The 144,179-nt window shown below is 37.9% G+C and overlaps 2 long non-coding RNA genes and 1 other non-coding gene across 4 annotated transcripts; 2 read left to right on the forward strand and 1 right to left on the reverse strand.

Moving 5' to 3' along the window:
* Nucleotides 1–7,323: 7,323 nt before the first annotated feature.
* Nucleotides 7,324–11,369, forward strand: LOC145551108 (uncharacterized). The gene is made up of 2 exons (XR_014086918.1): nt 7,324–10,357; nt 10,436–11,369. It is a non-coding gene; the product is annotated as an uncharacterized LOC145551108 (long non-coding RNA).
* A 2,589-nt stretch (nt 11,370–13,958) lies between these two features.
* LOC103462872 (uncharacterized) lies at nt 13,959–87,444 on the forward strand. 2 transcript variants are annotated; one of them, XR_014086920.1, is made up of 4 exons: nt 13,959–14,597; nt 21,187–21,290; nt 44,619–44,717; nt 84,539–87,444. It is a non-coding gene; the product is annotated as an uncharacterized LOC103462872 (long non-coding RNA). The 2 variants fall into 2 exon arrangements; XR_014086919.1 differs by lacking the exon at nt 84,539–87,444 and having other exon boundaries at nt 13,962–14,597; nt 44,619–53,493.
* trnar-ucg (transfer RNA arginine (anticodon UCG)) lies at nt 15,448–15,520 on the reverse strand. Its single transcript has one exon. It is a non-coding gene; the product is annotated as a tRNA-Arg (tRNA).
* Nucleotides 87,445–144,179: the final 56,735 nt, after the last annotated feature.

The following is a 144,179-nucleotide window of genomic DNA, read 5'->3' on the forward strand; positions in this document are numbered from 1 at the left end:
TCTTAGATGTCTCCTTGGTCCAACACACCTGGATCCAATAGCTGAATCACCTCCTCAGTGCAGTCAGGTTCTCCAGAGTCCTGCTAACGACCTCATTATTTGACTCAGGTGTGTTGAAGTAGAGACGCATCTAAAAGTTGCAGGAGACCAGCCCTCGAGGCCTGGAGTTGCCCACCCTTGTTCTAGTCTATTATCTAAATTTTTTCTTGTGTCAGGACAGGATTTTAATAGGTGGTATTCCATTACAGTACCATGCTGGAATACATGCTGCTGAAAGAGACAGTTTCTTTCATAAATGTCGCCCTGCATCTTTATAGTGCTTGATTTTATACACCCGTGGGGATGGAAGTGATTTAAAATCCTAAAATCAATGATCTGGATCAGTTTACTAAGACTTTTTTCTGTACTGTGGCAGCGATATTGCGTTTAAGTGAGCAAAAAAAGTGAGAAATGTATATAGCACAATAGCATGAAGTTGCTGCCACAATGTTTCCTATCTTGCAATACATGCTGGCATATTGATGAAAGTAAGTCCCTCAACATGCTATGTAATAATGGTAATTTAAATACTGGTTTAGATATAGTTACATACAATAGACAAATGATGGTTGTACAATAATAATTTTGGTTTAAGTTTGAATTCAAGTTTGTTGTTTTAAAGTCTTTCACAAAGTTTAAACAGCATATTATCCATAATTTATACAGGAGGATAACAACAATCCCAGGGTGCTTTTACTATTTTAGCTAAATTAATTCTGTTTAGACTTCCTTGATCTTTCTATAATAATTACCCTAGTTCATTACATTCTACTATAGTTAAGTTCAAATATCTGGTAACTCATGAACAGTTCAAAATCTTCCGACACAACCAATAAAATAATTACTACCTTCAACTAAATCGCTAAAGAAATGCAAAAGGTATCAGAAATTTCTCCAAGGTTTATAACAGAGGATTGACTGAATGGTGGTAAAGGGCTTAGAGAGGAACTATAGAGTCCTTACTACTAAACAGAGTCATTTCTGTTTTGTTGTTATAAATTTAGAACATTTTGGAGAAAATAAATTGGAAAGAGTTTAATTTCAAATCCTCATAAATATCCTCATGTCTGAGCATATTTCTCCACTAATTATTTCTGTATGTATAAAGTCTGCTAGTAACATATGTTGTAAGATTACCAGTTTAAGTGACCAACTGCAAGTGTGGAGTTAAACATTTGGCACCTTTTGGTGGTGTAAAAAAGGCCTCAGAGCCGGGGAGAGGGTCTTAGCGCTGTCATTCAATGCTGCTGGATAAGCTAATAGCGGAGAAACTTACCGTTAATTCTGGATTTTATTACAACATGAAGCAATTTGAAATGAAACATCTGAAGCTCTTTTTAAAGATCCTAACTGTTGACAGCGGTTGTGGACTTTCACAGCAGAAAATTCTGGTAAGCTAGTAAATCAAAAACCTCAGCTCAGCCATTTTATCTAGAACTATCATGCATTGTTGTCATCTGAACATTGTGTTGCAAAGCCTAGACATAATGTACCATGCAATATCTCATTAAACTGATGCTAAATGCATGCTGCTGTTAATCTTCCTGGAAACAGTTTAGATAAATCTTGAGCAACTTGAGCAACAACTACTAATATATGGCTGCATATTTTTTATACATCTCTTGAACTTCAAGGAGTTTTGAGTTTTATTGTTCAGTCTAGTTTAAGAGGAGCCTTTCAGTTTTCTAAGCAGCACATCTACTGTGTAATCTGACTCATACTTTATCATCTTTCCCCAAAAGGCTGGCACATTGTCATCCCTTTCACTATCGCTCAGTTTTATTATCAGCAGTTGTATTCAGTAGTAAAACGTTCATTCAGCAGCTTCAGTACGTGCATTTACATAAAGCGCCAATGACACTGTACAGTACAAAGTAGCGTGATAGTGATGTTGAAGTTCTGATGTGTAAACATTCTGACTCAAAATGCTTACAAATGTTTTTGGATGTGAAAATTTACTTTTCAATCGGGTCAGCTAAGAGCAACCATGGAAAGAGTGGAAGAAAAAGTAAAAATAAAATTGTGTTGGTTAAATTGAACTTAGTACTAAGTACATTGAGCCTCAAGGGAGAACCCTTATAGTGACAAATAGTTAGGAGTAATGAGGATGACTTTTAGTGAGCCTAACAGTGGCCTAACAGCATACGGTGGAAAGACAGAGAGGAGATATTCTGTCAGAGTTTCAAAAGAATTGAGATTATGGAGAAGCATTGTTGTGATGCTGGAGTTATGTTTCATATGTACAGCATTTTTAAAACAACTGACAGTAACAGTTACTTAACTGTGCTACAAAACGGCACTATGTGTCTGAACAACATATAATACTGTGCCTCTTTAAAATCGTGACACACACAAATAGTGCAGCAACATTTGTTTATGTTACATTGAGAATAGTTTCAAGGTAAAAATAATTCTAGCATGTAAGGGCGTAGGAACAAGTTTATCATTGGGGGGGACACATATCGGAAACTTGAAAGATCCGTAAATAGCTTGAGCAAAAATGTCAAACGATGGTGTAATCAACGTGTTACTCTAATCTGACCCCTTGTAACGCGTAATCGAACGTGTTACTATTTACAATACAATAATCAGATTAAAATTACGTATGCAAGTTATGTATTTGTGATTATTTTTAGAAAACACATATTGTTACTTTCTTCTTTTTCCTTGGGGAGATAGGTTTCATATGTAACACCAGCGACACAAATGTAAACGATGGAGGGAAAAGAGATGCACATTTTCTAATTGATGGATGAGTTTTTCATTGAGTGATCAAATTAGTCTTTCAAAGTAACTATGCCATCAATGGCAATACACTAACTACACTATATATCATATGTTGTAGACCTGTCACAATAACAAATTTTGATTCTTGATAAACAATATTATTGTTGTTTTTAGACAATTTTTAAGTAATAAATGTTAACGGCAAAATTAAAGATCAGTAAAGATCAGTAAACTTTAAATTATAATGAACATTTAACACTGCAACTGGAAGGCATTTCAAATATCCAAAATAAATAAACAAAACGATATATAAAATGAATTTTGAAGTCTTTGTAAATAAAATTTTCCTTCTAAAAAAGGTTTAGCTGAGACCAAAGCACCAACCTGAAAGATTTTATCATACCGTTTTTTGTAGAAAGAAAGAGAAATAAAAAGAGAAGTGATAAATCATGCCAATAGAAATGATTGAATTTGTTTTAATTTATCATGAGCACGGAGCTCGGTTCATTGTGCGCGTTGAAGCGGACACGCAGCGGCACGAGCTGAAGCCGCAGCATGCGCAGCGTGTCGCAGCGCCTCGTGCGTCTCTGGATCTTTGCAACTCGGTGCGGATCACGCGCGCCGCTCTCCGAGGCGGCTCCAATGTAAACCTTAGCCATACCGCTGTTTTGGCTCAAAAACGCGAACTGTTACAACTGCGACTATAACTCAGCCTTCAGGAGAGTCAAAAGGAGATGAAAGCTCGGAAGGTGGGCTGGTACAGTTTATAATCAGTTAACTCACACATTGTGATTAACATTAGAGTTGCTACCGGTAACTATCCTGGCAGTTTTGGCGGGTCTGAATCGCTGCCAACAAAAAACTCCGCTTTATCTCCAAGACAACAAACAAAATATGTGTCCAGTTTTTGGCTTTTCCTTGCTCTCTTTTTTCCATCCTTCTCACTTTGCCGCTCCACTCCATTTCAAAAGAGCAGAACAAATTTGATGTTTTTTGAACAAAAACAATATTTGTTACTAATCTGCTAAGAGATGAGTGCGTTTACTTTTGCAAAAGTAAAAATCAAAAAGTAGAGCACAAACATTTCTAATGTAACTATTGCCCACATTAAAAGTAGGCTTTTTCCTAAAATAAGCTTTTTGGCTATTTTGTTTATTTATTAACCATGTTTAGCACACTGAATGGAGGAAGTCAATGTAAGACAACATGCTAGTTATAGCCCACATGCCACTGGCTGCATTTAGGCTAATATTACCATTATTCGATCTTGATATTGCCTAATATTTTGTGATACCAAGTATAGGCTACAGAACAAAGAGAAATATTTACAGAAAGAGATGTTTAAGGAGAATCATTGCAAAGGGAGAAATTAGAAAAAAAACACACCATTTATCTTAACCTCCTAGAACTGGCTTTAATTCTTGAGTTAAAGGAATTCTATTAAAAAACAGAAACACCTGCTTTAAAAGCAGACTTCAAATGTTTCTTTCTGTGAGCACCCTATGTGTCATCTGATATTGTTCGGACAGGTTCAGATCTGATATCACTTGCTTTGTTAAATTTCCTGTTCCCAAGTTCTCTGACGAGGCCCAGAAATTTGATAACGAGTCAGATTTCTAAGTTTTAAAATGTTATCAGAAAGGTAGAAAGTTCGCAAATTATTTTCCTTACACTTACAGTTATGCAGCACTTTGTGTGATCTGAAGTAATCATCTTGTTGTAAATATCTTGGAATTGTGGCTGCAGCATTACAAATGCTAGAAATAGTTATGGATGTGAGCACTTCTGCACATCATGGTGCTTGTTAGAGAGCCCTATTATTGTATGTTTATGTTATTTCCCTTAGTTACTCAACATATACTGTTACAGAAACTCACAGTTTCAGTGTTGGGGTCACATTGTATTTGGGAAATGTTTGATAGTTGTGCACATAAGAAAAAAATAATGTAGTTTACTGCTAGGTGAAACGCTAGTTAAAATCAAACCTACTTGGAGCTACTCAGACAATGTGTATATATATATTTATTCATATTTATATAAATTCCCTTCTCACCCTTCCGCAGGTGGACTCTTTCATCCTCTGAGCTCGGGTCGTCTACCAGAGGCCTGGGAGCTTGAGGGTTCTGCGCAGTATCTTGGCTGTGACTAGAACCTGACATGTCCGGACTGAGATGTCTGATGCTGTTCCTGGGATCTGTTTTAGCCACTGCTCCAGTTTGGGGGTGACTGCCCCGAGGGCCCCAATGACCACAGGCACTTCCACAGGTCCCTGCGCTCCTCGGCCCTGTAGACGCAGGGTGAATCCTAGCAACCTGCGGCCTCTTTGGCGGGAGCACCAGATGCCACCTGATGGTGTAGATTTCTGCCAGGATCGGTTTGGTAAATGCCAGGTTGCTGACAAATAAAACTTTCATCATTAGGGATTTCTTTTCCTCTTATTGATTGGATGTTTTATTAACAGAATTATGGACAAGTGGTTTGGTGACAGCAGCATTTTTAATGAACTTGTACCGCGGAACTGCGGCTATTTTAATGCTCCAAGGATGTCAGGGTCCGGTGGAGGTATAGTGACTGTTTTTAAAAGCAGTTTTACTTGTAAACAGTTGCCTCTGGCCTCGTTTAGTAGCTTTGAGATCAGCCTATTTGAACTCGGCAGCTCTCACACTGTGCTGTGTGCGGCGGTCTATCGGCCACCGAAGTACAACATACATTTTATAAATGACTTTTCTGATTTCCCGACTGATATTATGCCAAGGTATGACCAAGTTCTCATTGTTGGTGATTTTAATATTCATGTCTGTCATCCTACTTCACCTATGGCTCAGTCATTTCTTAATGTTACCAATTCTTTTAATTTTGTGCAGTCTGACTGGTGCTATCCATGAGCATGGTCACAGTCTTGATCTGGTTTTATCTTATGGTCTACCAGTTTGTAATTTAGTGATTGGTGACTCATTATTTTCAGACCATATGCCTGTTTTATTTGAGACAACGCTGCCCTGTGCTAAAGCTAAAGCCTGCGCTGCAGCTCGGTTCTATCGTGTTCTTAACCCTTCTACTGCTGGTCAGTTTTCTTCTGTTTTTAATCGGTTTATTGGTGTATAAAGTACTTCATAAATAAAGTTGGTATGGGATGGTATAGTACTGTGGTCTTCACCTTCCAGGCCTTTTCCAGTTCCTCTCTGAGGCCATGGTATTTCTCAATTTTCCCGTGCTCCTTTTTCCTGATGTTGTAGTCACTTGGTACTGCTACATCCACCACACGGCTTTCCTCTGTTGTTTATCCACCACCACAATGTCCGGTTGGTTCGTCTTACCATTTTGTCTTCTGGATCTGGAGTCCCACAGGTCTTAGCTCAGTTATTCCACCACCTTTGGGGTGTTCCCACTTTGATCTTCCAGTCCATATTCTGTGTTTCTGTACACTATGTCTGCTACTTGGTTATGTTGTTCCATGTACGCTTTCCCTGCCAGCATCTTGCATCCTGCTGTTATGTGCTGGACTGTCTCAGGGGCCTCCTTGCACAACCTACACCTTGGGTCTTGTCTGGTGTGTAGATTGAGCTCTATTGCTCTGGTGTTTAGGGCCTGTTCCTGTGAGCCAGGATGAGTGCTCTGTGCTGTCTTGAGCTTTTTCCAGCCATTGGTAGGATTCCTGATATCAGCCACTTCAGTTATTTGTCGGTGGTACATCCCATGTAGGGCTCGTCCTCCATGATGGTACTCCAGCTCCTCATCCTCTGTTCCCCATTGTCTGAGACATTATTGAGCACATCGTCTGTGAGACCTTGTCCTTGGTGTATTATGGATCTTGGATGTTTCATCCTGGACAGTGGCTCATACTCACTAGTCCTGCCTCTTTCCTTGCGGCTAGTCTCAGGTGCTGGATTGGGATGGACCCTCCATGCATGGTTAGTAGCTTCTGATCTTAACATCCGTGGTGTTCATCTCCTCCTTGGCAGCTAGTTATTTATTATGTATTTTTTTATTTGACAGAAAAGACAATCAAAAAAAAAAATAAATAGAATGAACAGACTACAGAAATAAGAGGTAAACAAATTATTCTGCCAAGTTCATGCAATTTATATTCTGTTTGAAAAGGAGCAGGTAGAAGATGTAATATCTTATAATGTCCTGCCCTTTCATACTTATCAATTTATAATCAATAACTGTCAAAACATCAAAACGAGACAACTTGTTCCATTTACATGACATTTAAAGATGTCCCATTATTTAAACAGTATTTCAATAGTATTACAGAATTTAAAACAGTCATCTATAGAACATATTATGCAATAAGCTCCTTTTAATCAGTTTCTAAGCGGTTATATTTCTACTTTTTTGAACTCATCATTCAATTCATTCTATACATCTACTCCACGCACCGATAAACAAAAACTCTGCATGGTTGTTCTAATTCATTGTTTTTTAAAATGTGCTTCACCTCTTACATTATAACCGCCCTCTCTATCACAAAACATTTTCTGTATATTGGGTGGAAGTTGCTGATTTCTGACCTTAAACATGAATGTACAGTTTAATATTTCAGTATCTGGGACCTTGTTGCTCAGCTTGGGTTCCCCAAGGTTCAGTTTTGGGCCCACTCCTCTTTTTACTGTACATACGCCCAATAGGTTTTATTTTAAATCGCCACAGTAAAGGATTCCAAAAAGGTTTGGTTCCCTCAATTTAGAAAACTCAAGAAATCACCTGCCTTATTTACCTTCCTTGTGGCTCGTGTTTAGTCAGAATGCTGGATTTGGGGTGGAGCCCTCCATGCATGGTTAGTAGTTTCAGAGTCTTAACATCCATGGTGTTTATCTCCTCCTTTGGCCAACTAGTTATTCCTGCAGGAATAACTAGGGTCTCTGATTACTGGTAAGGCATAGCTCAGCGTTTCTCAACCTTTTTCGGGCCAACGCCCCCCTAGCCTTTATCCAGGTCCCTTACCGCCCCCCACCAAAGAATTTACAGGCTACTTTGCACTGACCATTATTTTAATATTAATATTACTATCAATATTGTAGATGTTTTGATTTTTATGCTTGTTTCTGTATTTCAAAAATAATTTCCCAGAGAATAAAAAGTCATGGGAATAGAAATTATTTTCACAGGTGTCTACAAAAAATGCAATGGACATTCAAGTTAAAATTGGTAGGCCTAACAGCAGCCAATCAGAGTGGAAAAAATATTCTTATTCTTTGCCATTTTCTAGTTGTTAAGGGCATCAGAGTATCATCCATAAAATTTCACCCACATGACATTTTTTGTGTAAACCAGAGCTTTCAGTGGAAAAACAAAACTTCCAGATCCTTTTAATGCCATACAAATATGAGACAGAAACATGGATTATATCTTTATATAGACCTGTCTATTGATTTATAGATGAATAGTTTTACTGGTCAGAAATTACAAAGAACGAATCTGGTTCTTAATCAAATCCTAATGAGTCTAATTCAAAGTGTCATGGAGTCATGAGCCTCATGACATTAACACTGACATGAAAAATAATATTGAAGAAATAAATATATCAAATCTAATTAAAAACATAAATAAGTGATCAGTTCTTTACTGTTATGGTCTGTAAGATATATTTATTCTCAGTACTAGTACTGTACAGTACTGTGGTCTCAACAAACCCATGGCACTTCAACAATATTATTTTACCTTTTATCTGGAAATAGTGTCTGTTTATTCTTGCTATACAGTCCTCTGTATTAAGTATTGCTCGAAATGTCTTGCCATATCAGTTTATTCCTCTGTATTTACTTTAGTTTCTTAGTTTATTCTTGCATTTTGTTCATTCACTTCCATTTAGTTTCCTTTGATTAGTATTATCCTCTCTTGGTTTATTGCTATGTCCACTTTACTTTCTTTCTTGTTGCTAGATTTATTTTATAGTTTATTGACACTCACCACCAGTAATATTCACTCATCACCTGCTGCGCCGCCTAATCGTCATGGAGGGATGGAGGGAAGGTCATCCACACAGAAGGGGTCTCACTCCCAGAAAGGAACAATAGCAGACATTGAGGACAGTTACAAGTACCTGGGAATACCACAAGCAAATGGCAACCTGAATGAGGTCACAAGGAAAGGAGCCACAGCCAAATACCTCCAATGAATAAGGCAAGTCCTGAGAAGCCAGCTTAATGGCAAGAACAAGATCCGTGCGATAAACAGCTATGCCTTACCAGTAATCAGAGACCCTGCAGGAATAATCAGCTGGCCAAAGGAGGAGATGAAGACCACCGATGTTAAGACACTCGGAAACTACTGACCATGCATGGAGGGTTCCACCCCAAATCCAGCATTCTGACTAAACACAAGTCATAGGGAAGGTAAATAAGGCAGGTGATTCCTGGAGTTTTCTAAATTGAGGGAACCAAACCTTTTTGGAATCCTAAAGACCTTTATTGGAAATAAATGCCCTTCTTAGAGGATTAAGAGGCAGAGCGACCACAAAGTTGATTTGTTGGATTCTGTGAAGACGTTTGCAGTCTAAAGAGGATATGCCACCCAATTCAAGAAGAATGGGTCTAAGTGGTACCAGCACGCAATCTCCTCAGGGTGAATTGTTTGGAATTAAATGCTGAACATAAATCTTTTGTTGATAAATTACAGGCCTTAATATGTTTAATTTTTCTTTCGTGTGTTTGAATAAATAAATTTAATTTTTTTTTCTTATAAGGATCAATCAATCAATTAATTAATTTAATTTATTAGGGACTCTTTCATACTAAAAACAGCTCTAAGTATCATGAAGTTGAGGTGAGGTGGTGAGAGAAAACACAGACGAAACCCAGGGTGTAGATAGATGAATGATGATGAATATTTAATGATGAGAAGCTCACAACAGTCCAGGAACTGGCAGCACGGTAGAAACGGAGGCTAAGCTCATACCGGTAGCAACAGAGCAGCTGGAACTAGAGCTAATGTCAACTCAGGACAAACAGTTCAACTGACGACGACTAATTGTACAGACTCTCAGGACTTAACAGTCCAACTGAGTAGACCGAGTAGACTGACTAAAGGTCAACAACGAACGACATACGACAAGTGTCTGACAAAGAACAGGGACAACAAGTGGGCTTAAATACACAGAGGGTAATTAGGGAGACTAGACATATCTGGGAACAATCAAGATGGCACAGAGGCTCACAGGGGAAAACGGATCCAGACACAGAAAAACCTCAAAACTAAATACACAGAAAAACAGATCCTCACACTAGGGCTGTACGAACAATTAGCCCTCAGGTTTCTCTGACAAACAAAAAGGAGCCATAATACTGGATGGATAATAAATGACTAAAACTATATGATCACGTAAAAGGTTAAAATAAGATTCATAAATATATATGTATAGAAAACAACAAGGAAAATGACAAAACACACCCTAATTGATTTCTATTTGCTTTTTCTCTTTCTCTCTGTCTGAGCCTCGCGCGGTGCATCTGACCTCAACTCCTCCCGTCTGTCCTCCCATGGACCAGATGATGTCCCTCCTACAAAACCAGCCGATGAAAATGATCGAGAAGATCTGGAGGATCAAGAAGACAGAAAAGACCTCCATCACCTCCAGGGGACAACGGTCAGTCTCCTGTTGGGCATTTGGACTGAAAACTGTGTGAGACTGAGCTTTAACAACCTCTGCTGGTCTGCTGTCCAGTATCAGTGTAGAGGAAGAAAAGCTAAACATGCTTCAGAGCTGTGAGAGAAGACGACTCTGAACTGTTGACGCTTGTTTCATCTGTGGACAACATGGACATTTCCTGAGGGACGATCTGGACAACCCAAAGATCCAACACCAGAACCAGTTGGACTGACAGAAAGCCGGAGGAAAGAGGAAAGAGAGATTTGGCTGCAGCAACGCTGAGACCGAGTAGGGGAGAGGGGCGAGAAGGAAGGAACATCATGAATCCACATCAACCACTGTGAAGGACGACCTGTCTGCAATGTCCATATAGATCACGACTTTAAATCTGAAACAGAGCAACAGAGTGAGCAGCAAAACTTCACTCTACCAAGTATCAAGTACTTCAACTTTTGACACTAAAGAGGACAATGTCCAGAGCAACAGCTAGTTTGGATGTTTCTGAAAGGCTCTCAAACTCAAAGAACTATTGCTGGTCCACTGTCGAGTGACCGAAGCAGAGAGTGAAGATTTATACTTTTATGACAGGAGGTAACAAATCCTCCTGAGCAGGCAGGCAATCAGTGTTCCTCCTTCTACGCTTTACCTACTTTCCAGATGGAAAATCTGCGTTTTCTTGTTGGGTTTTGAACGGACACTTATCTATACCTTCGCTGCACTAATGTAATTTTTTTTGTTGGGTTTCCTAGAAAACACATGAAATTGGGTAGCTTAATTATGATCATTCTTAGTTGTTTGACTCCTAAGGATGTTTAAGAGTTTTGAAATTCATTCTTCTAGACATAAGAGAAGTCAATTTAAAATAAACTTTAATGTGTGTAAAAGACTCATGTGTTGTCTCTGCCTGGCAGAGCTTTCCATCCAGAATTGCTTCATGATTGATTGTCCTACAAGCTCTCTGTATTGTGCATAATTCATAAATAAACCTGATTAAGTGATTTTACCTGAACAGTGCTGGGTAAGTTTTTTTTTCCACAATGTATTGAAGATTGAAACTGGTTTTATTGTGGATAAGCAATCACTCCAGGTGTCGGGTTAGGACAGCTATTATATATGTTGAGGTGAGTTGTTGGAAGGAGAGAACGTCCGATTCCAGATTTAGGTTTAACTTGACTTTAATATACTTCCAGCTTCATCCATATACATAACAGGCAGGATTCAATGGGGGGCGCTTGTAAATGAGATTGTGTGTGTATTGAGTGTATGCATATGTATGTAGCTCTGAGTATGTGTGTGTGTGGGTGTGTGTGTGTGTGGTTTCCTATAAAGACAAACAAATACAAACCATGAGTATATGTCGTAAATGCTCTACACGCAACAACAACCAATACGACCGGCAATAGCGTAACACTACAAACATACAAGAGAAACACGGCATTTCGGTCGGAAATTGTAACACCAGCGACAGCTGTGTCCAATTAACTGAGCTTACTAGCTTAACCTAAACAGTTAGCTCTAGCTCTACATAATAAGAACAAACTACACTAAGCGACCATAACATTCGACAAGATAATATACAAATACAGCTCTTAGACATCAACAGTACCACTTACATTCAATGGACGCACACGATGTAAAGAGGTAATAACAAATCTGCCTTGAGAGCCGCCCCACCGAATGCTCAGGTCCATAAGTGAAGTATGAAGAAGAAGCCACCCAGTGGAGGAAAAAGGCACTACATATGAAACACCTAAATAAAGAAAATCAAACTAAAGGGCTGGAACAAATAATTAACAATCTTTTGTACACACAACAATGGACAAAAACATTAAAGGCTCTCAAGTAAAAAGCGTGGCAGTTTTAGCTAATGTTGGACCCATGAGCCAATGCTAACATTAGCATATTAGCCTGCAAAGACTTTTATGCGTCATCTTTTCAAAGAAAAACTAACCTGTAAACATATATGCGAGTAGTAAAGGCATACATGGCACATGAAAATATACTGAAGACGAATAACTAACCTTTAAAGAAGCTCTGTTTCTTCCAATGGAAGCTTCCCGCACTTTACTGCGCATGCGCACCGCTGAGCTGAAGCCTTCACTCCAGTGACAAAAATAGTCAAATCCAGTTTACTCAAAATAACGTAGTCTTGTACTTTTCTCAGGCCAAACATGTACATTGCTCACATTACTTGAGTTGAATAAACAATTTAGTGAGACTTGAGTAAAGCATACAAACCTAATTTAAGTAAGAATAGGTATTGCCTTTTAGAGTGTTCTAGGCAAGGGCGTAGGAACGAGTCTGTCATTGGGGGCGACGCATATCGGAAACCTGACAGATCAGTAAATATTTTGAGCAGAAATGCCAAACAATTATGCCATCATCACATCAGTAATGCGTTACTCTAATCTGACCCTTTTTTCAGTAACAAGTATTCTAACCGGTTACTATTTACAATCCAATAATCAGGATTCCAAGATGAACACTCACTTTAGCATTTGCCTCACAACTAGCAAGCTACATACTCTGGTAGCACAGACAGGCTAACAGATTCTGATATATCTTATTGGTCAAAAGACATTTGATTATTGGTCAAAATGCACTGATATAAATTGACTTGCAGTTGAACTCGTTCTACTTCTTTCTAAAACCAAATTAAAAAACAAATAATAAAATAGGACTCGGCAGTATTAAACTCAATACAGCAGTTTGACCAACAAAAATAAAATCTAAAAAACAAGTTTTGTTCTTCTTGAACAACTCTCTACATCAGTGCAACAATTTGATCTACAAAATAAATAAAAATGATACTGTTCACGTCTAACAGGCACCTTAGATCCTCACTGCTAACTCAGTATCACTTTCCAGCCCTGCATTCAGTAACTTACCAAACATGAGCCATAAAAAACACTGAAGCAAAAAGCCTAAATGTTTTTATTCTCCTGTCATTTTTAGCCACAAACATTTAACTAAAAATATCTACGGACTTGTGTTTCTGTCTCTGCCTCCCTCTGACTCTCTGCAGCCTGATGTTCCTGCATGGATTCATGGATTTACAACAGACACTACAGTAATTTACAGGATAAGAATGTGAACTAAATATAAAAAGTATGTTTTTAATCATACATAATGAGAATTTAAACGACTTCTTTTTCAGATGTACACATTATTATACATCTCAACTCTATTTACTTTGTAGCAAAAATTGTCACTAATTTATTTTTAAACCTCTCCTCAAGCACTTTTCTTATTGTCTCATGTAATTAATATAATATTTTATATAATTAATATAATTCATTAATATAATTTTTATATCTTCACACTCTGAAACTCCACCTGGCTCTCCTATGCATGATCTTCTCACAATAAAATAATTTAGCTTATTTAAAAATTAAAAACAGTTAATATTTCAATAAACTAAATGAAGACTTCACCAGAGCTTCTTCACCTTTCTTCAACATCATTCTAGCACTGCTGTTCTCCTAAATATCTAAATAATATAATATAATATAACATATAAATACACGTTAAGTGGTCGAGTATGATCAGGTGTTGCTCACTTTAAATAATAAAAAGGCTAATTTCGCTGCTTTTTCAGTCTCATTCTAAATTATTGTGACTAGACTAGCTAACTTTTAAACAAAGTTAGCAGTAAAAATTTTCTACATGTGACTATTCCAGAATTAAAACAGCTTAACCAAAAAAATGTTGTTCTATATATGAAAATAACTGACAACAAGATGTTATAAACGAGCGATATTCATGGCAAAATTCCTGACAGATTGTTTACCTCATTCAAACGGAGTTTCTCTGACTCGTCTGCTGCTGCCTTTACTCTGAGCCCTTCAGAGGGGGGAGGAAGCGCTCTGCTAATGCGCTGTTGTGCGCCTTCAAAATAAAAGCATGCGAGTGGAAGATTTTAAAATTCTTCGCAACTGAGGTGAAATTAATGGGGGGGACGAATGTGAGACTCTCCAATATTGGGGGGGGACATGTCCCCCCCGTCCCTCCCGCTTCCTACGCCTATGCTAGCAAGTACTTAATATCTATCTGATTGAGCCTGAGGTGAATGCGGTTGTGGAGTGCGCCACAAGGGGCAGTATAGTGTAAAGGCAGTAGGGACTGCTAGACGGAGGGAACCTTCTTGTGAACAGTGTTGCAGCTTCCGGTCACTAGCGAAGCAACTTTAAACCAGATCATGCTGTTTCCAGTCTCATGATTACTCCTGTTGTTCCAGGTAATATTAGTTAAAATGCATACATAATCACAAATAACAGGACTGTACATTATTTCGGTGCTTTAAAACCAACTTTTGTGTGGTTTTTATCAAAGTTATACCATGTTCACAGAACGGCTAGGCTGTGCTTGTTACGAAGCAGACAAGGCGCTCCATCCTCACTTTTACTCTGATACTAGTGTAGAATCCCATTCGCTGTTATGAACTTAAGGTATTACTGTTTTAATAGGAAAATTGTTCTAGTACCATTATTAGATTCATTTGTACATTTAATATTGCTTATTATTGCTTTGGGGAAATATAAACAAAGGATTGATTAGTAAACCAAGCAAAATAAAATTGACATATTACGTTTCTACCCAAGTAATTAAGAATTAGCTAGGTATTGTATGGAAAGCTACAGACTCGTCCAAGTGAAAACACTTATTTTTTTTAGTAATATGTGTTTGTTAAAGTTAAAGAACATACATATAGAAATAGAAATGGTTATTTTAACTATAATTATAAAGACAATAGGAAAGTATTACATATAATTTTTTATTTATGTATAACATGCAAATGACCATAAATATATTTTTGAATACAAATTTGAACTTAAAGACACTATAAACCAAGGCTGCTCCTGTTTATTCAGGACCATTCTTCTGCTGCGGGTTTGTCCCCCTAGATCTGACCCATAACAAAAATGATGTGAATTATCTGTATGGCTTAAATGGGATGGCTAATCTTGCCTGAGAAGAGTGTCAGTCTTTATCATGACAACAGCCTCTACTTCTTGACAAACCTCATTGGAATAGGAAAGGAATGATGTGGAGACATGTTGCCAATTCTGGGGCTGGTCCTTTAAACACAACCACGAAGGGACTCGAACCCTCAATCTTCTGATCCGAAGTCAGACGCCTTGTCCGTTAGGCCACGTGGTCCTGGGTTCTGTGTCAGTGTAGTGATTGGAAGGCCAAGTCCTGAGCAGTTACCAAACCATTTAGGTCAAGTAAGATAACCTTTGAGAGGCACTGCAGTTAGCGGAAGCATTTGTGGTACTGTTGATATTCTTAAAAGAAATGAAATCTCAAGAGGTAAGCCATTTTAAATGGATGGTTCTTTGAAGAAGCTTGGAAAAATGTCAGAGTTGTAGTAGATTCCAATCATTAATATCTCATGAAGAAATAGAAGAAAGAAAAAAAAAAACTTTGATTGGTGTAGTGTGTGGCCTAAATATTTTTTTAACAAACTGACTTTGCCTTGGCTAGAATTTGATAGGGACTCCACATCTTAAGACTTTTAAATGTTTAGACTTTTAAGATGCAAGTCAGAAAATTGTTTTTGATTTGGCTTGTCTTGCATGAACATGTCTGTGTTGATGAGGGCTCACATGAAATGTGTGCAGGTTTTTTTTTTAAATCTTAATGTAATGTAGAGAAAGACCTTTGCTAATTGACTAACATGAACGGAAATATTGCAGAGATACACTGTCTAATACTTGTGTCGATCCTTTAAAAACAACCACAAAGGGACTTGAACCCTCAAACTGCCGATCCAAAGTCAGACACCTTGTCCATTAGGCCACGTGGTCCTACTTTTCAAAGTCATACAGGTACCAAGTGAGAAGCACTGAGAGGTACTGCAGTTAGCTTAAGCATAGTTGGTACTCTTGACATTCTTGTAAAAAAAAGAATCTCAAGGGGTAAGCCAATTTAAAGAAAAAAAAAAAGCTAATTTTAGGGTAAGTTGTGTAACCTTTACAGCTCAAAAGGTGTAAAGGTGGTCCAGGAAAACTCATTCAGAAGTTCTACCATGATCCAACACATACTGTATGTATTTAAAAAGTTCTTCCGTTTATAAAAAGTGGATAAAATAAAATACAGAAAAAAGACTTTAAAAAAAAGGTAGTTGTAGGGAACTGCAACTAATGGGAATACAAATAAAAAGTTAAAATCATATTTTAAAATGTTAACAGCAAATACAGTACTTTGGGCCTCCAAAGAAGGAAAGTAAAAGAAGCTTGAGGCAAACTGAGCCAAGTCAACAACAACGAATGAGTGAACCAAAGTGAGAGTGTGGGAAAGATAGCAGAGAATGTGGGCATGATGGTTCTTAGAAGTAGAGTGACAGCAGTGAGCATCATGAGTGATGACATGGTGAAGAGTTTGACTGACATTGGCAGGCACATGAAGGACAACCTGAGGTTCACAGCGAAAAATAACAGGAACCTAACCAAAGCAGGTTGGCTGACCTGAGAGTGTCTCGCTGCAGTGGAAGACAGAACAATTTGGAGAGAAAAGATTTGATTACTGCAGTGTTGATAAAGTAATGATGAGCAGGTGGGATGACAGCAGATCGCTCACTAGCAGGAGACTGTGTCCATGCTCAGGGGCATAAATAAAGCAGAGATGGACAAAAGCAAACAAAGAGACACGCTATCAGCTAGAAAGAAGGGCAAAAGACAAAAAAGAGAAACAAATGTATCTAGGAGTCAACATAACACAGCAACATCAGGCAAAACATTTTTTTTGCCTGTTAATCTATGTAGCTGCTGCAGTTTTTGTCTTTGAATCAGTTTACAGATTCATCCTATTCACAATCTGATCCGATCTGAATTAGAAACATCCATATAACTTGAACATTGAAATGGGGTGGGTATTATGTAAGATTTTTTGGAGCTTTGCATCATGTTATAGTGTTGTTGCCTCATTAAAAACATACCTGTGAATCTTTAATGAGTGTTTGAGAAATACTTTGCATTAAATTGCAAAGTCAAATTTCTTTTAAATCATGTTTGATAAATACAACTTTTTCATAACAGTCACTTGATTAAGCTGTAACACGGCACAACGTGCCTGGAAAGTACTTCCCCTTTAACTGCAGGATTCTGAAAGTGAGTCCATCCTCAGACTATCAAATATTGTCCTTAAAGTTTTAAATAGTGATTGAATTTTGCAATCAAAAGTTTGCTTGTTTTATTAGATATGAGTACATTTGCTCACAGTTGTTGACCCAGGGCACTCTAAAAGAGCTAAAGGGAGACTATAAAACATTGGTAAAACATGTTGATTGAATGATTTCACTTGAAAAAAATCTTAACTACAATGAGTAATGCTGGTGTTCTCTCAGACAACTGGAGCCTTCTGAATGACTCACTAGTTAGGTGTTTCAGAAATATTGCATCATTTAACAACATGACTTCCAAAAGCTGCTTATTTGCTGTACATAGCTTTTCAGGCTTTATATGTCTAATGGCCAGGTACAAGGACTGGACAGAAACTGACATAAACGGCAGCCAAAGTCCAGAGCTTTTATTTATTTATTTATTTATTTATTTATCATCAGTTTTAAAAACCTTCAGTGCTTATGATTAAGTCTGGCTCTGTGTAGCAACGTCTAGGGGACATTGCATTGAAAAGTGGGATTTTCATCAGTTTGCAGTCATGTGAATTGCCACTGCTTGAACGGTCTGCCTTCTGATTTCAAATTTTGTTTGGGATGCACCAATTGATTGGCCCCAACTTCCTTAATTTTAGCTGATCTACCTCCTGAAAGGTCTGAAGATCGGCTACTGCTCCTTTCCTGCAGTGAGAGAGGGCTGACTGACGAACCCGCCCACCCAGTTGGTAAAAAAACCTGCCAAAATCGCAATTGGCAGATCAGGCTTTTTCACAATTGATCAGCCAGAAAATTGCATTTTATACAGCCCTCGTTTTTAGGATTGTGAGTGTAGTTCACATAATTTGTTCGAGCTTCATTTAGGGTATAAGCCACTAGTGATAACCACACTTTATAATCATGGAAAACAAATCAGTGCAGTTTCTTTTTTTAATGGAGTTCGTATTCCGTATGTTAGGTCTGATATTATAGTGATATGGAGGCTTAACATTTTTCAATGTAATGCTTTGTGAGTTGTATTAGTTGCCTACAAATCCGTGTCACAATCATTCTGACATTCCACTGAAACAGTTTAATCTGAAAACAACAACAACAAAAAAACAACAACAACATAGTAATTACTTTTATACATTTTGGAATACATTATGTTTAGGCTATCTAACTCAAAATGTTTTGAGACAAAGGTTAAGGCTTTTATGGATAGGTTAATATTTATGGCAGTTAAAACATTATTATAATCTATTGATTTACATTTTCACCCCAAGATCTCCCAGTCAGCTTTATAATTTATCAACTAAGTTCTTCATTTCCAGCCAAACAACAATCTTAAAGATTAATACGGTCTTTGAAGATTAATGCTACAAGGACTAAACAACCTCATGCTCTACGCAGTCACAGCAAAGCTTCAGTCTGCTTCACCTTCTGTTTTCGCATATGCTTAAAAAGCTTATGCACATCAAAGCTGTCCTGATTTACATCTGGACTTCATGTTACTAACCATCTTTTTCACAAATTGTGCTGTATATACTCTGCAGTGCATTTGTAGTATGTGTCAAGTGTTACAAAATATGAGATGTGGTGGATTTGTTTTGGAGTGAATCAGGATTGATGACCTAGAAAAGATAGCTTTTTCTTCCATCCATATTTGCGGACACCTACACGAATGATGGAAAATTCTGCCTCAGAGATGTAGGAGGGCATAAATTGTGAAGCACAGCAGCTCAAATCTGCACCAGTTTCAGATTGTATTCCAATGTAGTCATTCTGCATCATAGCTGCTCTGTTGTGGAGAAAACAAACAACTAGGGAGGTTAATAAGACAAGAAACAATGAGAAACCTTTTTAACTTTTTATCAATCAAAAAAATACCGTGGTGTTTCTCTGTAATCCTCATTAAATAAATATTTTTTGTGAAAAAGCAGCAAATCAAATCAAACTGCCAACACTTCATCTTGGGCAAGGGAGATCCTTTAACTCTTGAGCTTGACTTAAATAAGTAGTTGTGAAGAAAAGCCCATTGGGTAACAGATTAATATGGCAACCAAGGCTAAGAAACAGCTTGACCATTTTTATCTCACTTTGCCTTTAATTAGCTTTTTTAGAGAAGCTGGGACTTGTAACAAATGGGGAAAACAGGTTGATGAAAAACCTGCTGCAGCACCTGGAATAAGTAAGAAAATGCTTCTTACAGGACGTTGTAAATTAAAATTTAAAATACATTAAAACTTTCAAGACAAAATTAAACACTTATAATTTATCAGATTTTGAACTTGTTTAATCAAACATAACAAAGAAAAATCCCTAAAAAACCTACATACTTTGTAGTAATTGGGATTTCCATTAATATCTTAATGCGCTTCTTTTTTTGTGTGTTTAAAAAAAAGTATGTTACATAATTTTTTAGGCTTTATCATGAACTCAAGCTGCGTTAGCATTTATAGAATTCAAGTAAACAGGGCTTCCTTATTCCAATCAATACATTATTGATTAATGGACAGAGCTCTTGTGCTCTTGGCCATTTGTTGGAGCTTGATTTGAATGTGCAATGAAGTTCTACTCTGTGCATATTGAGTAAAGCTTATTTTAACATATTAGACAACCATTTTATATTGAAATCACCGTTTTGGGGGTTTCGGTTTTCAATTCTGAAGTCAAAATAGCTGTAGTTTGTGTGTTTTGTATGTTTATTGATGCCAATGCAATCCTGTTTAGAATACTAATTCCTTTATATTTATTTACTTCCAGACTAATTTGTCAAAATGTGTTAAAATGATAACACAGGCTTTGGAAGTCCAGGTCTAAAAAGAGAAGAAAATGAAACAACCTTTTGAAGTCTCAATGTGACCTGCTGTAGTCAAAATGCTGCCTGATTTCGTTAACGTTTTACTTATTTTCCCTATCTAATTAATGTTGCAGACTCAGTGAGAAATTCAACTCTAGTTTCCCCCCATTTTTAGACATGTTTTTGTATAAATTCCTGGAACAGCTGCTAAAGATTAACATAAAGGTGATGACAAAAGATCTGGAGCATTCATCCTGCTTTCAAGCTCCAATGATATGAAAGCCCCCTGATGTCCAGGATCCCTGCTGGGTGATTTGTAGATTACGCACAGAAGTGATTGTGTCTGTAGCTGTTGATGTCTTATGCTGGTAAAAGACTAGGAAGGGCGAATGCAAGGGATGGGAAACAGATTTAACCAAAGTCTTCTGAGAGACAGAATAGGCTTCAAAACAGGTGTTAAGATCACTGAACCAGCTTCATGATGGCAACATGAGGACTTGCTGAGCTTGACAGTCAGAGGCAATTTAACGAACAAGAAAATACAACCTATACACCCAGCAATAAATGTAAACATGATGGAACAGATCTTTCTGGTTTGACTTGTTCAGCACAGCCATTTAAAGTAAAGGTCACCATGAGGAGTCATTACCTGTTGTCTGCAAAGATAATTCAGCATTTATGCTACCTCAGAATTCATTCTGACTCAGAAATCTCCTGACACAATGAAAGCAGCACATATTTGTGTAGTCATTAAGATCTGTTGACCAGCCTATTTTCTTTGAACGCAAGATGAACTCTTCAAAGGGGAAGTGCTTTGGTTTGTTGCCAGTAATGCATGACTGCCAAGTAACAAGTAGAAACAACTGAACTATTTACGTTGACTGTTTATCCATTCAACTGTTTTCTTTACCTGTTATCTGTTTTCAGGTCACATGCGAACCAGTTATTAGGCGAGAAGCAGGATACACCCCGGACAAGTCATTAGTCTATCATCACAGTCAAAGAGACTCACAGGACAAACCACCTCATAGGTATCCAAAGTAACCAAATAACCGAACCGGCATGTTTTATCATCTGTTGGAGTAACTGGAGATAACCCATACATGCATAGGGAAGACATGCAAATGATCTAGACTGGAATTAGAACTTTATTGCTAGACAGCAACTGTGCCATTGTGCAGTCCTTAAGTTGACTAGATGTTTTCAAGAAAATATTAATTAGTTAGTAAATTTCTCACCTTCCAGCTTGTAAACCAGGCTAATTTAACCCTGACATAACAAATTCAGCCACATTTTACAGTGTGGAATAGCTAGCTTTAACTAAAGTTGAACTAACTTTCCCTTTTCCCTTAGTTTTAGAGAAAAATCAGGACACAAAAAGTATGCCACAGAGGTTTTATATACATATATTTTTCACTTTAGAAAATACAGAACCAAAGCTTGATGATGTACCCTAAGATGTACTTCTTTAGAAGGCAAACAGTGATATTTTAGTTGTCAAAGAAAAGTCCTATGGTAGTTAGGCATTAGGGAAATAGGGAAACCATCCCTATTTCATTCACTAGATGGCAGTGTTGTCCTATATTCAGTGATGGTGGAGCCAATCAACCTCTTTAGCCACAGATTGGTTAAACCAACACTTAAAATTTGCAATTGGTTCTAAAAGGAGAAACAAAACATATTATTTTTGATTAATTATGTACATTTTATACAGTGATAAATCTGATTTCAGTCAGTTGTTTTGAATGGAGGTAACAGTTGTGTAGGAGGGGGGCCTTGCAAAGGGTGGGTCAATCGGCAAGACCTTTCACCTGCTTTTCTTGTTGGTGAAGGCCACAGGGCAGCTGGGGCCATGTTGCTTTTTATCAACTTGCGAATGTGCTCTTTGTGATTTCAATATATAAAGGTCTATAAATAAGATAATTGATATTATTTTCTCATCCATTGATTGCATTGTGCACTGCTGCTCAGCCATGTTGTAGAGGGAAGTGTCCATCTCCGAACTGTTTCTACTAAGTTGGAAGCATGAAATGACCAAAATCCTCCTGGTAGGCTGGATATGCTGTTATTGGAACAAAGGGGCAGAGCTCCTCTTTTGAACAAATAGCCCCACACCTTAGTTCCCTCAGCTACAAACTCTACACTTGACAAAATGCAGTCAGCTACCTGCTGGTATCCTGGTAACTACCAAACAAACCCTCATCTATTTGACTGCCAGCAAAGAGATATGATTCATCACTTCAGAGAACACTACTCTAGTTCAGACCTCACTGGTGACGCAAAGCTCTGGTGCCATTAATCTTCCTAAATGTTTGTGCTGTTTTTTAGTTACTCTTAAGGCCATGTGAAGATTGGAGGTCTGTATCAACGGGCTCTGCAGAAAGTTAGCAACGTCTCCATTTGGTGTGTGAGCCTACATGGCCCACCACTTTGTGGCTGAGTTGTTTTTATTCCTAATTGCTTCCACTTTGTTATAATACCACTAACAACCAACAGTAGATTAGTTAGTTGTGAAGAAATGTCACTTTAATATGGTGACCAGGTTTAAGGACAACGGGTGATGGTGGGGACGGTAGTAGACGTTTGTCCGGTAATCGGTGGGTTGCTGGTTTGAGCCCTGTTTTGTCTTCTATATATAAGTGTCCTGAGCAAGACACTTCATTTTTTCTCTGCCAAACTGGTTCCCAGAGCATATAGCTAAGACCAAATCATGTAGAACAATATGAATTTATGTTCAGTTAATATTTGTGATCAGTTTGACACACGGTTAATAGTAACAGACAAAAAATTACATATTGGTTCTTAGTTCTTTTTAAGCTACAGTAAATATTCTTTGTAACAAACTGAAATAAAGTAAAAAAATAAGTAAAGGAAACCTTAATTTACCCCAGTCAACAATGCATAAAAACCTAGAGAAAATACCAAAAGGCTCACAAAGATATGTTTTAACTGGCTTTAAAAAAATCCCCCTGAGACCACCAATCTCAGGTCCAAATGAACAGTGTTCCAGACAGGGCCATTGAAAAGAACACCGTGTCTCCTTTTGTTTTCGTCCTAGTATCGTAAATTTAACAGAGCAATAATTCATTCTTGCTTGGATTTTTGTGGTAAATAAGTAACTTTTTTCACCTTCCTTCAAATGTCCAATTTTCTTGCAAATTGGCCATCCTTTTTTTTTAATAGAGGTCTATGAAAGTGCACAATAAACAGTAAGAACTTTACATTTTTAAATGTATTAAATAGGCGAATTATTTCAGTGTATTTTCTTATTTTTACTAGAGTTGTATAGAACAGATGATTTTGACTTTCTGTATGTCTTTGGGCAGATTAAATAAGAATCTAAATCAGGAAAGTTAATAAAGTAGCCCTCTGTCCCAATCACTTGTTCAGTGCACCCTGTAAGAACTCAAGGAAAGTGTTTAAGAAAAACGAGAAATGTACTACTTAGTTTCTGCTTAACCCCTTCTTTGAACTTCAGTTTATGACTTCATGGTTGTTTTCTAGTTGTTTTCCACAGGGAAGAGACTCAAGAGGTTTGCCTATAAAAACATTTTATGTTCATCGCCAATGCCAATGTTCCATGAACAAAAGTACATTTTAGCTTTCTGTCCAATAGAGGGCAGACAAGCATTGCAAATCTCATTACAGGTTAACGTGACACTTAGTTCACCTATTTGAATAGATTCATATCTTGACCAACATAAAGTACCAAGGTCTTCTTGTTATATCAGATTAAGTTCCAACTTTTAATTTTAATTTTAAGATAAAAAGTATATTGTGTATTTTGATGAAAAGATTCCACACTGCAGCCTTGAGAGGCTCCTCTTTAAAATGGAACCAAATTTGAATAATTAGCATTTTGCTGGTATAATAAATAAAATATTCCCAGTTCTAATTTGTCACAATTTCATTATGAGCGTGACTCTGCCACAGTCACCTCACTTCTCACCTCTCAGGTCTCCCTACTCCAAAACAGTGAGAATTAATTATTCAGCTACAATTAGCGTGATGTCAATAGTAATTGCTACCAGTGCTCCATTACTCTGACCCTAAAGCTGTGTGTTATTTGAGGCAAAGATTATGCCTTTTACTCGTGTTAAAATTTGCTATTTCAGTCAAGTTAATGTTGGAGTTCATACTGCTATTTGCCTCAGAGTCACTCAATTATATACGCAGACACGCTACATCCACCGTGACAACACCAACAATTCAGGTAGAGAAGGAAAACAAGTCAGAAAAATACAGAGTTTTATATTTTAATATTTTACAGACGCATTTTAAAAAACAACCTTTTCTTCACTCCTTTAGGTACAAAGAAAAATGTAATGCACTTAAATTAAAAAGAAAAATGTGTTGAAAGTGTCTTTGAGATAAAATTGCACCTGAAACCAAAAAAAAAAAAAATTTCAACATGTTTTTTTATTTATTTTTTATTTTTTTAGTTACACCTTTTGTGAGTTAATTTAAAGTGGATAAAAGCTTCCAGGTCCACATGTTCTCACACTGGAAATGAAAACATACAACACATTGTAACCATAACTTAAAGGAAGAAATCAGATAGTTTTGGCACCAATATTTCTGCTCTTGGTAAAGCGTTTTTTATTTTAATTTTTTTGGTAAAAAGTTTTTATTATGATTATTATTACAGACGTTAAAGCTAGTTGACTTCTTTTTCTGAGCTAATGTTTTGAAATCAGTGTTACCTTCAAGTGCACTTTTAGTTTATCTGTTTGGATCATTATGAAACATTAAAGGTCATTAAGGTGAGATAAAACGTGTGTAATCTGCTGTTTTCCGCTTATCTAAGGTCAGATCATTGGTTCACAGAGACATCCCTCTTTCCAGGAACACTCACCAGGTCATTGTGTGAAATATCAAGGTTCCAAAGCCAAAACTGTAACCACTTCAAAATGTGAGAATTGTAAAGTAAGACGATTCCCAAGTAAATTAAAATGTTGTTATTATTATTGTTTTAGAGTTAGAGTTGTAGTCATATTCATATAAATTTCAATAATTTGTTTCTATAAAGAATTATGACTATTTCATGAAACAACAAAAAACACTTTTGTTTCACAGAAATGTTTGACTATTTAAATATTTACTAAGCATAAGTATCTAGTTGTTGGTCATCCCTCCTTTTGCTCTACATACAAGAGCTGACTTTAAAGCACAGTGGACCAACACCAGCTCTCCAGACTCTGAGACTTTGATCTCTAAATTCAGTTAAATTCACTTACATTTGAAAAGAGGACTTTTGATAGCTGAACTACCATCCTTAGCCCAGGTAAGACTAATGACATTTTTACACCAGAAGTAATGCAGCGGTTGTAGCCCAGGTTTCTGAATATATATGTGTGAAGCTCTGACTCCAGCTACAGTTCACACCTTATGAATCTCTCTCAGGCTCCTGAATGGCCTTTGTTCTACAGTATTCTGAAATTCGTGGATATCGCTGTTGCTTGTGCAGCTTTTTGTATTACAGTTTTTCCTTCCACTCAACTTTTCTTTGAGATGCTTGAATCCAGTACTCTTAGCAACCAGCTTCTTTAATGATAACCTTTTGTGGCTTCAGTGACTGCACAGTTTTCCAGGAGCTTGTGGACTGCATAACACAACATTTCTGTATTAAAAATCATTTTTTCATTGGTCTTATAATGTTGTAAAGTTCTAAGAATGCTTGAATTATAATGTCTCATGTAATGAATTACTATGTTACATTTTTTTATTGCATAGTTTTCTGTGACTTTAAAATAAACTTGATCAGTTATTCTTGAATCACACCAGATCACACCACTAAGCATGTGTTGGTTAAACCAGATATACCGTTAAACAATGAAAGGAACGGATCATTCCATCATCTATTTTTAGAAAGTGAAGAAATAAAAACCTAAATGCATAACACAGAGCAGCAAAAAAACAGTATGTCCCAAACAAGTTAAAACCAAAATAAAATCTTACATTACAGAAATACCCATGTCTGAGATGCAAAATATGCAGCATTATTCATAGGTGCATTTTCAGAATAAAACACTTCTTAGACCACATTATACAGTGAATTCTTATATTTTTAAGTGCTTTGTATGCCAGAAATAAACTTTGACCAGGTTGCTACTCCATCACACCCAGGAAAATCCATATTTGCTGAAGAAGAAAATGCTAAACCAATATAGAAAGGCTCAGCTGAGGTTTCTGTGCTGTAAAGCACGGCATCCTGCAGCCTAAAACCTTCAGGCTTCAGCATGAAAACCAAAAGAGTTAGCATAACATTACAGGTTAAATGAATTGTCAATAATTTAAAATTTATGGAAAACTAATTTAGTCAAAGACTTGTGGTTAGTGTTTCAGATCATTATCCAAGAAACAACACTTTAAATCCAAGCCGACAGTCTCTGCTTCCACTACAAACTCAGTGTTCAAATATCCCACCACGAGTCCAGAAGTATTGATGGTGGTGATAAAGATGTAATAATGTCATAAAGCCACAGAGGAAGGGGAACTGTGAGAGGATATCTGCTCAACAGCGTAACCAGTAATCAGTCAGCAGGATGAAAAATGACAAGACAAATGTGAGCAGACAGAAATAGGGAATAAAACATGGGGCTCATGAAGGCTGAAATGACGAGAACAGGAAGAGGGCAGGGGAGCAGAGGTGACCTGCTCTTAGAGGGGACAGGGTGTCATGCTTCCTGATTACAACCAATAGGTCTCAATTTCATATGACAGCCCCAACTACTCATTTGGGGTAGGGGGTATATTATAAAGGTTGGAGGAGAAAGGATGGGAGGGGTTATTGTCCCAGTGGATTTTCCTTTCTGGAGTAACCTCTGTGATGATGACCACTTTTGTGCCAGCACTTTTTTTTTTTCCCTGGGAAAAATTATTAATCATCAAATACCGTCTTTTCTTGTCTTTGCATTTGGATGTATTTTCTTAAGCAAATTAGAAGCTTTCTAATTTGCAGTGAGTGATGTCGCGAAGAGCATGGTCACCCTTGACATTGACTTTTATTTTCACCTGTTTCCATCCTTTCACCTGGTCCCTATAGGTTATTAATGACTTGTGCAATTTTCCGTGACATCGGACTGTTCATGCACTGAACAGGTAATAAAAATGAAACCACTGCCTGTGTTTCCTACGTTTTATGCAGATAAGGCGAAGGCATTTTCCCTCCAGAGCTGGACGTGTGCCCAGCATGCAGGAGTTTATCTGGCACACATGTACCCTCCCTCCGTATTTCACTTCTGCTTCTTCTCTCTCCTTCTGATAGCTTTATCACTGCGGAGGGGTCAGATGCTGACACCAGCATAAGGGGCGCTTAAATCGCTCTAAACAACATCGATCATGGACCCTATAAAATAAGCTTCATGGCACACACAATACCCTGGCCTTGCGCTTGGAAACGCTCGTCGATCATGTGGCTGGTTGACTCGAGAAAGCTATTTTTTTGATGATTTGTTGAAGTTTCAGTAGAGGAAGGTTCCGATTTCACCCTAATCGGTCTTTATGAGTAATTTTAGATACAGACTGCATGGGAGATCTATCACTCAACAGGAGTGACTGCTGGAAGGTGATGAATGGCATTAGCTTACGGTCCTACTTATTGATTAGGAAGAAGCTTTACATTGTTCAAACTGATTTAAAAAATTAGGTAGGAAAAACGAAAGTCAGGGAATAACTGTGACATTGGATGTTTACAGAATGACAGAATAACAAGAGCAGAACTGTGTGTTAAAGTTTGATAAGATTAAAGCACTAATTGTTTTTGATCATTGGTATGAAATGTAAAAAAAAAAAGAAAAAAGCTGTTTCAGTTACCAGTTAAAGAACTGTCAAATCCAGACAAATAGCAGTTGTTAATTTGACGAGGTCCAAAATGTAATCTGAGGAATCTGCAGGATTTGGACATCATCAGCGCTGTAAGAAAAAATGTCCAACACATTTCTCACTAAGAAGGCACTAAGGTGTCGATATTACACCCCTATCATCAAGCTTTTTGAACCAGCTTGTCATTTTAAAGGTTAAGCACCACCATTAGCATGACATAAGTAATACATATGAGCCAGAGAGATCATTCAAATTCAGCATGAACATTTGCAGAACTTGATAGATTGGTGAGCAATATCCATATATCCAGATTCTGATCTGTGCTGAATATTAGCATACTGATGCATTTGAACATAAATTTCTTTTGGTAATGAAGCCAAAGCTGATTTATGTTTAATTTCTTTTACATTTATATTTGAAATAAGTCTACACTTAATCCTGTGATTAACGGTAATGTCGATAGCTCGTCTCTGCAGAAAAAGAAATCCAGAGAGATAAAAAGTTCAACAAAAACCTTTACTGCCATTTTAAATTGTAAAGCTCAGCCCGATGTATTTTTTTTTTTCCAATCCTTAACTTATGTGAGTTTCTAGGATTAAGGCAGGGGTCCCACAATATTAATCAAGGAGTGGAGCAAAGCGTGTCTGAAGAAGCCAAAAAAGGAGAACAATCAATGACCCAGAAAAGAGAAATTATTGTCTTAGTCCATCACTTAATTTCTTTAAAAGCCTTTTGAGAAGTCAGAACCGCTCAATGCACATCCACTAAAGTTAACACTCTTGCTATGCTATACAATTTAATTATTGGGACATGATTAATTCAGTAAGTGGTCACCCATTCAGTGGGACCATTTATGGGCCAGCTTATTCTTTACAGCTCAAGAATCTTCCTTTTCGGTCAGTAATCACTGAACTGTACAAATGTAATTTAGATACTTGATTGAGGAAGAGATTTTGCTAATTAAGAGTTTTTGTAGAGTGCCTAATCATTTTGGCTGCCCATTCATCAGGAACAATGTGATGATTAGCTCTCATGGTAGTGCAAGAGCTGCTTATCTTCTGCAAAGAAATGTAAGGCCTCTTAAAGGATCCAAATACAAGAAGTAATTGTGGTTAGTAAACCGACACTGTCTTGTTCACACATTTAAAAAAAAAAATTTCATACTGCATAATTAAATCATACACTTTATTTAACTGCACATTTTAATGATCAAACACATAAAGCAAACAGGAAACTATACATAACTGATTCATGGTAATGCTAAAGAAAATAATGACTTGTAATAATAAGGACAATATTATCAGAAGATACAGTATATATCTGAATATGTTAAATGCCTCGAATCTCTCACTTCACATCTGTTCCTTTCAACACTGAATACATGATATATCAAAGTTGACTCCTATCTCCACCAATTAGTTTTGCCACAGTTGTCTCCAATTTATTTAATGTGAGTAAACCAAGCATCACGTTGACATCATATAGAGGGATACAATCTTATAAAGGAAAAGAGGAACAAATGAGGTCAAATTGCTATTAAATAAGGAAATGTCTTGTGGAATTTATTTATTTATACTTGGAACAATTTTGACATTTGAGTTCTAGAAAAAAAAGCTAATTGTTCAACAAATATCTTGATGTGTAAAATGTATTTATTGAGGTATTATTGATGATTACACACACATACAAAAAAACCCAACCAAATTAACAAAGCAACTTTTATTAAGAAATCATTCTTAGCAAGTCATGGCTGAGTCAGGTTGAGATTTTCTAAATTTGGCAATTAAAATTTAAGTATGTCTTCACAATATCCATTATACTCATTAGGTTATAAATCAGTTTACTATGACTGACGTATGAGGAGTTGATCGTATATTTTGTGCTGGCAGCTATTTATTGTTATTAAAATATGAAAAAAACAGAAAGACTCAGTTATGTATGAATATAATCTTTAGAAGGAAGACGATAGAAAATGTTTTGCACAGGTTTCTGTTCATTTTTCCATTTTTTTCCCAGAGAGGCAGCAAAACACAGTGGCAAATATAGTGGCAAAGTAAATTTTAGCCTGCTTTGGAAAGAGCTTCTAAACACCCCCATTTGATACAGATCGTTGCTTGTACTTTGGACAGCAAGCTATGACTATTTTAACTTCTCTTGTGCTTCCCACAGAGGGTTTTTGTTCAAATCTTTGGCCATCGTTCATGCACTGCTCTTTTTGTGGTCTACACACTGATTTCCAGTGTTTAGGTTGCTCCGGTAAATCTTTCAGCATGTGCACTGTTATGTAGAGATCTCTGGGTTTTCTTTTTAACTTGGGTTAGTCATCTTGTGCGAGACGATATCCTCTGTTCAGCTTTAGATATTCCTGCAGTGTTTATTTGTTCAACTGAACCCTTCCTCTCTCTTTGTAAATGTCCTATGGGCCATTTGCTGTAACTCAAGCCCAAAGCAGGACAGATCCATGAATTTTACAGGATGAAGAACTTCTCGTCAAAGAAAAATAAACAGCCATCTCCCCTGTCAACATATCAAACAAAGAAATGCTATAATCAGTCCATGCTATTTGTTTCCAAAAACATACATTTTCATGTGCTAACTTCTGATACTGAATAGTGTGATGTAGCGACAGGAAACGTTATATTTTTTGCAGACGGAACTGCCCAGTCAAGCAGTAAACCAACACTTCAGAGTCTGCTAAATCTCCCTGAACACTTCCTGTAGTCACAGAACAGTTGTGGTTTATCTCTCTGGGTATTATATGAACGTGTCTCTGTGAAGGTTTCTGGCTACCTCCATACAAAGGTAAATAAACTGCCTCAACAAAAAAAAAAAAAACATGACACCCTTTAATCTTTTTGGTTTCCAAACGGTAGCTGGGATGATGCTACATATTACAAGGGTTGAAAGAAAAAGGTAGCCTTTTGTGTGTGTGTGTGTGCGTGTGTGGGAGGTGTGTGGGTGTGTGTGTGTGTGTGTGTGTGTGCATGCGTGCGTGCGTGCGTGTGTGTGTGTGCGTGTGTGTGTGTGTATAGACACCTTACAGAAAACATACCCTGCATTTATCCAGCGCCTGCTCAATAAACAACAAACTGTCCTCTCTAGGCTTCGGCGCAATAACTTTGGGGAAGGTAAATCATGTCAGACACAGATAGCAAAAGGAGGTCCTTGGAAGGGACTAACACAGTTGTTAACAATGAAAACTGTCACCACCTCTTCTCTGGCCTCTTTTCAGACATAAAGAATCCTAAAGGTGATCAGATACAAATCTCCAAAGTACTAAAATACTGGCAGAGAGCCACAGCAATGAACTGCAAAACAAGAACCCCCACATTGTTTCAGGTATTTTATATTATTAGATTTATTTTTATACTCATTCTGTTGTTTCTCATCTCTCGGTGATTCAGAGCGCAAGCTAAAAATGAGACCCATCTCTGAGACCGCTTGGGGAAAACCGATGAAAAACAAAAGACGAAGTGAACACTCGAGTATCGTAGAGTGCATCTTGGCACAAGACCTCTGATTCTATTTTCGCTTTTAAGAGAAATCTGATTAACAGAGGCATTTTAACCAGACTGAATTGGAGAAGGAGGAGTGACGAGAGAAAGGAAGAACAGACGCTTGCATTAATTCACCAATCGATGCCAGTTCTCCTCCGAGACCAACGTACTGGAATATAGGAATAGAATAAAATGCAATAAAGAAGCCATTTCCTGTTATTTTTATTTTCTATCTGAAGTCTTGGAGTTTCAGGTGCTAACGCAACATTTCTTCATAATAGGCAGTTTTTTTCCCCCCCTCGTAATTTTAGCTTGTCTGCCCACAGTGTCTCCACTGAATTATTTCACTCAATCAGAGTGACCAGTTAAGATAAACTACACCCGTCTATTTGTGAATATAAGCAGGCAGTTATTTCAATAATGAAAACATGTAATGATCTGTCTGCCCGCACTCCAACTAACTGCTAAAAAGACAAGATAATACAGTTCAGTGATCAAAACGTCAGATTATGAAACACTCGAGAGTTTCCCCTGAAATGGACCTCAGGCGATGGGCCTGAGGGCTGCTTAGAGAGCTGTTTCTCCCCAGCAGATAGAGCCATCTCACAGCGCATTATGACCCCATTAGACATGGCTATCTTGCTGAATAGGTTGCTGCAACCCACTGATGTCCGTTTTCTTATTATGGCCTTTAAAGAAAGAAGGAGAAAGAGCATGTATTATTTTCCAGGTTTGGTATTCAAGAGCTCAGTGGAAAGTATTCATACCGCTTGAACACATGGGAATTCATGTAATCAATAAAAACAAACTAATGCATAATGTGGAAGTGGAAGGAGAAACATGCATGGTTTATTTCTTTGTTATCCGATTAAAAGTGGACATCAATTTTCAAGCCTGAAGGCTCTGCGTGTATATTCCTTCGAATGCACGAATGTGTTAGAAGGAATTGAATTGAGATAAACTACTCAGTTCTCAGGCAGTAAAAGATTTTTAAGCATTGCATCCAACTGTGTTCCTTTGAATTCTCATCAGATTTCCTGTCAGATTTCTAGCATTATTGGTTCCACTACCATGTCACAATTGACACTTTGGGTTTTGCATGTAGGCCAAAACGTTACATTTTGGTCTCACCTGACCAGAGGTTCCCTCCTCCAAATGTTTGCCTCTAAACAGCTGGTGATATAATACAAGTTGAATTTTAGTGGAATTTTTCTACAGTGCTACTCTTCCATAAAGCCCAGATTTCTGGCGTTGTACAACTTATAGATTTCTTGTTGACATATTCTGAGCTGTGGATCTTTGCAGATCCTCCAGAGATACCAGAGGCCTCTTGGGTTTCTTCTAACGTCTTAGTCAGTTTTGGTAGACAACCATGCTTGGTAGGTTCACAGTATGGCCATACTTGAAAATTTCGTCTTTGCATAATTAAATTGTGTAAAATGCCGCTGTAAAATGTTCAAAGCCTGTGATAAGATTTAATAACCCCTAATCTAATTTAAACTTCTTAATAAAGGTTATTACCTGTGCTTTAGCAAAGCTCTACAGTATGGTCTTCATAGAAGATAGTCATAAAGAGATTAAAGTATACACAAAATGTGAAAAAGTTCAAGGGGTATGAATACTTTTGCAAGACTCTGTATACGTAATTGAAAGAGAGCTGGTGGTCTAAACCATAGTAGGCGTACAACTTAGAAGGCTGTTGTGGTTGAAGAGATAGTCCCAGGTTAGTGTGTTATTGATTCGAATTTATTAATTCACCTGCTTGAGCACTTAAAAGCGCAAGAGAGCAGTTGTGATTAAACCATCCAAAATTACTTATCCTCTGAGGCTGCAAGCCTCCTTCCTATTTCCTCTTTTTACTACAATGCAATTGTTATGGTTGATAAGGGAGGAAATAGCTAGCGTGCGCCACAATCACTCATTTACGTTAACACATCATGCCTAATTACTTGTGTTTTAAAACCACTTTGGAAGAAGGAGCCAAACTCTGCATGCTGCAGCGGAGCGTGGCACTTTTATCTGTGTGACTAACACTACTGTAACACAGACATATTGCTCCCCGGAGAGGATGAGTCTGGCGAAAATAATCTGTCTCCCACTTCTGTGTGTTCGGTGGGAAATCTGCCACAGCGGAGCAGCATCACTGATACACAGTAGCAGCGGGGATCACTCTTTGAGCTCTTTAGCTGTTGGCAGCTCACGTGATGAATGAAGCATCAAAATCTCCTCAATGTGGCAAGTAGGAAGCAGGTAATTGGACATGAAGGAGTATGTAAACCTCTTATTGCCAGGATCTGAGCTGTTTTTTTTTTTTTTTTTTTTGCTTTATTTTCTGTTTATTTATGTAATTGATGGTCTTTCCTTCACTGTCAGGTTTTTAGCAATACACAGGGATGGAGTTTTAAGTTTGTGTGGTAAATCGTAATTGCAAGTTTAATCGGAGTGAAATGACACAAATCTGTATCCTAATTTGTCCACACAGACAGCTGGAGAAGTCCCTTTTTGGCTTACGTCTGCCATTATTCTGATCCTGATCGAGACATTCAATTACAGGATCTATTTAATTTCCCTTTAGGACTAATAAAGTATTATTCTGTTATTATTCAGGTTGGTTCTATTTAAATTTGCTCTGTGTGGGTTGATGGTTCTGATGTAAATAAATGGTTGAGTAGGCAGTTGTGATGAGTGACAACTTGAGTGACCGCTACACTGATAAATTACTTTCATTTTTATTTAGTTTCATTTGCTTAAGAGAGGCTCTCTTTTTAGCCGGAGGGGACCAGGGAGATCTGATTATGCAGGTTTGGTATGTGGCTCTCTTTGAGTAAAAGCCTCTCCTTTAGCCACACGCTTAATGATCCTGGCCAACATCTGGCACAGAAAGCTTTAGTGATTCTTTATACCAGAAGAGGAGCTGACAGCAAGTCTCTTCTCCTCTGTGTCGCCCAGTCCCTTCCTAATCTTCTATACGTCCAGTTTGCTCCTTTCACTGGGTTTTTTAAGCACATTATGAGTTTTAACAGGAGAGAAGAGTTAAAAAATATATATTTTTGTTTGGTTTGCTGTGGGCTTCCAGAGAGCAGAAGCCTGGCTAGAGAAAAGACTGAATTGTATTTCGAGCACCTTGCTAGGTTTTTGGAACATAATCTAAGGTACGCTAGTAATTACAGTACGAAGAGCTGCAAACCATTTAGTCATGCAGAGAAAATAAAGTAATTTGCCCTGTTAATGCAGGTTGTACAAACTGGATTTATGTCATTTGTTTGACTACCTTCTGGTGTGTCACATTACTGAAATGAAAGCAGCAGAATGTGACTGGCAAGCACGTGTGAACATGAATTAAATAATAAATAAAAAAACATGAGAATGAAAATAGCTTTTATGTCTGTAGTTTAAGTTTTGTTTTAGTTTATAATTGCTGCAAATGCTGCCAAAACTGTTTTATTAAAATATTAAGCTCCAGTTAAATTGCAAATAGCTTTTAAAAGCATGGCAAAGTTTGTTGCTTAAATTTAAGGGGTTAAAATGACCTTTTCTATGAATTGGGCTGCAAACATGTCAAGCTTGGCAAAACCGTGAGCAATTATTCATGCCTCTTCACTCTTCATGCCAAACCTGTTACATAAACAAACTTATTGAAATGTTTAAAAACTGTGATTTAATAAAAGAGACACTAGTGAATCTGAAGCATGTTCACATTCACATGATGGTAAATTTTACTTCGCTCAATGAATTTGTAAATTTGCAGAAACAGATTACATCTTTAATTTACACGGCAGGCTGGTTCATGTATGGCTCTAGATATCTTCATATGTTGAGTGACACATGTCTGCCCTGGACACGTTTTAATACAAGATGCAAACACACCAACTTAGCTCAACACGCTGGAGGCATGGCAAAATTATGTCTGAAAATGCTTAATAATTGCATTGTTCACAAATAACCCACATATTTCTCTCTTGTCACTGGGGCCAGCTAAACACTTCTGTTAATGAGCTGGAAATCTTGACAAAAGCACAACTCTGGTTTCTCTCAAAAGACATGGGGATTAAAAGACTTTTCGATAAGAGTAATTATCAGATTACGAGAAAGGATTTTGTCATCTAAGCTTTCACAAAACCATGCTAGCATTCTTTGAGCAAGTATTTCAAAGAGCATCCTAAAATCACTTCAAATAACTTAAAAATAATATTTTTGCTTCAGGTGGACGTAAAGACAGATATCAATTGGATTTAATAGATATCAAGATTAATATCAATGCTATATTCTCTAAATGTATGATATAAAAAATATGTTAAAAGGAACAAAAAAAAAAACAAAAAAAAAAACAAAACAGCGCAACCAGAATAAAGCTTTCCATCTGAAATAAGAATTTCAGATATTGTTGTCATTTAGGTGTTCAGTTTTCCCCCAACTCTGTGTAATATCCCCATATTTCTCTCCTTGCTCAGTTTGATATGCGTAAAGAATGCAAATAAGCCACTTAGTAACCACATCAATTACCCACCTGGCCTCCTATCAGCCCCACTGTGTTGTTTGCAAAACACTCGTTACGGTCCTGTGATGATGAAGGCGGACAGTCGTTGGTGAAATCTGTTTTATGGTTCGCTTTGGAACCAATTAGCACTTTATGCCCACTGTCCTCTGAGACCCATAAAACGGAGCAGGAGGCCAAAGCTTAAAACAATAATATGAATCCAGACCTCACCTACTTCATATGTCCAGGTTTATCTTAAAGCATCAATAATCTTTGGTTCTTTATGTTTCATCCCTAAGTCAACAAACAATTAGCTGCTGTCTATACCTGCAGGTGCAAACACAAAAGTGAAAAAACAAAACAAAACTGAAAATAAGAAATTGCAAAACATAAAGCATACTTCAAGTGTGCGACTTTTTAAAGAAAAAAAAAAAAATCTGCCCGTAACCTCTCTCTTCGCTTCCTGTTCATATGGTGACGTCAGGAAAAGGCTTTTTACAGCCCTTCTCTATTTCTACAAGGAAGATGGGCCTGGTGTCATCCGGTTGTATCTCCGGATAGCAGAGCAGAGAGACTTAGCTTAGGGAGGAAGAAGAGAAATAGATGGAGGTGAAACCGATCTGTCTCTCATTTTGTCCTCTGTCTTTGTCAGATAACCCAGGAAACATCTCAGACACACATGCAGCTTTTAGAAGCTTGATTTAGATCCGCTCTGCTCCACCAGGTTGCTCAATGAAACAAAAGAATAATGGTGGTATTGTTGGATACAGGAACTTTGTGTGCAAAGTATGCGAGTGTCACTAAGAAGGAGCCATGTGTCTCCGCCATATGTGCTTGTCACACAATCTGCAGCGGGAAGTGTTTCTGTTCTGCGCGAGAAATAGTCTTTAGTCTTTCGTAAGCTGATTTGACTTCACCTCATAACTTTTATTGCATAAAAGAGGAATGGTTTAACCATACATGCCAGTAATCAGAGAACGAATAAAAAAAAAAAAGCCACTAAACATATATTTTATAACAAGCAAACAACTGAAATACATTATAACATACAACATACAAATAATGCTATTTATTCTCACAGAACTCTTCACCTGGATGAAATTCACATAAGATCACAAGGATCTACTTTTTAATCATGGAAACTTATGAACTGGAAATATAAACATTCAATAGGATGCTTACCTGACCATTAGTATTAATTTTGCAGTTCTACTGTGTGTGTGGCCTTTTTGTCTTTTTTTCTTGACAAAGTAAAGAAATAAAAAAATAAGAATTGAAGAGTTGCATCTCTTCTCTCACTAGTTTTTAACTACAGTATTTATAGTTTAGCCTTTCCATTGTATTTTCAAAACAGATAATTAATTTATTCATGTTAACTTTCAATAATAAAAGTGCCTTAAGAGAAATAAAGTCCTCTGCTTGGGTACAGAAATACTTAATATCTATATTCAGGTATTGACAACAAAATTCTGCTGTTCCAAGGGAGAACAGAAAGTTGATGAATACAAGGAAAATCTTTAAATTACATAAAATTGATAAATATTTATGTTTACTAGTTGCTTTAATCTCATTCATAGCTTGCGGAGTTCAACACAAATGTTGAGCTCATTTAAGTTTCATAAAGGAAAATGCTGAACCTCTCGTGTTTGCACATTGGAAGTCACTCTCCACTGAACCTCCTTTTTTTTTCTTTTTTTTTTTCCCCCCATCGCTTATACTCACATTAAAATACAGCTTCAAAGAACACGCCATATGTGTTTTTTCCACACTTTGGAATATGAAATATATTTAGTTTGGTGGTAATCACTCACGCCTTGGTACAACAGAGGCAAAGTACTGAGTAAGAGAACAGAGGAGGAGAGTCGCTGATGTTTTAAAACATGTATGGATGATTAATTACCTGGAGGTGCTGCGGGAAAATACTGCTTTTAGAGAACACACAACGATTCTGCCATAAAACTGAAACGTCTCCTCCTCTTTGCTGAAATAATTGAAATTTGATTAAAAGAACCTGGATATTTCTTTTCACTTGTAAGCAGAATATCTACGCTGAAACAAAAAAAAAAAGTATACTTCTTTCACGCTGGAAAGGTGTCCGTCAGTTTGCTTAGAGTCATTTACCAAAGGACACGAAGGGAAGTCATTACTCCCTCTCCTTTTACCTATAACCTCTAACAAATGCATATTACATTGAGCAAGGTTCAGTCAATCAATTGCGACCATACAATTACAATCTATCAACAAGGCTGTCAGGCTGAGCAGATCCCCAGGCTGGAGCTTGTAATGATGAGTTCAAACGCTTTAAGCAGGTCTTTCAAGTCCCTTGTTCACGTACATCTTTGCATGTGTGTGCCAGAGAGGAAGAAATCGGACTTTCTTCACTCCCTTCATGTTCACTGCATACCACTTCTAGATTTTTAAATGCACATAAAAGTGAATCTACCATTTTTTTTTTCTTTTTCAAAATAAATATAGTTGTTATTTATTTGCTCTGCTTGTGGTTTAACTCTGACTTTTTTTGTCTGGTCTGGGTTTAGCAACTATTTATTTGTAGGAGCTTTGTCATCGCTGTCTACACACACAATCGTTGCGTTTGCAAAATTCTAATACGTCTATTCTTGAGTTATAATTATCTACGGACGTCGCTGGATGACTCTTATCATATGTCACTGAAGCTTTGTCTTTGTCAGGACAGTTACATGGGTTGGGCGGTTCAAATCCTTTCTTATGGAACTTACACTGCTGTGGGTTATGGGATATGTTCGATTTTGAGATCCGACTTGATGATGAACTTCTGACCTGACAAGAAGGAACTCTGAGTTCGTAGAAAATTACTTTTTAGCTGTAAATCAGACATTTCACGAGCAAATTGAATGAAACTCACCTAAGGACTTAACTAAGTATGTGATTGACTGACAAAACAGCAAGAAAACCTGTAAAGAAAAAACAATTAAGTTATTTTGTTGCATTTGTCACAAAAAAGAGCCACAAAACTCTAATGAGTGATACATTCGCAGTGGTGTGCTCTAGGCAGAATTTTACAAAATCAAGTAAATTCCCTAAAAACCATGAAGTTGATACGTCTGTTGTAATGTGTACACACCAAAGAAACCTGTGTGTGTGTGAGTGTGTGTAAGGGGCCAAAATTGGCTTTGGCACAGAGGCCCACATCGATCTAAACTTGACCCTGATTTTAAGACTTTGAAAGTTAGCTATACGTCATTAAACAATTCAAAATAAGACATGTGTGCCTAATGCAGCTGTTGTGGCGCTACAAACAGCTAAGGAAATAAAATAAAAACCAGAAACATCCTTTGACTTCTGTAAATGTACTTAGAAGCTGATCCACTGCCATGAAATGGCACTGTTATATGAACTTTCTTTTTTTTTTATGCTCAAGTACTAAAGTGATTTCCACTTAATTTGTAAATCCTTTTTTTTCCTGTTACCAACCCACAGAATCATATCCAACATTTCTTTACGGCTCATTTTTGAAACCAAGCTCTAAAACTCTCCAAGCAGGTTTTATCAATGACCCAAACTGCTCAGGATTGCGATGCTAAATAAATAAATATATGGCCAGGATAATGGTTTAAGGGTGGTTCCAGGAAATGATTTGCTGGGGGGATCTGAGTGCTTCCAGGTTTCCATCCCTGTGATGGATCAGTGTTTCTTTGGAATGTCCGAATGGTGATCTTGAAGTGTAGCTACAGTTTCAGATGAATTAATAGGCAGCAGGCAAGCAGGAGTGGACCCAACTGTAACCAAGCCCACATGGCTTTAATCAAAGGAGCTCTGTGCAAGGTGTATCAAATCGCTGGTCACCACCGATGGATTAAAGGGGCGTGGTAGACCACAAAAATTGTACAAACAAAAAAAGAATTACCAAGGCTCTCTAAGAAAGGCTCTGAAAGTGAAATAGCTTAAGTATCTCGAGCTTTGTTTTTAAAAATTTTCCAAATAAAAACCTGGGGAAAAAACTGTTTTTCTCGGTTTTTATTTCATTCATTATTTATTTCAAAAAACATTCATGTTTTTCTCATGACAGAAATAAATGATGTATGATTTATTTTATTTAACAAGTTAACACATGCACTAATTTTAAAAAAAAATATTTGTTGTCAGTTTGCAGAGTCGGCACACTTGAAGCTGGAGGCAAGTTGTTTGTGTTGTACAGGCATACAGAAAGTGTGCATGTGTTTGAATAGGCTTTTCCAGCCCATAATATCACAGGAAGGTGTTTTTAAAGACTTTATGAGGTACTGTATTAGCATACATATTTACTGTTGCAGACAGATGAAGCTGCTCTGGTATAAGAATCAGGGGGGGAAAAAAAATCCACATATCACCCATCTTACAAGTTAATCCAAATTTTATTGTAGCTGCTGAGCCGGCAAGGGCTAGATTAAAAAGTTGTTTTTGAGAAGGTTCATGAATCATCTATATGGGAGATTAGTTTGCCATAGAGATTAAGTGTGAACTCAACGCAATATTAGTTGTTGATTTAATGTTTGCAACATAAGACAGAGCCAATATTTATGCCTGATATCACTGTGCGAGTTCTGTTTCTTTATGTGTCGTTGATTAGATGCTTCACTAACACTGATCTGATATTGACAAGTACATTCGACAAAAATAAGAGTTGATTTCTTTCCCTCCGTTTTGATCAAACGAAATTACTCACCAGTGAAATCTATTTGCTAATTAGGTGACTTATGTGTTTTATTGATGCTACAGTCTATGCATGCTACAGTTTTAAGATGTTTGTAAAAGAAAGGTATATAATTTTTTTTTTCAACATTTTCTTTCAACGTAAGCGTTATGGGTTCCTTATCATGAGTTAGTGTAATACGTTGGCTTGTGGGGTTGGGAAGCTGAAGATTAATGGGATTCCATGTAGTAGTAGCTATACTGAAATATGTAGTTCTGTGACAATAAAATGGCTTTCAAAGCGGCCATGAAGCATTGGTAAAATGTTGGTAAATTTTTGAATATTTTAAACCTTAATCTGCGAGTGGCAGGAATAATTTGAAGCTTAACTGTATGTTCTGAAGGCGCAATGGAACAACGCTTTCTGCTTCATTCATGTATTTCCTACTGCGAAGAAGCGAAAGGATAATGAAACTAACTTCAATCTGATATATGTATATTTTTAAACCCCACAGTGCGTGACAGGGACAGAAGTTACAGTTATCTCTAAAATAATACGCTTTACTTAAAATTCTTGCTCCTTTGTTTCTTCATCTGCCATCTTATGCAAAATTATTAGTAAACCTTAACAGTCAGCACTTATCAGAAGCTCTCACACCTGGCTTTAAAAACTAGCGATTATCTTAACTTTCGTATCCCCCCTGCAGTAATTTCATGAGATCAATCGCTGTGGAAATCTTGAAAACACTTTTCCAGCTCTGAAAGTCTCGGTCTTAGAGTTTACAATGTAAACTGACAGTTGAGCCTTCTGGCAGCTGCCGCTAAGCACTGTTTACTGTTTAAACAACGTAGCACCAGAGCAATAACAGTCGAAACACTTACTGCCGTTCCTGCTACCCTAGGAGCTCAGCCAACGCAACGAGAAGCCTAACCAGGCCAGCACATAGACAAACCGTTCTGCCCATGGGAACAGTGTTGTGTGTAGTAGACCTTATTCCTCCAACCCAGAGAAACCACATGCACAATGTCTTTAAGGAAACAATCGTCTAGAGCTGTTGTCCATTTTCCACAGTTTGGAAATGTCTGGAAGACTTCTGGTAAAGTGTCTGCAGGCCGAAAACCGCGTGCATTGGAACGTGCACGTTTCCACCCCGCGCTCCGTCCCAAACCAACCCTAAACAAACCCGCTCGAACACCTCTCAGGGGGACTTGGCTGGTTGGCAAGCCCGTGGACCACACACGGCTACACACATGCACACACAAGCAATTCCACACTCTCTAATTTAATATCCATAACAACATAACCTTGAAGGATAAAATGCAGGACTCATTTAAATGCTAATTTGTTTGTTAACATAACATCAAAATTCCACACGGGACAGGTTACAGAACTAGGCTGTCACTTGATATGTATATTTTATTCCACTTTGTTATTTTTATTGGAACTTTGATTATGATAATACAAAACACTAAATAAAACATTAATATAAACAGGAAGGACTTGAGCAGCATCTTTTATGTATTCAGATTCTTATTACCAGGACTGAAATAAGGATGGCGCAAAAGAAGGCAAAAGACAAGGGGGTGGAGGATTATCTGAATATGTCAATATTGAGTTTCATCAACCAAACTGTAGTTATCTATGTGACACTTAATGTGCACATTCTTTATCCCGAGTCTATAGACATGTAAACAGCTTTATCAATATCACAGTGGTAGAAAATATTACTATTGAGCAAGGGTTGATGATTGTTGCCTGTTTTCTTTTTTGTGCATTATATTTCATACAAGCATAACAGACTGTGTTCTACTTGAATCAAAGTGTAAACTTCTAAAACCCAACACAAGTGAAGTCAAATACATTGGAATATAACCAAATATTGAATTTATGTTGGTAATCAAATGAAAAAGTGAAACTTGCATAGTAATGTGTGCACAATTATTTGACTAGTCTTATTTTTGAGGATTATTATATTGCTAATAAACAACTACAGTGCTCTTGGTTAATCCAAAATATAAATACATGTAAAGTATGAATGTTTAAGTACGTGGAAGTGAGTTTTTGATGTTCCTGGTAGAATAAGAATAAGACTAATGCTCATTTCATCAAGCCATGGCTATGATCTGCGTTAGAGAAAATATTTCCATTTGGCTCCTGTGATCTGTTGTCCCTGCATTTTCTGTGTTGGCTTGGTGATTTTTATAAATACCACAGATTCTATTGACTCTTGTGGTTTTGTGAATTCCCACTGTGAGGCAACTGGCAACCCTGCATGAACTAATAATATTATTAAAAGGCCTAATAATGTATTGCTATGTCCAGGATGTGTTTTTAGGAACAGTGTACTTTTTAACATCTGATACAACAGTTTTGCAGTGTCAGCTGATTAATTCAGTTTAGACAATGTGTATCTATGTGTAGCTGCATTTAATAACTTGAATATTGGTTTATTACTACCATTATTAGTTTAATACAGTATTTTTAGTTGAGTGATTAACTGTTTTTACATTTTATGGTGTACAAAAAAAATCAGTGTCCTAAAATATTTGTTGAAGTTAAACATTCAGCCTTGGACTTGGTCTCAGTCTTGGAAGATCTGGTCTTAGTCTTGGTCTTGGAGTATGTGGACTTGGCCTTGATCTCGGAAGGACCAGTCTGGACTCCATCTCTGGTGCTGATCTCCTAATCCTGAAATTAACTACTATGTGCGTAGCGTATCTATATAGTAAACATTCGCTATTTTATTTGGGAAAAAAAAAGAAGATAAATATGCTTATTTATGCTATTCCAATCTAAGTAGATGCACCTGTACTGTGTATTTGAACCTGGACAACATTCATGTTGGACGAATGCGATGAGAGGTCAGTTCTCACATTAACAACCTGAAATGTTGTGGAAATGGCAAGAGCAAATATACCTGAGTTTAGGATCTAATGATAACAGGCATTGGTCTTAGCGAACATAGATGGTGTCCTCTGGGACAAAATTGCTGTCAATAAAGTGGCCTTCAAGGAACAAAACTGTAATGAAAAAACACAGGTTAGAGTCTTAAAAAAAAAAAAATAAAATAAATAAAAAATTGCTCCTCTTCTTTATTGTCTCGAAATGAAGACAGTGTATCACTGCCTTTCATGATTATAGTTTCATTGTGAGTTATGGGTTGAGTGATGCATTGGTGCCAGAAGTAATCAATTGGGCTATCGTCTGTGTGTGTGCCTGTCAGGGAGAGCTTATCTACTGTATATTTTACTCTTCTCTGTCTATTTTTGTGTGTGTCGAAGATGTTCTGGAGACACAAAATCCTCCAGTGTGTTCTCAAAATAGAGACAGCCTCACTAAAAGGCAGTATAAACAAGACTCCTGCCTCCAGCAACAGCACGATCGCCGTTGTGAATGGGGAATGTCAACTTGAGGAATATTTTAGCGGACGAATGAGCGTAATGGGTAGCAGTTTGATCTGGCATGACTCCTCATTACATGTCTCAGCTATTAGAAACCGGATCTGTTTATTTGGCTGACTGGCCCCCCCAGGGGATGGAGCTGGTAGGGGCTGAGTATTCTGGCAAACACTTTGCACTTGTAATTATCGTATCATTTGACAAAGTTCATCAAAGACACATCACTTCTGAGAGTCCTTAACTAGTGCAACCAAAAAATACTTATATGAGCTTTTCTGTTACAGGGGGTGGATGTGGTGAAAGTGCAGCTTACGTTTTTCTTGGCTTGTGCTTTAAATTGCGTGTGATTTGGTTGTTCTAGCGGTCAAATGTGTGCATTTAAGCATGTTGCATGTGTGGTCTGAGCAAAGAAAATCGACTTGCCCTGCTGGGCCCGTCAGAGATTCATGCCACACACAAATGCAGTCGTACTCCACAAACTTAAATGGGTTTCCTCTCTGTTTTCATTTCAGACTGAATGAGCCCACTTTAGGAACACGAACAGGCTGAGGGAGACTTCTCTGTCTCTGATGATCTATGGAGTCGGGCGTTTGGACGAGCCTCCTCTTCATGTAAGCCCCTCTGCAGCTCAACTTACAATATGTCAATGTCGACTGCAATACACTGAACCATATGTCGGCTCATGTGTTTCTCTCAGTGAGCCAAAGAATTTCCTTTTTTTTTTTGTCAAAGTGGCACATTTTCATCATTATACATTAAGAGCTTCCCTGGTGTCATAGCACATAATGAGAGTACAGAGGATGCTCACACAGGAAAAGCCTCGTCCCTGCTGTCATGTGTCGTAGCGGAGTTGTTAAGGTGTTAGAGAGCAGGACAATGAATCATATGACTACCTGAGGGAACAACAAGTAAGTCCTCCTGTGCATGTAGTCCTTCTTAGGCATAAATGTAAGACCTAGAGTTTAACTATCTTCTTCTTTTGTTTGGAGTAACTCCTTCAACCAAACGAAAATTAAACTGTTTAGTTCTTAAACCATACATACCTGTTACTACCACATGAAATTCATGGCTATTTTGTACCTCTATCTAATGTTAAAGGGCATCATGGATTTTAAAGACAAAACTGTTTCTAATGTAGACAAGGGTCATGTTTCATGATTACCATAGTTCTGCTGATGAGGACGAATGAATTAGGACTCATCCACATTCATTTCCACTTTCAAATTCCATTTCTAATTTTATATAGGCATATCACATCAGGTGCACATGATCATAACATCCTTGATCAGTACTGTAAAAGTGGTTGTTGATGTTTAAACTTCAGGGTTCTCCTTAGTGTTATGATTAAAACAACATACAGTTGTTATGCCTACCTGTAATAAAATAATTTTCTTTTCAGAGACAAATAAAACTAGATCAGACATTTATTGCTGGAAGCATTCTTTAGCATTTTAATTAATAAGGATTTCTGAGTATCACTTGTTTTCCAAAATGTGCCGTGTAAATAACTATACATGTACACAAACTTTGGCAAACTGTCTCTGTGTGCACAGGGGGTAATCTGGTGTGGCTGCAACCCCTGCCGTTAATCTGAAAAGCAAAACGTATCGTGTTGTGCACGTATCGTGCACAACACGATACGTGCACGTATTGGCTGGACTTTTTGGCTCAGTCCAGCCAAAAAGGATTGTGATGCTCACGTCTGATGAGAATGCTTATTCAGACATTAAACAGAGCTGACTTGTTCATGCAACATTTTGCGCATGCAAAATAAGCTCGTATGTGTAATTGTTGCATTGATTTAATCTGACCTCAGTGGTCAGACGATGGCACGGTTAGATTTGTCAGAATAGCTGTTTATGGAAATATGCTTGACTGGTAGGTAAAGATCAAGGCTTCAAGTGAAGGCATGAAATGGCTTAAATCATGTGTCCTGCCAACATTTGTGAGCTTTTGAAATAAGGTGTGCACGGTTACAGCCAACGTTGCTTCAGCGTAGCCTTGGCAGACTTACATTTACATGCATCTTTGCGCTAAATACACACACGCATATGTTTTCCATCAAGTAGAAGGGCATGAATGTAATGGTAAGTGGCAGGAATGGGGTCGGGTTCCCCATAGGTCCTCCTGCTCTGTGGTGGGCAGTGGGCTTAGAAGTGGGCTCAGCAGTATGTATTTACACATGGAATAGCGAGAGAGGGAGAGTCTGTGTTTGAGATCAGGTTGTTTTCACAGAAGTGTTGGTGGAAGGAGACGGACCCACCCAGATTCTCAAACAGAGGGCTGATTGTGCGGCAGATGGAGTGGCCTGAAGGGCCTGAGCTGGCTCTGAGGAGAAAGAATGCTGGTGTGTTTTCTCTTGAAACCACACTGTGACAGGTGGCAGAGTGACCGCTGTCACTTTTCAGCCTGCTCCACCTTTCCAAACAAAACCATCAAAGATAAAATCAGATCAAAAATAAACACAGGTGTTATATATTCTTTGTTTATGTAAGTAACAACTCACTCCGGTGCCTGTGTCAGAAAGAGTATTGCACTTGAAGGAGTGATCAAACAACAGTCCGCGTCTCTTGGTTTTGTGATCTAAATTGTCGACTTCTGTCGGCTTTGCTGAAAATCACATCTCTCCCGCCTTACCTCTTAGGCCTGAAGTGTAATTTCCCAGCTTTAAATCCAGAAGTGCTACCAGGGGACACATTGGTTGGATTACAAGGTTAAGGCTTCATTTTGTCCCTGAGCTGTGGAGAAAACGAAAAGCAACAAACCTGAGAGTGACCTGTGCTGCTTTGTGGTTCCTGGGAGAGCCCGGAGCAGCCCTCCAGGCTCAGAGGTGTCTGAACCACCTCCACTCTTTTCTCTCACAGTCTCAAACTGTTATTGAGCTGGGGGCCTGGTGGGTCTTACTAAAAATATTGTTTAATGTTCTTGTGCAGGGAAAAGCAAGCTGCAGTACGGCTTCACTGGGCCGAAGCCACATCTTGAATATACAAGGCATAAAAGGAGCACATCTAAGCAAATCTGATAACTAATCAGCAGTGTCTTCATTCCATTAACTCTTTTTTTCCTCCTAATGTCTGAAGATACAGCTCCTTGTTTAAATTCTAGAAAAATAAATCTCCATTTTGTTTGAGATGAAAAGTAACCTGGCCAAAATGTGTCATGTCCAGGTTCAAACACAGTAAGGGGGAAAAAATCATTTGTAAATGAATCACAGAATAGTTTTGATTCACTTTATTGTTCTTGTGTAAATGGTCAAAACAATAAAAAAAAAAAAAAAAAAAAAAAGAAACAAGAAAGAATAGTATTACAAAATTTGGCAATGCTGTCTAAAATGGCTGATTGTACAGTGTAGCCGTAAAAAGGTTATATTTTATAAATTGAGTCATTTATTAGTCTGACTGCCTGGTAACCAGTATTTTCTCCATTGTTCGTGAAGTCCAATCCAGTACACTTTGCAATTAAAGGTTTGATTAGGTTTAACCAATTTACCATATTTACAGCTGTGTACAGTCGAAAGGAACAAATAAGTAAGCAATATGTTAACAACAACTGGATATGTCTTTATCTTAAATAATTAAAAATATATAGCAATCGTGTTTTCCTAGAACAATGAAGAACGTGCTCCAGAGTTTACTTCATGTTACAAGTCTATATTTCCCTGCTTCCCAGGTGCACAGTTTGCAAAAAAAAAGAAAAAAAAAGAAGAGAAATACAAACGCGTTGCAAGTGCAAAACGTTCTGAACTTGTGCTGGTTGTCATGTAAAATGGATGTTTTGTATTCCTAAGCAAATTCACAATGATGCTTATTGGACCTATTTATAGCTCTTGCCTAAAGACCAGCTTGTGCATTATTTTTAGCTGTAGGACATCTTGGGAATTGGATTGTATTGCAATTACTTTTACATAAGGAAAAATAACGTACAAACGTAATGGCCTTGTCGACAGCACTAAGCAGACTGTGTTACAGACTAAACTAACTGTGTTACCCCTCTGCGTTCGTCTCATCAGGTATAATCAAATCTATCCTGCCACAGCGCCGTTTGCTAAAACGGTTTGGCACTACTTTCATCAGCGCTCCAACAAGCGTTATTCTGTTGGACTGATCACAGAGGACAAATGAACCAAATGATTCAGAGGAATCATGGATCATAAATGAGATTCAAAATGATTTCCACCCTTAACGGTGCTCTGTATAGAGTTAAGGAGAAAACTGTTTCTGACAGCAGGACATTACACACCAATTCCCCTGGTCCCCCTCTAGCCTTTCCCTGCATTCATAAATACACCCTCGGCCTGCTTCCCCTAATTACCGAGCATGAGCGTGGCTGTTTCCACTTCCCTCTCACACATAATAGAAACTGCGTTTTAATATCCAGGCATCATAAAATGTCATGCTGACTTAACAGACATGAGGAGCAGAAGGAGCAATAACAGAAGAGGGGGGGCAAGGCTGGAGGCGGGGAGGGGCATTAGCAGGAGCAATTCAGATTAGGTAAAACTCCAAACTCAACACAGATCCTGAATTTAGCCCTCCTTCTTCCAGCCAGCGCTGTCTTCCTTGGACCCTCGTGGTCCCTACATTTTTAAATGCCATACTTTTAAAGATCCAACTTTCTCCTTTCAAGATTTTTTCTACACTTTTAAATAACAATCTACATATGTGAGTGCAATATATTCACTTTGAAATGGCAAATGGTAGAATATTATTGTTTTCTGATTCACAAACCAGGAAACAGTGCAACATGGAAACTGGCTTTTGATTTTTAAAAGCCTGGAATAATACCACATATTTGCTTTTCGCCATCTGGACAAGCTCTGTTTCAAAATCTATAACTCTTTGCTTTTCTAGATCAAAATATATTATACAAAAAAAAAATATTTAAAGCACAATCTGGTATCTTAATTTTTATGTAAAAAGCAAAACAAACAAGCAAACAAAAAAAACAATAGCGCTTTTAATGTGTGGTTTGTCATTTCCACTGGAGCCAGTTTAATGACCAGAAATCCAATTTAACCTCATTCTGAAATGTTTGTGGATTCAGTCAGTGAGTAAAAATTCCAAAATGCTGATTAGTAAAATGTTACAGTCGATGTGTTATTTAAAAAAAAAATCAAAGATAAGAGATGTAATTTATGACCAATTAAGCATTTATTAAGCATTATTAGATATTTGTCCTTCAGAAAACTGAAAATAAGAAACAACAACTCAATGACCTGTTATCATGTTTAGTTTTATCTTTTTATTCATTGCTCTAATAGTTAAAAAAAGGTCTGGAATCAAACAGCACTCTTATAGGATGCACTGTAACCTTTGTGCTCTTCGTGTTTACCTGGGACACTATTATGCCAGTGCCGCCTAAATGCTTGGGCCCAACATCATCATATCCAGTGCGGTTTCTTTATTTTAACACTTTTACAGCTTTCAACCCTATAAACAGCCAGTTGACTCTATAGTCAGCTTAGCTTTTATAGCTTGTCATTATTCAGACATGTGAAGCATTTCAGCAGGACCATTAGTCAACCTGTAGCCAGCACCACCCACCGGGGCAACAGAGATGAATGACCTGCCAGTTTCTGCTGCATTTTTCATCGTCCTTAGCAAAGACGGAGTCGGCTTTTGAGAGGAGGATCACTTTAAAGTTATTGTCCATGTTAACACATTAATTAGACCAAAAAGAACAGACTTAAAGTCAGAGTTTGAAGAATATTTACTTGTTCTCTGTGCTTGATTGTGACAGGTTCTCTTTTTGGTCTGTCACTTTCATCTGGTCTTAGGTGACACAGCTGAGTTATAGCTAATAATTGTACTGACTAAAATGTGTAAATTGCAATAATTTCCACTTTCCCACTGATAAGGGCAAAATTGTGCTTCTATTTTTTGGGTTTCATTAATATGTGGCCATTGTATTTACTCAGTGCTTCATATCTGTTGTCTGAATATGACTCATTTTTGTCCATTATGTATTTATGGCTTGTGATAGACTGTACACAGGAAGTGCTAATTAATGTGTCACAGTAGGAGGTAGATGGCCAGCTTGCTGGAGGATGTTCTCTGATTTAAAGGGAAAACAACTGCAGGGATGTTCCTCTGCTGCCCAAAGACTAAACTCTACTTCCACCCACAGACTCATTAGTGATTAAGACAATTGTATCTAAGTAATTTCAGAATTAAAAAAGGATGGCAGAAGTTCATAAAACAGATCAGGGAAGAATGGTATGACCAAATTTAATTATTAAAGATCTACAAGCAAGAATACAATCTAAATATGACTAAATGCCATGATGTTCCTGCACCTGCAGCATACTGCTTATGCCATCACTTTCATTTCAGGCAGTGTGAAATGTACTTAAAACTGTACAACCAGATTGAAAGAAGTTTTTTGTTTGTTTTTTTCAAATAAACTAATATGACCAAAAATTGGATGCAGTGAGAATTTATATTTCATTTCTAAACGTTTGTTCTATTATTGTCCAGTTTTAGAAAAAGCTGCAGAAGAAGATTAGGGCCACTGGAAAAAAAAGACTTTTGTCTCAAAATTATGATTTTATTCTCCGAATTATGTCTTTTTTACTCAAAGTTTTGACTTTTTTTTTTTTAACTTTAAAATCGGATTCTGTGGATTTTGACATACATTTGGAGTCAGCTGATGTCAAAATCCAAATAAATAACCAAACATTCTCAGATGTATTTCGGTTACTGTATGTTGATAGCACGCTGTGTGAGAAATAGTCACATAATGGCTTCTTCCTTGTTTATAGGACTTGTAAACATGCAGTTTACCCACACTGACACTGAAAGCCCATGTTGATGGTGCATGAACAATTTAAACAATTTTAATTCTGAAGAAAAGTCAGAATTCTGAGATTAAAGTCTGAAGTATTTATTTTTTTCTGGTGACCCTCATCCTCTTCTGGGGAGAACACATGCAGCGCACTGCTTACTTGAAACTTCAATTTAAATATCTTCTCTTTTACACCTCGGTCTACTCTGTGTGTGAGCCAAAGTCTTGAGTAATAGCCAACCTTAATCACACGCTGTTTGTTAGTGTCTGTGGCTCTGACCACTTCCAGGTGGATGACCTGATTTTCCTGTCAGGTAGGTGGTCCTTTGGAAGCACAGGACCGTTTATCACCAAGCAGTAGTTTGTTTAGAAGTTTCTTGGTGCACATTTAGCTGGAAGGCTTTATTTTCTAATGCAAAGTGACAGGCAAAATTTTGCCTGTCCTTTTTTATCCCTTTTCAGACTCTGCCATAAAGGGGTTCCTTCCCACCCTGTGCCGTTTTGTGTAAATTTGACGGCTGCCATGTATTTGTGGATGTCAGCAGATCTAGATCCCACCACTGAGTCTCATAACCTTGTGGGCAGAAGTCAGTTTCAGGCCAAAGCAAACATGAGAAAAGCAAAGCGAGATGAGTGCTAATGATAAATTGCTTCTTATTTAACAGCTAAAGCTAGGTTGGTTTTTTTCATTTACAGATGTGTTTTTAAGTAATTTAGAAAACCTGAGAAAAGGGGAATGCAGAATCAAGAAGACTGATACTAAAACGTGGATTGCTATTTTATTTGTTGGCTTTACCTGAGGAATGTTTCAGAAGCTAAATAAATAAGCACAACTCGGCACTTAACTATGGATCCAGAGGAAACGGGTTTGATAACCACCTTAGAGAATTTCTGTTTATTTTTGACCTTGAAATTTGGAAAGTACCTCCCTCTTCTCCTTCACTTTGCTCCTTTCTTGTCTTCACTTTGCACCGACATATTTTCATTGACCATAATCCTATTAGAACCCTTTATGTTGTTTGTTGTCTCATAGGAATAGGTTGGAGGGGGAATAATAAAACAGGATCCAAGTTCTGAATGAAAACTGTGTCCTTGGTGTTTAAATTAATAGGATTTGTTATTGTATTGTATTATGCAATCATTTGTCTGCATCTTTTGGTAGCTTCTCCACCTGCTAACATGATGATAGTTCGACCATAAAGCAGCTCTGGTGATTATTTGAGATTTGAGGGCTTGGAAACAGTTTGTTTTCAGGAATATGCCAAAAGCAGTGATTCATAGGAGCTAGAAAAACATTAGAAATGGGTGATGTTGAACATTTTGTTCTCAGTCTGAGTCCTCTGTGGGGGAAAAAAAAAAAAAAAAAAATTCCATGCTTTTTGTCTGTAACAATTATATATTTACTTATTTTTAAACACTTACTGGGATTTTGTGTTTGGGTTCTGAAATCATGGTTTGAATGAGGATCTACAGAAATATTTTGCATTGAGAAAACATGGCAACTAACTTGGGAGTTGTCCAGAAGAGAGTCATTAATAACATCTGAGAGACCAATCCACAAGAGACCAATCGGCAATAGAACTGGCAGTTCAAGTATCACTGTATCCAAGCATGTTAATGGAAAGTTGAGTAAAAGGAAAAAGTGTGATAGACAAGGTGAAGTCAGTGTTTCCAGTGCCATCACAAAGCCACAAACGTCAATTTATGTGTGAAGCCTCTTCAAGTCAACAAAAATGACAGAATTGTTATCCAACGGCCTCTTTCCAAAGAAAGGTAAAATGTTGATTTGATTTGAAGATTGAAGAGGCACACAATCAACGTTGCTTTACGGTTCAGTGTGAAGTTTCATTGTTAGTGATGTTCTGGGGAGCCTGTGCTTATCACAGCTTCTCTTTATGAAGAATCTTATTTCATGTTGCAGCATGTCTGCTGCTAATAGCATGCAGACATGCTATTAGCAGCATGCAGGTCCATGTTGCTAACAGCACAGATGCTTTATTTAAAGGTCCTGGTATCTCTGTGTCAGATTGTCCAGCAAGCTTGCCAGACCCAAAACTTACAGATGGCCTCAGGTATAGTCAATAGGAACATGAGGGACAAACCAGACCTAACAATCCAGATGGGATGAAGGGCACTATTAGAGTAACTTCACATCTCTGCATGCCACACTGCACTGATGTTGTAATTTATTCAAAAAGCAACCAGACCGAGTATTGGCATCATAAACCTTACAGTGCATTGGCATTCTTCTAAGTAGACTGACAACTCTGTAATTAATAACTTGAAATTTCTGAATTTTGAGTTTTTCTGAGCTTCAAGACATAATCAAAATATATTACTGTGTCTGTAATGAATCTATATAATGTGGGTCTTGCTGTCTAAACTGAATTACTGAAATAATTTTTAAGCTGTTCTTATTAATGGAGCTCCACCAGTATTACCATTTGCCTATATTTGCTATTCTGAAGTCAGTCTGAGGTGTACACATTTTTAAGTTAAATGTAAGATGATATTTCTGATAGTTTTAGTGCTTTGTTTCTTTCAAATGCAAAACAGCTTGTTATTTTGCAAACACTTCAATATGGATACGCTCTTAGATATTTAAAAGGCCTGGCAGTGCCCTTTTTAGGTTTAATATTTAAATATTTCTGTGGTATTTGTGTTGTGTAAAATGCACTCTTGGAAAATGTCCAGTTTACTGAGACTGAATGCAAGTTTTAATTGAACTGCCACACATTTCAGAGGCTGAGTTTGTTGGTTTAAACGCAAAAAACGAATCGACTCAGGACCAAAAAGACTGAAATCGTGCTAAAGTTAAACATAATCAAAGTGATTTTTGTCATGTGTGCTTGTCAAGAAACTACAACAACTTGAAACCGTAAGGTTTTTTTTTTTCTCTTTTCACTTAGAGTACATTTGATGAAAAAGCTTGAGGATACACACAAATGACACCGGACTGTGTCATTTTTTTCAGGTTTTAATTGCAGAAAACCTGAAATTGGTTATCTTCACCTTGAGGCTGCATTCTCTGATTAGCAGCCAGATGCCTTTTTGTTGTGTTGATTGATCCTTTTGCATGAGAAAATGGCTTTTGCCTTCTCACATTGCAGAGGTCAACTTGTCGATTAATCAATTAGATTTACAGGTGGTCATGCAAGAAAATCTGCAAATCATTGCTGAAGTACACAAGTTTAAAATATATACACTTTATCCAGTCCTATCCCTAGAAGAAATTTAGATTAGCATTAGTCACTAACCACTTCCTTCAAGATGTTTGAAATTAAATCATTGGATAGCTTTTATTTATTTACAGTGAATCTGAAGCATTTTTTCTTCCACTGGACAATATTGCATGACGTAGCTTTTTGTTTTACCGTTTCATTTTTCTACTCCAGCTTCTTTCTGAATTTGAAAGCAACAAAACTCTGAAACCACTCCTGCTGTTTTTCCATTCTGTCCAGTTTTGTAAGGTGCGGCTGAAACTTAGCGGCAAATACATGAATTCATGTAAGTTGCTAGTTTATCACTGAACCACCATAGGCCACCAAAAGAGAGTCGACCAAACAAGTGCATGCTGACCTAAAACTGTAAAACGTGAACAACAGAAACTCAAGACGACCCATGTGAAGGTAAAAAGAAATGCACTATTTTTTCTGTGCACACCCCAAAAATCTTGTTTTTTTTGCCTTTGGCTAGGTAAGATGCTTTGAGAAATATTCCACCATTACTTCTGTGGTTCCAACACAGACCTGATGAAGACGTTATAGCTGGCAGGAGTAATTGGTCCCTGTTGCATATGATCTGTTCTAGAGTTTTACAATGTGCACGTTGTTTTAAATAGAACACCTAACTTGCAATTTCACTGGCTTAGCAGATATGCAAAGCATCCATTTATCCGTGGAACATCTTAGCTGCTTCGTAACATGCTCAAGGCCAATAAAGTTTAGCCAAGAGCAGGTATCCTTGACATTAAGTGAAGTCCCAACGCCACCCCTATTTTTATCTCAAAACAAAATTTGGCCTCATTAGTTTTGGTATTTATCATATTTTTATTTTACATGACTTGGCCTAAAACGGTTTCCAAGCAAAAAGTGCTGCAAATTGCCCCTGGTCTTATTTGCCTCAGTGGGCCTGTGGAGGCGTTAGTGTTGTGGTCAGCACTCCTTAGACTCTTTGAATTGCAAATCGCCTCCATAACTCAAAAGTAATGCAGCCGGGAACGTCACCTCCTGTCATTTTTCTGCATTTGGATGCATGGGGGCTCCACTGCTGAGGAAGAGCAGTTATTGTTTCTGTTTCTGATGTTACTCCTCCATATTGGACGAGTGACTAGGCTGGACTCTCTCAACCTCCACCTCTTTATCGTGCCAAAATGCTCCCTTAGCTGTAATAATGCTTCCCTGCAAACATCACAACACTGTGCAGTGGGACGTCTTACTGGTTAAAGGGAAAAGAGTCACACAACCACTATTAGTTTCTAAAAGTTCACAAAACCTGTTTTAAAGCCACATTCAGGTAACCGATGTGTGCTCAATATGTCTAGTTCAGTCAGCCATCAAGTTTGATATCTTGTTTGTACAATGTTAAAGTGATCATGTTTGAGTTTTTAAAGAACAGTATAATATAATAAAATATATTAAAAATAAGAGAGATATATACATGTAGAGTAACAATAAACACTTAACGGACTGATGGCCATGTTCCCACCTGCTAGTAAAAACTTATATGCTCTTCATTATCGTAAAGTGTATAAAAATTATGCAAGTTCTTGCGTATAAAAATATGTTTTGTTCATTTGTATTCAGCCTTGCAGACCCAATGCTTTGTAGAATCACCTTTTAGTGCATTTACAGCTCCAAGACCTTTAGGGTATGTCTCTGAATTATTTACCTGCTCCTCTTTGCAGAAATGGTGTAGATCAGTCACACTGCAAGAGAGCGTCTGTGAACATTCATTTTCAAAATTAGGCACAGATTCTCAATTATATTTAGGTCTGGATGATAACTGTGGCATTTTAATATGTGAGTTTTATTTTATTTTAGAGTGATGTTCCTGTGACAGAGAGAACCTTCTCCTCAATCCCAAATCTTTTGCAACCTTTAGGAAGTTTTCTTCCAGGATTACCCTGACTTTAGCTCCATTTATCTTCCCATCAGTTCTGACCAGCTTCCCAGTTTGTGCCGTCATGATGCCACCAACATGTTTTATGATACAAATGATGTTGTACAGTCTTTGTTTTCCACCACACTTGGAGTTTTGCATGCAACCCAACAAGTTTCATTTTTGGTTTCATCTTACAAGACACCCATTTTCCACATGTTTGTTGGGTTTCCTACATGGCTTCTGTCAAACTTTAGTAGATTTGCAGTCGTGCCATACAATTTATTTATTTATTATTTTAAATATCTGAGACACATAACATTAGGTTTATTTTAGCATTAAGCCATAATGACAGTACATGATATAGATACTCATATGTCACACAGTTTGTAATGAATCTAAAATATGTCAGTTATCTTTGTCTTGTTTGACAAATAAAATAAATCAACTTTTCAGCCACATCCTAATTGTTTGAGATGTATCTATTTATTAACAACATGCAAAGCTTAATTTCAATGAGTAAATCAGACACTCAGCTGACTGATTTGTATTCCCTATGAATAGTCATGTAGATGTTATAATTGCTGTTTGTAATCTATGTAGCTCAACCAAAAGCTGCCCCACCAATAACAACATTCAATTGATTCTGGAAAGATTTAAAACCTTCCTTCCCAACGGCTACATTTTGTGGTGGATCTCTAGTTAAACGTTTTGCTTCTGTTATTCCTTAACTGTTAAAAAAAACATATTTATGACAACTAGTCAGTCCACAACACTGTTGAACTTAGGCTAATGATTCTAAAGTATTGGAGCTACGTAAGATGAATGGTGACATCGCGAAATCTGAGAATACTCATTTTTTTACCTTTAGTACAGAAAACTGCCTAATGCCAGAAAACAAGGACAGAGTGTGTACTGGTATTTCTTAATTAGTAATGCTGGTGATTATGTAGCTGGCAGACAGGTTAAGCGACCAATGAAATCAGGGGGTCGGGACGACACTCCTCTTTCTTTGCCAGGCTAATTAATTCACCATGTTTCTTGCTCTCATTGCCTGCAGCCCAATATGACTTTAACATTGTGAAGCTCCGTGGATTTGAGGCGAAAGGCATTGTCTCACCCTGTACGTCTTTTTCTTCTTTACACCTCTTCCATTTATTGTCTAACGCGTAATCTGGCAATAATATTTGAAACAGGATATGGTTCCAAGTAAGGAGAGTGTTTGCATTTCGAATGCAGACTAATCCGTTTATAATTACATATTGAAGAAATGGAATGGCGGTCCGACTGTTTGAAAGAGTAATCCCCCTCGCGTGCATAAACATGAGCCAATTTCATCAATAGGTCCAGCCTTAGACTTGTGGATAATCACCTGGGGCGTAGAGTATTTTGATACAGCCACCCTGCCCCTTTTTCCTCTGTAAATAATTCCTACAAAGTTGAAATCAGAGAAGCCCGAGCAACATTAAATTATCTTCAAAGGCACGCATAAAATTGGGCAGCTCATCCATGTAGTCAGGAAATGAACCTGTGTTTCTGTCATGAAAGAACAACAACAGATTGAGTGGCTAAATAACAACCTTAGTGGAAGTTATCTGATACAAGCTATTTTATCTATGATGATTTAACATGCCTTACCTGTTTTGTAACGCTGCCGCCACGCTTTTGGCTACTTTTGCAATGCGATTTTAATAACATCCGCTCAGGCAGTTCTGGGTGGTGATATGGTTATGAGTGGGTTTGAGTGGAGCTCATGACAACACATCTGTGTCTCACCTAATGATGGAACTTATTAATAATAAAAACAAAAATGCACAAATTAAATCAATAATGTTTTTACATAATGATATCTTTAAAGTTAATTTAAACGAGCTTTATGCACTTTATAATTCTGGAAAGGCAATTTTATTAATTGACATGAACTCATTGCGTTGTCAGAAGATGAAATTCAGTACTCTGTCTTCATCCACAGTGTCGTCAGAACTTGTGTTGAAAGTATTTTTGTGCTGACTTTCAAAATTGCTGTTAAAGTCCAACTTTTCCCAAACTCTGTTTTGTATTAGACAAGGGAAAAATAACACATGTTTATACCTTTTATCTCTGGCTAAAGATGTATTTTTTCATCTTTACAAAGTTGAAGTGTTCCAGTTAAATGTCTTTGCTGAATTGCATAATGAGAACCGGCATAATTGTTTGAGATTTAAAAGCTTTCCTTGCACGGCAGACACACTGTAAGATAACATTATTAGGCGTGCCATTAGACTACCCTGGGAGACAGCAGGTAGTGTGTGAAACTGCTAAAATATGCATTATTTGCAAATCTATCAAAAGAGGAGAAAGCTTAATAATATCCACCTTTGCTATCATGCAAAATGTTAGACTGCCGTCGGAAAAAAAAAAAAAAAAAAACTGTCTTGGTCTGTTTCTGTTGTTTGTGTCATGTGGCTGAAAATGAGGAGAAAACTGTTGGTTAGACAGACTTCATTAAAACTAATGGGGCGCACATTATTGCAGATTGATGAGAGTCAGGATGAGATTTGATGCTGTTCCAATGCTTCCAATTTTTCTTCATGTTATCAACACGTAAATGACCCTCTGTATGGCGCGGAAAACACCCAGCCTTAGCCCATGCGTAATAAGCTCAATGAGGTCTCCCATAAATCATTCTAATTGAAAGGATTCCTCCCTGGCTGCTACTTAAAAGACACCTCACAGACACAGACAGGGAGAACAATCCCTGAGTCTCCATCTGAACTCCAGATGAACTAGAGGCGAGAACCCTCTTTGGCTGACTGGAGCGAAGATGACGCATCAGAAGGGAATGTCGTGACCCGAGAAGTTCAGATATGTAATCATTTGATTTCAGGAACGCCGTTTGGAGCGTTGACATCCTTCCGGGTAAAAAATGGTTAAATGATAGCCTATTGTTGAAGAACAGAATGATTGTTTGCAATATTTCAGGTGGATTTCCATTGTGCTACAATATAAATGATTGAAAATAAGACTTAAAATTTACAAAACGATGTGTGATAATAAGTGTGCTTGTGGAAATTTACATACAGGTTAGGTATTATGTTAAAATGTATATTTCCATACTTTAAAAGTCTCAGTTTACCTCCTACAGCATCAAAAGAGCAGATTAAAAAAATGATGATGGCAAGTTTTTATAGATTTTAATAAAGAAACATACATTAACTCTATAATATGACATTCCACATATATGTGGAACTTTGTTGAACTGCTGTGTTGTAAAAAAATAATACTGTTAATAAAATGTAAAAGGTTTATGCACAGATCACTGTGGTTCCAAAGGGTCTTTAGGGATCCCATCAAATGGTGGCACACTTTGATCTCATCATGGCTGCTTCTCTTGGTGGTTGTAGGGGAAGTTGTAGACTTTTGCATGATACTACAACATTAACCCTGGTAAGCCAAGGTCTAAATGGCCATTCCGGCGTGCAGTCTTTCTCTTCTTAGTGCGTCAGAGCTCGCTACGAAGCCATGCAGCGATCGCTAGCAAAACTACTACTAACACTTCACACACCACAAACTCTAAATAACATACTTACTGTATAAAAAACCTATCGAAACACTCTTAGTAAAATCCACAGCATCAATTCTCCCTAGTCTCTTGCCGTATCCAAATCCCCCCCCCCTCGTTTGTCCCCACATGTCTCTGTTCTACCTAGCAACAGACCGTCAACACATTTTCATTGGTTGTGTCGAAATGTGGTAAAGTTAGACCCCCACACAGTAAGGCGGAAATGATCGATCATATTCCTGGCTTTATTTTCAAGTAAATAACCACAAAACCAATATAAAAATAAATTAAAAAATATAAATTTTGAACTAAGTACTGTCCACCAGAGGTGAAATGAACACTCGGTATGCCGTCTGTGTTATTACGAAGCCTTATAAATGTGTCACGTGCTTGCCCGCTCCACAGCGGGCTTCGTCCCGGTAGGGTTAAATCTGTGTCTGTGTCATGCCAGTTTCTATTAAGCAGGCCGTGATTCCTATTTTAATGAAGAATAACGTGTTTTAATTTGACTCAGAAAGACCAACTTGCAGGACTACACCTCTCAGTTAATACACCTCTCATTATCGAGTTCTTCTTTGGCTGGACATGGAAATAAGCAAAGCAACCATTCATTTAACTGACAGCTCTTTTTTTTGCACTCATGGTGCCCCTTAGGCCTTCTCCACAGCTTTTACACAGCTCAGCTCCAGAACCAACTTTCTAATTTTATTTAAGGTGTCCCACCTGCTTCCAATTTCATCAGAACACAGTTTGTCAGCTCTTTTGCATCCTTCCTGTTTTGCATCGCTGTTCGTAAGTGTGTGAAAGCTTTTATTAGCGTTTTTACCTTGATACTCCCCTGTTCTGCACACGGTGCTGTTCCACTCTGAACTACCGGTGTGCAGAGTCACAGTATCTCTATGACCTGTGTGTACTGCTGGAGCTGCTCTGTTTACAGTGAGACACCTGTGAGGCTGTCCTCATCCTGGGAATGGCTGGAGATTTATTACCTATTGATACACACCCCTCCCTGAACACACCCCCAAAGACACCCGCGGTACATTGTTGACTCATGAATTGCGCGGCCAGGAGCCCATGAATCATTCTCTTAAAAAGAATATTCTTTCACTTCTCTGCACACCTTTTCTGTGATTTCAGATCCTCTGTCAAGTAGATAAAGTACTCTGTGTGCAGCCAAATACAGAAACAGTGTTTTTCACTGCCATCATGTGTTTTCTCACTGGGGAGGAAATGCGGTGAATTGATGATGGGTGTTTCGCCACTTCTTGTAAGTTTGCCCTTCATTGTCTTGTTTTTAGATTCAATTAGTAGCTGTGTCACCTGGTGTCCACACTTTCCTCTCGCTCTGGGGTGTTCTGGTTGAAGTTTGGATATTGCCTTCGTGTGTCTTTCTCCGTTTTCCTCTGCTTTTTTTTGTTTTAACCTTACGGAACAAGGGAAAACACTTGTAATAGTTTATGTGGATTTCGTTTTCAAGAGTCTGCCTTCTCCCTATGCATTATTTAAGGCTGCAGAGAGCTACAGTTGCACTCTGCAAGTCCATCATTGAGATTCAAGACTACTCCCCTCTTGGAGTGGCACACAGTGTGAATGCAGACTTGGTTTGGAGACACAGCGAAGGTTCTCTGACAGACGTAATAAAAATAAACCTGCCTTTCTGGCCTCACTTCTACATTCATCAACCCATCTGAGTGAGCCTTCTGGGCTGGTTCAGCCTGAGAAACTCCATTTGTCACCTGCTAAATGTTGCCAATGTGCTCGGAGTCCCCCACTGCTTGTGTCCTTTGGAGAGAGCGGCTGTAGGTTTTATTTATGTTTTCGGAAAAATACACAAAAGGGAGAAAAATTAAGAGGACCGAGGGGCTCTGAGTTTTGACATTTAGCTGATTTATATGTAAGTTGAGCTAGCTGAAAAAAAAGGCCTATTTTGTGCGGCTTTTACTGTTGATTTACCATCTTATGACATCAGATATTTAATCAGAGAAAACAGAAACTTTAAATGGTGAATACAAATTACTCAAAAATTTTAGTAATTTGTAACAAACATATCAGTGAATGTAGATTATTATTATTATTAGTGATCTGTTTTGAGCATATTGTTTTTTTACCTTTCTGTGTTGATAGTCTGCAATTTCTCTCTTTGGTTACATTTCTTCATACACTAGCAGCTTGAATTGAAGTTAGTTTGTTCAGTATAACTCTGCATTAACATGAACTTCTATGGTGATCAGTCATAAAGTATAGTATAAATGAGGGAGCATTAGTCTTAACACCTAAAAAAAAGAAAAGAGCCACATTATAATTTCTGAAGCAACAAATAAAAGGTGATCTGACATTTTTATCAACAATAGAGTCATACATTATTGATATGGAAAGTTTACATGAGATTGCAGATGCTAAGGCAGAACAGAGCAGCCATTTTATACCAGAGTCCCTTCCCAGTGTTTTATGATAAATGTTCTCAAAGTGCTCTGCATTTTACCCAGAGCGCACATAAACTACAGGGCAGCTAAAGCCATAACTCTCCAACACCCACTCAAGCAAGCACTCTAAAGAATCTCATTCAGAGTCCAAATACGTCTTCATTGTCAGACCTCGTCTTCCTGCACCAAAAAAAAAAAAACTCTTAACATATCATTCCCAAAGCTGATAGAATTACAATTTAAAGGGGGATTTTCCTAAGGTAATGCAGAATAATAAATTCACAGATGGCAAGCAATATTTCTTAATGTTACAAATCTTCAAACAGTAATGTAATCATGTTCAAAGCTAGTTTTTTTTTTACCAGAAGTGCTATTTTGTAACAAACATAATTTGCAAAAGCTGACTGCCTAGCATGTCGTATTTTAAGGAGATGCTTTATGCTAACAGCAGACATTTTACGTGACTATTGTGACAAATATGAGCATGTTAATATAACTTGAGGGCAAAGGTTACATCTCAGTGTAATCATTAATCATGTGGGGTGTGGGGTTAGAGGTCAGATGACCTGCAACTGCAAACTGAAGACATCAAACTCGTGCCTGGTGGTTAATCAATTATTTCATAAACCCACACGTAAACCAGTTAAGGGTTTGTTGACTAAAAAATCCCCTCAATTGTCAATTTCTCCACTTTCCAAATTAATGTAGAAGAGTTAATCAATCAATCAATCAATCAAATAGTGACAACTAGCTACAATATAATACAACAATGTGGAAATGGAAATTTTTTTCAGAAAACACAAATGAACAATACAAAATGTAAACGTTATTAGTGTAATTAATTAAAATATAGCATGAATAAATATAAGGTTTGACAGCTTCTGTGAAGCTGTCATGCTTACTATTGCTATCACTGGTTTCCCGCTCAAGTAAGACTGAATTTAATTCTTTAAATCTACAATGCCATTCTCTTCCACCCCCCAAAAGGCAAAATTCATTGGAAGGCGGTCTTAAAACCATATGTGAAGTACAGCATAAACAAAGTTCCAGAGCTTAAATAAAAGTATCTGGATTTGTTAACAGCTTCAGATGTCTAAAAAAACACAAACTAATTAATGAACATTAGCAATAACTGTGAGTAGAGTTTAGATTGGGCTTAAAAAAGTCCCACTCCATCCGAGATTGTAGGCGTGTGTCCAAACCTGACCCAACCCGACAAATTAGCTCTAATTAGAGTCTTTATACCATGCATTTTTGTTTAAGCTTCTCTGTGTGGTGTCTATTGTAGGCTTATTAAAAACGCACCACAGAAGGTCCACACTACCCGACCATCAAGCATATAATTTTGGCGCAGCCCAAATTTCCGGTTGTGTTCAGCTCGAGCTATAGATCCATCCATCCATCCATCCATCCATCCATCCATCCATCCATCCATCCATCCATCCATCCATCCATCCATCCATCCATCCATCCATCCATCCATCCATCCATCCATCCATCCATCCAGGATCCACACTACCAGGTCCACACTACCCGACCGACCATCCATCCATCCATCCATCCATCCATCCATCCATCCATCCATCCATCCATCCATCCATCCATCCATCCATCCATCCATCCATCCATCCATCCATCCATCCATCCATCCATCCATCCATCCATCCATCCATCCATCCATCTTATTTACACCCTTATCCCTCAGTGGGGTCGGGAGGTGCTGGTGCCTATCTCCAGCTAACGTTCCGGGCGAGAGGCGGGGTCACCTGGACAGGTCGCCAGTCTGTCGCAGGGCTCGAGCTAAAGATCTAAACTCTGAAGTTGAAGCAAAACTAATGCAAAGTGACTGTAGATTTTGGGTCAACATTTTTTTCTTAAACGTTGCCTAAGTCTTGATCCAATCATCCAACATGTCATAAATGATTTTTTTAAGAAGAGGAAATTCTCATAGATAAAATGCATGATTTTTAAAATAATTTGATTGAGACAAAAATCATATATTTTCTTGCTATTTTCTTGCTATTTTTCATAAAGCTATTTTTCAAAAAGCTATTTTTCATAAAGCTAGATTCATTTGTCCTCCAGTGGGGTTACTGGAGGACAAATGAATGTATGAAAAAATGAATGTTTAAGTGTGTTTGAGGAACAATGAGAACCTTCAGATTTTTTCTTTATGATTTTGTACAGTGACTGACTTCTATTTGTTATAGCTTTTGTCTTGAATTGTTTTATTAGAATTATTGTTGAAAGTTTTTCACATAAGAATTTAAATTTGACACTCAAAGGATTATTTTGACAAACATAAAAAGAGCCTTTTCTGTCTGAACTCTGCAGTCTAAGAAGAAATGTTCTTCTTTCCCATTTGATTAAACTGACACTCAGCTTTTGGCAGACAAATTTGTCATAAAAATGTGTAAATATATACATTCAGTTTTAAATGTAGTCTTGAAATATTCAGGTAATGTGCGTAAGTAAATAAGAAGAAATGTCTGTAATTTCATTATATATATATATATATATATATATATATATATATATATATATATATATATATATATATATATATATATATATATATGTGTGTGTGTGTGTGTGTGTTTTTGCATTGGTGCAATAAATACAGATGCTATTCCAGGAGTTTTCATTTGGAATGAACAGGAGGGGCGTAGTGACTGAATTAACTTTCCATGGATGCAGTTACATTGTAATTTACAGGGATTAGTGGCAAAGCAGAATTCAGACAGTAGTGTCCTCCCAACAAATTTCCCTAAAGAACTATTGAGGTCCTGTTAAAAAGAAAAGAAAAAAAAAGAGCTTCACTGAACTAAACTAAACTCATGTGCTCACAAAAACAGTAATTCACTTTGTCTTCTTCACAAGTCAATTGCCTTCATCACATCAGACGTACCTGCTTCAGTTTAATGTGCAAGAGATCGTGAAGATAAAGTCTGTAGATGTGCTAATGATAGATGTTGGTCACGTTGACGTCACATGGTTTTACGCTTGGGATTCTGTCTGGGTCAGCTTGTACCACGATTTCCTGGTGGTTTTTGGATGACTAGTCAACATGGTGAGGAGATCCAGGGGCCTGTGGAAATACTGACAGAAGCGCAGTCCATTTTCTGTCCTCAAACTCAAAGGACCTCAACTGTGCTTGCTTAGAGCGGTGCTGTCCTGCAGCCAAAATTCTGGAGTTCATTTCAGCAAATCTATTTGTTTTGCAAAAAAAAAAGAAAAAAAAAGAAGAAAAATTATCTTTCTAAAATTGTTCGACCTTCAAAACACTCTTCAGTGGTCAGATTCTCATACTGATTCCTAATTTCACATTGTTCTCTTGGATTGTGAAAGTCTCGCAGCTTGCCAAGAGCGTTTGAGTGGTGCTATCTGCTGTAGAGACACAGACTTAGGGAAGGATGTGTGGGAGGAAAAGTGATGGGCAAATAAGGATTTAAACAGAACAAAAACAGAAGTTTAAGAAATGCAATATTTATCTTTTTTTTCATACCTCATGGCTCAACTTTTTGATTCTTAGACAGCTGGGCAGACTTGTCTGGACAAGTATACCATTATGCCTTACCATCTGCCCATTTAAAGACGAGTAGGTCATCTTGAATTTAAAGCAAGCTATTTTAATTGGTACTTGGATGATGCATCATGTGAGACCCAAATAGATTTTGCATAATGACTAGTGCTTTAATCCCAGGCACAGCTTGTTTTTACACAAGCCAATTTTGACCTTCTTTGAGGCACAGATGATCCATAGAGATTAGCCCTTTAACTCTCCAGACCTCCGGGACCCTATCTGGACTTGCTCGAAGATCAGAAAACACAGAATCCAAGAGACTGCTTCATTAGAGTTCTACATGTCCAGATGAAAATGATTGATTATTAGGTTTTTAATGAGCAGGAGAGGAATATGTGATCTAACATATTTTGGTGACGCTTTTTGCTTGTTTAATTGAAAACATATTGACGAACATCCGAGAACTACTTTACGCCACACAAAATCAAATAATGCCTGAACAAAAGTTCAAGAAAAATCCTATTGTTTCTGCTCTAACTCTAAATACCCTTGTTCCGCGTCTCCTCTAACTATCCATGCCCTCTCTGAATGCCCTCTCCTGGGACCTGAGGGAGCCCTTTAAAATGCCCCACTCTCTCTTGGCAAGGTTGTATTTCTTCATTAGTCCCTCTGGGGGCTGCCAAAGTCCCAGAGGATGTCAGAGTACATTAATTCTCATAAGGACATGGGTCCTCTCAGGTGTGAATGGCAGCCAGCAGCTGTCGACAAGGCTCTCGCAATCCTATCGCAACTCATATATCACCCACTGTACGCACACATAGATGCACACACATGCGTGTGCAAAGCGTACGCAGACATTTATACCTGCACAAAGACAGCAATGAGCGCAAAAGGGGGGGGAGGGTGGGGGGGGCAGGACACACACGGAACTGGGCTGTTGAAAGAATCATCACACACAGGGAAAGATTTACACTGGAATTACTGGTATATGAGCACATCTCAATTTAGGAGGTGACCCATGATAATTACAAAAGCAGCCATATATCTTAAAGTCTTTAGGGGGGACAGAATGCCGTCTCTGCTTAATTTTCCGTGTGAGTAAATTTGCTTGGCGCATTTAAAGAGCCTACGTGTTTGCCTCATAGCTTCACCACAGAGCACCGACCACCACAGGGATATATCACATCATTTCTGTCTCCGTGTCTTTTTCCGTGTGTCTCCCTGTTCTTATTTTCCATAACATTGCAAGTGCTTCACCCAGATATTTTCTTGAGTAATTATTTGAAGTAATTCCTCCCGTTGAGGCTGTTATTGCTCCCAGCAGACGTGTAAACAAATTACTCATATTTGCACTGTTGTCAAAGCTGTGAGATGTCCCACAAGACAATAGTTTTACATTATGAAGGTTTGCCTATTAAAGCCATTTGTTAAGGTCTTCACTCCTGAGAATGGGCAGCTCTGGATAGAGGATAGAGGTTAGCCTCGGAAGTGAGCTGGTAATTACTTCAGTTTGTTATAGAAGACTTCACACTGGATTCAGACCTGACAGATGAGCCCTAATCCTCATGTAAACCTAGACAGAGCTGCAGAGCAGTGGAAATTGCCCCTTCTGCTTAGAGCACTGTGTAAACGTTAAAAGATATGATGGGGTAAATTTAGGGGGGTTTATGGTTTGTGCATGATGATTGCTCCTGCCTATTATTATTTTGTCATGCTGTGATTATTTTGTCATCATGGGGCCTTATTTTCCACAGTGAACGGTTGTTCCATGAATAAGTAACTTTTGCTCCTTACCAACAACTTAGTTTTACTGTGTGGCTGCTCTGTGCTGTTCCCAACCGTAGACAGATTCAGTTCAAAATAATAAAAGAACCTAATGCTGAATTGCAGTTTCGACCTCTTTGCTACAAACAGATCTTAAGCCTGCACAGGTTTTAATGGAAGTCCAAGTGTAATTTGTTTGTCTTGCAAGTCAACAGCATCAAATGTCAAATCCAGAGCAGCAGCGATGCTTTGTTTTATGTGCACTGCTACAAGAAGAACATCAAAAAAGGACAGTTACGAAAATAATGCATGCTAGCACACTGATGAAAGGCGTTTTTTTCTAAATCAAAAACCTGAATGTAAAAGCGCTCCGTCCTTTAAGATCAGACTCCTTTAGGAACTCTAAAACACACACCAAAGGAAAGTTTCATTGCAAGCAGGGGTTGATCTACTGGGGTGGCATGGGGTGGCAACTGCCACCCCAAATGAGAGCCTTGCCACCCCTGTTGCCACCCCAGCTGGCGACTAGGAATTCATTAAATAGTTATGGGAAATCGGACATTAAGCTCACGAATCTCTTTTTTCTGACAACATTGAATGCAACACAATGTAACCTGACACCCACTGCTAAGTAGCGGGAAGTGAGAGAGAAGGACAGAGCGCGAGGCAGCAGCATTGATGGATACAAATTACTGGATTGGACATTACGTGACTTATCGTGCGCCACACATGCGCTATTGCTGTCCATTGAGTCAACATTATGGGTGGTCAGAAAATACCAGTCACGCAAAGAATCTGAAAAATGGACGCAATATTTAGCGGTTAATTCAACCCTATGATTTGGATAACAAGGGCTTCACATTTAACAGGTGATTAAAAAGTTTTAACTTAAAGAAAACATTGAACAAGTGAGCAGTGGGTCAGTTATGCTAGCCTAACTGTTACTAGCCTTCTATTGACTGATAACCTTAACATGTGCTGCGCAGTTCGGTGTGTTTTGGTTCCGTTAGCACTAAAACAGGTCACATCAGTAGAGCGGCTGTTTAAATCAGCTAATCAACCACTGCTGTGATCAGGCAAAAACTTATTAATAATGACAATATAGACATTAAGCCTGACAGCATAATGTAACAGACTGAATGTTCTGTTTTGATGTTTTTGCTACTTTTTTGTGTGGGAAATGTTTGTTTTTTGGTGTTGATTCCCCTGATCGGTAATCTCTGCTCTGTCTGCTCATTGAGCTGTTGTCTGTCGGTTGCCATGGCAACGGGTCAGTGTAAAGTCGACACAGAGTGAGAAAAGGCATAAAAGAAGTGGTGTTTGGTTCTTCACCTGTTTATCAGCTTTATTGTACCTTTATTGTGGCGCACTCTCTGCAGCCGCTGCAATTCCTAAAAGTTAAACAAGCGACAAAAACAGAACTAATCATCAAACTACGGCTCCTACAGCATATTTAAAATAAAACGATTGACCAATATAATCGAAATTTGCCCCTTCTTGCATCTTTACAGAACTAACAGAAACAAAATTGTTTATAGATTTGTATCACGGAGAGTTTATCAAACATCAGTTTTCTCCTCTTTATTCTAAGTCGTATTTAATAGATATATCTCTGATAACAAATGATGGCGCTACGAATATTTTTGTGACAGATTTCTGTTTGTCCTGGATTGGGATAAAATGGTTTTCTGGACACAACTCAATGAATCACATAGCGACTAATAGGCACTGTCCAATCTAATAATATATATCAATTAGCAGGAGTATGAAAGACATAAAAATAATTAACAATACTATATTAAGAAATTATATTTAATCCTCAGTGCTACATGAAGCTCATTTTGAAACAATGCAAGTTAAAAACAATATTTTACAACAAGTAAATCAAGTTAAATTAAGTTCAATGTTAGGTCTGTGTAAACTAAACGTGAGCATGAGACGTTTTATTTATTTTTATGCTGCCACCCCTGAAAAAAATCCCTGCCCCCCCTCTTGCCACCCCAGAAATTTTTTTCTAGATCCGCCCCTGATTGCAAGCACAATGCACATGATGCTATGGATGCAACCAGAGCAAGCAGCTTAGATGAGTGGAAAGTATGAATGCAGACACATCTTATCTGTTATACCACTCACGTGTCAAAATATATTGCATCTTTTCTGAGCTGTGGTGGATCTCTGTAACTCCTTGCCTGTGGTGGCACTGCACAGGCAAGGAAGGAAACAACACAAGAAACCTCTGAAGACTTCCTTCTTCACAAAATATAAACAAAGAGGGAGTGGCGTCATATTATTGCACAATTTCTCTTTTCTCTTTGGTAAAAGACCACAAGCCACTTTTAGTGCTAGCGCTACACTCGCACATTTGTTTTTGTTGTATTTAAACAGAGTGCCCCACACTATAGCCTGCTTCCTGCTTTTGTAGTGGTCCATGTCCACTTGGCTTTCACATATTTGCATTCGGGCTCCCTTCAACCAAAACGAGACCTAGAGTTTTAGGCGGACCAGTTTACCTTTTTTGGCCAGCGTCAGAGTTCGATTGTGCATTTACACATCTTCAAGACTTTTATTTAGCAAACGAGCTAGAGTTTGATTAAAGTGGACTAAGGAAGGATGGTGTGAATGCACCCTTTGATTTAGTGGTAGGATGTATCCAAGGTGTCTAAATGTATAGATGCTTTAGATCACAGATTGAAATCCGCATTTGTCTGTGGTGGCACAATTCATTGAAAGTGTGCTGCAGTTGTGTTTTTTTTTCACCAGGATATGAAAATGTATGGGGATACTGCTACACTGGTTTGATTTCAGTTTTTAGTTGCATTCTGGAGTCTACATTTGCGGTGGCCAGAGGTCGTTATCCCCAGTTTCCAACTAAACTTCCACAGAAGAAGGACCTGCTCTGCTTTAGCAGATGTAATCTAACACATCCAACATTACCATTAGTCAAAAGGTTTCCAGGTAATTATGTTCTGGAGGGAAATCCCCCGGCAAAAACTAAATGTTCTCATAACCACATTTGAAACTTGTTTTATGTGATTTTTTTTGGTAGAAAATATTTGGTGTGTTGGACAGCTCTTTGGACATTGGGTCTGTTCATAAGTTCCAGTAATTACCATGTTGCATCCTGCCTTGAATCGCTGTATTTACTGATTTATATAGTTTTCAAGTTTTTACTGCACTTGGGGATCTATGTCTTCAAAGGCACAAAGTAAATAACATTTTACTTTATGTCGTTACTTAGATTTTAACTCTGCAGCTGTTGCAGCATAAAGTTGTTCATTTCAGTCTGACTTTCTCTTCCTTGTACTGTCATTCTTTAACATGCCATATCTGTGGTTGAATCAGTTTATTGAACATTTTGCCACTGATATAAGTAGCACATATTTCCCAGCACTTGGACATAGTCATAACTTTGTCCCACTGTGAATCCTTGGTTGATTGTGTTAATAATTATTGAATAGATAAATTATTGCAAACCTCTTTTACTTCGGCATCCTGTTGAGGTTGCTAGGTTCCTGGGTTTTGTGTTCGTGTGAGTGCTCGTTCCTCTAACAGGATCTTCATGAGAGAGCTGGGCAGCCCAGCACACCTGCAGCTGATGCTGTCAGTCAGCAGACAAACAGCTGTAGAGCAGCCACTTTTTGCTTGATGGCCCTACATTATTGGTTAGAGTCAAGCCTCAAGTTTATTTTATCACAATTATGTTCCAAGTTGAATCCTGCGAAAGGATTTTTCATGGCCGGATTTATCTGTCCTTATCTTTCTCTGCTAAGGTTTCTCTTGCTTTGCAAACAGGTATTGGCCTCAACCTCACCATAGATTCAATCAATCAGTCAATCAAATTTTATTTGTATAGCACATTTCAGCAGCAAGGCATTTCAAAGTGCTTTACATAATTAAAATAAAAACAGCATGTGACATTGAATAAACAGTGAGAGAGAAAGAGATTTTGAAAAAGATTAAAAAAGATAAAAACATTAAAACCCGTACCTCTTTTAGGACTTCAGTTAAACATCATTTAACTGGGACTCTAACCCTCTGGGACTTTAGTCAAAAACACCGTTAGTCAAAATTCAGCTACAAGAATCCCCACCATTGCTCCAAGTCAAGCTCCAGACCTGACAACCTTCCCGCTCTCCCCATCATTCCTCCACAGACACATCAGGATCAAACCTCCCCCTCCGGTTCTTCCCTCACCTCAGAACAAGTAAGATCAGTCTCACCTTACCATTTCACGGTCTCACTATTCCACGTCCTGGATCGCATTGAACTTTGTTAATCTCCCTGCAGAACCTCCTCCTGAACACCTTCAACCTGATTTATTGCAAATAAATCACAATGAACTGTTTCTTCTGTCCTGTCTGCATGTGGGGCACGAAGTTGTCTCAAAACATGACAGCAGTAACAATACAGCCATATTCAACAAACTAAATGCATTTATGATGAAACTCATTGTCAGATTATAAGTACATATTGAAAATAACCTTTACTTGGGTATTGGCCACTTTCCGTAGGCTAACATTTCTGTTTGAAACTGTTTTTCATTGGTCTGATGTAATATTTTAATCTTAAATGTCATGTTTTCATTAGCTGTCAGCTGAAAATCATTAATAGGAAAGGCTTGAAAACCTCAGATTGTCATTATAATGGTATAATGTATTGCAAGAAATGAACTTTTTATTAATATTCTAATTGCCTGTTATTTGTTAGACTGTGTCACATCCACTTATCTGTGTTTTTGTGGACCAAGTATATTAGATTTTCTGTTTTTTAGGATCTAGATCAATCCCTGGTTCACCATATGTAATACCGAATCAAAGGTGACCCCACACAGCAAACTGAAACAATGCTACCACGTTGACTCAAAGTTTTACTTTTTCATCATCAAACTTTGTTCTTGTGTTCCAATGGTTAATGGACCGTATTTCCCAGCCACAATGATCTGCCACACCCTAGTCGTCATCATTCCTTGCTTTCAGTGAACCTGGACAGCCCAGTACTTTTTCTGCATTTCATCTGTGCAGTGAAGCTGGTCCGTCTGCATTTAAACTCAGGAAAAGGAAAATCAGTGACCAAATTAAACATGTACATGCCCCGACTTAAAATAGCTGAGTAATTGTTTGTGATTGTGTGACTTTAACATGCTTGAGATTTAATTTATCTTTGGACTCTTTGTTTGTATTTATCATTTACACTGTTTTTTTTTTCTATGACTAAACTATTGTTTTAAAAAGGGCAGTGATGGTATTTGAGCAAAATTCAGTCAGTGGAAAAGGCCTGAGAGGAAATTTGGCATAGTTGCTGGAGCAGAGGTGTTGTAGTTTATTTTACAGACTATTAGTTTTGGCCTCAGTGTTTCTCAGAATGCAAGTAAAGAGCCGACTTCTGGGAAGGTTCTCTCATCCTCACCTTTACCTGGTTACTTTTGTGCAGTGTCAGTAATGCTTTGGACCATGATCCAGATACCACCGTGATGTGACGTGGTACTCCTATTAAGGTGTCCTAATCAAGTCTTTCTACCTCCGTCTTCCCTTTTCTACCTCCATAGAGAACCCTGTTTGTACACAGAAGCCTATGTTAAGGATGCATAGCGTAAGGGCCAGTTGTCTTATTTCTGCTGCTCTTTATTACATGTGATCATGGTTAGAATACTAAGTGCAGGGCCAGGCATCTATATGTTGTTTGGCTACTTTGGAAGTAGGTTTCTGTTAGTATACACATCCATCATTCATTCATTTTCTATACCTAAAATTGTGTTCCTCTGCAGCCTGTGTATACATAGGCCCATTAAAACGATGGAGCACCTTCTCCCCCATATTTAAAAGCAAGGTAACACATTTTTGCTGTCTCGTTTTTTTGACCCAAACACACAGACCACATAGCAAAATTTCTGCTAACAAAATATTTAGAGTACCGATTTCTAACTGAAGTCGTCCAATCTTTTGGACAAGTCCAATCCTATAGACAAGGTCATTTATGACTCTTGTGAAAAAGGTAAGAAAGTTAGAATTTTCACCAAAGAATCAAGCCTTACGTTCACTGCATATCTCAACCAGATTTTCAGTATAGTCAATACTGCCTCATGCTTTTGGAAAACATTTATTAATAGTCTTTACCCTGATTCATGTGGAAATGTTTTATCATAAAAGCATATATCCATTTAATACATTAAAGTTTTTAATGTTTGCAGTTTCTTTTTCTTTCAAAAGGCTTAAGTATAGTTAAAATAAAGCTGAAAAGCTGAAGTTTTGCTTTATTTCCTCCTCTTGTTATTTATTTATTTATTTTTTTTTAATTCTGGTCATACAATAGAATTCATCATGGCGCAGAATTATGTGAAACCTCATAGTTGTTGACCACATATTTCACCTTGACTCGGCTATGGCAACCAAAAATACAATTTGCTATGATAAAAAAATATTCTTGCAATTGTTTGGCGAAGGACATGCAACTTGTCTAACACATGACGATGTACTCTGCGTGAGGGAACACTTTCAAAGACTGTAGTTTCACAGCCTTACCATGGAGTACCTTGGCTGACTCTTAGCCTCCCCACATTTCAACCACGCATCCCAGGCAGAAAGCAATTGATTTTGGCAATAGTTTGAATAAAGATTGATTGAATGAGAATGGAAAGGACCTTGCTGGAGGATCAACCATGCAGTAACCCCTGAGCTTTAGATGCCTTTGCCAAGAAAGTACTCACAGTTATTCTAGCGTAAGGGGCAACAAGATTAAACCCGATAGCTTCCACACGCAGAGTACTGGGGGTGGGGAATCCATTTTATAGAGAAATTACACATGACCACTAGACTGTGGTCCTACTGTTAATTAGAATATTGTCTAAGATCTAGTTGACTGTGGTCTGGAATGTTGAAGGAAGAAAAGAGGTTCTAAGAGAAGAGATGTATCAAAATTGTAAAAACAGGCTTTGCTAAACGACCAATTATGTATGATCTAGTGTTTTTTTTTTCTTTACATCATCTGTTTACTTCCATTAAATTAAGATGAAACTGTTTTGCGAATAATTGTTACTTGTGCAATAAGCTTGTATGCAGTAAATATCCGGAGACGCTTATCAATGACTTTGACTCAAACATTCTTCAGCATGTCCCTAAAGGTGTCTTTGGCAATTGAGAGTGCTATGTATCTGCAATTACCAAATTATAGATTTGGCATATCAGTTCTTTCACAAACATCACTTCAGCATAAATGTCTTCACGGAGGCTTCTCCCATTTTCTTATTTGCCAATGCCAAGTGCATGATGTGTCATTATGAGGTGTGTGTAAACATTGTTCTTTCTTTCTTCTCTCTTCGGGGACTTTCTCTAACTTGCCAGAATGCAGTGTTCCCAGAAATAATCAAAGACTTATTTATTTATTTATTTATTTATTTATTTATTTATTTATTTATTTATTTATTTATTTTTTGCAACCTTGAACTATCCGCAAACATAATAATCTTCCTTCCTGCTCTGCCAAAAATGATGCTGACTCCACCTATTTTATGTAGTTTCCTGTTTTAAGGCAATGGTCCCCAAATCCTGTCCTCAACCTGTCTTTCATGTTTGCTCTTTTCATGCATTTTTCAAATCTCTATCTGATGAGTTCTGCAAGTGCCTGCTTTAAATTATACTATAAATCAATAAATGTGATTTCTAATATAGCAAACATATGGTTCAGTCTAAAAAAATCACAACAATGCGTCACAAAAAGATCTTGGAAAGAAGTTCGAAACGCGTTGTAAAAACTAAATGATTAAAAATTCTAAATATCCTCCACTACTTCTGTCAGCGACACAAAACCATAAGTCAAATATATTCCTCCTTTGTTGGGATACTAAATTGAATATATGGATTGTTTGAACTGTTTTCAAATCCATTTCTTATTCTGTGTAGTCAGGCTAATGAAGGCCCTCACCTTCATTAGAAACAAACCAAGTTAAGCTGGTTGAACATAAAGTATTTTGGGTCTTTAAAAGTTTTCCTTGCTTCTATCCTGACTATTTTTAAACATTCCTCCATTTTCATAATGGTCATACTCGGCTAATTTTGGCAATTTCTTTCTGGTATTTAAACCATAACCTGCATAACCTGCAGCCTGTTTAATCGCCCAAAGGAAAGCATGAAACCCTCTGCTCGTATGAACCCAACTGCTCCGTTTTTCTACTTTTTGCACACACCAAAGTCCTTCTCCCTAAATCCTTCTTTCTTTCTTTCCCTTTTTAAACAATTTTATGCCAACTCTGGTGCTGGGTTTGGATTCTGTTTGCCCAGCTGCATGGATTATTTACTAGGGGTAAAGTAAGTCCCATTACACTTTTTTGAAAAGACACAGAAGAGGAAGAAATGTGAAAAGGGAAGGGTGAGGGTATGTAAATCCACTGTCAGCCAGCGCAAAGGAAAACTGAAGGTACTGGGCCACTCCCCGGACAGCCCTGTTAAACCTTTGGGACAAATCCAATGAAAGCAGTGTATTAGTATGCAGAGGAATAGTCCCCACATAGTTCACGACTCTTTCTTCTCACAAACACCAGTTCCATCTCAGTTTTTCTCTCCACACTTCCATGATATATATTCCATGCCTCTATTTCCCAATGCTTTTTTTTCTGCTTAGAAGAAAAGCAAAAATGTACCGACTTGTGCAACTGACTTCCTTGTCCTTCAGGTCATGGTATGTTTTAACAAAGTCAAGTTCTCAAGTTTAAACACAAATGGCACCTGTGGCATCTTGAAACCGCACTGCTTTTTAGTTTCCTTTTTGCAGAGGTTACATCTGGATATTTCCTTACTTATGCCCTGTCAGCACCACAGTAGCTTAACATCTGTTTCTGATTATATCTTCATGTTTCAGGCTCGACAGACGCGCATGCTGAAAATTTGCCTGCTATATTATGTGCAGTTGTTTAATAAGATCACTTAAGATGAAGCAAACCAACAAAAAGTACATCTCTTCAATGTATTGCATAATTAAAAATTCTTATTCCTATACTACTCTTATGAGTCCTCAAAAAGAAACATACATTCAGGAGCCCTCCCAAAACAAAAAAGACTGCTGAGATAAATAAAGTTCAATTTGAATGGTATGCCTTGTAAATTTATGCTTCAACTCCAGTTTGTTGTCTTGGTTATGTATATGATATTATTTCCTCTGAGCCTCTTTAATAAAGTGCATACATTTCTTTAGACCATCTTTATAGTGGGGTATTAAAAGCAAAGAGCTCTGTTCTAATCCAGCTGGGGTATTGCCCCTGACACTAAGTGTCTTTACACAGCAGTGACATTAGCTTGTTTATTGGTTGCAGGGGCGTAAAGATGCTATTGTTTTAATTGCTTGTACATGCTCCTGGGATCCATGGAGATTAGAGACTGCGATGCCAGCATATTGGAAATGGGATCACAAAAAGCAACTCAAGAAAGCCAAACTGTACATTAGCGATATTTGATTTGTTTTGCACTCGGTTGACAAGATTGGCACAAGCAATTACATATCCTTAATGCATTGAGAGAAATCATGGTGCATGTCAAAGACACTTGAAATGTGGAACTGTGTTCTGTGTATCGTATGTGATGCGTCATATTAATCATGTCTGGGTCAGTAACTTGATCGAGTTTGTCTGGACCTTCACAAAAACCTGACATATTGGGGAACATTTTTACATTCACTGTATAAAAACACAGTTATATTAGACTAACTTCCCCTGTTTTTTTTGTCAGATAAGATTCCCAATTCATTTAGAACAGTGCTGTGCTCATTCGCCACCACTATATTGTTATATATACAGTATATTATATATATAACAGTAGCGGTAAAGCCTGTGTAGCGAACAAGTCATGTTGTTCTCAGCCGAGTTATTGTGAGAACAAAACACTGCTGCTTTGGTGTTTGCTGGAGTGACTCTCTCTATATGATCGTGACCATATAGAGGGAGATTTTATTTCAATTTCATGAACCCCAAAGTAATGCTGTAAAATGCCAGCTTGTAAGAGAGAGGAGTTTACCGTAGAAAATGTGACTTTTTATATTTTATTGTTTGAAAGGGGCCAGCTATTCACTTTAAAGACCCAGTACCAGCAACTTCAACGTCTGTTCAGGCGTTTATGAAAATGTCAACATACATGACATCCATCATCTTCGAACCATAAATACACGTAAATACCGTAAATACTTAAGACGCATCTCAAGACATGATCCAAGAAGTTCAAGCTTGGGTATGAAGGGATCTTCCAAATTTGCAGTTTTACCGTACTATCAAGTAGAAATGTTGGAATGTTCTCACGTGGCCAACACAAAACTTATCTCACCGCAATAGAAATTTTGACATTGACATTTTTAAGGTTTTTGTAAGCAAGGTGGCCGACAAATCCGACTTGGTTACACCAGCCTGTCATGGCGAAAGGACCAAACTTCCAGCAAACTATTATGAGACGATTATGGCAGTATACTCAAAATGTTTCACCCAAGTTATAAAGGCAAACCAAGTGAAATATTTGTAATCCTTAGATATAAAGAACACTTAACTTTATCCATAAATTGGTCAATACTGTGGTATTTGCAAATCACATAAATTTGGCTAATCATAACTGACTTAAAATGGATAAAGTCTGAAAAAAATGGTGATCACAGTAGACATCTGGTTTCTACTGTATAGCACTTCACAAGCTTTTTGCAAGAATATGGTTTCATGTTATCTGCTTCATATGTAAATTAAATGCCTTCTACATCCCATTAGACCCACCACATAACAGATGCTTGTCTCTTTACACTCTCAGTCTTTGCTCCCTTTGGCCCTTCCTATATTTCTGTGTATGCACATGCTGATCTTTTGACCAAGTCCCTGATGTGTGATATCAGGCATTAGAGTGTCGGCGAGGGGCAGAGGACGTCGGCAGCTTTAACAAGTTCCTGAGAGCTTTGGGCCTTTTCTTACGTGCCACTGGGATCATTTCTCTGTGTTGCAAAGAGGCTGCTTAGTGCTTTGAATGTGACTTGGTGCCTGCTCTCCGTCTCATCAAACCCGAACCGGAGCCCTGCGCCATTCCTCCACCACTAGCTATTTCCCCTGTTCCACACAGACCTGCTAGAGCAGCTGGCTCTGTAACTCATCTGCCTGCTCTTGGGGGATTTGTCACTACTCAGTTAATAAGGGTCCTACCTCACCTTTTTACCATGGGGACAGACATTTAATGAAGTGCCTAACAAGTGGCCCCACAGACGTATGTTGACTGCCCTCCAGTTGCTCTGCTCACTTTCAATCGCAGAGTCTTACTTGCAGGCACTCGGTGTGGCTGAGGATTTCCCAGGCAAAGCATTGTTAGGCAGGAAGTGGTGAAGGAGAAGGGAGGGAATGTTAACTTGTGGAACAGGGAGACACGGAGGCTGCATTACCATGACAGCCATGTGGTGCTGTGGCTGCTGAGGCGGAACTCTATGGGCAAAGGTCCCACATAACAGGCCCCCTCAGCTGCCTCCAGAGCAAATGAGCTGCCAGGCCAGACTAATGGAGTCCTAATTGGTGTTTAGGAGAGAGGAAAAGGTGAGGGAGTGTCTACTGGCAGTCTGATGTTAGCAAGATGAAGCGTCAAGCTGCTGCATTTGCTAATTCGGTGAAACAAAACAAGACAAAACGTATTTGTGCAGATATGGCCTTGTTCATTGCCCATTATTCTATAAACTGCTAATAAAAAAACAGCTATGAATTGCAGGTATGTCCATTGTAATAAGTTAATTGTTGCATCAAAAATGAAGCAGGCAGTTAACATCTCATAAATGTTAACTTCCTGTATTTATCTTTTATTTTTTTCACTATGAACCTTTTGTGTCTATAATAAAGATATGATGATGATGAATCCTTAAAGATTGCTATTTGCTACTTATGTGAATAGATGTGATTGCTGATTGGTTTTGCCATTATGAAGCAAATTATAAGGAGCAAAATAAACCACCATTCAGAGTCGTCTATCAATCACACCTTACTGGATGAGACAAAGCGTTGCTTAGAAAGTGATTGAGCCTGAGGATAAACAGGCACTTAAACCCTGATCCCTTGCCTTTAAACTTTATACAAATATGGAGAAAGGGTCCTTAGGTGTGGATTCTGTTACACACTTACTTTAAACAGTACAGTGAGGAGGAAAAGGGGGAGAAACATCCTGACAGAATATCAACTTCTGAAACAGGAACCTTAGCCAACACACTGGGGTTGCGAGTTGTATGGAACGGCTTTTGTGAACGGACAAAGTCCCTGGCTAATACTGATTTGGTAGATAGTATGACGTCTGCTGGGATCCAGGACCCGGTGGGCTAAGGGGAACAAGGACTGTGATGACTGTCTGTCTGCTTCCTGCTACTAATCCACCACATTAGCTGTGTGTGTGTGTTGCCCTATTTATAGCCTGGCCAGGATGTGAATAACCTGTCTAGTTTCACTTTTCATACAGATGGTAATTTTAGTCTTCTTTTGCTCTATATCCCAGTCTTCTCCTTCACTTAGAGTGCTGATGGGATGAAGGATAAAGCAGACTGTACTGTTCTCTTTGGTTAAAGTTATGTAGTGTTAAATGGCTCCCTAGACTTAGTTCTGATATTTGTGGTCTGTTGGAAAAATTTCTTGCAAAATAATAGGTATTTTATAATAAACTGCAATTCATTATCTGTTAGCATAAAAAAATATGACATAGTCCAATTAAAATGATTAGTAAATGATCTTGGAAGATGAGTTTTTTTTTCTTTTGCTGTTGGCTTTGATTCAGAATCAAACTGCAGACAGCCACATTAAGGACTAATAAAGTCTTAATATTTAGTGCCTACCTCATGCGACGCCCCATTCCTGGTCTTTCTAGCCAGTTTTCTTTCATCTTAATAGGACGTTTGTGTCAGATGGTTGAACAGCAAACCATTGTATTCCAGCAGGGGAATAAAACAAATATTGAAACTGATTTTGAAATGGATAAAGCAAGTTAGCGAGAAGTCCCTGGAATGACGCTGACCTCAGTCCAAATGGTTAAAAGCCAGGTCAGTGTCGGGGAAGCTATCCCTTTTAAATTAGATCCGTCAATAAAAGTGGTGAAGTATCAAGCCAGAATTATGCCATAAGCTTGTTGATGGCTTCAAATGGCAAGTAGTCAAGAAGATGCAACTTACTCAGGACCATTTTAATCGAATAATTGCAGGGGCTTATGTCTTTATTTGTGTGTGTGTGATTTTGAGGCAGTTATGCTAAAATAAATTGAACTTATGCTCACAATTTTTGTTTTGAAATTTAATGGAGCCATTTGTTTAATGATAATTTCACCTTATTAAAATAAATCATCAAATGTTAATTTAAGCCATCCAAAATATTACCTTAAATCCCATATGTAAGCCTCTAACTTACACTGTACTTCCATCAAATCAATCAGATCTTTACAGTGTTTACAAACAGCAAAAAAGGTAAAGAGAATTAAGTTTAGATTATTTTTGTCTTTCTTTTAAAAAAAAAAAAAATTCTTTGTAATAAGAATATTGTTGGAAAGCCTGTTCTTTCCTTTAAGACACTGCCATGCATGTGAAGATGTGATGTGGGTTGAGAAGCAGAGTTGAGTGTGTGGGTTGTGTCCATGAAAAACTTCTCAAATCCTCTCTGCCGATGCCAAACAGCTTGTTGGTTGCTGCTGGCTCTGGAATTGTCTTGTTTATTGGATTGATTGATAAACCTTTGAAAAAATAAGACATATTGGTCATGTAACAATTCTCTTATTTGACAGAATATTCCGATTAGCATGGAAGAACTGTACAGTACCACAGTCTGTCTTCCCCTCCACATGCTGCAGCCAGCTTGGTCACAGGTTGCTGTGAAATGACAGCCCATTCTTCACCCGGGATTTGTCAAAAGTTAGCCGCTGTGGGTTGTTTACTCTGGTCCAAACGGCAAACTCATTCTGATTCCACAAGTATTTAATGGAGTTGAGGTTAAGACTGTAGTCCAGACACATTCCATCCTCTCCACTCCTAAATTTTGTATATACTCTCTGATAAATCACACTTTACCAAGCTGAGTATTGGCATTTTGGAGGGTAGAGTTTGATCCCTAATGCTGAAGATATAGAATTGTCGCTGCTTGCAAAATCTCATGTTAACATTTCTCGGCATTTGGATTGACCTCCCTGATGTCAAGACCGTTTTTTTTTTTTCCAGTGATAGCAATCCTGCCTCATAGTATTACAATACCTCCACCAAAAGAATTTCAGAAATGGCAGCAAGACTTTGGGAAGAAATTCATGGGCAGAACTCAGAACAGTTATTTTATTTGCCAGTGTTGCGCCATTTAAGGTGAAAAAAAAAAAAGATTTTCAGCAATTAAAGAATCACTATAAACAAAGAAATGCATCAATGGTTGCACTATCAAAAATGTTTAAGGAACCATATAACATTCTCTAACCTATAAATAGACATCTTCAAGACTTAGACTTTTCTGCAGGTATGGCTGCTAATGTCTGTGCTCCTCTTCATTAAATGCCCGGATGTTTATTATACAGCTTTTATTTTATGCACCTCTTTTCTGTTGACACAGCATCCCTTTTTTTACACCTCTATCTTGGAACAATCCCTCTTGGTGCATCTGCAGCAGATTAATCAAAAACTTCTCAGGAACTTCAGGGGAGCTTAAATCCTCTAATCACACAGGTGTGGGGAAACGTTATGGGTCCCCACCCACAGTTTTGAAGTTCAGCCAGGAAAAGTCTTATTTTTGTGTTCTACTTAAAACCTGAGAGGAAGATCAATGAGAATGCATTTTGCAGCCAGATGGAAACAAATGTACGAGAGCATTCTGACGGCATATGTGCGCACACGGACACAAAAAGCCAACAATCCCATTTGCTAATATTGACATGGGTGTCCTGGCTCAATCTTATAACAAGGATTATTGTCTACCGGGATCCCATTTCATTAGGCCAAAACACACAGCTAAGGCTGTAGGCTGGGGATGATGCGGGGAACCTTGGCCTTTTACTTTCAATACTTGACTTGGGGAGGCAGTCCAATCAGAGGCTTTAAGGAGGTTCATTGCACTTCAAAGTGTGTCCAAGTCAATAACATGAACTTCATGTAGAGGAACCAAGGCACACACACACAAAGCAAACAACCGCCGAAGATAATTTAATTCAAGTTCATTTGCGCAGAATTGCGCAGTGAAATTTCCTATTAAAAACCTTTTCTTGAAATATATCCTGTATACATATGTAAAGGCAGTCCAGCACCCCTTTGTGTGGCTCCCCTCCAGATTATGTATTGATTCCTGATATGAAAAGCTCATTACATAAACAGAAACAGCAAGCAAATGAAAAAAAGCCAGCAAACCTTTGCATAAATCCTTTAATTGAATTTCCAGTGCTGGTGGTTGGAGTTTCTTTTTTTTTTTTTTTTTTAATTGAATCCATTGCTGGTGCTGGGATTTGCATGCACAGGAGTGGGTCCTGTCCCAGATAAAGTGCCATTGATCCTTATTAAACCTCACCTCTGGCCGTGCTGTGGACTAACAGGGAAAATTAAATGTGTTCATGGTGCATATACTTACTGCCCGCAAGGCAGTTCTTTGAAAACCAGTAAAGACAGAAGGAGAATGAAAGAGATAGGAGGAAGAGGGAGAGGGGTGGGGGGGAGGGGGGGGGGAGAGAAAATAGAATTATCATGAAATTAATTGACTAAATTATTTGAGCCTTGGTAATTTTTATTCTCCTGTTTCACATAAGGCGTTCTTCAAAGTGATCCCTCCTGGATTTTAAACAGTGCTGTTAGGCTGAGTAGTTGAGGGCCCAAATGCTGGAAACAGATGCTTAAAAACTGAAAAAACAAAAAACAAAAACAATGTCTGGTAATGGAACTTAAAAAACAAAACCACCTGCAGTCTTAAGCATGTTTTGGATCATTTTCTTTGATTCTGTATTTCAATTAAAAAAAACAAAACACAGGTTATAAACACATTTATCTTAAACTTTCACTCTTCTTATTCAGCTGTGCTTAATGTGCTCATTTAAACAGTAAATTCAGATCTGTCCATTTTCTTTTATTTCTACAGAAACAAACAAAAACGAACACTGAATCACACAAAAACCACCAGTCGGCCTGGTCTTCTGTTCTCTGAGCCAAGTGTTTATCCCCCCATGCATAGTAATGTCCACTCAGCAGAAATGTTTAACTGTATTGAGTTGAATGTTGTCCTTTCCTTTGGGCATCTGTGCCTTTTATGGCTATAGTAGTGTGTGTGTGTGTGTGTGTGTGTGTGTGCGTGCGTGTGTGTGTGCGTGGATGTTCACATCAGGTTGCTGTGCTTTGATTGAGCGCTTATGGATGGATGCTTAAACAAGCTGCAGTGAGACGGGAATCCGAGTTTGCATGTCCACTGGTCACCAACAAGCTGACAGTGATGCTATTAGCAAGGAACACATACAGGTTTACTTTGCATCCTCAAGCTTATGAACTCAAGCAACCGTTTGAGTTCATACATATACTGTAATATGGAGAAAAAAAATGAATAAAAATAAAGAATGCAATATGTGAACATGCAAATAGAATGGATAATCAAATATCTTTAAAAAGTCAGATTTCTGATGCATTATTGTTATTTTTTTTTCACCACATACAAGTGTTTTTTTAAATTTTATTATCAAGATCACTTTTAGAGTTGGAGTTCTGCCTCTGCGACACATTTATTAATTCACCTGCCTCACCTGGTTTAGAATGCCAGCGGTTGGCTGATGGAAGAAGAGAAATAAACCATCCCTAATGGAGGCAAATAGTGGAAACATGTCCCATTAGAACTGATTACTACTAATTAAGCTGTTTTCACAGCTTGCTGCTTCCCTTTAATATGCACAACTGCGTCATACGAAGAGCTGAATGGATGGGGAGAGACAGACGTTCAGAGATTTTCTAAATCACAGAAAACAGATTAAAAAGATAATTCAGAACAATCACAAAATTTCAAGCAGCTTATGCACATAAAATGGGGACTCAAATAAATTGGTATTTTAGCAGGTATGTAAAACAAGCATGAAATCAGACACAATGCAACCTTTTTAAATCGAATCCAAAAGATGGGCCACAGTGCAGTGACAGTGACTGATTGCACACCTCTTTATTTGGCCCTTGAAAACTCAGAAACACGTCAAAGACGCTGTTGCTGTTTGTGATGGATCAACAATAACGCCTTATTTTATTTTGCAACACGGAGACGGGTAAAACCTTCCTGACACATGTACAGTAGCCTTTTTTCCCCCTGCATCTGTCAACATAAGTAGATTTTTTTACATTTTTTTCCAGTGTGACCAGCGTGTTGTGCTAGTGATGTCCGGGATCACTTTCAGGGTGTGACATCTTCCCTCTTCGGATTGTTTGGCAACTCTGTGCAGAGCTGAAAAAGGAAACAAGGTGAGCAATTAGGATATACGACCAATAAAATTAAATCAAGCAATTACTTTAATTTCAGCTTTTATTCCACAGAGTCGTAAAATGACACCAAACAACCTGCGTCTACATTTTCCTCACTTTTAAAAAGGTTTTTTCTTTTAATCACAGAAAACAGCAGATTTTGTTTTCTTTGTTTCATTTACTTGTGATGTGTCAGTTTTCACATCAGCCATAACTTGTGTTGTTTGAAGCTTTGTTTTCCTCCTCTCCATATGCATATTCAGACTTTTGATTAATCACGTTTGGGAAGGTAAGACTCAGAATGAAAAACAGGGCTGTCAGACCCATTTAGACTGTGTGTGTGTGTGTGTATTTGTGTTTTCTGTCTTTCCCTGTTGGTGGATTGTTTTGTTCACTGTTGTTAAAGCAGATACGAAGTCTTTTAAGTATGCATATGCCACTGAAAACCACAACCGGGACGTTTATCTACTTTTCTAGAATAACATCTTTTTTTTTTTTTTTTGAACCCCCTGCTTTGACAGGGACTGAGGCTATTAGTTTTGCTCTGGTATGTATCATAAGGCGGTTTGGTTGCACTGCATGACTTCCTTCTCGAGGCTTTCAGTACACACTGAAGGTTGTTTTCTTTAATTTTCCTTAAGCAATTTGAAAATAAACCATAAAAAATGTATTAATGAACATGTATAGACAAGGAGATTACTTTTAGCATTTTCTGAGATTTTTTTTTTCTTTACTTTTGTCCAAATATTTAAAAAAGCGACAGCAGCGATAAACACATGAATCATTGCAAAACAGCTATTAGCATGTATCTCTGTCTATTGTTGTTCTGCAGTGCTACCCCCACCTTCATAGCCTGTCTGCAAATGTTTTATGGCCTTCTGAGAGGTTGGCAGGATGGTGGAAGCCCATGGAAAGATTACGGTTTAATCCACTCGACTAGGAGACCATCATACTTTGATCTGAAATGTATGTTTGAAAATACTGTTTAGTAACTTCTCCTCTGAGTAGATGACATCATGATAAATCTGTTTAAAATAGAAGTTTTTGCTAAAGGTACACGGCAGAAGTAACAAAAAAACAGGAAATAAAGCTGATTATGTCCAAAATAACATGGGTGTAAATTAGTTGCAGCGCTAACTGTTCCTGGTGTGGAGAACTTTATCTTTTGGAGTAAAGTTTACTATGAAATGATGTTTAAATCAACTCCTTTGGAGAAATGCTGGTCCTTTTAAAAAAAAAAAAAAAGCCTAAATTTCAGAAGCAACTGAGCTGTACAAGATGCTATTCATTTCATTTAAGTGCCGTGGTTTGATTTTCTAAGATGCTGTTCACAGACTTGTAGGGTATTTTCCTCGCCCTGAACTCGCAAGTTGAGCTGTCATATTAAGCCTCTGTGCTCACTCACTTAGCCTGCCAGGCTCTCTGGGGCGCCCCTGTTTGTCTACACCATTGTTCCGGTTCAGTAGAGAACACAACAGGGAAACGAAAGGCTCAATGTTCATTCCTGTCAAGAACTCCTTCAGTGATCCTGTAAACCGTCCTCCTTCGCAATCCCATACACACACACACACGCATGCAGAGTCGGGAAGCTGTCTGAGAGCCTGACTGCAGCCTCTTCCTCCTGGAGGCGCTTGCACTTACCTACTGCGGTTTTATTCATTATTGTTCCAATTAATATGTTTTTTTAAGACCCCCCTGATCTTGGCAGCAAGGACTGCTATAGCTGTATGACATTAGTAAATTAACAACAGAGCACTTTGTGGTAGTTAGAAGGCTAATAAGGACAGACTTTGAGGTTTGAGGTGATTGCACTTCAATGTGATGCTTCTGCTGAGTGTGCTGGAAAAGACATTGGTGTGCTTTTAGTGTGATGGCCTCAGACGGGATGACAGTTGCAGCGGGCCACCAATAGAGGGCATTGTTGTTCAACTGCAGCTAAAAGGATGCCAGCGCTTTGTTTATGTGGGCTTCCCGGAGTGCAGTTGTTTTTCTTTTCTACTGTAAATCTGATTGAATCTGACAGTTTTGTTTGAATACTAACTTGAGCTTCAGTATGTCAGTGTTGTGTTTTCTCCACAGTCAGTCAGCAAATGCAATGAGTAAACACTCGGTCCTTGGTTTCTTTGGGAAAAAAAAAAAGAAAAAAAAACTGAGTTGCCTAATATAATGAATTTATGTGTGGTGGAGATTAAAATGATCCATTTCATCAAGCCCCAGCCACTTCTCATGTGTAGGAATTAAAAATATAACTTTTTTGTTCTACTTCACAAAGTTTCTGTAAACTCTTTTAATTCAAAAACGATATTATGCTTAATGCAGCTTAGCAAACTCATACAGATCTATTGATTAATTTTGAATTATTATAATTATTTATTTATTTATTTTTAGAAAAAACGGTATGGACTTGCTACAACTAATGGTCGGGTACGGTCAGAATTTCACAGCAGTCTGGCTGTTCTCCTATATAGAGTTAATGGCAAAATGTTAAGATCTTATTTCAGCTGATGTCACTTCATTTTGGGGTCTAACAAGACCTTGAGTGTTGAAAGCATTGTAAAAAGACAAATGACATGCCAGGTGTTGTTAGAGACTAATCTGGGAATGAAAATGGGAAATAAAATTAATCATTTCAAGCTTGCATAAAGTCATTTTCCAATACTGACAATTCACATTTCTGTGCAGCTTCAGATGGTTTGTAATCCCACAAGCATGAGTAGAGAGTTGTACCAATACCAAAAAGCGCATAAACAAATAAATAATTAAAGACATATAATTTTTTTGCCTGGGATTTCATGTGAATTCACATTTCATTTTAATTTTCCTTTTTGTATATTCTTTGAGAATACCAACAGTGCTTTTATCAAATTCACGTAAGGCAATAATAAAACTTAAATAAAAACATGAAATGTCTATTAAAGCTGAAAGCATTTAAAAGAGAACATTTGTCAAATTTGATATTTGTGCTTAGAAATGTTTAATGACGGAGTACTTGCAAATTTCAAAAATGGATGATTGAAATCCTCGTTTGAAAAGCATCTGTAAATCTGCTAATGAAAACAACCCCATCGCTCTAAAGAGACAAAACCTGTTCAGGCTCATTTTAGCACAATGGATGAGCATTCAATCAAGCGGTTGCCAATTTATTGATGAAGTGAAAAAACACAAAAGAAAGAATTTAAATCTCGACCAATAGCCATTAACAGCAAATCTGAACATAGGCGACCAGATTGGTCATATATCACAAATGGCAGCAAATCCATCTCTCCTTTCTTTTTCACCTTTTTTAATGCACGCTCCAATTTCAAAGATTTTTCACGCATTATCACCTTATAGTGATGACGAAACTATAAGCTGGTGTAAAAATAAATGACTCACTAAAGTCGGAGCAAGATCTTGACTTTATTTTACCTGTGCCCTTTCAGTGTCTTATATTCTAACTAAATAATATGATTAACTGTGTTTTATTGTTTGTATGTTGTGTTTTTTTTTATTTTATTTTTTTAATTTGTTATATTTTTACACTTGTGCAGCACTTTGTGATCCTGGTCTGTGAAAAGTGCTATAGAAATAAAGCTTACTTACTTACTTACTTACTTAACTTTTATTTTATAGTTGTATTTTGAGATTTGATATTTTCTGTTATCAAACGTGTTAAAGAAAAACAAGATGTTAGAAATGCTGAAATGCATAGATCTGAAATTTCACAGAGGAGCTACAATTTACAATCTGCTGGCTAATATATTGCCCAATGCTTTTACATTTAACTTACAATAGTTCAAATTATGTTGTGACAAAACTGTATCTTGCAGACGGATCATTACAGACCATCAGTGGCCAAACTGCATGTGAAAAGAGTAATTTGCATGTATACATTCATATTTATAAAAATAAACCATGATTGATGAGATGGGGAAAACTGAGCTAACAAATTCTCTTTGCTGCTTTAAACAGCCTACCAATAAAATGGCTAATAGGACAATCCATTTAGGAACTCTTATGTCCTGTGATCTTGTGTCTGTCAAACATTTAAATCACCTCAGAAAACTGGCTCAATTTGCAAGCAAATGACATTTTGTTACTTCATGGAAAAATAAAAGTTCTTGTTTCATAGCACAGAGCTCGACAAACGTCACAGAAAAAAATATGAACAAAAATTCATTTAAGAACTTTAAATGTGCAAAAAAAAATCTTCTGTTCTCCGTTCATGACAAATAAAGTCTCACCTTCTTGTGGGAAACAAGAGGATGGCCTTCCTTTTGCATGTACACGCATACAGCAGCACAGAGGTCGTTAATTCTTTAGGTACATGTTTTTTTTATTCTACCCCTGAGTTCAGCAACATATTGATATATGATCTTGTACAGGGCAGTTTATTGATTGCTGTGGGGACTTTAGCTTTAGTATGGTGGTGTACGGTCAGATTGTTCAGGGCTCCTGTGCACTTAAGTCTCTGTCGTTTTCATGTAGAAACAAATAAGATATTCAGTTCTGACATGTTGAAAGCTAGCGCTCTTTGATGGGGACGGGGGAAAGTATATGTCAGAGATGCGCTACAATAAACACAAGATCAGAAGACCGTTTTGATGCATTTCAAAATATTAGCTGAAATAAAGTTCTAAAGCATTTACTCAACACCAATTACATTTCAGTTTTATTTTTGTGAATGTCAAATTTTATAATGGCTGCAGTATTTTTGGCATAGCATGTGATGTTTGTTCTTTTGCTAATATCTGGGATGTTATTTTGCTATTATCTTGGAAGTATATTGAGCTAATAAACAGAGATGACCATGAATGAAACGATTCAGTCCTCCCAAATTGGTGTGAGGATGACCAGCGGAGTTGGAATGTGAGCTTGACTGCGGTTTGTGTTCTCAGGTGATGGATAGGGTTGGGGAGTCAGTGGTGGGGTGGGCCAGCTTTGACCTTGGCCATGGAACAGTAAGCGCTAGCTCAGATATCTCACATGATACCCATACATAGAGGCTCATTACGGAAGAGCCCCCATATGCAAAGTGCAGAGCTCAACACTGGCTGGCTGACAGGGGCTAACCTAGCACTGCTGACCGAACAATAAGAGAACAGGGGCTCTGTCCACAGTTCCCAAAACACAGCAGTGTCTAGATTTCTTCAACAGCACAGGTCAGCAGCGGCTTCTAGATAGATTAAGATAAGCAGAATCTCAAGAACTTTTTATTTTTTTAAATTTTTTAGCCAAAACCACACAATGAGTAAAAAAGACTTAGACAGTGCCAAAAATATGTAACAGGAGTAAAGAGCCGACACATTTGGATAAGGCAAGGATCAAAATCTTTGAAAATGAGGCCTGTTTCACACACACAGAAACAGATCTGCAGACGGTGACTTATATTTGACTCGAGTCTTACTGAAGTACCTACAACAGTCTGTTTTAAACCCGTATGTCTCATGTACCCCAATTTCCAGATTATAAACTGCTACTTTTTTCATAGTCTTTAAACGCTGTGATGTGGCTAACACATGGATTTTTAGCAGTAGGTTTAGAAAGGCTGGACTGTTTGACAAGGAAGACACAACAAGCCCACTTTGGTCTGTTTTGCAGCAAGATGGGGTGACGGTGACGTCATCGGCCAAAATTATAACTTTTATTATCTCAAAACGAAAGTTGCACAAACGACAGTTTCAACGGCACAAACCTGCACAAACGGAGCACTAACGAAGTAGCCCACTTTGGTTTGTTTTGGAGCAATATGGGGGGATGGTGAACTCTGGATGACCTAAAAAATAATTTTTAATATCTCAGAAACCAAAGCTGCACAAACGAAAATTTTAACGGCACAAACCTGCACAAACGGAGCACTAACCATTCAGACTATTTGCTGGATTTTTTGACGTGGATGGGGTGTCAGCTTCACACAGCTCATGTATTATTATTCATTAAAAGGAAATAAATCTTTCTGTTTAAACATCTCATGTTTGAATGTGGACTCCTGCACTGACATGCCTCGTGTTTCCTCTTCTTTCACCCTGGGGCAAGTATCGACTTTGCCTGCACTTGTGGGAAGTGTAGGTGTATCATTGGTTCAGCAACAGAATCGGAGAGAGTCTTTCTTTTTGGGGAATCTGTAATTTAAAGATTCCTTCTGCAGAATTGTAAATAAGCCAGCATTAAGGCATGTTCTGCAGCCAGAATGCAGTCAGTGGTCACCAAAGAAGTGGACTAATTATTTACTTTGGAGCCAGCTTTTACATCTCCCCCCTAGAAACTTAAAAAATAAAAAAAATAAAAAATTGAAAGTGGGTTGATGCAGTGCATTGTGGGATTAATGGTTTTTATTTCAGTCTTTTTGTTTCTTGTGTGTAGTTGAGTTCTTCAAAGCTGAAGTTGCTTCAACATTTTCTTGTCCCTTAAATTGATTTGGAGTTGGACAAAAATACTTAACATTTCTAAAGCAAGAAAAAAAAAAAAAAGAAGTGGCTAAATGAAAATCAGCCTTCAGAGGGCATGGCATCAGGTTTTCTAATGAGACATAAACAACTTGAATGAGGGGTTTCTTGTCATATTTATGGAGAAAATGTTAGAAACAAGGACTCATAGCAAATCACACCAATAGCCACGTTTTGTTAATTTAAATTTTAAATCAGAAGATATCAAAATTAAGATACAAATTATTTACACGGGTAATATTTCACATGGCCTCTCCACATAGGGGCTCAGACTTTTAATCCAGAATGGCTTAACATTCTGGCTTACGTAGTTTTTCCTCTGCATTTAGGTTTTGTTTAAAACATTTTAGTGTCTCAGCTTCTAAAACCTGAGAGGTGCTGGGATGCGAATCTTTTTGTTTCAGTGATCACTTTTTTTAGTCTCTGCTTTTCTGTCATCCTCGTACAGAGTTTAGTTGCTTAATAGCCAGTAGGTCTAATTGTGCGATGCATATGAATATTAATGTAATGCACATCATAGCACATTTCTGAAATATTATGGAAATAATATATTATCCAAGTCTAAAAAACACATTTAAGCATCACAAGGTGCTTAAATGGTGTGTCCACACTTCTTTGAAAATTTATTTATATATTTTCATGCTGACTATAAAAATTTAATTGCACACCACACTGTGCAAATGTTAGCACTGGCAATTGTACCTCTTGGATTGTCTGTTATTGACAGTTTTGATGGAGTCATTCTCCCACTTTTATAGCAACTCTACTACAAGGGATTTTATTGCCAGATTGCGGATCTTCATCCTTTACAGACTAGGGATCATTTTCTTGGTATGAAAATATTCATTTAGCAGATTTTTAGTTTGTAAACCATCCGAGCCACAAGCTTGCACATAAAAAAGAAAAAAAACCAAAAAAAACAAAACTGCTCAGCTGATAACAGTTTAGAGTAAAATCATCCAGACTTTCTAATCATTGTTCTTGGGGATTTTAATTTTGCAGATCTCTCAAATGAACCTCCAAAGTACAGACAGCATTAAAAGTGTCCCACCAGAGATAAAATCTCACAGATCCGCTGCTACATAGCTTTTAAATATTCATGTCATGCTGTCACCCGGGCCGTTTTAAGACTTTTCTGATTACTGTCTGCTTCCATTCATTCTAACATATGGGCAGAAATTTAAAACGTCTTAGTTTGTAGTTGGGGCAGTTGGGTTGTGGACTGATGGGTCAAAGCAGGTGTTGCACGCCTCCTTTGACTGCCCTGCTTGGAGGAATTTTGAAGCTTCAGCCTCTGACTTGAACAAACTTGCTGAAACTGTGACTTCATGCGTCAGTGTTTGTCAGGACATTTCGGGTCAGAGATCAGGACAGCTAAGAGAAGCTATTGTGAGAAGCTTAAAAACAAAAAACAAACAAAAAAAAAACACTTTTCAGCAAATGACCTGACTTCAGTTTCTAACTGCAGGAGCCAAACCTTTCACTCTGAGCAAAATCTTGTCTGGCAAATGACCTGACCAGGTTCTACTGCAGGTTTGAAAGCCAGTCATTCACACCTTTCAACTCGTCCACATCTCAGTCTGACATAAGAGCTCTCCGTGCACCAGTCACCCTCCTCTCCTCAGATCTTCCTGGACTCCAGATCTCTGAGGAAATGGGCTTTTTCTGTGTCAGTAGAGCAGGAAAGCTCAGGGACCTGATGGTGCTTCTCCCTCATGTCTGAGAACCTGGCTGACTGCCTGCATCTTTCACATCAGCGGACTGAGAAACACACCGCTATGGGGTTAAATGTCTGTCGGACTGTCGCCCTGACGTCTTTCGACATAAAATCCTGGTGTTGAAGTATATTATTGACATCACATTCCCCTTGCAGAACCCCTTTCAGTTTGCTTACAGAGCAAACATGTTGGCAGACGAAACATTCGACTTAGAATCGCACTTCATTTTGCACATCCTGATCCTATTTGTGGACTTCAGCTTGGCCTTCAACACAGTCAGCCCAGACATCCTCCACCCGAAGCTCGCCCGGCTTCCAGTACCTGCTTCCTCCTGTCAGTGGATCACAAGCTTTCCTAACTGACTGGCAGCAGCAGGTGAGACTGGGGAGCGTCTTCTCCCACAGATGAACCGTCACTGCCACCCCCGAAGGGTGTGTTTTTATCCCACTCCTTCTCTCACTGTACACAAATGACTGCACCTCAGTGGTTCCATCTGTGAAACTCCTGAAGTTTGCAGGTGACACCACATTTAGTAGTCTGATCCAGGGCAATGACAAGTCTGCATACAAACAGGAGCCAGACAGACGGAGCGCTATTTGCGAAAGCCAGTCGCCACAGGGACAGTTTCCTTCCCCAGGCTGTCACTGTTGATGAACACTCTGATAAACAGAATGCCCATAACTATACCAAGAAAATTTGCACAAATTCAGGAGAGGAGGTATGGTCTTCCTCTGTTGTGAAAACACTGCATAAATAGATATTTACAAACTTTTTTATTTTCATTCAAGCTTTTATATATTTCTATTTAAATATCATCACTGAGAACCAATGGAACCAAAGTCAAATTCCAGATTTGCACAAAATTGGCAAATACAATTGGTTCTAAAACTCTGTACTTCTTGTGAGTGATGAATTAGAGGCCGATGTGTTTAACTAAATACACTAAGCCTAAAACACAAAGACACTCAGACCAAAATGCTTGCTAAGAAAATAAAGTTATCTGACCCCTTGTTGTACAACAATATTCAGACTTGTTAAACATTTATACGTCATTTTATTATTTGTAGATTGACTTAGAGATTGTTCATACCTGAATAAGAGAGATAAATAGGATGAATTCCAGACAACTTGTACTGTCTTTTGTGAAGCCCACAGTGTGTAATTTCATGCTTGAGTCCTACACTCATATCATTTCACACATGTGTGTGTTGTGTGTGTGTGGGGCGGGGAAGGGGGTGAAATGTGGGAATTGGGTTGAGGTGAAGTCTGTTTGGATTGCAAAGACCGGACATAATGGGGAAATCAGTGTTGTCTTTTAACGCGTCAGCTATGATGGATGAAGTTCCTTTACTAGTGTTTCTGTTTGCTGTTCCAGATATGCAAACATGCGTAATCTGCTGTCACGTTCAAACGTCACTTATTTCTCTAAATGCTTTGCAATGCAACTGGGTGGAAATATATACAGTACAGACCAAAAGTTTGGACACACCTTTTCATTCAAAGAGTTTTCTTCATTTTCATGACTATGAAAATTGTAGATTCACACTGAAGACATCAAAACTATGAATTAACACATGTAGAATCATATACTTAACAAAAATGTGTGAAACAACTGAAAATATGTCTTATATTCTAGGTTCTTCAAAGTAGGCACCTTTTGCTTTGATCACTGCTTTGCACACTCTTGGCATTCTCTTGATGAGCTTCAAGAGGTCGTCACCTGAAATGGTCTTCCAATGGAGTTCCCAGAGATGCTTAGAACTTGTTGGCCCTTTTACCTTCACTCTGCGGTCCAGCTCACCCCAAGCCATCTCGATTGGGTTCAGGTCCGGTGACTGTGGAGGCCAGGTCATCTGGCGCAGCACCCCATCACTCTCCTTCTTGGTCAAATAGCCCTTACACAGCCTGGAGGTGTGTTTGGGGTCATTGTCCTGTTGAAAAATAAATGATGGTCCAGTATGCCTTCAATTTTGAATAAATCCCCAACAGTGTCACCAGCAAAGCACCCCCACACCATCACACCTCCTCCTCCATGCTTCACGGTGGGAACCAGGCATGTAGAGTCCATCCGTTCAACTTTTCTGCGTCGCACAAAGACATGGTGGTTGGAACCAAAGATCTCAAATTTGGACTCATTAGACCAAAGCACAGATTTCCACTGGTCTAATGTCCATTCCTTGTGTTCTTTAGCCCAAACAAGTCTCTTCTGCTTGTGGTTTCCTAGCAGCTATTCTACCATGAAGGCCTGATTCACAGAGTCTCCTCTTAATAGTTGTTGCAGAGATGTGTCTGCTGCTAGAACTCTGTGTGGTCTCTAATCTGAGCTGCTGTTAACCTGCGATTTCTGAGGCTGGTGACTCGGATGAACTTATCCTCCGCAGCAGAGGTGACTCTTGGTCTTCCTTTCCTGGGGCGGTCCTCATGTGAGCCAGTTTCTTTGTAGCGCTTGATGGTTTTTGCGACTGTACTTGGGGACACTTTCAAAGTTTTCCCAATTTTTCGGACTGACTGACCTTCATTTCTTAAAGTAATGATGGCCACTCGTTTTTCTTTACTTAGCTGCTTTTGTCTTGCCATAATACAAATTCTAACACTCTATTCAGTAGGACTATCAGCTGTGTGTCCACCTGACTTCTGCACAATACAACTGATGGTCCCAATCTCATTTATAAGGCAAGAAATCCCACTTATTAACCTGACAGGGCACATCTGTGAAGTGAAAACCATTTCAGGTAACGACCTCTTGAAACTCATCAAAAGAATACAGTGTGTGCAAAGCAGTAATCACAGCAAAAGGTTGCTACTTTGAAGAAACTAGAATGTAAGGCGTATTTTCAGTTGTTTTACACTTTTTTGTTTAGTACTTATATCCACATGTGTTAATTCATAGTTTTGATGCCTTCAGTGTGAATCTACAATGTCAATAGTCATGAAAATAAAGGAAACTCATGGAATGACTAGGTGTGTCCAAACGTTTGGTCTGTACTGACAACATTTAAAAACACTAACTATTTGTCCAAGGCCCAAAAATTATTGGCTGTTTTTATTTTGCGCATACTTCACCTTCAAGTTACTTTGCTTTTTTTCCAGATACCAATTTTTCTTTTAATAGCGGCCCTTCACTTAAAACTCCAAGGTGCATCTCGTATGTGCTTACTCAACTTCTTTATTTCCTAACCAGATACTTATATGATCAGGAAATCCATCTCAGCAAAATGTAGGAATGTTTTACCTTCTATAGTCCACCCACAGAAAGGCAAAGTGATGAGAGGTGAAGCATGCTGGAAAGCAATAAGTAAGAATTCATTGGTGTGTCTTCCCTCTCCACTCTCCCCCCATCATGCCTAAAGGAGGCATGGCGCATTATTGCTGATTGTAAATTGAAGCTGAAGTAACATCATTAATGTTTATGTTACAAAATCTAAATGCAAGACGATAGGAAACAGAGGTTAGTTGACGGAAAACAAGTGTTTTGTTGATTCCGGTGTGTCGCAACATATTCAATTAATGCCAGTTTTAAGTTGGTTTTGAAGCACGGACTCTGAGTAAGCTGGTTATCTCGACTCCTCTCTCCTCGTTTTACTTCTTCACCTCCCACACCCATTTGTTCAGGGTGGAATGAAGACATGTAGTCAAGGAGAATATCCAAGCATGGAGAAAATGGGAGAAGGGGTAGGTGGACTGATGACAAAAATGGCAGCTTTATCCAGGCTGACTTGCGTCAATTTACACCACAGTGAGGTGCTGAAGAAGTGAATGTCCATTAGCCATTTCTGAATGCACATATTCAGTCATCTGGATTTTCACCTCAAATAGTACTGTCTTGGAGTTTACACTTGCACAGAAAAAATAATTGTTCGTGCAGTATTTGAAACATAATTGCTATTATATCATACTTTCTACAGTTCAGCTCCCTTCACTCATCAGAGCCAGCCTTGTTAGAGGTCATAACTCAGTGTTCGCAAAAACTTTTGAGCTACGTCTGCCAAACTGGAAGACGTGGGAGAGTCTCAGGCAGGACATTTTAGAAACATATTTCCATTCAGCATTCGTGTGCTGCAGACTTGTATCTATTTAGTGGTGAGTATTGTATTAACCCATTGCATATGCTACACTGTGCACAGTCTTTTAAATATATTTTTTAATGGCAATACATTGTCAAGATCAGAGGATAAGCATCTTGGTCAGCTTGTCCACCGATTGTACATTTTTCGTCGGACAATTTCATCTGTAATTATGACTGCCCGACGTGTTTTAGCAAACACCGAAAACATGAAGGGAAAATTACAAATTTCCTACATTGTTAAAAAAATTATCCCCAAAATATGATGTTGAACAAAAATTTAACGGTAATTGGCTTTATTCTTTCACACTGGCACCAGGTCCGGATTGACCGTTTGAAACAGTGTCACCACACAAAAAATAAAAATTCAGTCTGTCCATCAAGTCGATCTGTAAGCAGCAGGACGCCGTAGGGGTGAAATCTGATCTGCTGACTGTCGTCCAAAAAAAGAAAACCTTTTATCATCTGCAGTTAATTTACATAAGGAAGAGACGGTCCAGTTGGTCCATTTTGAACCAGTGGTCTGTAGATATCAAACATGAAATGAACAAGTCCAATCTGAAAGTTTCACATGCCCATTCACTTTTTTTTTCTCTCTGTGCTGCCTTAAAATGAATAAAACTGTTAAGCAACTCAGTTAGTGTTTAAGCTTGATGTTGCTGCTTACCTTTTTACTTTATTTCGCTTTATTTGAATTAACGACATATGCCATCTCAAGGCACTTTACAAATCAAACAGATGCAATTTATATACAGAAATAAACAACCGAATGATTCCATTCATGTAGACAGATTCACATTCAGTTGAATATGATCCTGCTAATTTACAGGGGGTGGTGGGCTTTGTTGCCTGTAGAAGTGTATGAATTATTGAGTGCCAGTTTAAAAAGGATAAAAATGGAAAATGTATGTTTGCACTTCTTTTTGGATGAGTACTTAAAATATTTTTCAGCACAATATGGAACCAAACTAAAAGATGGATCTGTGTTATGTTCGACCTCTTGGGTTGGGGGATATCAACATCGGTCAGTTATGGCAAAAATCCCCAAAACGTTTGTCACATAGCTTTCATTAAAAAAGGAGTTCTAAAACCTGGTGCAAGTGTTTCAAAAAGAAAAGCATCATGTGATTCCCATAGCTTAGCTGATAGTTGGCTATCTGTTGCAGGGCATGCCCTTATCAGAACCATTGGGATATGTGGGGAGGAATGACATAATCAATAATAAGAACTGTTAATCAATGATATTCTAAATAAGCATTGATTGGACCCACAAGGTTAGTCTGCTTTATTGGTTTATATTAGGCAAAGCAACACGAGACAAAAGCTTTTCACCAGAGATTTCAATGCGTTTCTATGAGAAGCATACAACACGTGTTGAACATTGAAGATTGGATTTCTTTTTTTTCTTCTTTTTTTTACCAGATACACATGCACACGTCCTCTTTGCCATTTTCTACTTTGTTTATTATTCGTAGAGAAGTTAATGCGCACCAACCTTAGCTCGATTCTCTTCAACATTGTTGTCACGCGCAGCTTCATTTGCATACAACAAAGCTTCAGTTCCATCTCATTATCGAAATGGTCAAGTAGACAGCGGTCACTTGAGTTGTGTCACCTTTCCCAAAATGGCCCACCCTCCTGGGATTTTTGATGTGCGAAAGAGAAAGAGTATGGCAGCGTGCCGCTCGTGTGTAACCCGTGGGGGCTTCATGTCTACCTAATTACCAGGTAGGGGAACAGTCACAGCCATTTGCATGTTAGCTGAAAATGACCTAAGAGGATATACAGTTTGCATTCCCCATAAATCAGCATGTTGTTCTTTACAGACCCGGTACTTTGTACAGTTGACAACCTTAAACTGTCAGTTAAGAGGCTGCCTGCCACATGCGTGTGCCTAATTTCACAGCCTTCATTGCGCTAATGTGCTTGCCAGACGTTCTCAGAAAACATGACAACTGTCAGTGTGCTCGAATTATCTAATAACAGAAAGATTAGAAGAGAAGTGTGAAAAATGAGCCAAAATAACACCATTCGTCTACTCTTACCACAAGAAAGCTTAGTCATATGATTAGTGTGGATTTTCCCCTGATTTCCCCAGTGGCAGTGGCTTAGTTCCAAAGGCAGGTTTGGATTTGGCCCAGAAGAGAGATGGCTTTTTTCTCTCAAACAGACCACCTGCATAAAACTGAGTTTTAGGTAAAAAAAAAAAGAAAAAGAAAAAAAGACGTGCTGAAAATATTGATCTTCTTTCTTTTCTATCTCTTTTACAACTAAACACAGTCACATGCACAAGAACCCAAACAAATATTACCCTGTAAGCAAGAAAAAAAATGTTCATCTAAATTGACTTTTTGTATGTTTTTATAATCTATTATTCATAGCCTGAAGTTTCACACAAGGCTATCTAAACTCTTGTAAGCTGGTAAAATTAGCTGCGAGAGGCAGCGATGCTCCTTTGATCTCCACTATCTCTCAGAAGTTCTCCGTATCAGCTCATTTTGTCCACAGACTCTCCACACATCCCGTGTCGTCCCTCTACCGCTCTTCCTGCCTGTTTGTCCCTTTCTCTCGTTCCCTTTGTCCCTTGTGAAAGCCCCCTGTCACCTCTGGCCCTCCTCTCCTCCCCCTCTCTGATGCTATTACAGGCAGCACTCCTCCCTCTCTGCCTTCCCCATGTATTACCATTAGGAGACATGCATCTTGGGAGCTACTGCACACTCCTCTGTGTTTTGATTAATATTTTAGCAGCCTCAAGGAGGAAATGGGTCTTCCTCTGAGCTAATCCGTTACGGGGTGGATGATTGGAGCAGAGGAAAACGGAAAGTGATGGAAGAGGAAGGTCAGGCTCGACTGTTTTATTTTCCGTGCCCGAAATTGTTAAGATGTTCGGTACAAATCGGATGCTTCAGAAAAATGGGAATGTTGTGCATGTGTGGAGTTCATGGAAGAAGCTGAAGGTAGCTCATTCTCAAACATATGAACCCTGAACATGCATAAAGCACATTTTTATTATATTTTTCTGATTCTAAAATAGAGTTCATTATATGATAGAAACAATAAGTGGTGGTACACACTGAGTGAACTTTAAGGCTTATTTTTTCCACTACCACAAGGAGAATCCATTTATTTTTCAGTAAGAACTGAATATGACTGTAATAAATGGAAAATCAAAACAAAGACTCTAACAGGATGCTCTTTGACTACAGCTTGGCTTGGCCAACAACAAAATCATTCACAAATCGTTCACCCTCAGACTTGCACTAGTTTGCATACAAGTTTGCACAATCTTCATTTTCTCCATCCACATCTTTTGTAAATCCATGTTTTACATATTTGTACCTTGTGTAATTTCACCTAACAGTCATAACCTTAAGCTATGAATTCATTAGTTTGGAGTCCTTTGGTTATTACAGACATCTGTTTTTTTCTTCTTTTTATGACAATAAAATTGACAATAGCTCTTTAAAAAACATCTTTATAGAGAAAAATTTAAAATGATTAATGCTATTTATACTATTTCTCCTGCTCCGAGTCTTTTAACATTAGTATATCTGTTGAGTAACCACATGTAGTAATCTATAAGCATGTCAATACTCACCTGACAAAAGATTGTTTCTTACCAGTCCCAAGAGACCACTTTGATCGGATCTCTTGAACCTGCTTCGTTTCTGAGTAATTGTACGTTTATTTTACTTTGTAAAGCCCAAGTTCCAGAATATGATTTTGTCGTATTCCCTACTAACAACAAACCTGGCAGAAAGTCTCTTTAAGGTGGTTTATTTTCAAATTAAAGGACTAGTCATAGTTGTGGAGAACAGGGCATGAGTAAACGTGTTGTTGTTTTTACATATAGAATTTAGTCAATGAGGAAACTGCTGCTTTGTTGTTTTCCTCTGCACACAGCAAGCCACTAGCAAAAAAAAACCAAACAAAACAAAAAAAGCAGAACAACCTTTCAAAGGAGATGCTGGTCATTTTGTATTTTATCATTATTCTGTCTGTCTTGTGCACATCCATCACAGTGTGGATGAGCCACAGTGAAATGAACAATCAGGTCTGCCATGAGGATTATGAGGCTGACTTTTTCTACAGGATGTGTTTATACATCTAGGGTCAGAAAAAAGACAGCTAACTTTTCTGCAGACCCCACACACCCTGGACACAATGTGTTTAGATTTTCACCTCCGGGCTGGTGCCACAAAACACTTTTTGTGAAAGCAAGCTGCCGCAGAGAAAGTTTCTTTGCCCAGATTATCTCTCATGAACACAATGAAGACCTCACAGAGTATTCGGCTACTGTGGGAGGCAAAAATAATCATGTTTGCTAAAAAAAAGATAAAAATAATAATAACACTAGTCCCTAAACATAAACACTTTCATTATACCTCTTATAAATGTGGTCAAATGGCTTCAGTCCCGTGTTCTCTGTGCAGAGAGAAGTTATTTGCTAACCATTTCAGGAACAGATTTGCCTTTTTGTCTAGTTTCAGAATTAGAAGCACTCAAATTTAGGTTTGCCCACATTTATCTCTTTGCTTTCTGAAAGCTCCTATGTATGTCTTAATAATAGATGGTTTTAACACCGTACGGTGAAAACAGACTTCAGTACCTTTGGTTTTGAGCCGTTGCATTTTTTTTGTACTTACAGTAATGTCTAACTGTATCACCTTCAAGCTTTGTGTGCTTCTTTACAATGCTTCCTCTTTCATTGATTCCCACTCTCTTTTATTTATGTTTGTTTACTGTGCTGCTTGACTCAAGAACTGCCTATTGCTTTTATTGTCGAATGTAATGAAGGGTGCTTTTATCACCATTTGCCTGCAGGTCAAAGGTGAGAATGGAGACAAATGAGCCAATGGTACAGTGATGAACTGTGGGTCTCCACCTGGAAGCAAACATTCAGTTCATTGATACCAACAGCCCATATTTCTGTGCCCGAGAAAGCATTTTGAAGAAGAAGCGAATATAGACAGAACAGGCATGTAAGGGTAGAGTAGCCTTTGATAATCAGTCTCTAAAAGACAGAATACTCCAATAGCCCATGATGCACTGATGATAGTAGTTGGGAATAAAACACACAAATGTTTAAAATTAAGAATAAAAATAAACCCAAGAACATTCTTTAGCTTAAGACATGATACCAGTCTGTGGCACGTTGGACTATTCCTTTGGTATTTCTCCCAGGTAACATTAAGTGACCTTGACATCAGGCTAGATGGACACATTGACATCATATACCACTTTACACATCAGATCAGATGACCAATATGCAAATTGTTCTGGTTGAATTTTTATGCATTTGTCCCCATGGTGCAACTGTGTTGATGAAGTGCGGCACAGAGGTCGACTGCAATTACTCACCGCGCGTTCAGTCTTCGAATTCTTTGAATGGATGCTAGCGTTTGTGGCATATGGACTTTTTTTGTAGCCTCGACGAGGGCGTGCTTTGAATGAATCCACGAGGTGTAGGCTTGCTAATGATGGTGGTATTTAATTTTCTTAAATGCTGTGGGGATACGGCATTTGATATGTGTATGGATGGGATGCCATTACTGTGGAGGATGTGAACCATTGACTTAGAAAGGCCTATTCTTTTACCATCTATTTATAGAGAGCATTTTCTGCAGAAGGACAGAGTCGCTAGCAGAGAGCTTATACAAATATAAGTAGGATACATCTGCCCTCAGGCTTTTTCGCAGGTACAGCATCAATATAGTTTTTCATATTCTGAGTAAATTTTCGTAAGTGTAACACAGGTGTTAGCCTAAAACCCTGTAGCATATCACTGCAGAGAGAAGCACTGGGACTATTAAAGAAATGACACGGTGTAAAAATGTTCAGCAGTGAGAAACGGGTTCATTTTGTCACTTAAAGTCTTGCCTGTCCCAGTTAACCTTTGGTGGCCATAAAAACAAAATAAAACATTCTTATTAAGTCCAGCAAAAATAAATAAAAAACAAACCCTTTCTCCCTGCATCTGTCTAAGTTTTTTGTTGTGTAGAGAGGTTTCTTCATTAAAACTGACAGAAGAGCCAGAGGGAGGGGAAGTGTTATAGCTCTGCAGATCTGTCACCACTCCCCCCCCCATAAACTATAATTCACCGCTGTACAATCATTGAAATAATTCTTTCATTTTACTGACGAGGCTGCCAAATGTCGAACCAGAAAACTGCCAACAGGGGAGATGATGTGATCCCTTACTCCATTTTCTTTTTGGATTCATTTCTACTCTAATATGTTAAATGCATAAATTCTACCACTAATGGTTTTTGCACAGTGGAGCAACAGCCTATTCATTTATGCAGTTTAGAGGGGGTTTTGCACTTAAAACAAGAACAACTATAATAAATGCCAGTAAATCTGTGGGCATGTCCATTTTGCCTCAGCCCTAAATGTATGCTTAGTTAATCTTTTCTACTGCATTGGCCATTTGCAAATGGTAATGGGGAGCCTCCGCTATAAGTTACAAAGGTACGCTGTTGGGGGGGAAGAAGAGAAGAAACATTTATTTAAGAAATTGCATTAAAATATTAAATAAAGAAATGCTTTCTTATTACAAATAGCTTTTTAAATATCAATTATAGATCCCACAAACAAGCTTTAGATTATGTATAAATATATTCAACAGTGGCAACATCCCAGTGCACTGCAGTAGAATAATGGTACACAAATTGAATTATTAGACTATTTTTGCACTGATATTATATATTGGCAACAATATGCCAGTGTTTTAGCCATCCAAATCATTTAAAGGGATGTTTTAACCAACTTCCTCGCTGCTCTTCTACAAACCTTTGTGAAAACATGAGTTGCTCTCGGGGGCTAATTCGCTTCCAGTGTGCTACTGTGATTGGTTTACACCAGGCCAACAGGTCATATGGTGAAATTTCCTCACTACTAAGTGTTTCAGAAATGAAACTGGTGGGAACAAGAACATTTCGGCAACATAGTGGTGAGCCATGGAAAATCACTGAGCTTGTGCAGTCAGCGGTACGGTCTGCACAGGTTGGCAACTTTCTCCAGAGTCGATAGCTATAGACCTCCAAACTTGTATCTTTCAGGTCAGCTTGAGAGCAGTACATGGTGAGCTTAGTGGAAAAGAGCTTCAGCATACAAACCTTACATCACCAAGTGCAATGCAAAGTATTTGATGCAGTGTTGTAGGACATTGCAACTGGACTCCAGAGCAGTTTTCTGGAGTGACAAATCACTGCCTACTTGTCTGACAATCTAGTGAATGAGCACTGGGACTTGCCAGGAGGACGGCACTTGTCTGACTGTGTCGAGTTTATTTTCTAGCTCTTTCCAAATGAGGAAGGGAGGTTTCACTTCCTTTCCTAGAGAACATTTGAGAGAAATCTTCTAATTGCACCTAAGGTTCATGATGACATGTTTACTGGAGGTGCCATTATGACTCAAAATAGAGTTCAAAACATAATGCATACTTTTTTTTTTTTCCATGAGGGTCAAGTACTCTGAGAAATAACCCATTTAGTTAAAGTACATTGTTTTCTGACACTCGGTGTGAATTACCATTCTATTAAGCTTCATTATTCATACAACTGCCATCTTTCTTGACTGTTTTTCCCCATGTAGAAACTGACGCACATCATGCAGATGGAATTCATTAAGCCTCAGACTGTTCCTAAAAGATGGAATATTTTAAAACCGTCTTGAAATATTTTCCTCACATTTGTAGTGAAAGATTAATGCCGAGCTAGAATTGTAAACTTCACTGCAAGTCAGTTACTCAACTCAAAATTTTTATACAATAAATTGAAAGAGGAATTTCTTCTTTTTTTTTATTGATTTCAAAGTGTTTTTCTGTTGCACCACTGTTGACTGATATGTTGCAAAAGCAGTTGGTAAATAAAGTTTCTTGATAAATATGCAGGGGACAATTTGTTCATTGTGTCACAAGACCATTTAACCAACTTAGGTAGAGAGATGCATCTTTTTGGACAAGAAATTATAAATGATGGATTATGTTTTTTTTTTTTTTTAAACTATGTTCTTTAAACTGGTAGAAACGTCTTTGAGCACAAATCACATTAGATATAATTTGTGACCAATTGCTATTGTATTAAAATCCAAGAACAAATCCGGGTTAAGAGATTGAAATTAATTTAAACCTTCACAAAACGAGGTTCTGACTGCTATAATTATTCTGCAATACTGAACTGTTATTGACATACACTCCAAACTCTTCTTCCAGTGCGGTGTGGAAGAATTGCGTCTGTGTCTTCATTTGAATTTAGTTCCTCCTGTGTTCAGCCACCTGTTCACATCATTAATTGACTGGTTAAATTTCTGTAAGGTCCGTTTAGACTTTGTCGGGTATGTGGCTCATTTTTGAAGAATTTTGTAGTGAATCTGCACATGCATGAAGGCAAAGCAACATTTAAATCATTAGCTTTCTGAGTTGACTAAAAAGTACTTTTGTTTTTGAGCCATTGCAAGGCATGTTTTTAGGTTTTCCATCTGTTAAAACACAGTGTACACTGTGTAACTTTTAAAGTTCCCCCATATTTAGACCAATGCTGGAATCCTCCTGCCTCACGCTTCATTCGAGACAGCATTTCTCTTAGGGTTCCAAAAGAAGAAAGATTTGGGGAAAATATTCTGACGGATGTCGACAATGAGTATGCTTATTGAACGATTAGGCTTTACTGATGGGCACAAAAGTGCACCAAGTGCGCATGAGGACAGGCCTCTCTCTGTGCCTGTCCTGCCAACTGGAGGATGTGTCCTGACAGCTCCATCAAAAGTCTGGGCAATTAGTTTGTTTTCCTCTTTAATCGGCTGGAGCCTTTCTAATCCCTCTGCAGACTGGCTCACACATGCCACATCTATGGCTATGTCCGTTTGCACAGCAACAAATGCCATTTTAAATATTTCATCACCAATTTTCTGTTGAGAAGCCTTTTGGCATTTGGCAGGTGATCTACCAGCTGATTGTATATATAAAAAAGAACAAACAAGAGAGCCATTTAACTAGATCCACGTTTGAAAAGATTCTGTAATTTTCTCTTAACTGCTTAGCACCAGTTTTGTTGTAAATTTCATAAAATGCTATATACGTAATATTTTTTCAGTTGTAGCTATTAAATGCTTAAACGTCGTTGTTGTAAACACCAGGTAGAGCTTAGCACTACCACCCCACTAGTGCCAGCCGTCCCTGTATATATAATATAAAAGGATGAAATATCATAAGACAAACTGTTATTTCAGTGCAACAATAAGGATTTTCTATCCTCATATTTGAGATATTATGGCACTGCCTACTGTATGTGGAATAAGAAGTTGGAAGGTGTTATGGCACCCCTGAATGGCTGCCATGGGAGAGATTCAAGGATTCTTCAAACATGCATGGATGAGTCAAAGCAACACTCAAAGTATGTTTTTGATGAGTGAATGACATTATAATATGAAATACAGGTCAAAAACGTCAACTTGTATGATGGCCCACCTTTAATGCACACAAAACTGTGATATAGTTTGATTTTGATACAGAGTTTTGTTTTGAATATCAGATTAAAAAAAAGGTTTCTAATGCCAAGTTGAATGCATCATTACTAGGACTACTAATCAAATTTGTCTTCGGCTTATTTGCTCCTTTTTCCTGCTGATCGTATTCTTCCTGTAGAGAAAGACGTGTTGTCTTTTTCTTACGGTTATCTGTGACGACTAGCGCACTACAGGAAAACGAAAACTAAACAAGAGCTCCATCAGGAGTGACTGCAAACTGTACAGTGATGGATGGATCCAGTCACCTTTGTACAAGCTCCCCACTGCAGCCTGACTTTGACTTGAAGTCTTCCTCAAAGCTTTTAACAGGCAGATGTAATAGCTCTGTGGTTTTGAAGAGGCCACGGTTTAAGCGCCTCAGGAAGAGCATGCTGGTGTCTCTAGTGGCGTCAGATGTGGTCTAAGTTGTACTAAATGCACCGACAGGTAATCTATCTGTAGGAAAGATGCTTTATGCTGATTTAGACAGGAAATCAGAAACCGTGCGTAGTGTAAAGGCTTGTGGCTCCTCTTGTTATCCTAGCCCATTATGCAGAGAGGATTTTATTTGGGAGGAGACGGCTTTTGTTGTGGGAATAATCAGTGCTCTTATCGTTCAAGAGCACCTTGATGACCGAGGTAATAGACCCTATTTAAAGTTAATGTTTCAAATACATATATAAACCCCTATGCTGATAGGTAAGCAGGTAGGTACTGTCAGTAGGCAGGCAAGTAGGTAGACGGATTGTTTTTTTCCTTAAAATTTGCTGACCGTTCCTGTTATATTGTGCACCTTTTCTGGAATAAGTTATGTTAAAAGCAGGTCGGACAGACTGTCTGGCTGCCTCTTGTCAGTGGAAATTCCATTTGTGTGAACATGGTCTTTGACTTTGAGAGCTACATGATCATGTCTTTAAGAGCTGCTTATATCTCGACATTAAAAGGGTCTTTGCATAAGCCTTATGGCATCTAATAGAGACAGCAAGGACTAGGCTTTAACTTGATGGCAGTACCTTTGATAGGATTTACTTGTAAGATTTTACTTCCTAAAAGATTACTAAAATTAAAGGTTTGTGTATGTAAACTACTTAATCTACTTGCCACAGCGCTTCTGCTGCATGGTTACACCTTTCATTACTAGGAGGTGGAATTACAGATAGAATAATGTCCGAAAATATAGCGTAATTAATAGCGTGTGCTTTCTAAAATTTAGCTACTCTGTTTGTGTTGGACCTCATAATGGTGAGGGGGAAAAATCAATTAATCTACCCTATCTAATATACACGGACTGCGGAAACACACAGGCCTGAGCGGTGATATTTTAAAGTTGTCGTTCCCACAGGCTTGCTCTCCTGAGACCACCGTGCTCTTGCATCCCAGGAAAGGCACCGGCTTCCGGAGGCAGCAACAGCTCTTCCCTCTCTGAAACAGAAGAACCCCATTACATCTTTTCATTTTTCAATCTCTCATCCTCTCTTGCCGGCTCTCTCTTTCTCTCCTCTTTTTTTTTTTTTTTTTTTCCAGCAGTACATCACTGAGACTTTATCCATTTCATGTTTAGTGAAACTCCCCTGGCGAGCCAACACGAGGCAATGAGATGCCGCAAATCTTTGATATCTTAAACAGAGGGCATAGTGCCAGCACTATCACCAGATAGGGAAAAAAAAAGAGGAAAAAAATGTAATCCACAAGAGGAACATCATCCTGAATCAAACAAAATGAATAAATAATCGGGGCTGCAGACACACTTTTATACTTGCGGTGCATGTCCATGGAGGATTGGTTTACCGGCCTCAGTGATTAGTCTGCTGGCGGAATTGTTTGGTTTTGTGGCTCAACTATTTACAGTATGATATAACAGCAGATCAGATCCATTTCTTAACACAGCTCTCTGCAGAGCTGTTGACGTTTAGCTAAAAAAAAAAAAAGGAAAAAAAAACACAATGGTCCTTTATTCAGTCTTAGTATCAGATTTGTAAAATAACTTTGGAACCTTAAATTCTGCTAATATTTGCAATAGATTGATGGATATTTTTCCGCTGGTTGTTGGTAAGCATACATCATTTTTTCATCAATATAATGGAGTAATGTATAGATAATAAATTCTTACAGTTCTTGGCAATGATTTACATTTTGAGTTGTAATTTTATACAATGTGAAAAAATGAATAGGATGATTTTCTCACTGATAGTGGCAACATGCCTGTGGTATTCTTGTATATTTTTAGAATGCAAAATCCATTTTCATAAGGTTACATTTCTAATATTTATATTTGAGCAACCTCTCTCCTGTCTACACAATACCAGGTATTAAAAAGGAGATTAAATTTTTCCTGCCTCAAACACAAAACTATGCTACTATTTCCAGAGCAAGTTGTACAATGTTGTTTATTTATGTGTTAGTGTTTTTTCACCCCGGCTTTTCCTCTTTCTCCATCCAACAATAAACATGGAATTTGTGTTATTCAGTCTGTGTGCACAAATACAGTAAGTATTCATGTACATCTACACAAGGGCCTTTTGTGGAGGCATTTTTAATGTCAGTCTTTTATACTGCTCCGTATGCAAACATGTGCTGTACTCATGGGTGGATGCTTTGGATGAATGGGGGTCATGTGGTTTTGGAAAGAAAAAAAAAATTCCATCTTCTATCAATAAGCACTCTACCACATGCAGAATCGACAGTCACTCATCTCTCCTTACTTGTTCGCTCCCTCTGTGCTTCTCATGCATCTGAAGGCAGCCAAACTGTTATTGCTGCGACTTCAAAAAATTGCCAACATGTTTTGAAAAGAGAGAGATGCATATGCTCTGGCTTGTTTTTTACAATCAGCTTTTATGTCAGAAAGGAACTATTTCTTTCTCTCTCATATGCATTATGTATATGTTAATGTTGACTTCAGCAACCACTGATGGTCTTAGGACTTGGACTTGTCTTTGATCTTTCTTTGAGAAGTGTCCTAGGGGTCAGTTCTATGGGCAATGGATGCCATGGCGACAGGGTTTGTTGTCCGTCCATTTGCCGTTTCATCAATCATTTCTGATGACCCTCTTGGTTTCGTGCAGGATGTTGTCACTACTGAAGTGGCATTCTTTTGGGATCCTGTTCTTCTGAGTGGTTCCTTTAGCAACAAGACCCCCTTTTTTAAGAGCAAAGAGCTTGGAAATAAACTAGCTCAATGTTAACATATTTATTTTCATTTTTTCTGGGATTATGTTTTATTGGGGGAGAAAGTCAAAGACCAGCTCAGTATGGTAAATTACTTTACTAGACAAATAAAACAACTTCTGTGGCAATTGGGCACACATTTTCACTATAAACGGAATGGAGTGATTTTTAGGTTAATAGCTTTGATCAGCTTTGATTAATAGCTTTGATCATAATCTACTAAACACTGAAGTCATTATTGTAGATGGACCGTATTTTTATTGCGTTGTTACAAAACTACTTGGGACATTTTAATAAGATATTTTCAAACCCATCTTAAAAGAGTACTGATAGTTCTGACCACCACTGTAGTTTTAACAAATGAAATAACAATTTGAGATAGTTTTTGTGTGGAAAGCATTTAGTATTATTTTGATTGATGAGTAGGGAATCTTTACGCCAGTGGTTTTTCAGAGAATTATAGGTTCATTTGTATTACCTGTAATAAATATAAGTACAAAGAAGTTTGGGGTCATTTGTTCTTGACTAACCAAAACTATAAAAGGTTCTCCCCTCAGTAGATTTACACACTCCTTTAGGTAAAGTTACTTCCATGAGTAAAAGTCTACATTTCCACTGGGCCAGATCACCTAAACCACAATGACAGTCTTCTGTAACTTTAGAACATCTGAAGGCCGAAGTCAATAGATCTCTGGTCCCTGGTGGAAACTTTGTAACTTGAAATGCACAAAGTTTGGTGGGTTTAAGGTGTGTCATGTTAACTCAGTGTGAATAGAAATGATGTGTAAGTAAGTGAACTACTTAATGGAACAGCAGTTTGTTAAAAGCAACCTCACACATATAGAGAAGGAAGTCAGAGTTTGGTGTGATTTCTTTCTTTCTTTCTTTCTTTCTTTCTTTCTTTCTTTCTTTCTTTCTTTCTTTCTTTCTTTCTTTCTTTCTTTCTTTCTTTCTTTCTTTCTTTCTTTCTTTCTTTCTTTCTTTCTTTCTTTCTTTCTTTCTTTCCTTAACTTGCCATCGTTGCTGTGAAACATCTTAGGAGTGATTTGAGACTTTTTCTGAATCTGGAACACAGTGATCCAGTACCTTTACATTGTTTAATCCTAAGGTTCTATTTTCCTTACATAAAAAAAGAAAAAAATGTGAGATTATGTAAATATTGATTGGGACAATTATTACTGTTGGGATACCGTCAAAGCCATATGCAAATTCCTTTACTGAAGGCCACCTATTACCTGAGCATGCATTTTTCACAGGACGTGATACAGTTTTCATTCTCGTAAATTTATGGGTAAATGCAAAAAAAAAAAACCCTCACACTTTCAATTTATGTTCATAATAACTACAATTCTCTGAGCCATACAAGGGTTAGAGTCATATAAAAATGACCTTTATTTAGCAGGTAATTGTGCAGGTCTTTTGTAAATGCTTGATTGTGATCTTGCTTTCTGGAATGCTGGTTCAGCAAGGCTCCATCCTGTTCCTCAACATAGTCCTGTCTTTTCTCCCAAGGTTGTCCTCTGGCTGCGCTGGCCTCTTTGAAGGCTCTCCTACTATAATGGAATCCCTCCGTACACTTCCTGGACGGAGCAGTGAGAAGCACTAATTCCACGCTGATAAAGATCCCCCTTCCTCTCATTTCATAAGTCTTCCTCTAGATACGAAGCTGCGTTTAGATTAGATGTGTCACTCCTCCCCCCATCTCGCTGTAACACAAAAGTCCTAACAAAACCCATTGCGGAGAGAAAAAAGAGAGAATTAATTTAATTGCCATTCAAGTGTGGCAGAAAAAGAGGGAGAAGTGCAATGGTGAGGGGCGGGGGTCTTCTGTCTTCTCTGTGACTACAGACAAGAGGTGCCTCCTTTAAAATCAACCAAAGTCACAATGAATTGAGGAGGAAGGGCCAAAGGTCATATTTGATATCTGATAGATTTGGTGAGAAGGCGTCAGATCTAGAATTTCTTTCTTGACGTCTGAAAAACACAGGAAAAATGTAAATTGTTTTCACAAAGCGCCTGTTTGCATACAGTATCTCTGTACACATGCATGAATTACTTTATAATTCTTTAAAATTTGAAAAGGGGAAACAGTAGAATTGAAGTTGAGCTTTGTGAAAATGTCCACTTCAGTCAGTCACAAACTTTTTGTTACTTTATATCCATCTCATGGCTGTTGCGCACTGACAATCACTACCTTTTACTTTGTGAAATGTATTAATATTTTCTCTGAAATTTTACAAATGGAGTCATCTTTGGGTTTCCTAGTTCTTTATCATAAAAATAATTGCAGTGAAACGATTTGAGTTATTTAAAATACAGAAGCTGAATACTTAATTTGTTTTGGAGGACTTTGGATGACAGTCTGACATTAATGTATCTCCTATTTATAATAACTAGACATTAACATATTCAGGGCAGCATCAACTTCTATCTGAGTCATGCTAGACTACGGAGCATCACAAGGCATTTTTGTTTTAGTATTTGACCATCATGTCTCTGGTTGGAGCCGAAAAGGGGGAAATTGCACTGCTTTGTTCTATACTCTCACTTAAACAAAAGAGAGCCGTTTTGTGCTATTTTAGTCACATTAGTATAGTACTTCTGTAAGTCAGGAAGAGGCAAGTCATTTTGACTGAAATGTTGTGTCATTTGTGTCTGTGTCCTCCTCTGCTGTACTTTTCCTCCTTCCTCTGTCTTTGTACTGAGTACACACGACTTCCCCCCCAGATGCCAAAGCTTGGCTTTGTTAGCTTTTTCTTTCTCTTTTTGAAGAGCAGTCTGATCAAAGCTTGACAGTGTCAACTACAAACCTCTATGCCCACGGCCTTGTCATAGCAGCCGTAAAATATATCCTTTATCATGTTTGTGCTTTGTAAAACCAGTAAAACTATGATTTTATTTGTCACAAGAGAGCTTTTAAAATTTCTATTTCAGTTAGAGCTCAGATGAAGAAAAACAAATCTAGAAAGTGTGTTTCTTTTAAACATACTTTGTCTTAAATGACCAGTGCTTAGCAAATATTCACTTCTTCCTTCTGTCGTGGAGATACTAAACTGAACTAAATCAATATACTCAACAGTAGACAAAACAGTGTAAGACATTTTTCTGTCATTCAAGCAGAGCTGTAATAAAATTGAAAAAATCTATTTAATCTATTTTCCAGATTGTAAGTTGTTTCCGAGCTTAAGTTACTTAAGTCAAAAAATGCGTCATGAGGAGGAAAGGCAAAAAAACAAACAAACAAACAAACAAACAAAAAAAACATCTGTAAGTCACACTTATTTAGAAATTGTGAAACATGAGAGGGACCTTGTCCATGTTGATGGAAGGTTCCAGCCTCATTTTGTGCTCAGTTGGTTGCTTTTTAACAAACGTAGGGAAACTTTCGGCTTTGGCCGGGAAATCTGCTGGCCATCTCTGATGCACAGACGTCCATGCTCTAAATCAGGGTGGTTAACAACGGCTCCACACCGCCATAGCTGGCGAACTGCAGAGCAGAGCAGAAGAATCTGCAGTAAATCCAGGATGACAGAGAAGCGGTTGTGTTCACTGAAGCGGTCACACCAAGACGGCCCAGCTGGAAAGTCATATATTCACCTTCTTGGCAAGTACCAGGCCTCTGGCCGTATTCATTTTAGCTCACGTTTGTGCTCGCGGTGTCAAAGGGTAATATTTAATCCTTGGTTCACGTCCATCAATATGAATCGACATTTAACAAATCAGTAAAAAAAAAAAAAAAAGCCTAATTTAAAGGAAAAACAAAACATGTCAACCTAGACTATAAGTTGTAGGACCAACCGAACTATGAAAAAAAACAAAAATATGACTTATAGTCTGGAAAATACAGTAATGTAAATGAATTTTCTGGTGCCGATTCTCAATATAAAATTATAGTAAAATATCTTGTGATAGATAGTCACATCACCTTATAACTTGACCTTCCTTGTTGACTGCAGCTGCAGAGTGGCCCATAATGTCTTTCAGGTGTAGAGTTGCTTACTTAATTATTCAATTTTTGTTATTTATTTATATTTTTGCCTGGTCACCAATAATTTTGAAACTTCAGCTATTTTTTTCTCTGGCTGGACGTAGGAGCTGTCAGGCATCATATTTCCCTCAGGTTCCAGTGTGCTGTGTGCTATTGTTAATAAACTGAGAGAGCTCAGGTGACCAGGCCTGTGAAGTTTCGGAGTACAGCCTCGCTGTCATTTGAAATGAACAATGTATAAATAAGCAAATAAACAAACACATTTCCAGGATTCGTAGGTCTTTGTAGGATTTCATTGTGTTGATACCATTATAGCCAAGTAAAGAGAAAACAAAGGTTTTCGTGACTCTTTTTTTATTTTTATGAAGTTGTTCGTAGCCCAGATATTTTAATGCATTACTTTATTTTAAGCAACCTGCATCATTAGGCCAGAAATATATTCTGTGGAAGAGAGAGCGATGGGCAAAATCAGGACATCGTTGTAGTTGCAGCTGAAAAATCACAGCTAAACGTTACACCGCCACAAACAAACAAAACAACAGAAAAATCCTGCATCTCGCCTTTGTTTGTTTGCTGTATTTTCAGTTTGCACAGAGATTAAACATCATAAATGAATGAGGTAATTAACATGGGCTGTGTGTGGGCGCTGGTTGATCTGCTTGTTTGTCTTAGATGAAAGAAGGGTATTTTCAGTAAAACAAAAAGTGAGATTGTATTCGATGCATCACACCCACTTGTTTACAACACACTCCCATGTGGGCTCCCCTCAATGTTTGTTGGTTTGCTTGTAAGGGGAAACTTAAAATAGCCCTCCAGCTCAAGCAGAGCACCATCTATAGGCAGAGTGTGCCCTGAATGTGTTCGCAGCAGCCGGCTTTACTCGCTGGTAAACAGAAGACGTTTTATTCAGAGCGTCTCATCCCTCTGTATTTGATGCGCACAGCGCCTTCTTTGAGAGAAATGTGTGGATTATTCCAATACACAAACAAACACGGCATTAATGGAACACCAGTAGTCACTGAAGGCAAAAGAGTCATGGCCACAGTTTAACCCACTGTTGTGTGTTTACAATGAGATATTGCTCATGCACATGTAACAGAATAAACTCAAACTATAACACAGGTCACTAGAGAACAATGAGGCATTTTATTCAACTGAAAAGTCCAAACCTTTGTGGTCATTCCATGATAGGTGCAACGTGGTTTTAAATGGACAGACATGTTCTGCATTTGACATTTGAAAATATGTTCATTGATCCCAATGTTCCTAAAGTGTTCACAGAAAATAGTTCTGAAATATTTCTGACATTATTTCACTACAACCACCAGTGCAAACAGTCGACACAAGGCAGGATGATTTACACCAAATTCTGACCCTGCCTTCTGAAGTTGGCTGCTAAAATTGAGATTCTTTGAACCAGTAGATGTTTGTTGTTGTCCAATTTTAGTAAGGAAGTAAAAAATATTACCTCAGTTTTCTGTTATTAGCTCTCAGCTAAGAATGTTTTCAGCTGCTGCAGCCTGTCTGCTATAAAATTTGACATAAATGCAATCAGAGATGGCATTCCAACGTTAATGCATTAAAATATCATGGCTGTTTTATCCAACAGTGGCGCAAAAAGTGGGTATGCAGGGTATGCAACGCATAGGGGCGCAGCACCAGAGGGGGCGCCAAAACCCCGTCTGGAGGGGGCGGCGCGCCGATGATGTTTTCCCGTACACTTCAGCGTGCCTTACACTCCTTTACCTCGCGCACATAACGAGGTAAATGTAGCGAGTTTTACCCTTCACGATCGTCGCCTGGAGGTGGGGGTAGTGAGCGTCGCTCCTTCACCCTAACGTTCCTTCTTGGGGGATGGGGGGTATCCTCCTGAATAATGTGTTAGTAGCGCCACTGTTATGCAACTAGTAATTTCAGCTACTGTTGGTGTCCACTCATTCTCCTCTGACTGCCAACAAACCATTTTTATCAAAACACTTCCTAGCCACTGGATATTATTTACTTTACAAAGGAGTTTTTTTGTAATTCTATTTTTATTGAAATTCCAGATTACCAGTTTCAGAAATGCCCAGACCAGCAAGTCTGGAGCCAATCATGCGTCATTCAAGCAACTTAAACCTTGATTCTTATTTATTCTGATACTAAAATTCTGTAAGTTGTCTCCTGATGTCTAAGTGCATGTAATTGCTCTCATGCGATTGATTGATTTTTGCCATTCTGTTTACAAGCAGTTGTGCCAAAAAATAGGTTGGTGAGCATATTTCCAGTAATTTCCCTAAAAGATGAAACACAAAGCATACGTGCTTACAGATAAAACTGTTGACTCACCAACTAATGAGCTGAAGCAATACAACCCACATTGTCACATAATACGTCAAACCTCAGATCAGATAAAAGAAACGTCTTATCTGATATCTTTTTACTCAACAGCAAAAAATACAGTGTAACAAAACTGAATATAGGTTAAAAAGGATTAAGAGACTTTGAAACAAGCCTCCTATGATGCATTCCATATCATGTTCCATCAGGTCAGCCTGGTGACCTTTAAAATCAAAGCATATGCTAATTGGTGTGATATTATTAGACAAGGGGGATCCTATGCTCAAAGCTACGCCATCACTGCGTCAATAGAAATGAAATACCAGGAGTACTACCACAAAGAAGGTCGACCAATAAACGCCACATTGTCTCTCTATTGTTCATAATACTTGAATGAAGCGCGGATAAGCAGTTTTCAAATATCTCTTCTCCTTAAGCTCCCTGCCGTCTTCTGTCCTATTCTGTGGTTAAAAGCATTTATAGGAACTCAAAATACATGAATATTAATCACCGAGCCAGCTCAGCAAGGTATGCGCAGACAGCATGCATGAAGAATTGAATTTTCAGAGTATTTTATATCAATCCTCCTCATGTGTTCGCTTCTCCTTTCCTCTAACACACGCGCCCCCCCCCCCCCCCCCCATCTTTTTGCTTTTCATTCTCTCTCTGTGTATTTGCATCAAAATAATTTGTGGCCCAGGAATGTTCACATGGTTTTCAGAAATTACTGAAAGGGACTACATGACGATGGAGACACAACTCAAATAACGTAGGAATTTTATTCCTTTCATTTATGATTTGTATATTTAAAGCTCCCTTTTACTTTTAATCTCTGTAATGTGTTTGATAGATTGTGTTAATGTATTTGCCACATTGCCTTTAAGTCAAGAGAACACACTAAGACAACATGATGCAAAAATTTTGCCATTTCTGTTTACAAGCAGTTGTGCCAAAAAAATAGGTTGGTGAGCATATTTCCAGTAATTTCCCTAAAAGATGAAACACAAAGCATACGTGCTTACAGATAAAACTGTTGACTCACCAACTAATGAGCTGAAGCAATACAACCCACATTGTCACATACATACGTCAAACCTCAGATCAGATAAAAGAAACGTCTTATCTGATATCTTTTTACTCAACAGCAAAAAATACAGTGTAACAAAACTGAATATAGGTTAAAAAGGATTAAGAGACTTTGAAACAAGCCTCCTATGATGCATTCCATATCATGTTCCATCAGGTCAGCCTGGTGACCTTTAAAATCAAAGCATATGCTAATTGGTGTGATATTATTAGACAAGGGGGATCCTATGCTCAAAGCTACGCCATCACTGCGTCAATAGAAATGAAATACCAGGAGTACTACCACAAAGAAGGTCGACCAATAAACGCCACATTGTCTCTCTATTGTTCATAATACTTGAATGAAGCGCGGATAAGCAGTTTTCAAATATCTCTTCTCCTTAAGCTCCCTGCCGTCTTCTGTCCTATTCTGTGGTTAAAAGCATTTATAGGAACTCAAAATACATGAATATTAATCACCGAGCCAGCTCAGCAAGGTATGCGCAGACAGCATGCATGAAGAATTGAATTTTCAGAGTATTTTATATCAATCCTCCTCATGTGTTCGCTTCTCCTTTCCTCTAACACACGCGCCCCCCCCCCCATCTTTTTGCTTTTCATTCTCTCTCTGTGTATTTGCATCAAAATAATTTGTGGCCCAGGAATGTTCACATGGTTTTCAGAAATTACTGAAAGGGACTACATGACGATGGAGACACAACTCAAATAACGTAGGAATTTTTATTCCTTTCATTTATGATTTGTATATTTAAAGCTCCCTTTTACTTTTAATCTCTGTAATGTGTTTGATAGATTGTGTTAATGTATTTGCCACATTGCCTTTAAGTCAAGAGAACACACTAAGACAACATGATGCAAAAATCAACAAAATAATCTAGTGTGCCAAAATGCTGTTTGCTTATTTTGCCATATCTTCCTGTGTCACAAAGCGTCCTGGTCTCCTAAATGTATTTTCTGTTCTCATGTTTCTTATATGTTACTGAGACATGATGTACACTTTTCTCAGACTTCCCCTGTTTCTTAAATGGCATGCCATCCACAACATTTCCTCTCTGCGTATGCAGTCACACATGCCAGGACCAAAACTGAAGAGACCAGCATGGAGCAGGTCTATTACATCACTGTCCCAATTAAAATAAAACAACAGGACTCTTTCAAGATGTCCTGCAGGGGAGTGAAAATTAAACAGGCTGGGGAAAAAAATGACTATAACACAAACCCCAATCCATTCAGATCGTTGTGATGTTCATTTTAATTAAAAAATTGGATTCGCTGCAATTAACTCCAAACTAGATCCCTGTGGCTGAATAAAAAAAAAAAAAAGATTGACTTTTAGTTTCCAAGCAACTCAAAATGCTTCAAAACATCCTGTGATAATCTTTCCCTTTAATGGTTTTTTTCTCTTTTTTGTGAACAAAAGCTTATGTCACCGACATTCAGCAGCTAACTCAAGTCAAATGTAAACTAGCTGAAGTTGAGGAGAGGTCAACATTTGCGTCTTCAAGCTGAGGAGGCAATTGTTGAGAGGACATAAGTCTGACCGACACATGGTGCTTCTTATCTTCATTGATCAATTGCAACATTGACTCATATTTTACCTGTCAGCCCTGATCGACCTTGGTGTAAGTCATGTCATGTTACTCAGAGTGATAGTTTCCGCCGAGTATGACACCCATGAGTTAATGCATCTCTGTGCAATGTAGGTATTGAAATGTGTAGCATAGTTGTCTAAGGTATGGATTACCTTAGTGATTGGAGGTGAGCGGCTAGAGCCTCGTGACTAATAGCCTGTCATGATGGCACTCAACTCCACTTGGTCACACAAATCAACACCTCTCTGTCTCGCAAAGACGCATTCAGATTTTCACGTTAGGTTAAAGAAATCTATAGGCGCATATGAGTAAGTAAGGATATCATTGAATAGTTATTATTCCAATACGATTCAAAAAGTGAAATGAATATAGATTCACTGCCATGCCATGCCGCATTGATGCAGTATGTTATGCAAAAGGAGCCCTGAATAATTTTGGAGGCCACTGCAGATTACATGGTATTCACATTTCTGTCACTGAGATTCTTTTTTTTAATAATTTGATGTAAAATCTCTATATTTTCAAGAAGTTTTTATTTGGAAACCAAAATCTAAAAAATAAAATAAAATATATGATTTGGGTGTAATATTTGGCATATATAATGTACAATTATTTTGATCAAAATGAATATTAATGTTTTATTTCAACTTTCATTTCATAGCATTTTTTGTCATTTAAAAAACCACAATTAAAGAAGGGTTATGCACCACATACACATTTGCACATGCAGATGCTTTTGGGATATTTCCCCACCCCCTTACTTGTTCTGTGCCTCTAAGGTAAGCATTCCCTTGTTAAAGTGTAGCTGGGAGTTGACTGTGTCATGCATCAGGTTAACATCAGGCTAAAAGTGAAGGTTTGATATGGCAGACATGGGACATGATTTGCTAATGTAAGAAGTGACATGGTTGCCACCCAAATGTCATTCATCAGACCACAGACATCGTTCTTTAGGGGTTACAAAGCCCTGCCATCTTGCACACTCAGACTCATCTATTAATTCAAGACGATGGCACCCACCGGATTATGGAAATAACAGATTCTGGTAAATAGGACACAGATAGGCCAGCCATGTGGAAATGATTGGTGTCAGGAGAGTGTCACAAAATATGTCTGACAGCATGGGATGGCGGATGCTTCTTCTTCTCTCAAGATGTATTTCTGTGCTCACGTACCTAGAGAACTATGGTTTGCCTCAGGGGAGTTGGGTTGTTGGGACCTGTGCCAGATGTTAGGGTCTTAACATTGTTGTAAATACTGCTAGCAGTGTGTGCTTACTTTTATTCATATTTTGAAGGAACTAATACTTATAAGACGGAATAAAATATGACGGAAGTGAGACAAATGGACAAGGACAATCTGATGGGGGATGTTAAAGGGAAGCAGTGTGAGATTAATAGTAAATAGCAATAATTTGAAATCTCTCTTGTTTGCACAGCTATGGCTGAACACTGTGTGGTATGAAATGTGAGCATGTCATCAGCTCAGCATTGGTGTTTTGCACATTTTTTTTTCCATGTGTCTCAGTTTTGAAGTGCACATCTGGATAATATCCTCACCCAAAATACCTCATTCTGTGAGAATGTCCTGACCGGAGGACAATAGGGTTCTAAGGTATGATGATCCAGGACACGTGTTTAGGGTGCTTTTGGTCTGGACACATAAAGAGTCTGAGCCTGCCCTAGATCCCACACAGCCCCAGGGGATGATGTGATGCCATGTGCACCCTCCATGGAAAACAAAGGTTGAGCAAAGTCAGCAGTTTGTTCTGTCCAGAGCTCGGCTTTCCATCCATAGAAAATAACCAGACGGTGTCTACGGATGTCATTCTTCTGTTCGGCAACAGGTGTGCTGAAAAGAGGTGAAGAGATTAAAGTAAAGAAGTGTAAGGAAAAAGAAAAAGAATTGCTTCAAATATTTACCTGGCTTTAAATAAACTGTTATCTTTGACCAGGCCATGTGTTCATATGAACTTCTTTTTTTTTCAGGTCTCACTTGTCTCTGTCTCTTTGAATCATTTTAACCACCATTCTGACTTAATTCAGTGTGTATAGAAATGAGACGGCAGGTATCGGATGTTGGCGTTTGTGCCTTACAGCATGAAGGTCTTGGACAAGGCCAACATTTCCAGGGGATTGCATGGATAGATGGCTGGATGGATGATTTAAAGGATAAAAAATACCAGTAAGTATGTAAGTACAAACCAGTAAGTATGAACAAATTATCATTTCAAACTTAACCAGACAATCTGATTAATCCATTATGCTATCTTAAAATACTGTTGAGCACCTCCTGAAATTAGGATGAGTAAATGAATTATGTTTTTACCAGCTTTTTTTCATGAGTCAAAGCATTGAGATTTTAAAGTTGGATTTTTAACACAGAGGAGACATTATTGACACCAGGGGACACTGTCTGCCATGCTGCTGGGGCCATTCACAGAGCTGCTAGAGCAGTGAGTGTCTCGTTTACTTTATATTAAATTATGGACTGCCGTTTTCTCCTAACAGAGGTCAAGGATACGTGAGTTTAAAGTACTGGCAATATGAGGACCATGTTAATTTGTTTTACCTTGCTTTATGCAGTAATTATTTCTGATGGCATTCTGAATAACCATAATTGCTCTCTGCTTAGATCAAAGTCATTTCACTGCTTACTTTTTAGTTTATTAAAATAAAAGTAAACATGGTCTGAAAAATAAATAAACTAATCATCTTTTAATGCTGACTGTTGCAGTTACACGGACACTCAGGCTACCTTTGTATCTTTGTCAGGGAGGGTTTTGTTTTTCTAATATTGTAAATTCTGATCTTTATCAACACTCATGCACACATACACACATGTACACATACACACACTTTGATAATTTCTTACTGTTGTGTTTTCCTATCAGAAATGAGACATTATTTCAACTATATATGTTATCTATTTATTTTTGTATGGTAAATAATGGCTCATTGAGAATCAGACTTTTTAATTTATTTGTTTCAAGAATAAGCCTTTGAGACTTAGCATCTCATTTTCAAGAGGGTCCTTACAAAACATAACATAAATTAAATCATTAATATTGATTTAGTTTGAAATTAGTGGACATTGGGAAAGTGTGTTCAATAAGAAACAGAGTAAAGCTTTGCAACAAGTGAATGAATAAAAATCATATTGAGGTATGTTCTAATTAAGATAAAATAAAGCTTTGAGATAGTTATTCATAATTTCATCAATATAAATCAGTCATAACATCAACAGTTTGATATATCATATTATAAATCAAATATTGTAGATAATGTTATGCATCATTCTCACACAGACATATTGTATTTATGATTCATCAAAAACTAGCAATATCCATGTTAATCAGAAAATAATTATAATAATTTCCAGTTCAGCACAGTACAGTTCTGCCCTGGTATCTATTTTTTTCTTTTTCTCTCTGCTGGAGCCTAACTATTACCATAATTCACAACGTTAGCACTCTTATTCCTTTTAACCAGGAGCACCAAATAATGAATCTAAATGGTATCGATGGCTGGAAGATTGTAAACTCAATATTATGTAACGTACGAGTAAATCTTACAAAATGCATAACTTCGTACAGACCGGGAAAAAGGTTTATTTCTCTTCCCTCCTTCACCAAGTACCTTTTCAAATTTCCTTTGTCGCAAAAGAGTCCCTGGGGAGAGTCCTGAATGTGTGCAAGTGAATACAGTTTTATGGCATATGCTGTCTGTTTATAAAAGCACAGGTCTGCGATTTAAACTCTGCCTTGCATTCAATTACAATTGACATCCAAATGCTGCCAGCTGCATCAGACCTGCTCCCGTTGAGGAAGCGGGGGGGGGGACTTGAAGCGACCAACATTACTCTTTGAGTTGCAGTGTGGATTTCACTGACTGAGCCAAGCTTGGATTCTAAATGGCTCTGCGACTCCCTCCCTGCTCACTGCCAGGATTTTCCTGTGCTGGCAAGCTTGTGGCAGGGTTATTAGATAAAGAGACAGACTCTCTGGCCCCTCTTAACATCCCTCTCAGCAGGAGAAAATAAAATGATTTTACTCCCTCCCCTGTTTACCCATAAGTGGAAATGGAACAAGACAAACCAAATGACTACACACAGAGAGAAGAGTAACACTAGACTTGGCCCGATCTGATCCGATTCGCGATTTGGGCTAATTGAGGTTTCAGTTTTTTCATCTTCCAAATGATTCACAAAGCCACATAATCATTTAGTATGCATGTTTTATAGGCCTTTGTAGTCACTAAGCGTCATCAAAAGAACGCCCTGTTATCTACGGTATTGTGAGCTGCTGTTTTAAATATCCTGATCATAATTTCCGCTCAACTAACTGAAAGCCGCCTGTAATGAAAGTGTGGTAACCTACTTAACTGAGGGCTGAGTTTCTTGTGTGTACCACTTATGTAGCGTCAACACGTCATTTAAACTGAGACGATCTTTATTATATCAGCTCCATGCATGGTTAAAAGCGCTATGAAGAAACGAACTGAAAAGGAAATTTTCAATCAGGATTTCAACTTTACTTCTCCATTCTTCTGTAATTACCTGGCGTGCCAGCCGTAGGCCTCCATTAAATACAGAGCTTCAATAAACATTCTTTCTCCTGACCTAGCTAGCCCTGGGACTAATTATCATCTTATGGAAATGTGGCTATTTCTGCAACTTCCATATCCCTAATTATTTCTGTTATTCCAATATCAGCCTGGCTTTGATGTCCCAAATCCTGTATTTAAATAGTGTGAAGTTCCTATTCTTTGTGCCCTTTGAGGATTGTTCATGTAAAATACATGGGCCAAGAGTGGGTTATATCAGGGCCTCCAGGGGCTGGACATGTTTCCCTCTTTTATTTTTCTGAGTTCACCTCTTTGTATGGGGACAGTTGTTGGGAAGAACTGGATAAATGGATAAAAATGCATCTCAGTTCTCAGAATGTTTAATTTGTCTTTCATTATTACCAAGAAGGAGCCATGTTCACCTTATAATCTGTATAAGTATGATAGACATGCAATGTTGTGAATGGCTTTGATGAGACTCTGAAATGTTTAGATATATTATATTACTGATAGTTTCATTGTTGGTTCAAAGGGTGTTATGTATTTTTCAGAAACATAATTCAATTTGTACCACAATCAAGTAAGCAATACCATAAGTTGTTATAAAGATGCATATCAACTTGGAAACATTACTTTGTAATCTGATGGCTTTGAATTGGTCTCTGTCTCTTTAAGAAGGTCCCGCTCTTTTCATCCTTCAGCACATCCACGATGCTGTTTGCGACTGTTATTAGGAGCGCTGGATTGAGAAGTAGTTTGCATGATGGGCTCAGCTGATGCACATTTCCACCTGGTGCTGCTGCTAGTCTGGTGGAGCTGAGTGGGGGAGGGTGCTTTGAGCTTTGTGAAAATAAGCAATGTTTTGTTTGAGCAACTGTTTATGCATCCTTGAATGGTCGCCAATAATTTCTCCAACATGCATGAAAGAATCAAAGCACCACTCCAAGTGTAGTTTTGATGAGAGAATAACATTACAACACGATACATAACTAAAAGAAATATATTTTACAAAAATATCTCTCCTTTAACAGGCCATTGAGATAAGACAAAGACATCCATTATTAGTGCAAAATTAGCATTTTCTTTCAGGAAATCAGTGGGATCAAACATTAGTGTACCCTTATATTCTTGCACCACTTGAGCTGATTTAAATTTTTTATACTTTCAAACTGATGTCCAGCTTTGAAGGGCAGCTTAATCTCTTTATCTTCTTAGTTGTGGATCTCCTTTGGTTCTTCAGTATCCCAGAAATAAACCACAGGTATGTAGGATATGACTGCGTAAAATCCTTCAAATCACACCTGCTTTGACACGCGGGCTTCATTCTAAAAGATGGCTCTGTGTAAAACTATCGTCATGTATTTTCATATAGATGAAGTATGGGTACCTGCGCTTCCAGCCATGATTTTATTGATGAGGAGTTGTCTGAAATAGGATGCTCTGCATATTTGCATATTAAACAGGCAGGGGAGGGGCGCAAGGGGTGGGGTTCCCAGTTTATTACCATTTCCTATAAATCAGCTTAAAGCATCTCCCCACCTCCTGGCCCATCTTGCCTCTTTTGCAATGAGGACAGCTATGCCTGAATCACAAGTCTCTTTGTCTCTGTTTTCTCTGTTTGTCTTCTCTGTGATACTCATTGAGTTGGTTCCTCTCATTTTAGTGATAGACATTTCTGAAGTAAGGCACAGGACCATGACAGTTTTTTACTAAATGGTCTTAAGTGTTTTTTCCAATTAGTGTATAAAAACGTGCTTTCTCAACAGCGTTAAGAAACCACTTAGCTGTTAGCTGTTCTGATGTTGCTATATTTCAGACTAATAAAATGTAAAACATGTCTTCTCATAGTCACTACTTAAGAGCTGAATTGCAACATGCTGCACTACTTTTGAACTCCATTTCCTGCATTATAAAACCATGGTAATACCACATTTGGTGCGTCCCAGTTAATGACTTGAGATACTACATATTAAAGTAATAAACAATTGCTGAAATTACAAATTACAGCATATTACATGTCAGCAGTATTGTCACAGTTGGATGGAAAAAGTGGGGCACTGTTTGAAGACATTGATTTTTCTGTACACTTCGGTGATTTGTGCAACACAGCTTCCAATAAATTTGCTGTCTGGCTCCATCTCCCTTTGGAGAGTAGATCATGATTTAGGATAAGTGCTAAACACATTAGATAATTGATCAGAGTGTTTATTCATTATGTTCTCTGTGTTATCCTTTAATTAGTGATATTACTTTACCAAGCAGTTTAGTTTTTTTTTGCCATTTGGACAGGGATAATCTATGAGAGGAGTTTCTGTCAAAATGTAGAACTCCTATTGAAAAAAAACTGCCATTCATTATTGCTAATAATGATATCATGCTCACAGAAAATTAATTTGTGTCTATGATCATCTACAAGACTTAAATTAAGTGTTTGCATGCAACATATCACAATATTTAATGACATAAGCCTGTTAATGTGACTGGGTGGGTTTAAGATTTTTATCAATATCTTTCAGCTTGATCTTGTAAATAAAGAATATTTCTTCACACCAAAACTAGTCACGGAGATGTAATTCAACTAATAACACATTTTTAACCATTATAGGAAATGCTTACCTTTCTATGCAGATGATGCCCAGCTTACAATTGCTTTTAACTCTTAATGTAGTAACATGCATGTGACTACCTGTGTGTGAGTCTAAGTTGCACTGCATCTTCAGATTGTTCATTGTTCATATGTGGCCCGCAGTTAAGCTCCTAAAGAACAAGTGAGATACTTTAAAATCTCGTGACACAGTGGTTAGAGCCACATACCGAGGCTGTAGACCACGACGCGACCATCTCGAGTCCTCCTGTCCTCTGTTATTTTGTCACATGCCTTTCCCCGCTTCTTTTTGCCCCATTCCTGTCGGATTACTGTAAAGTGAAGGCTGCTGCTGAAATAATTCTAAAAATAATAAAATAAAAATTAGCAGACAACACTTTCGAAACGGTTTAAAAAGCAGCTCTTTTATCCTCCCTGCATGCTTTTAGTGAATGATTTAAAAAAAAAAATCTGTAAACCTTTTATAACCAGCTTATGTCCTTATATTTAATAATTGACAAATCAGTACTGAAATTCAACTGCATAATTTGATAATATGTTAAAATGTTTATTGGTTTGTATAAATTTGGACTATTTGCATTAGATTAAAGGAAAATGACTGTTATGATGAATCTGATTCAGGTGGCATCTGATAAATGCCACCCGCTAGCAGTGAAACAGGACATGCATTTGTTTCAAACTCACTTGTAAGAGTGTTTATTCCGAAAAAGAATAGGGAAAGCATAATCTCATATGGAAAATTATGCGTTTGTTTAATACCACACAATAACACAGGTTGATAAACATATTCTATCGAAAGCTCTCCACACCAAAGAAATGCAAGAATAAATGGGACTGATGACATGCAAAAGCCTGAAAAGTTACTTGCTTGTTTTTAATCGACAGTGTTCAGTTTTTTAGATTTATTGACAATATGACAACAATCTAAATCAATAGGTACGTAGTGGCTCCTAGTAAAGTTTGGTCTTAAGATTATTGGAAATTTTTGAGGCCTAGAAGAGAAGAGCGTGCCAGAAAGTCTTTCATACAAACATCATCACTTGTACAGTGAGTGTCAAAATGCACTTCTTATCGCATATTTGAGCTCATAGTGATGCTGGCATGTTTTGTTATGGGCTGTGGCACGGATGCATCATCTGAGGGCTTTACTACAAAGTAGTTTTGATACTTTCTTTCAGTTTGTATTTCCTATTATCTGATACTCTTTTCTTTATCACAAACTTAACAGTGTGGCTTGATTCTTGAGAACAATAAAATGGAAAGGATTAGCTGTTCTCTAAATGCAAACCTATAAAAAATTTTTTCAGTAAACCTAAACTTGGATAATTAAAATATTAATAAATAAGAATATTAACCATGAATAGTAAATTTAGTCTAGTTTCAAGAGGGGCACCATTAAATCTGAATATTTTAGCCCTCAGAGCTCCTGAGAGCACGGCCTGTGTATACAAAAGCAAAAGCAGCAGCTCTTGCCAAACAGCAATCTGTATAAATCACTTCCATTGGCTCACTCATATCCTTCTGACATTTGTTTCCGTTTCTTTCTGAAAGAGTTAATGTAGGACTTAAAGAGGGACATTTTCAAATTTGGACCACTTCTTTTTTCTATTTTTTATTTTTTATTTAAACATCCATCAACAACAGGTCATCGACCACAGGGACAAAGTAAACATGGCATGTTTTTTTTTTTTTTAATTTGGAACACATCTGAAAGTTATTGAATTATTATGATCACTAATCATGCCATTGGATTCACATATACCTTTTCTTAATTTACTCTAAGGAGCTGACACAATTATAGCAGCGTTCCCAAAAGTAAAAAAAAAAACTATGTATAATAACACAAAGATAAATTGCAAAAATATAATAAAACTAAAGTCAGTAATCTAAGTGTAAGTATAAAACATGGTAAAATCTTTGTCTTGAAGTCTATATTTCATGTTTGGCTGACGTGTTTAGAACCAATAACAGACAAACCTGTGAGCAGCTTCTTAATCTATGTAGGTAACAGGTGCAGCAATGAGTTGCTAGTTTCTAACTGGACCACTTCAGAAACCTAAATGAAAGCATTTCTAACATTTTGAAACACTGACACAGCATTTCAGTTTCCAGTGAGTTCATGCCCAACTTCTTCGATTTTGTTTGGCCAAATTAATCTCGTTTTTCACGATGAATTTGATGTGTGGTGACATTTCTGAGCTAAAAAGCCCGATGAAATTAGACTCCATGATGACTTAGATTTGTATTTTTACCATGCACTATTTTAATACTGTCTGACCATGTGTCATTCTGTATTTAAATATCTGCTTGTTTTAATAGCTCCCATTCAATTCATGTTCCCCCGAAGACATGTTTGATGTTCTCTGTGCTTGGAGAGAACATTCCTTTCAGTGTGGCAGACTGCTGTGTCTAGCTTATGCATGTTTAATGTTGTTGAACATGAACGCACAGTCAGCCAGTCATAAACACAGCAGCTGGGACACATAAAAGGTCGTAAACCTGTCAATGAAATTAGAGTGGCATGTCCACCATTGCCAGTTTACCCGTACAACACCTGCTTGCTGAAGAGAATGTGGACGGATTTGATTCTTTTGTGCTGCGGTTCCACAATGCATTGGTGCAATACCTGGCAGCAAATGTGCAGCTGGAGAATCTGCAAAAGCCGCTTGTGTAAACCGTTGCTTCAGATGGTGTTGCCAGGAATAAAGACTATTGCATCAGTGTGTTGAATATGCACATTTTTAGCTTACTGTAATGATATCCTTCTGTTCATTAGAAACTCACGGAACTTCATGCACTGCAGACGTGTTTGTGTTGAGACCTATTGCAAAAAAAAAAGAAAAATTGCACCAGAAGCTTCTTGTTATCTAGCAACATGTGTGGGAGGACTTCATGCCCTTCGTGCCCCTTAAACTGTGATCTTCACTTTTTAGGTTAACTATGTGTGCTAGCAGTTGCCATGAGGAAGGAAAATAACACTCATCTTTCACACAATTACTCATCCAATTCAAATAATCTTTGGAGCATTATCTAGCATGATAAGGAATGCATGACCCCAATATGATATTCCCCGGCTATTGTAGTGCTAGACTAATTGATTGTGGTCTGTTTCAAGATCTCTCTTTCTCTTTCTCTCTCTCTCTCTGTCTCTCTCTCTCTCGCTGGCCCGTTCGCTTTGCATGTGTGTGTTTTGTGCCTTTAATACTAATTACCGTCATAAAGGCTTTTTCAAAATTTAGACAATCAACCACAATGTGTTCAATTACCATAAGTAATCTATAGTTAAAGTGACCAGAGAAATAGATTTAACTATGCACTCATTATTTTTCAAAAAGTGCAACACAGCACACATGATATTCTGAGGCAGCTTTTATGACATGTTGGGGATGAGAAGCTTGATCTAAGCTGGGGAGTTTATTACTAGCACAGCACAGTGAAAGGCCAATATCACATTTTGACTCCTATATTTTGCAATTTTTTGTTGTTGTAAATTTAGTTTAATTTAGAGAATTAAAGTGTGACTCGTGTGGCTAATGGAAAAATAAACTGACCAATAAAGACTTGGTCGCTTCCACAGAAAATCCCATAAGATCCTGCAGCTGTAGCTCTGCGTCACTTTGGCATGGTTTCTTTTTGTGCTGAATTCAACAAGAAAACAAAGATGAATATGGACTGCAGTAATAGGCACAAAGGACACAGTCCCAGCACTGGTCACATTCTTTAATACCTATTGTTGGAGAACAGGGGAAGGTGGTGAGGCAACTGCAAATAAAAAAAGAAGATGCCACATATTGTATTTTCCACAAATCTGCGATGAAAGAGTGTGATTTCTTTTGCAGCCATCTGTTGGGGCAGCAGCATCAGAGCTACTTATTCAAAGAGACTGAACAAACTAATAAACCATTGCTCTGTTCCAGAACTCGCTCTGTTGCCTCCCTCTAGAACTCATCATGGAAGTAGGAATGATTTAAAAGCATCTTAAGCATGTTGCAAAACTGGCAAGGGTATCTGCACAACCTCTGGATTAAAATATAGCTCCTCTCTCCAAAAGCTTATTTAGGGCGGATTCAGTTTTTACTGCTGTAACGGATAATTCATAATTACTCTAATAACTATAGATTACACATTCAAATGAATAAGGGGTCAATGTATCGATGTAACAATATAATTGAAACACTTTTTGTCTGTCATGTTAAGAGTTAATAGGAGTGTTAATCGGGAACATTTACTTGTTGATTCCCTGGGGTTTTATTATGAGGCCCACATCAGCCAATAGGCTGAATGTGCAACACAGAAGTTTGTTTTGCAACCCCTGTTCACAAAATGGCAAAGGAGGTTAAAGAAATCTCCTAAACTAATTTCCAGTGAGTTGCAACCCTAATAGGCCCTTGTTAGGCCCCATTAAGGCCTAACAAGGGCCCTCATATGTGTCGAAGGCACTGTTCATATTTGCTGTCAAGAACTTTTAAAATTTTCTATCAAAATCCATCATTTGTCAAGTGTTCAAATATGTATATGATCATTTGTAATTTTCCAACCCGACTAGCTGTTTATGAAATTTGACATGAACTAGCTATTGAGTACCTTAATGGACCCTGACTGTAAACAAGTAACTTCTCCATCAAATTTAAATTTCAAAATATCAAAAGTCTAACACTGTAAAAATGATTTGCCATGTTTATCTGTAGACCAACTGTCGAGATACAAAAAAGAAAAAAAAGATCAAAGTGTAGCTGAATGTGAGTTTTTTGACTATAAAGTGGATGGATAAAAGCTGCTACTGATTCATTTCTGGAAGCTTTCTTTACTGTTCACTCACCGGTGCGCTTTTTAATGCTGAACAAATTTTGACATTTACTGTATGTTGGTGTAGATCACTTGTTTTACAGCTAAAAGAAAAACACCTGCAATAATGATTGTTTCACTGTGTGTGATTCACATGTTTAAGGCTAATTTTGAAAGCGTTCAAAGGAAACTGTGGTTACTTTCTGTCTTTGAACTTTCTATTATGTCAAAGGAAAATCACATTTGAAGTCACGCAGCTCTGCAATGTGTTACAACTGAATTACAATTTCTCATCTTTTTTTGACAGTTGACCTTGTTCAAGCATGCAGTCAGGGCTGCGCAAAAGTGTATTTATTTTGCTAAAACGTGGGTGGGCCCGTGTTAGCGTAACATGATTACAGAGCAGTTATGTTTCTCGCGCTGGTCACAGAGCAACCTATTTAATGTGGTTTGTGGTCAACAAATGGCCTTTGACCTAAGAGAATGGTGTGCGCATCTATTGTGTGAGTTTTGAGGGCAAGGGTGGAAACTTCAGACAGTCGCCTTTGATTGGGTTACTTTGTGCCTCAGCTCTATTACCTACTCCTCTTTTGTTGTGTTGAATTATTTAAAGTGTGTCCACAGATTCCCAAGGACAGAAAGCTAAGAACTTAAACCACTAGGCAGCTCCTTCCCAAAGAACTGCCTGAAAAAGCTGCACAGTAGTATTAAGTACATTTTTAACAAGATATTATAAAATTGTTGATGGTGCTTTTTTTAACTTGAGCACTCAGTGTAGACTAAGAACAGTTAAACTCTTCTAACCACCTCTCGTTTTCTTTGTTGACAAAGTTTAGGCTAATTCTGGATGCGACATCATCGACCTTGACATCGTCCAAAGTTGTCACAAGCAACTTCTTTCAAATGTAGGAATTTATAAACAAAAATACTTCAACCATTCAGATAAAATACTTTACCAATGATGGATTTAATGTAGCTACGAACTACAAAGATAGTGGTTGGAAATATTTAGGGTTTATGTGTGTGCAGAACTTTTCTGTTTGAGAATGTTAGTGTTTAATTTAAACCTTCATCTATTGTTACTTGATATCTAGCGTACAAGTACCATACTTAAGAGGACCAAAAAATAGGGAATCTGGTGAAAAACAGCCATTGATTTTTATTTTCTCTGCATATGCACTGAATGAATCCAATCTTACAAAAGTAAGTCAACTATCAAGTATGAAAGCATAAAACATCCAATTTCGACAAGCTTCCACTCACACATCACAGATTATTTCATTGTGATCTAGGTAATATTATCGAAGAAAACTTCAAACTTGCTCCTTGACGGAAGGATTTGGTTGATTTACGACTGTGAGGCTCTTTTCCAGGCCGTCTTATGAGGATCCAAGAAAAAGTTTCAACACATGGCTCAATTACTTGCAGGTTAAATTATAGCAAAAATAACCCAACAGTTAATTTCCGTAACAAATCCAGATGTTTGGAGTGCGAGTTAGGGTTTTCATATGCACACGGGGGAATGTGTATCTGGGTTACACAATGAACTGTTTGTTTTGAGCAGTGTTGCATGCACTCGTGAACGTTTAATTCCTTTCACACTAATAAAATGTCCTGTTTGTGTTCAATCAAAGCTTTTTGTGAGTGTAAAGGCGCTAAGAATGCTCTGCAGAGGCCTCCAACGCCAAGCCTCGTTGCTTGAAATGGAAATGGATTACTGTATTGTATTATGTTTATGATGCTCATTGATCCCGAGCCGCCTTCTCTGTGCACTGTACAATGTCACTTGCCCTCACAGATTCAGACATCCATTTCCCTACACAGTCTTTTTCGATATATGTGAAGGATTTTCCCGGCTGCAAAACTGATATTTGAAATCCCATTGAAAGTGTCGACGTGTGACTTTTTCTTCCAAAGAGGTGTCTGTGTAGACAAGCATGAAATAACGTGGTTTAGATATTTCATGTCTCGTTTTGTGATTAAAAAGAAATAAAAAATTACATTATCAGACATGACAGTTCTTTGTTCTTTAAACTAAGCAACTAAAGCACCGTTTTTCCCTTTATCTGTGTCTCACAGGATTTTACCATCTGTTCTCACAAACTGTTTAAAATAGAAAAAAAAATCTTAGTAACTGAAATTAGGGTTAGGATTTGAGTAAGTAGGCAGGCACACTGTTATTGTGAGTGTCTAAGGAAAGTGAATTAAAGAGTTTATATACTGTAATTGTTCACTTTTAAGACATCTATCTGGAAGCTTAGTTACAAAATTGCGACAAAAGAAAGAGTTCATAATTTGTGTTTGAACTCTTTCATTACATTTTGCCACTTCACATTAAAAAAATAATAATAATTCAGACATTTTCTATTTTTGCTTTTTTTTGTCATGGTAGACAGGCAGTGCAGTTGTGACTGAATTTGTCATAATTCACTCTGCACATATTGCTCATTCATTAAGGGGAAAATAGAACCACAAGACTTGAAACCTTTTCGTTTAAGACCAAAATTAACATTTATGTTAACTCACTTTAAAACTGTGTCCTGTTTTCTTTGGTGAATGTATTCATTCAGAGTGAATTTTGTAACGGCCGCAGAATTATCAATGCTCCACGTAGTTCTTCTGCTCATGAACATTTTTTGATGCTTGCACACAGCGGTTGTGTTTGTGTGAACATCTAGATGTCGGCCGTTGGTTCTTCTTCATTATATTTTCATAAGGCATAAAGCCAGCTGCTCCTCCCACACTCCTTTTTGCCCTCCAGTTCGATCCACTCTCTCGGCGGTGAATTGCAGTACTCCCTGCTGGCCATATATCAACCCAAGCTTCCTCTCATTGGATTTGCTGTTTGTTTTTCCAATGCTCTTCCCGTTTCTCCCATTGAAACTTTAAGGGAATGAATTTCAGGAGCATAGCAGTGCTGGACACCCGACAGGAGTTTAAGTGGACTGCATGTGGAGCTGTATTTACATTTTAAAGTGTATATAATTCTAATTTAGTCTAATCAAACATATATTCATTCCCATGTGGGAATACAAACAAAAAACAATGTACATTTATTTCAAAAGATGTTTTTTTCAGATATTCACATGAGGGATATTTTACTACATAGCAGTTCATCCTAACAACCACCAGTCCCTGCTAGAAAACAAATATATGAACAAGCCGTGTTACTGTGTAAATGGTCCTCAAATATGATTGCTTTAGTGTTTATTTATGTTCTAAGACGGTCTACTTAAAATGTTGTACCCCCTTTGGTTCTGCCTCCCTTGTCTTCCTTACAATCATTACCGCTAACTAAAATTCTTCTTTAAGGAGAGTTTGCTCAAGCAGGGATTTGCTTGAGATTCCCTGTAGACTCAGATGAAAAACATACAATTACTAAGAATGTGAATGGTCCTTTTACTGTCCCTTTCATGGTCTATGCTGGTGGCCATTCTTGTTAGCAGGAGAGTAAGCACACCACTGCAGTGTAAACAAGGAACAGGGGAAATATTCTTTCTGTAGCATTATTATGTAGCGCCGCCTTCAAGACTCAGCTCCTCTGTGGCATTGCAGTTTCCGATCTTCTGCCTGACAGAGCTCAGCGCCCCACTATGCCCTCATTCAGCTGCTTCAGACTAGCCACTAGCAATTAGCAAACACCCGGTGGAACTGCACATCTGATAAGCTAATTATACGAGCTACTTCTTAGCAAAATGCTGGTAAAAATGTTGTTAAAGAGTTGTGAGGACTTCCTGAAGGCGGAGTTTCAGAAAGAGCAGGGATTTTTAAAGCAACAGAGGCCCAATTTCAAGGCGTTATATTACAAAGTAAAATTTATTGGAACTAATATTTTGATTTATGTTGAATAAAAATATAAACGCAACTTTTTTTTGTTTTGCTTTTGCTTCCATTTTTCAAGCGCTGAACTTGAAGATCTAAAATATTTTTATTGTACATAAAATAACCAGTTCTCTCAAATATTGCTCACAAATCTGTCTGAATCTGTGATCGTGAGCACTTCTCCTGTGCATAGATAATCCATCCCTCCTCGCAGGTGTGGCATATCAAGATGCTGCTTAGACTGCATGATTATTGCACAGGTGTGCCTTGGGCTGGCCACAATACGAGACCACTCTGAAATGTGCTCTGGGAAGCAATAGCAATCTGTTGTTGTTGTTTTATAAAGTCGGTGCAGAGATTTACCAGACACAATTAGAGCACTTCATGCTTGTCTCTCCAAAACCTTGGAGGAAGATGATTTCATTTTCCAGTCAGATTTGGCACTTTCCCAAGCTGAACGATTTCATGCATTTCTTTACACTGTTTTCAATTTACTAATAATGTTTCACTGCACATTCTTTTTTTGTTTCCCAGGAAGGGTACGTAGTGTCTCATTTGCCAGAAACAGTTCTTGTTTTAAGGTCAGAATGGTAGCATAGTTTAAGAGGATCAAATATATTGTGCAATAATTTCCTCAATTATTGTTGTCACTCATGGAAATGAGCATGCAAGGAAATGGATGTTCTTTGTACTGGTATTTACACACAGTTTTACAATAAAGTGACCATGATAGAAAAAAAAAAACAAAAAAAAAAACTAAATAGTTATAACTCGAAAGCAATCAAGGGAGACTATTTTATTTAAAGGACTGTTTTACATGCCCCCCCCCCCACTTCACATTTTCAGCTCAAATTACAACTTGAAAGCATGTGGAAGTTGTATGTTAATAAAGGAAAAGTCATTAGGTAAGTTTCAATTTAAAAAAGCAATAGCATTCTTGCATATTCCTCTTCTCTCTGTGTTCTCCAGAAAATGATAAAGATTTAATCCAATTAGCTCAGCGTTGTTTCACCAGACTGCAGAGGGGGAATAACTTCTAATTGGGCTGAAGACAATTAGCAGAATTAATTCAAACAGAAGTCGGAGAACATTGCCAGACTTAAACAATATTCTCTCTGCCAGCCTCAACAGACGCTCTCTCATTTTATTTTATTCAAATAAGATGATACAAGCTTTGTTAAGCAGCGGCGTACCGGTGGCTCGTCTCTTGTAGAGCAACTGCCTAGAACATGTTTATTCATGTTGATTTGCTTTACATTTCCATTGTAAGATAATTATCTCTGTAAGCTTTTTGGTCTGAAACAACAGAAGACTCCATGTGGAGTCAGAGCTACTTTGATTGTATATTTTCAGCACAATTTCACATTTTAGATGCTGTGATTGCTGGAGGAGACGGTTCTGGTTTTTGAAGTCTTTCTAAAAATATATTAAGTTTGACTAAAGTAACTCACATTCTCTGGTTCTAATTAGTTGTTGCAAATGCAGAATATTGCGTGGACTGAAGTTAGGAGCAGCGTAGGCTTTATTTTGTATAAGTGACTGACGAAGAACTTATGCTATTCAAATATATAAAATGTATATTTGCTTATATTGCTATCAAAACAATTTTTTTTTTTACTTTTCTTCTGTATTCTGAAAACTCTCTCTACTATAGTTTTGGTTGTTTATTGGAAGCTCTGAATGATTTTCAAAACTGATTGCGGTCTTGCTGCCGACTACTTGAAGTGATGAGTGGATCATTCTTTTATTTTCACTCAACCCGCTTTAAAAACACAAATTGGCACTGGTATGTAAACTTTTATATTGAGGCAGATTGAATGGCCAACATAATTGGGCCTAACCCTAACCCTATTAGCTGGACGATTCTCATGTAATGACAAAAACTTGTGTGCTTGGGTCAACCTGGGCTTACTTTATGCTACAAAAGAATAGAGACAAAATTAGATGTACATTGCAGAACGGAGAACATGGAAAGAAAGCAGTTTGTGGAAGGTCCTTGGTTGGATCAAAGATCAATAAAGATGGAGAAACAACACCTTTCTCCAGGTAGACAGGTTTACCATATCCCCCCTTGCTCCTCTAAACAAATGCATTTCAAACAGGCTCTGGGATCACCCCCGCTAACAATGACAAATGACAGCACATGAAGTTTTCTCTCTCTATTAACATAAAGTAATATAAACCGAAGGACACTAGTCTATAGAGAGAGTTAGAGGCTAATGTTCCATATCAGATGTGGACAATGTCAGGACTGAATACAGATTAGGCTGTGTCCTTCTCTCCCAGGGGGAATTAAGGGGTTGACACTATTCTAGCTGCCAAGTGTATTATTATAACATGTTGGTGCCAGGTCTGTCTTCCCGGGACTATTAACCCCACATTCCCCACAACACTGTCCCTCAAAACAACACATCTCGGCACCCTTTTTCCTGGCGGGTGCCCGCTGTTTTTTTGCCACTTTTACTTATGAAAACAGGTTGCTAAAACTCTCGTTAGGTTTCAAAACAGTTACTACTGGATATAAGTAAGCACTGACCAAGACTAAAAGCAAACCACAAGAAAACAGCTGAAATACACCCAAAAAAGTGTGTTCAGTGATTCTTGTGAATAGGGACAAAACAGGTCCTATGGATAAAGCACAAAATTTTAATAAAATATACACAAAATATAATTTTTTCAAATATCTAACTAAACTAACCTGGGTCATGTGAGCACAACAATGTATATTTTCCTGGTGTTTGCCGAATATTTTTTTATTTTAAACATTGTAGTCGGTGGATGATGCCTGTAAAATCCCTTGTCCAGGAGCAGAACTCAATACATTATAATAGTTTAAAATAATTAAAGAAATGCTAAAATTATATATTATGACAATTAAGTATAAGTATTCATATAAATAATTGAAAAAGTATCAATAAATTGAATTAAAAATCATTTTTAGATATTTTCCAACTCCATTGAAATGTGTCCCTAGTTTTTGTCAACACCGTCAGACATGAAAAGAATGTAAAAAAATCAGGTATTATTGGGGGGCACCAGAACTTCTCAGGACCCCATGACCACTTCCTTTCTCTTCCTTTGCTAAGAAGGCTAGTTAGCTCTGGTTAGCTTATGTTATTCTTTAGTTTTTTCTTCTTTTTTTCCTAAGTTGTTTGTCACAACCATGATGTGTCAACACCATAACTGACAATTTACAAAACTTTGATGATATTTTGTGAAATAAAAACTTAATTTTGGTATAATGTAAAGATTTTATGGACCTGATGAGCTACATATGGCTTTCTACAGAATAACATCATATAAATTGAGGTAGTTTGGCATTTCGTCAACTCTATCAGATATCACCTCCATCAGAGTTTTTGTGACTTTTTCAGTGAAATTGTTGTCAAATCTCACTTAAATGTGCAATTAATTCATTTTAATGCATTTTACATAAATTGCATTACTTCACATGAATCAAGTTTTTGATTTTACTCAATAGTTTGTCACCACCTTCAGCTCTGTGTCAACTCCGTCATGCAGTGTGAACTCTGTCAGATGGTCTTTTTGTTGTTTTTTGTTTTAAATAATATTTATTTTGTTTCTTGAGAAGCATTTGTCTGTAAAATTAGTAAAAAAATATCACTAATAGGGTATTTTAAAAATCATTTTATATTTATTTTTTGTCAGATGGTGATGACAAAGTTCTGAGTCAGGTTGATTAAAAATGTAATTAAAAAAAAAATGTTGCAACTGGGAGCCTGCACCTGAGCATCGTTACATTTCTAAAACATTATTTGTCATATTTGCATACATAAGGTTGAGAATAACAAACAAAACAAAAAAATGGGAAAATTAAAACCCATTTTGTCCCTATTCTCAAGAATCACTTGAAAACCCACATAAGTTAGAGATTCTTCTTACAATGACTTTCAGCCTAGAGATATCGAGGATTTTTTTTTTCTCATTTTATCTAATTCTAATTTAGAACTAGATAACATTTCCCAATGGAAAGAGGTCATGACTAGTCATGTTTTTTTCTTCCCTAAGTTCTCCACCTGAAAGTCTTTGAGTTTATATATATATTATATATATATATATATATATATATATATATATATATATATATATATATATATATATATATATATATATATATATATATATACACTTTTAAAAGAGTTACCATTTGCACATCTTCTGGAGTCCTATCACAATGTCATATGAAAGGTGACTGTTGTCATTCATCTGTGCAATGGGCGTATGTGAAGTGGTCATAGTTTGATGAGAGCAGTGCAGAGTGTCTGAACCAGTGCACTTGCAGAGAGCAGTGGGAGTTGCAACGCGTTTGGTGTGATCTGTATACTGATGATAGATTGACGTCCATTTTCAGTATTGGTAAGGCTCAATGCTCATGAGGTATCGGGTGGGTGGAAAGATTATCGGAATAGTGATGCTTTGAAAGAAGCTAAAGTTAAATGTGTCCCGTGGCGGCTCTGTGGGTGTTTCACTTATGCAATCTTCGTAGATGTTGCGCCGCCACCTTTTTTTTTTTTTTGTGTGTGCGTGTGTGTGATGTTTTTTTTATTTACATCACGGTAGTAGTATAGTTGCCGTCAGGAATAAATGCTTGCAGACTTTTGCAAGTATATGGGGACTTTTCAGTGCACTTTCTTATGCAGGTAGTTGCAGTTTTAGAAAAAATATAGTAAAGGTATTTTGTGAACGTAAACATTTGAGAGTGAATTGTAACATCGTTTTTTTGCAGTTTATCTCATCATCTCAAAAAACACTGGGCGATTTCTCACCCGATAAATGCGGATTACCATTTTGAGTTACAGTTCTCCATCCGAGATATCATCACATACTAATTGAAAACAAACCACATCACTAAGAAATTGCATGAAAAGTAGATGAAGCCCTGCAAAAAGCAAATTTCTAAAGAAAACTCGTGTGCACGCACCTGCTTGTATTTTTAGATTAAGTGTTGCTTCTGCACTTCAATGCATATTTAGCATGTTTTATTTAGATGTCATTGCTCAGTTTGTGAAGTAGCTACCTCCTTTTATTTTCATAGTAGCATAAAAAAAACTCAGTGGCTTCAGGACCTAGGAGCCAGTGTGGCTCCTGTTACCACTTTTGTTTGGGCACTGAAATTGCCACCACACATGGAAACGTATTACACTCGATGATGAGATACTAGTACTGGAAAATTCCATGCAATAATGCCTGTGGGTGTCGGTGCCATGTGAGCGATAATGTGTGGGCAAAGGCATATTTTTCTCTTTAACACGGGCATGCTCACACTGGCACCCACAGAGCCCATTTCAGCTTGGTAATGAAAGAAACAAGCCGTCAAGGAGGCTGGGGTTTGAGATGTTGTTAAAGTCTTTGAGGTTTTCTCCCTGTGGGCCTCTGTCTGCTGCCCCGAATAAGAGGGGCTTTGTTAGATCAGCGACTGAGGATTTTCAGCAGCTTGTTGAGCAGGCCATCATCATCAGCTGTGTTCTAGGCAGGCTCGGTCCTGCAAATAAGAAGGCGGTGTCACCTTCTATTTCATAATGTAAGAGACAGAAACAGAAAGACGGACCGAAACCTTCCCACACAGACTTGTTGCAGTTCAAAAGCAGCTTAGACTGACATCACAGCTAAAGAGGCCTCTTTTTAAAACCTGTATATATAAGTGAGTTTATGTTTTCATAGTTTCTACTAGTGGTCCCTCCAGTTCTTCTAACTTTACAAGCGAAGCTGTGACAAATCTCTTTCACTGGACTTACTGAGGCACACAGTTTTGTTATGGTCCTGTCAACCCTAGGAATTTTTTACATTGTAAATTGACTACATTTACGCTTCCTGTTCTTTTGAGCCCTCAACGAGCTGTACAGTGAACATTCACTTTCGTCATGATCTCGAGAGAAATGTCCATAGACCCTCAGGCCAAGCATTAATACTTATCCAGAATCATCCTGGAATATTTGGAGAGAACAGAGAATGCCTCATCAATGGTGGGTCATTAACTGTAGTAATGGACAGGGCTAATTATAATTGTGCATCAAAAATCTTATCAATCTCATCAATAATATTTCATTGTTTTTTAATGTTTTAGAAATAAAGGTCAACTGGGAGGAAGTTTTAATTGTATGCTTCATGGAAGGGAGAGAGGGGAATATATTATGAAATACATATTTATTTTCTGTCATGTAGGGTGACATCTTCATCAGACCAAAATGCAGACTGGGGTTTGGGTAGTGCATGGTGAAAGATTTAAGGACAAGAAGCAACAGAGGATGACACTGAGAATAACAAATGTTTCTGAAGAAACCAGTGGGGAACAATTCAACCAGTACGCTTAAACACACTGAGGGAGAGATGAGAGTGGCATAAGAACCAGAGGGACTAATCAGAAGAACGTAGAGGCAGAAGGAAATTAGATGTGAAACAGCTGGGAAGCTAAGTAATCTGACAGTCTGAGGGAAAGGTGACATAAACAGTGAGCAGAACGAAACATTAGTCCAAGTAAACAACCATGTGAATAAATTAACTACCACAAGGAATAAACTAAAATGTCAAATCAAAGCAAATAAACAATAATGTTCAAAACAGAAACATTAATAAACCCAAAGTTTCTAACACCCAAGGATCCCAAGTGGATTTCACCTAAAGGCAGTTACCAGATACCTTCAAAAGTCCAGGCAGGAAGAACATAAATTAAAAAAAAAACAACCCAAACCTACTGTGTAGAGGAGATCTCCAAAGCAGTGAAAAAAATAGAAACAAACCAGAATTCAGAGTTGCAGAGCTCTGGTGGATGACAGGAAGATGGCCCTGAAGAGGCAAAGCGTTCTGGTGGATGACCTCCTGGTGTGTGACGAATGAGCTTGAAGACCAGAAGTTTGTGTTAAAGGAACTTGAAAACTGTAAGCTGGTGACTGCAGCGGAGTTCAGGAGGATGTCGACTGCTGAAGATCCCAAGGAGCTGGTGGTAGAGGCGTAGCAGGTCAGGTGGTTTGTGACACAGGAGCTTAGAGTTTAATGTTAATGAAGTAAAGAAGCAAGACGACCTGACAAGATGGGGTCTTTACCTACAAACCTCAGCCTGGTAGAGTTTATAGGAGAAGCTGAGCAGAACGATCATTGGGTGTCTGCTGAGTTTTCCAACTCCTAAAACTCCTAAAGGTATTGTTCCTTTACTGTTCCTCTATTTTTGTTTCTCTTACATCAATGCCGAGACCTTAATTTGTCTTTAAACACACCCTCAGAACTTGCAATTACTGGATTTCATTTTGATCTCTCCACATTTTCTCTGTCAAATCAGGCCCCACCTTTGTTGCCTACTGCTATCCCCTCCTAACAAATCAAATGTGCTTGCATGCAGCCAGAAGGAAAATCAGTTTACATCATCTTGTCTTTGCTGAAAGCAAATACACTTAAAGGCCTGCTTGAAAATGCTTTAGCCCTTTTCTGTCATTTTCTTTACACTTTTCTTTTTTTCTGCAGCGACTGTCAGAAATTAAAAGTCTGATTTCTGCTCACTGTTGGGGGCTTTCCCCAAAACAGACTCCTTGTCAGCTCTTTCCCATATGAGTGAAGTTTTTTTTTTCTCCATGGCATGTCATTCTTCATGCTCTCAAATATGTGTTGAACTCCTAACCCTTGACCATTTAGTTGTGCCATTTTACAGAGGAGAAGCATGTCAGCCATATGTTTAATTCTTTAGTTTTGCCCATTTTGAACATATCTGTCTGTCCCTGGGCAGCAGAGACACGTCTATCTCATCTGGATATGGTAAAGCCATAAACCGCTAGAAAGACATTTCTTTACAATGGGCAATAACACTGTTTACCTAATGTCAGTGAACCATGAGCAGCACATACAGTTTGACACACAGGTTCAAGATCTGCTTCACTTAACTAAACAGTTGGAAGGAGTTTGATTTAAGTTTACTTCATACGTTTTAAAGTTCTCTTTTCAAATATTATGTACACAAGAATAAGTGTCTCCGTTGTCAAAGTAGTTTGCTAAATTACAGTTGAAGGCAAATATTTACATTTACTGTATAAAACACACACCCCTGTTCTCACTTACATTAAATTAAATTAACCTTTCCTCCTTTAGGTTATTTAGGATGACCAAATTATTCGTATTTGCTAAACACCTGATTAACGTCAGATGGAATAAAACAAAATTAAAGTTATATATTAAGAAAAGTTTATGAAAATATACCCAGAATGTTTGTATTCATACAGGCAGCCTCAGTTCTTCAAATACTTAAGTAAAGATTGTAAATGCCTACAGTGAACGAAAAAACTAACAATTCTTACTTATTTGGCATTTTGCAAATAGAAATAACTCTGAACCCAACTGACCTCAAATAGCGAAGATTTTGTGTGATTTAATGTCAAACAGTGAGGGAGAAAAAAAAAACCTAACTTAGTGAAACAAATATGTGATTGCACTCCCATTTAAACTCTGGAAGCATGCAGCCGCAGCATCACATCAGTCAGCTTTTTATTAACACTGAATATTGCTGTGTCAAACACAGAGCTATATGAGGAGCAGTGAAGTTCTCTAGGTTGCATCTGATGGTCAGCTATAAATGTTAAAAGGATAGCCCAGGGTGATTGGTTGTGTGTGTGCATGTGAGTGCTTAGCGGGCAGTAGAGGGGCTTGGGGCAGTGCCATGCCCCCTACAGTAGTTTATCTTGAGCTTGTACATGCCCCCCCTCGGTGGGGTCGATCCTCGGGGCACCCTGCCCCAGCACAGCTCCATTAGTGGGTGTGCTAACCTTGCAACAATGCTGTGACACCCTCGTTTTTCATCAGGACCTGGCTTCAGCCTTTTCTTCCTCTCAGCCCAACCCGGGAGTTTTTCAGATAAGACAGAGGTGGGATGAGCTTTCAGGTCCAGCAGAAAGAGACGGCCTCTGTGTCACTCAACAATATACTACTTGAATCAAATATACTGAATTAAATTATTGAATTTTTCATGACAGCATTTCGTATGTCATCCTAAACTGGGATTTCGTATGTCATCCTAAACTGGGAATGGGAAATATAAAAAAAAAAAAAACTGATATTAAATTATCATGTAATGCTGATAATCTCAAATTTCTCATGTTTCATTGTTCCATTTTTTTTTTAAGTCCTCCGAAACTATTGATTACATTTTACATCTGTTTGTAATATAATTGATAAATATCATTTGAAAAGTATCAATTATGGATTTGACTCTGTGTAAAATGTATGAATTTAGATTAAGAACAAATACATATTTTTCAAAATTCAATTTTTGGAAATATGCGGGTTTTGACTGACGGCTACGAATGGATGTTTTTTTATTCACAATTCATGTGAACACATTGACATTATAATGTGTAATTGGTGTAATGAAACAGGCTGTGTGAATACTTTTATTGCTTTTTCTAACAATAATATATAGCTAATTCACTGTATATTAATCACATACATTACTATAACACTGTAATATATGATAATTATTTTTAATCATACATATCTTCTACCTATATTCAAGACATTGTAGAAAAGAAAAGAAAACGTAACTTTTTCAACGATCTATCGGTATTCATGAACAGTAAATGTTATTGAAACGGGATGAAAGAAAGGTTCAACCTCTCCATGTGTGCTGGAAAAACTGTCTTTATCCCCTCATAAAAGAAACATAAAAGAAGCTGTGCTTCCCTTTTAGTGAGAATGTCTTTTCAAGTGTTACAAAATGCTCCCCGCTTGCTCCTCTTCCTCTTGACTTGGTTTTTCTCTCTCTATGCAGTCTTTCATATGGCTTTAGTTAGATGTTGCAGTCCTTCAGAATACCAACTTTAGACTAGGAAAGGTTATGAGGTGATAAAAAGGGTTTTGATCACTTGTGCTGGATGGCAGTGCATCTATATATG

This window comes from Poecilia reticulata, chromosome 3 (genome assembly GCF_904066995.2).
Source record: "Poecilia reticulata chromosome 3, P_reticulata-male-v2, whole genome shotgun sequence".
NCBI classification, from domain to species: Eukaryota; Metazoa; Chordata; class Actinopteri; order Cyprinodontiformes; family Poeciliidae; genus Poecilia; species Poecilia reticulata.